Below are 121,896 nucleotides of genomic sequence, written 5' to 3' on the forward strand. Positions count from 1 at the left end.
ACTACAACGTAAACCACAATAGCGCAGGCATTCATGTACCAAAGATAAACACACAACCACACCCGACTAACTAACATAGAAAAACAGACACGTAAAATACAAATTCACAGTAGGGCACCGCTTTAGACTCACAAGCACAAAATCGCACCTCTATAAGCAGGAAAAACACTCGTGTACCGCTTTAGGATTCTGGCAGCCAAAATAAAGGGGAGCCACGAAAACTAACTCAAGGTAAATGGGGAGGGGGTGCAAAAAGGAGCGCAAATGCAAGGGGAAATGGCGGGAGCGGTAGGGAAGTTAGGAGGAGGAGAAAACCCTTACAACAACAAGACAACATACGCAACAGACAATATAAAACAGACAGAAAACCAGTTGAAAATAGGGGCACAGCCTTGGAACGGTCAGTAACCAATATAAAGGAAACTGGGGGTTTAAACGCGTTTAGGGCATGCCAACCTCGCACTAACCCTCTTTTCAACAAGTTAGATAACACAATGTAAATAAAATCCCCGCTGAGAAAGGCACTAACATTAGCGTAAAAATACCAGATTAATTACGTAAAACATAAAATTAAGGTAAGTCTAAGGTATAATTACACCATTGTACTCAACAACTTGTCTGAAGTCACAGCACCAAGAGCTTAACTTTTAAGGGCACGACTAAGAAAGCTGCAACACAAAATTCAACTTCCCATGTCCGTTTTATGTAGGATCTAGGAGAAAAGCATCATGGAGTCTTACACTTTATTAGTCATCGCACTATAAAATAGGAAAGCGTAGCGATTAACTGTAGATGGGTCAATCATTAAACATGCACTGTACTTCACGATTTTCGCATCGTATCCTCTTTTGATAAACTTTTAAACCCGTTTTACAAATATTTGATTAAAATAAGGACTATGTTTAATTTTCCGAATTTTATAAACTATATCTCCATAGTATTCCGGGTGTGTAAGTTCAAGTTTTAAAAGTGTTTTTAGGTTAGTATTGTACTTTTCTAACAATGCCGATGATCAGTAGTAGTTATTTATAGTTGTCAACCACCGCTGGCCAAAAGTTGTGTAAGCCCTACTTTTGATCATGTATCTATCTTTCCCTGAACAAAACTTCACAATACTTCTAATCATTCTGACAAAGAGTCAATTTCAATTTCAGTAGTTCAATAGAGTCTGAAATACGTTTCAATAATTCGTTGATATCATTATTTTTTCATTAAGTGGTACCTTTTTGCCTGCAAATATCTATAATATCAAACTATTTATTTTTACTGTATCTGCGTTAAAATTGTCAATAACATTTGTATAAAATTCAGTAAAATAATAGTGTTTGATGGTTGGAGGGAGGGACGGCTGATGACGAATATTTCGTTTAAATATCACAGATTAAAACAGCTCATATACATTGATTCTGCTCTTAGATTAATAATTGGCAGTTATTGAGCACTGTGTACTCCTTCGCACAACATTGAATAGAAGATCCCAATATGAAATGAAATCTGTCTTTTATCACTGTATGACATGAAATTTTATAAGTTGTTATAGTTATTAACGTACGAAAATGCTTGAGACATATCGATAAAACTTGCTGAACATGTTTAAGTTTGCAGATTATGTAATTCTGTATAAGCAGTCATAAAATGCAAGCGTCTATCTAATGTAATATTTATTCCGCAGCTTTTAAAATGAACTCTCTGCAGACCATGTTCACGTTCGATGCTTCCAGGTGGTCTTTGTTTTATTCAGTAGAAATATTATCCTAGCAGTGGCATTTATGATTTATGAAAATTGTACCGAATAACATATCGTTCGAAAGATTATTCTGCTACAATGCATCCGTTGGAACAGGTAACAAAGGTATAAACGTCACATGTACCAGATGACATGGTAACGTGTACCTAGATTTGCTCGAAGGCACAGCCTTGTCAATTTTAAACAGACGTTGATTTAAACATTCTAAAGTGTCGGAGATGAATAATGCTATTACATTTTCGATACGGGTATGAAATGTATGTATGCAGGAACCCCAACTGTTCACAGGAAACCTCGAACCGGTGTAGTAAGTAATGCCAAAGGCGTCGTTGTATTTCTCAAGGGTATTGTTGGCTCAATTATTCACCGAGTAGATGGAAATTATACGACAAACAATCATGCAAAGGTTGGTTAAAATACAGTCATAAGATTCCAAGTCAATTTTCCATCTGTATTTGGTAGAGTTATAAAAGCATTTATTTAAAAAAGATTATGACCCACTGTTTTGAGGCACATTGTATGTTTCATGTTCAACCCTTTAACAGTTGGACGCTACGCTTTGATTCTGTCTGACGAAATACTCAGGTGGAAAACTCTATGATAGGTAGTTCTTTAATCCAACCGGGACTTCGCTTCTGCCCTGTTTCGGCATGCCCATTAGGGTGTTTCTGTTGATGCTGTTTCTTCCGTAAAGACATTAAGTACATGCATTTTTAGTCTTGATGTTTGCTTTTTATATAGTTTTACCATTTTGCATGTCATACATTTTGTTGTCATTGCGTGTAATAGGGGTTCAATGCATGGCCTATACATTTTCGGAAACTGCTTTGAAAGGGCCAGATCTTGAACGTAAAATCATAATTGTGTAAGTTGTTTACTGGGCCAAATTAACTTTTTTTGTTAATAATATAAGGTCGCATCTGTTTCTCGGTAGGCTGATTGATAGGTTTTAGTAAATAAAGATATGTACTGAAGAAAAAGGTCGTATTACAACCTTTTAAGATTGCATATTACGTGACTCTTGATACATCTGTTATGTAATAAATAGGTCGTGAATAACAGATGAGACCTTTCATTATTGACGGCTGTAATCTTAAATAAGAGGGTTCTGCAAAAAGTTCTGTCACTAATGGGCTTCCGTAGTTTTATCCAAGGTAGTTTTTGAAACGCTTTATTGCACTTGAATGGTGTGTCCAATAGCTAACGAGATCCGTTTATTTTGTGCAAATGCTTTTCAAATGACCGAGGTATTTTAAGTTTAAATAAATGCAATCATATACACTGACTAATTTACTTGTCACATTGATACAGGCCATTATAAAAATTACCACATCGCACAACATCGTACTAACTGGCAATTTTACTGACACCAGAACAAAAGAAAATGCCTCTGTACATGTAATACCACCCCCTAGGTATTCTATAAGAACCATGGTCATGAACGGGAAAATATACTAACCCGTTTCAATCGTAAATTTCTCAACTAACGCGCAGTTAGGTGAATGGGTACCAAGTATATTGAACAAGCGATAATTTATCTTCCATAGTGCACCAGTCACATTGTCTCAATATTCCATATTGCTGAGATTATCAACATATGTCATGCTTTCGTCGACGTTTCAGAAAAAACTTACTTGACCTTCCCTAATGAACATCCGGTCTAGAGGTCACGGCAGTGTGCATATGTTTGGCGAAATGTAAACAAACAAAAACAGAATTTAAAAAAAAATCACATTTTTACAAGAAAACCCGAAATGATGAATATATTCATCTTGTATATGATCTTCAATTTGAAATCGTACATTGGTCTGCATCTGTTCTGTTTATTTTATTCATTTTGCACATTTATGCTGTATTTTCACATTTTAGCGAACACGTGTAGTAAAATGACGATTGACATACATTGTCACATTAGCCAATCAGAATGGTTTTGTAATCTAGAACGGAACTTCACCAGGGAAGTTCAAGCAAGTTTTTTTGTGTAACGTTGAAATAACTATAAACTACGCGTTGTTTTTCTAAGATAAGATGAACTGAAGAAATGTGACTTGCACACAATGGAAGATAAATTACCACTTGTTTGATATCCATAGTACACAATTACCGAACTGCATTTATTAGGTATGAAATGCACGATTGAAACGGGTTAGTATATTTTCCCCTTCATGTCCATGGTTCTTATGGCATACAGACACTAAATAGAAAAATGGCGCGAAAAAAATCGCATAATGGCGGATACAAATAGTCCTCAGTTTTTTTTTTGCTCTGTAGAGTTATTTTCCTTATTTTCTTTGCATTTTTTTTTGCTAAAATCACATGACAGATCTATGCTTGACATGTAGATAGCATTTTCATAATGAAATAACAACATTACAAAATTGTTCATGGAAACGTAGATCATATACCACCAGTATAATTTGGGGTCTCATTTTTTAGCTGATTTTGCAGTTTGTGTGTTTGACTGAAATTATTTTTCTTGCATCAAACATGACCCCCACTTTTCTTTTGATTTTTAGTTAGTACTGACAATATTCTTCAAGAAAATGTAGGTTGCAGAAATTTAAAATGGGTCCTGATGTGTGCTGCGGTCATTGGAATTAGGTCAATTTTATATAGAATAAAGAACAACAATTATTTAGTGTGTTATAGAATACCTAGGGGATGGTATTACATGTACAGAGGCATTTTCTTTCTGTTCTGGCGCCAGTGGGCAATTACAAGAGAAATATATTCGTAGTTTTGTAAATTGGAATTATGTCAAATACGAGGACTTGTATCCTACACTTCTCGTCTCTTGTTTTTGTAGTTAGGAGCATGGAATTAGAGAATACAATGTTACTGATTTACTCACGACATAGAGTGAGTAAAGCTCGTATCTTTACGTAAACTATTTTAGTGAAAGTGCATGTTGAACATCCTTCATCGGCTGAAAAAAAAAGCTTTACAGATTCGGCCTTATTTAATGAAAAAAATATTTATTTAACAGCAGAATTAAAGACAATGTAGTAAGTAGACTATGTTACAACATGTTTCTATATCCACTTCAGTTTGATGTAAAATAACCTTCGAACTAACACACGGAATACATTAAAATATTAACATTTGAATCTGGTACAAATTTTCATGTTTCACAAAAGCAAATTTGACAATTACTGAAAACGTTTAGCAGTGCCTATCATATATGCAGAAAGTTAAAAGGAGCTGTAAAAGAGAACTAAGTAATTTGTTAAAGACATCAATCAAAATAATATCGGTTTTCGATTTTCTTACATGTATATTCTGTCTTAAAATATGATTTTTCAATAGCTACTTAAGTGCATTTTTGTTTCGTCATAGTTTAATCATTATAAATGATTTAATTTTGATTACATTATGCGATCTTGTTCAGAAGTTTTGCAACATATTATGTATACAAATATTTGCTATTTGCAATTAAAACATTAATGATTAATTAATCCACAAGACAAGTAGTGTTCCATATAAGACAACATTTGAATGGCGTTTGAATTTGATCGTGACCTTAATTATTAAATTCAAATGTGAAATTCTTCACATGACGTAATTTTCACACCCGTGTTTCTCTTGTCTCAAAACTATGCCATTTTCTATTTCAGAAAAAATCCATTTATTAAATACCTACGAGTTGGGATAGGGGAAAATATTCAATTGAAAACGAAGTAATAATGGCATCTCGACGATCATGCGTCAAAACGTTCACCGTTTAAAATGATTTTTATGTCTTACTAGTATTTATTGAAAATACTGATAAAACACTAGACCAGAAATAGGCGTATGTATATAATAAAAGTACCTTGTTCTGCAATGATGCATTCGGCTCTTGCTTATTACGACAGGCAGATTCACACTCGGTGGCAGCGCCTCCTGGAAGGATCTACTAGAGGTGAACTGGTCAGGAACCCAGGCAATCCTTGCGTGTATCAGTGCTATACACTGAGCACGTTAAAGAACCAGGCTGTCTATTCGCAACGAGCTAGGCTAAGTTAGCCGGACAAGCCTGTATCTGATTTCTGATCTCTCTGTCATGGGGTCTTTGTCTCACTCTGTCCCTCTGGTCAGATCGCTCTGTGTCATAGTAGAGGATGAATTATGCGCCCTGTGTGGCTGCATTTGAACTATGTAAAGCGCCTTTGAACGTGAAATTGATCATGAAAAGGGCGCTATATAAATCTGGTATAATAATAATAATCTAGGACTGGTAAACTCTGCCGATTACAGCACTGCAGACCAAGATACTGTTATGATAACCCTAACATACACGCACTCGTCACTGTAACAATAACAGATACTAAATGGCCAGAATTACATGCAGATAAAGATCTAAATATAACAATTTCGTTAGCAAAATTAAGATTCTTATTCACTCAGTTTATGAAAACGAGCATACATAAATGAAAAAAATATTGTACAATGGAGAAGACATGCTAGTATTAAACTATTAAACTAAGGTCTGTCTAATACCAGAACGATAATAATATATAAATCTATTTTTGATGTAAACAACAATGAGCAATCCATCATATACAAAAAAAACACCAGATCAAAAGCCTTAATCGAAACGAATGCATTAAGACTAGTACGATGTGCAAATACCTTGGTGATATTATTATTATTGTTTATTTTGCTGATATATTATGAATTCAACTAGGTAACTGTTGAACTCAGGTAGAAATATTTTGCAGCCAGTTCATCAGAGTGCACACTACAAAAGCTTTAAAACTATACACCGTGGCCTCATCGCTCAAACAAAATGTTGTGAAGCCACGAAACATTTCTATTATTTGTAAGTCAGGAGAAAATGTACATAGTGATTGAAAGTATTATACATGCTTTTGGACAGTGTAACCCATAAATAGGATCTCTTTGCTTCATTTGAAAGACTAAACAACAAATTATGTTTACTCAAGTCATTCGTTACTTGCTTACACTTCGTGCAATGCGTTTCATATTTTCTAGAAAAACAATCGGCACATTAAAATGAATGTGGATGTGCACTCCGCCTGCTGATATCTATAACTACGGCTGAAATGCCACAGGTTACAGGGTTCAAAGACCGAATGTACCAGCATAAACTGATTCAGACTTCCATCACAAAGTATACGCTGTTGTTGTTTTTTTCAGTCAAATTCTATTTTTTATTGTTAATTTGACATTCCTTTTCCAGATACTTAGATTAGAAAATATCTCTGTGCGATAAAAGTTTAAAATGTAACTTGTTAGATTGTACTTTCCCAAAATCATGTAGATATCTGGTATAAAACTCTTTGATTTCCTCGGTGATAACATGAATGATGTTAATCGGTGTACGAAGACGTCTTTAATTCAGAATTTAGTATGCAGCTAGCAAAATTGACCAAATAACAATAATTTCATTTTGTCTATCAAGTTGGCAATTGAATTTATTCCAATATCTCACTTTTTTAAATTCAAACTTAAATTATTGTTCCACATTATTAGCCACATGGTATGACACATTGTGCATTACTTTTGCAGACATTTTGCATGAATAATGTCCCTTTTATACTTAACTGATGTTTTGATACACTTCTATCTCTGTTGTTACTAAATAATTTGGCACAGAAATTTTTTGAGCTATTGCCCATCGAAATATTCGAGCGCGCTTTCTCCTGTGACAGTTCTTGTTTTTATTCGTTATGTATTTTTATTATTTCCAGAAAGAGCGGTCGTGATGTAATAATTGTTGGAAAAACTGGAAACGGTAAAAGTCCGCTTGGAAATACACTTTCGGCAGAAAAGGTTTTGAGAGGTTTTGTGAGGTGACAGTTTCGATGCTGTAACAGTTAAATTTCAGATGGAAGAAAATATCGGTGGCTTGGCCGTTGTAGATACGCCTGGATTATTTGATACCAGAGATGATGCCAAAAAGCTAGTCAATGGTGCTTTATCAATAGTAAAGGCACTTCAACAACTTTGTAAAAACCCATATGCATTTGTGATAGTTTTTAACGGAGCATGTCGAATTACAGAGGAGGAATTGTCTGTCACTGATATTCGGAGATATTCTCCGATATTCGGAGATCGTTCGGAAAAAATTGGATCAGCCATGTCATTATAGTCATTACTCACATCGACAATGATGTAAAAGACTGCGACTGTGAAAACAAATGGAATAGGTGTGAGACACTGGGGAAATTAGTCGAAGAATGTATAAGGAGAGTAGCAAGCATTAATAACAAGAATCCAAGAGAAGAATGTGTAAAGAAAATATTACAGTATATAGAGCGTGTATCAATGAATGGAATCCGGTCATACCATAATTCATATCTTGATTGCCATAATTTTTTTCTTGCAAATCAGGATCAGCATGAAATTTGCAATGGTATGCCTACACATAAACTTGTTGAGTTGCCAGGAAGAATTGACGAGGAAGTTCCATTCGAAATGCAGAGGCGACAGAGCATTGCTAAAATAAGAACTTGTGACCAGCAGTTCTTTGGCAACAGGTGCAGGTGTAGGAATTGTAACAGTTGTAGCAGCTGCACCAGTAAAATCCACAGCAGCAGTAGCTTTTGCGGGGGTTGTTCTGGTGGGTTGTCATTTGTTTTAATGACTGGTGCATTGACTTAAGTGTTAAAACAATAATAACGTACTTTTGTCTGTTTTCGTCTTTAATTATGTTAAGTGAGAATGCAACCATGTAGTAAATGCGTTGAAGGGGTGCATTGGGGTCCCGTTTTGATAAAGAAAGTTTATCAATGATAAAAATGAAAAATTGGCTGTATTGAAAACATAAAATACTTCCGGGTTTGCAGAATGAAAATAAAATTAGATATAAGGACATTTTGATGATACAAAGGATAATAAAGTGGAATCATTCTACATGAGAAAGATGAAAATATGATGCCCCTCTCTCACTTTGATGATTTGAACAATTATTTTCCTTCAGATTATGAAACTACTTAAAAAAGTTATGTATATTTGTGCTATATATAATTGTAGAATATTTTCTATGCTATAACTAACGACAGGTCTGCGTCATTGTACAAATTTTCTCTTTTAAATTAAACTGTTACTTGCAGCTCCAAATTTAGTTAAGATACTTGAAATATCATGACGTTCCACGCGTAAATGTAAAATGCGAAATGGACTTATTCCACAAAAGGAAGTAGATAAATAGCCAAGTCTAGTGCTTTTCGAGAAGTTAATCAATTTCTATCGTTTTACTAATCGAAATAGTTAAAGATTCTTCTTTTTTTTTAAAAAAAAAACCAACAAACTTTGACTCATTCAAATTTACTCCTTTATGCTCGTTTTTCAATAAAGAAATTAGCATGAAAATGCAAAATACAAACTAAATAAACAGTTGCAACAATTTAGGAAATCTTTGTAAATTTGATACTCAAGTTGTCCGGAATCAAAAATATTTACTAAAGAATAACAAGATACTTACATCTACAATAACTACTACTGATATGTATTAAACAGGTACAAAAATACATGTAGGCATATAATAGACACTAAATAGGAAATTTGCGCGAAAAAATAATTGCGGATACAAATAATCCTCAGACATTTTGCTCTGTAGAGCTATTTTCCTTATTTTCTTTGCATTTGTTTTGCTGAAATCACATGACAGATCTATGCTTGACATGTAGGTAGCATTTTCATAATGCAGAAACTTAGGTCATACACCACCACTACAATTTGGGGTCATATTTTTAGCAGGTTTTGCAGTTTGTATGTTTGACTGAAAATATTTTTCTTGCATCAAACATGACCCCACCCACATACCCCCACACACACTTTTCTTTTGGTTTTTATTTCGCATTGACAATATTCTTCAAGAAAATATAAGTTACTTGGAAATGTGTCAATTTTATATAGAATGAAGAACAGCTATTAAGTGTATTGTAACCTGTAGGTACTATACCTTAAAATTTAACTTTAATGTTTATTTTTAGAACTATCTAAAAACTTTCTCTGTTTTTTTATGTAGCTTTAATATAATTATAATAGTCAAATGAGTTGTATTTTATATCCCAGACGAAGATCTTTCGAAGATCGAAACAGAGTTTAGTGTTAGTAACGTTTATATATGTGTCCACGATTACAATTTCCTCTTCTTAAAGGTTTCAACATACTTAACACTAAGAGCCTTTAAAAGCAAAGAATGCAACCACGCAAAATACATCACTTAGCTTAATTAAATCTGTTTATTAAAGCTTAAAAATTTCCTAACGTCATCAATAAATCTTCATCGTGATGAACTTGGTTTTACTAAAGTCATTCATGCAATGGTTTAAAGAAAAACAATTAAAGCTATTCATATATTTTTCCCTGATAATTGATACATCGCCTTGGTAGCTTAGTGGTAGAGCGTCCGCTTTTAGGATTCAATTCCCGGCCATGTCAGATCAAATACGTGAAAATTGGTACCAGTTGATATACGATATGTCCCATGGCCATGCTTAGTAACTGCCTTCTCTTCTCTTATACCCTCGTGGCAAGGATTCCATCAGGAATGTGTTGTCGGGAATGATTAATATAAGTTTTACAGTCAACCTAAAATGAATTAGTATAACCTCAACTTATTCATAGTTAAAGCTGATGTTTCAGACGCTTAACAATGACAATAATGTTTTACAAAATAGTCTATAAACAATCATCAGAGAGATTTTATGCTACTTCACGAATATGTGATCATGGTTTTTAGATCCTACTAAAATTCTCAAAAAGATGTTTGAAGACATAAAATTGATTAAACAACAGCAACCCTTTATAATAAAGCATTATTGTATTAATTTACTTCAACTTCAAATATATGTTGAATAGTGTAAACATATGCAAATAATCATCAAGATCGGGTGATGATTTTACTGAATATTTAGAGGTGTTACAATTTCAAGTTTTTATTAATAGTGCATCCATTGATAATTGAACACAGGCAAACTAAAATAACGATTTCAACCTATCTAGAATGGTTTCACACATCGTCGACATCGTCGTTCTACTACGTCCATACATGTGTTGGGATATAAACTGAACTTTTCAGAATTGACCAGTACCAAGCTTAGTTGCGTATAATGAACGGTTGTTTTCATTTAATAGTTGACCGCGTCATTGGCCTTCAAAAATGACATATATCACTATTTGTGCACTTTCGAAAATTCATTACATAATCTTCTTCTTCTTCTTGGCGTTCACCTAATCATATAAACACAAATGTGTAACCAATAAAATCTCTTTCAACTGAAATTCATTATGGGCCAGATTTGAACAGTCATGTCTTAAATGTTTCAAAAACGCCATATTTCATCTAGCTGTTTCTTGATTTCTAATAAATCTTTATCATATAAACACAGATTTTATCGTAGTATTTAGAGACCTACTTATTGACTGATCATGACCCATATGCGAAATTGACCTCTGCGTTTCAGTACTTGGAATGAGTTTCAAATTTAGCTGAGATATTATCAAGACCATTATTCTGAGAAATGTCTAATCAGGAATATGGGCTCTATATGAAATTTTCAAGTTAATTGATGAGGAAGGACTAAGATGTACAAAGAATGAAACACAAAAGACATCATTTTATCCCGCTTAGAAGCGTGAAACTGGCAGTTTAAAAGAAAAAAATCACAATGTGGCTATTTAGATTACCAATTGGTATAATTCAACTGAAATATAATGAGAATCATAATTATTTTTCCTCTAATCACAACACAAATATTCACTTACTATTTGACGGTTTCGACCGTCGAATGCCGAACTGCACGAGATCGTTCATGCTCGATGATTTTCGTCACTTTCCGTGACGAAAGCTGAATCGTAGACTCGTGAGAGTTGGTGTGCCCCCTCGTCCCTGTTCATGACCTCTCTATGGACTCGTATGTGTATCGCCTCTTTAATCACTCTGGTCTTGTAATCTGACTCCCGATCAATTATTGTCGCCCCCTCCCAGTCTATCTCATGGTTATTTTGATTAACATGGTCTGTAATTGCACTTTTGTTTAGTTCAGTTAAAGATTGCTTTCTTGTTGATCATGTGTAAGCCCCTTTTTTATTTTGTTCTACATCCTTTGCATGTTCTTTAATTCTCGTTCCAAATTTCCTTCCTGTTTCTCCAATGTATATTTTGTTGCAACTTTTACAAGGAATCTAGTACACTATTTCAGTTTTTTCTAATTTATCCTGCTTGTCCTTTGGATGTACCTAGATGTTACGTATTGTCTGCTTGGGTTTTACCTCAGTTGCTATATGATGTTTTCTTAGCACTCTAGTTACTCCCTCTGTTAAGCCTTTTACGTAAGGTAGGATGACTAAACCTTTCGAATTGTCCTTTTCTTTGTCTTTGGGTTTTCCTTTCTTCTTTGTGTCTTTCTTTCTTTCTATCTGCTTTTTCACTTTTTGAAATGACCACTTTGGATATCCACATTTTCCCAATGCCTCCACTATATGAGCTTCCTCTTTCTTTCTGTCATCTTCCTCCGTGACCATGTCGTTGCACCTGTCAAATAACGTTCTTATTACGCCAAGTTTATGTTGCAACGGATGGTGGGTGGAGAAGTAGAGATATTGGTCCGTGTGCGTTTTCTTTCTGTACACCAGTAATTTCACACTTCCGTCCGGTCTTCTGACAATCAGTGTGTCCAAAAACGGTATTGTTCCATTGTTCTCTTCCTCATGAATTTGATGCTGTATGTGGCATCGACAGTGTTGAGGTGGTCAGACAGGTTTTGAGTTTCTCCCTTATTTATCATCTCCAGGATATCGTCAACGTAACGTTTCCATAGATGTGGTTTACAATTGACTGGAGTTGTTGCTATTGCCTTCTTCTCAAGCCACTCCATATACAAATTAGCGACAATAGGAGACACGGGACTACCCATAGCTGTGCCAAACTTTTGCTGAAAAATGTTACCCCTAAATTGAAAATAGGTAGTCGTTAAAATGAATTCACACAGTTCCATGATGTCACTTGGGGTCAATTAAGTTCTTTTCTTCAGAGTGATGTGCGGAAAGTGACGAAAATCATCGAGCATGACCGATCTCGTGCAGTTCGGCATTCTGATGATGGCCTCAGCTGAGATCGAAACCGTCAAATAGTAAGTGAATATTTGTGTTGTGATTAGAGGAAAAATATGATTCTCAAATTGGATTATTACCAACACGATGTACAATTAAGGACGTTAATAACGACCTTGGGAAAATTAACAAAATTTCATGAAAATACTTAGAATACATGTCAGGATTTGCTATCTTATTTGTTTGTTTGCGAAAGTTAGTATTTCAGTTTTAAATGGTTAAACTATAAAGGCATTAGAAAGTTAATAAGTGTTTGTGAAATACATCTGGGATGACGATATTTAACTCTAAAAACAACTTTTAAAGAAATAGTATTTAAATTACCAAGGACGTTAAGTTTGCCCGATTTACCAATCGTTGCGCTAATCGCAGAGTTGTTATTTGCGATGAGCGATTTACAAAACGCGGTATATTGCGCAAAACTTTTGCGCAGCTACTGCCAATATTATTACGCAAACGGTAATTATTGCAACACACTGAACAAAATATTTGGATATGCTTACATTTGAAATAATATTGGTAAGCCATCAATTTTTGCTAAGCCTTGAGAAATGCATGTTTTAGTGTTTATGGAAAAAACACGCTCATCAATCCTATTTCTTTCTGGCGCATTCATCAAACTGAAAACGAAAGGAAGTTTCCACGTGATGTCCGACAAAAATTGCTTTCTTTTCTGACCTTTGATTTCTTTCTTGCTTCTTTTCTTCTAGTGAAACTTATTTTTCTAGTTTGTGTTTTTAAACCTGAAAACAATATTCTGGGCCTGGTTTGACATTTAAAATAAAAAAATGACACACAATATCTCGTGGTATTTGGACAATTACCGGTTCTAAATGTATCCCTGATGGCTTTGTACAAATGAATACAACGTCTTAGTTTCGGTCGAGTATGAGAAAAACAGCTTGGTTTAAGAGTTGGCAACTACGATATCTTGAGAATGCTCAGATGACTGTGATCTTGGTCAATGGCAGACTTGGCGTAAAGATGAGGTAAAGTTGATTGTTTTCTCTTGTCGGTTTAATAGCCGTGGACTTAAAAGAAAATGATAAGTCCAGAGAAGCATGCAGCACTTCTTTGCCCTGTGTGCCTTCATTCACAGACTTGCTCTTCCATGTGATATCTTACATGTATTATCTTTACAATAGACGTACTCAAGTGTGGCAAATATGTCTTATTTCCCTCCATTGAACATGGACATACATTCCGTTTTATCCGCTGCGGCAGGGCTGTCGTAAACCAGGAACAATACACCTCTGCCCAATGTGCACTGGTCATTTCTGTAGGCATAGTAGTTGTTAATGAAAACTTTCACGTAACTGCAGTACAACTGAATCAAATTGAACAGTTCTGGGCTTTCCCCGCCATAGACGCTTCCCTGGTTGATGTTCATGATTGATATATATTGATCCGTTAGTGGTCAGTTTGGGTTGATCTTCACGACTTTAGAAAAACAAGTATGCTCATGTAATGGTATATAGATCAAAATCCAATGAAACATTAACGTATGTGCCCGATGTCTTTGCAGAGGCAAGAAAACCAAACGAAACACCAATAAGGGCACGAAGAAGCAGGACAAGGGATAAATATTAAACTTGTCTGTCCCTAAAGGGAGATTTAAAAGATAGTTGCCATGGATTCCCCCAATTTCCCCGTCCTTCACTATCAAAGAGGAAAGCTTAGTGGCCAACTGCAAAAAAGTTGAATATTTAACATGCAGTGTTTGTCATAGCATCTTGCAATAAAGCGTTTGATAAGCTAAGTAACTAAAGGATGGAAATTACTATGTCGGAGTTTACAAAATTTGTAAATCACATCTCAATAAATAAAATTCTAGTTGTGAAATAACTTGTCGCAGAAAAGTCTTTAGATGACTTTTAATATCACACTAATTCCGAACTACGCTTACAAAATTTAGCTAACGATGTACGAAGTTTATGACAATGGCAGCCCTGCTGAAGAATATTGTAATATTATGCAGATTTAATCTTCTTACAGCTTTTATTCAACACGACTACTAAGCTGTGAATTAAAACTCCATACTGCGTTGTACAGATCACATCTCCACCCAGGTGAAGGGAGCTGACAATATCAAAATAACAAGTTTGTCTGGTCATAAATTTTGGTATGCATAATACCATTATCAGTGGGGAATGGAAGCAATGGTATCCTTATTGTTAGTCTTATTTAACTAGAGTTCTTTATATATATATATTCAAATACGGATTATCCATACTAGATACATCGCCCATGTTGCGTAAAAAGCTTTTAAAGGTCTTGATGACATCTGCTTGCGTATCTGTTGATAAGTTTAACACGAACAATATAAAAAACAAGTCTGCGGCAAGAAGCTCGCAGCTGGTTCCCATGGGAATACCAATAACCTGCTAGAAAAAGATTAACAATCCTGACAAAAACGTGTCTAATGAAAAGGAGATGGTCTTACAAACAACGTCAGAAGTCCACATAGTATATCGTTTAACAATAATATTAGTAACACATCTTCTATCATAATTACAAGTTAAATTAGCATGTCTTTCGAAAAAAAAAAAAATAATGTTTCTTTCCGACAAGGGCAATCGGCTGATTATGTGAATAGTTATCAGCAAAGTGGAAACATCATATGTGCTAATAGATGCAATTTGGCAGTAATTGATATGAATTTGTCTAAGAACGTGTCCGCTTAACAAACCAGAAAAATACCTATACTTTATTACAGCTCTAAAATCAGTGGGACGCGATGTTAAAAGTCTGTAAATATTAGTAAAGGTACATGAACTGGACTATACGATCAAGCTAGCCTGATAAGGCTGTTTATGTAATCCAGGAACTCATTACATAGTACATGTATGTCATTCATCCTACACTGGCCACGGCTCCAGAAGTGGAAACGAGATATAATATCAGGCTCACTGAATGTTTCAGAGTTTTGACCTGCCTCAGTTTAAGAGTTAATCTTGGGATTCTTTCTGCTGACTGCAATAAGAAGATTTAAGACAGCGTTCAATATACATGAGTCTACGGAAAAGTCAGGTAACACAGTGGGTGGAAGGCTTCTGATGTGCCGAGTTCAAGACTTCTTATAGCTGATACCGACACATAAATATAGTCACACATGTAACATAGCCTTTGTTCGTGTCACTAATGCGTGTATACCTCGTGATTAGCTGAACAATGTTCTATGCATGATCAGTGACGCAATTAAAGTGATTTATTAAACAGTGTTCTATACCTTATCACTGATGCAAAGTGTCCAACTCGGCTGGTGAATATGTTCTATGTGTGATAAGTGATGATTTCATAGGTAGGGAAGGCTATAGATTATTGAATTACTACAAGTTCTCTCTTTTTTCTGAAATAAACGCAGTTGATGAAATTCGAAATATGCACAATGGACTATGCATTTTGATGTAGTCAAGACTTTGCACTATTTAATTTGTACAATAACTTAATTTCTATTGAAGAAGAATGCAAATAAGTTTCGGTCCTCTTATCAAAGGCTCCTTTGGCAGAACTCTCCCATACATGGGTTCAGTGTGATAGAATTTCGCTTAAGAAGGCGATAGGGACGTGAGGGGTGTTGCATCATGAACAGACTCAGTCAGACCGAGTCTGCTCTTGTTTTGCTTGGTTGCATTCTATGTTTCCAAAAGATCTTGTAGATGTTATTATAGAACAAACCTGTTGCCTCTGCAAAATCTGGACTTTAAATTTCATTCCGGTTATTGTTTGAAAATCTGCAAGTTCGAAAGGTAACAATGCATATTTTTACTTCTTTCGTTTTTAATCCAACGCAGAATGAAATGCAAGTTTAAGTTAGAATGAATTTTACATTTAGTCATACTTCACATATATGTAATCAAAACATTTCATTCTAATTATAGTTCACATTTATGTAATCGAAAACAGCGACGTGTCTTATCTAACACCATCATTTATAAATGTAAATCAAAGAATATATACGCTCATAATACTCGTTACTTACGGTTATCTATCTAACACTGGCAAATATAGAACAGATTTAAATGGCAGATTAATACTGATGGGTCTATAATGCTGATGAAAACATTGAACGGAAAACAAAACATGTTGGAAATGACTATAAATCTGTCAATATACTACTATAAATATCTGTGATATACATATATTAACTAAAATCAAAGAATACTTCTCAAGGTCTTTTTATCACGGAAAATATTGTTAAAGAAATAAGTTATCCCAAAAATGACCTCACGTTGAATAGAATCGCTGTTTGGAATTCAGGAGCGAAGAAATTTTATCAAGAGAGCTCATTTCGAGAGATTTGGTAATATTCATCTGATTGACAAACAATTATTTATTTCAAGGGATTGTTTGAAATATGTATTTTCCATTCTAACAGGATATTTGGGATTACTATATACATCATTAATGACATGTCTATTGTTTGCCTGCTTTGTGTCGTAATCATTTTCAGCGTGCAGCTCTAACGTTTGACGTTACGACTGTGACACAATGACTTTACCGCCGTATAATGTCACATTTTAAGTCTTCATTGTTTATGTCCAAATTGGGTCTTGCTTGAGCGCCGATTCCCAAAGAGTTGCTTTCACTTCTTCAATCATTGAGAACACATTTTCTACGCTTTGAAGAAAAGATAAAAGCAAAACAACGACATGATTATTATTTCAGATGACGTCTGACAAATATTATTCCCGCCATTTTCACAATTATCTGGAATTCCCGGAAAAATCATGTGACTGTTACGAATCAAAAACATGGTCGTCTCCTCTGCACAGTGTGGTTTTATGTTATCGATTAAGCACTGCTTGATTAGTACGTGTACACTGAAACAAACAAAGGTTCATTAGAGCCCTTGAATTAAAAAAACAAACCAAAAACAAAAACAAACAAGGGTGCAGAATGTCACAATATACGCCCGTCACAGCAAATTTGTTTACACTAGCACCTGTATTTGCAAATCGAATTTTAATTTTCTAGTTGTTTACAATGTTGTTTTTTTTTTAGAAATTATTGTAATTCTTTTATTTTTCTAAGTCCACAAAAAAAATCCTTACCAGGTAGAGATACCTTAAAATACACCCAAAATTTGAAAGTTACATCAATGTTGTACCACAGAAAAGTGGTCTTGGTTTTTCCCTACGGTCAATTATAAAAAAGTTACAATGTAAGTTATTTTAGTAACAACTAAGGGAAGTTAATCTTTAAAGAGAAAAAAAAAAAAAAAAAAAAAATCGAAAAAAAAAAAATTACAAGTCCACACAAAAATCCTTACCAGGTAGAGATAGCTCAAAATACACCTCAGAATTGGATGTAACATGCATGTTGTACTACAGAAAAGTGGTCTCGATTTTTCCCTACGACTTGTAATGAAAAAGTTACAATATAAGCTATTTATAGTAACAGCAAAGGGAAGTAATTCAAAAGAAGGGACCAGTGCACGACACTCCGTCTCATGATGGTGTACAATTGTGCCAAGTTACATCAAAATCCCTCCATGCATGAAGAAGAAATGCTCCGGACAAAGTCATTCTTGTATCTGACCTTTGACCTTTAAGTGTGACCTTGACCTTAGACCGAGGGACCTGGTTCTTGCGCATGACACTCCGTCTCATGCTTGTGAACATTTGTGCCAAGTTGTATCAAAATTCCCTCAATGCTTGAAGAAGAATGCTCCGGACAAAGTTTTACATTCTTGTAACCTTGACCTCTAAGTGTGACCTTGACCTTACCCTAGGGACCTGGTATCTGCGCATGACACTAACGTCTCATGAGGTGAACAATTTTGCAAGCTACATCAAAGTCCTTTCAATGCATGAAGAGAATGCTCCGGAAAAGTTTTCATTCTTGTATCCTTGAACTCTAAGTGTGACCTTGACCTTAGATCTAGGAACTGTTCTTGCGCATGACACTCCCTTCATTATGGTAACAACTGTGCCAAGCTACATCAAAATCATTCCATGCAGAAGAAGATATGCTCCGACAAGTATTTTGAATTTTTCATTCTTGTATCCTTTGACCTCAAAGTGTGACCTTGACCTTAGACTAGGGACCTGGTTTTTGCGCATGATACTCCGTCTCATGATGATGAACAATTGTGCCAACTTTCATCAAATCCCTCTATACATGAAGAAGATATGCTCCGGACAAAGTCATTCTTGAATTTGACCTTTGACCTCTAAGTGTGACCTTGACCTTAGACCTAGGGACCTGGTTCTTGCGCATGACACTCCGTCTCATGATGGTGAACAACTGTGCCAAGTTTCATCAAAATCCCTCCATGCATGTAGAAGATATGCTCCGGACAAGGTCTGTGTACGCGCCCGCCCGCCCCGCCCAACCGCCCATCCGCCCGCCAGGGGCGTTCCCATAATACGTCCCGTTTTTCAAACGGGCGTATAAAAAAGCATGTACTTATAAAGCAACCTTGCATAACTAGAGTAGATTTGCATTGATATGACACTTCTTGCCTTTGAGATATGCACCTGGCAATATTTGTTCATACTTTCTACTTTCTTTTAGAGTAATACAGCTTGATTTGCACCAACATGTATGGCTGTGCAAGTACTGACTCGAATCTCTGTGCATCTCCCGAACCCTTAATTAATTAAACTGTGATCAGTACCAACCCATCTGTGCATGGTGCATGTTTCGTTCTTTCAAAACAAAATCTGCAGAGTTAGAGACAAACCAAACCTGGATAGTCTGAAACAGAACGACCAAATTTAGAACATAATATTAGAGCATAAATGCGGTTTAACAGAAATCTTAAACTTAAGATTTTATCTGTAGTTAATACAGTTATGATCAAAAGGGATATTGCCATTAATGAATTATACAACATTGTAGAAACAAGAAAGTTGAAACTTACTTGCAGCTGCGTTTCTGTGAATATTTCATAGCAATATCCTCATTACATGTCGTGAAGTTGTCTGACAAAAATATGCTCTTTGTACACATGTCCACAGCAAAATCTTAAAGAAACAATCTATCAGCATTAATTGCATTATCATCATCGTCATTACGAAGAACAACATCATGATATGAAATATACTAACAGACTTCAAAAAAGGAAAAAGTCGATAGCTTATTGTACAGCGTCCGCTTCGAGAGCGGGAAGTCGCGGGTTACGATCCCCTGCCGTTTCATACCAAAGACACGAAAAATAGTACCAGTAGCTCCCTTGCTTGGCGCTCAGCATTAAAAGGGTAACTGGCCCCTTCTCTCATACCCTAGTGGAGATGGATTCCATCAGGAATGAGGTGCCGAGAGTGATAAATACAAGTTGTAAAACTTGCTTCACAATCGACTTAAAATAAATTTGTATAAAATAAATGTCCAGCAACATATCTAGAGTTCATAGGGTAAATCCGAAACATCTGACAACGCGACATTCTGACACAGGAATATGACCCTGCTCCAGGATGTCAAGAATCGTCTTGTCTGGTGATTCCTGTTTATACTTCCGTCGATGCTCGCCGAAATTGCTTCTCCTCCATCAAACAGTGCCCAAAACTTTTTCCCCTCGGACACGATACACTCGAATCAATCACGACTTTGTTTCATTGGAAGACATTGCATTGCCCCTGCTATTCGATCCCTGGCGAGCAAGGACCGCTACACGCCTAGTTCTCTTGCAACTCAGACATTGCAGAAGTCATAGTCAGTGATAGAATCGACGGGATCAAGGGCCATTAATCGGCAGACGGCATGAGCCTCGGTCGGTTACGGACTGTCCCTGAACTTTTACAGCTTTGACTAGTTGTTCCTTCTCAAGGGAATGAACACTTATGGTGAACATGTCACACTTGACTGCGCATGTAATGGATACAAGGGTATCGTCACAGGAATCCGATTTCCCGTAGGGTGCCGCCATCTTGGACTCATGCATATTCATTACAAATAGCCTCTAGCCCAGTATGTGTTTACGCATAATCAATCTTTATTTCAGTCTTAAGTGCAATACAACTAACTAAAATAACAGAACATCAAGAAATAATAATAAAGTTTAAATCATGTAACTTCTCAATTGAATATCTCATAGTAAAGAATCGAGATTAATGAAATGAATACGCATCATCTAAAAATAGACACCCGCAACAGAAAATTTTACGTAATGAAATTGTCCCTGGTCACGTGATTTTTTTAGCTTCTTACGTTTCAGATTTGCAAGCGCTTTCTTTTGCGTATATTTTTACTCTTTCTGCTTTGTTTTTTCGACTCGTAAATGCATGTATGAAATTTCTTTGTGTTAAGTGCGCAGGTATTCGCTATTGTAATCGCGTGATGAAAAAATCCGGAACAGAAATACAAACTGCAAGACAGATGCTTCCAAATAGTATAATATGTACTGCACTTGCTTATATATAAAATCAAGAGCTGTCATTAATGGTGGCAAATGCCCGCGCAGCACCTTGACCTTTGACCTGGTGACCCCAAAGTCAGAAGGGGTGGTGTACTCAATAAGTACTATCAGCATGTGAAGTTTGAAGGTCCTGAATGAAGTGGTTTGCATGTAAAGTGCCTTCATGCAAAAAGTTAACGTTGGCCCCTGTGACCTTGACCTTTGACCTGGTGACCCCAAAGTCAGTAGGGTTGGTGTACACATAAAGTACTATCAGCATGTAAAGTTTGAAGGTCTTGGGTGAAGTGGTTCGCAAGAAAAGTGCATTCATGCAAAAAATTAACGTTGGCCTCTGTGACCTTGACCTTTGACCTGGTGATCCCAAAGTCAGTAGAAGCGGTATACTCGATAAGTACTATCAGCCTATAAAGTTTGAAGGTCCTGGGTGCAGTGGTTCGCGAGTAAAGTGCCTTCATGCAAAAAGTTAACATTGGCCCCTGTGACCTTGACCTTTGACCTGGTGACCCCAAAGTCAGTAGGGGTGGTGTACTCAATAAGTACTATCAGCATGTGAAGTTTAAAGGTCCTGGGTGCAGTAGTTCGCGAGTAAAGTGCCTTCATGCAAAAAGTTAACGTTGTGACTAACGAACGAACGAACGAACTAACGGGCGGACAGTTGAAAACTAATATGCCTGCCTTCGGGGGCATAAAAACAACTTTGGATTATGATAAAACTGTTAATACTTAGATTAGGTCTTAAACACAGGCACGCACGGGTCCAGTTTATATATATATATATATATATATATATATATATATCCTTTTTTCACACAATTAACCTTTTATATGTTAGTAAAATGAAAAAAAAATAGATGACAAAAAAATCCAGTCACAGTATCATATACATTGAAAAGGTGAACTACGCGAGCGTAGCGCTATGGGAAGCTACTCGGCAAACTTGTAGAACATTTCAAAATCTGAGTTTATACACTTGCAGTCGTTACCTGCATGATTGCACCTTCGAAATATTTAAAGCCTTCCATAAATACTAAACTGACCCCATAAATTGCTTTGGAAAACACAGTACAAGTCTTTACGAGCGAAATATTTCAGTTAACCCCGGTGATTTCATTCCAGATAGTGGACGTGTTCCTGGTTTTTATCGCTTCGTTTTGCAGCTGAAATCGCCGGGGATATTTGAAATATTTCGCTCCTAGGGACATGTACTCCGTATTTCAAAGCAATATTTTATATGTGCTAGAAGGAACCTCTTGGTAAGCTAAATCTTGTAAATTCTAAGGATTGTTGACCACTAGTTGGTAAGATAATCCAGTTTGTATTGGCAATAATGCTTGCCGTCGTAATCGTTACCACATAAGGCGATGAATGTACCCCCGCACTGAAGATGAATGTACCCCCGCACTGAAGAAGATGAGTGTACCCCCGTACACAATGACACAGTACATTGCAATTTGACGCACACAAGATTACATAATTATGTGGACTGTATGTATATAGTATAGTAACAAAAAACGAAGTCCCATAACTGTGCAATTTTTTTTTCTGAAAGAACATTAACATACACCATGCACAACTAGGATTACTACTGATCACTTGTGTACAGTTTCATTAAATTGTGTGCATGGGTTCAGATTAGGCGCGCACAAGATTGCATATGTGGACTCTATGTATATAGTATAGTAACAAAAAACAAAGTCCCGTAACTCTGCAATTTCTTTTCTGAAAGAATCTAATATGCACCATGCACAGCTACTGTCGTTACTGATCACTTGTGTGAAGTTTCATTAAATTGCGTCAAGGGGATGAGGAGAGTTGGTGCGCACAATATTGTGTCTACGGACAGACAGACGGACGTTCCTACATACGTATGGGTATTTATGTGGCTACTCTTTTGTTCTCTCTATTGTTCTTTTAGCCAGGCAAAAGAAAATAGCCACATAAAAGCTTTACTGAATGAATGACATCAAAAAAAAAGTACAGTTGCCGTCCCCATAGCTACCTAAGTATGCAAATGTGGGCTCGTACAGACAGATATACTGACAGACGGACAGACAGGTAACCTGAAGCCAATATACTAGTACACTCCTTACAACTTAGTTGTTCGGGGTGGGGGTGGGGGTACAATAAATGGAAATGCATTCAAATATATAAACAAGGAGCTGCGTTCAATCAACGCTTGATGCCCCCAGTGGCATCCTTGTCGATAGATTTTGCACCTAAGTCAAAACGAGGTCAAGGTCAAGGTCAAACTGAGGTCGGGTGATGTTTGAAGATGACGAATGGTCACGGGTTACATCTGTATTAGTATCAAGTCATTCTAGTTAGGGGTACTGATGCTAGACGAAACGGTCCAATTTGGTTAACCAAGAGATGACCCATATAAAGCAACCTAAGTCTAAAATGAGGTCAAGGTCAAGGTCAAACTGAGATCAGGTGATGTCTAAAGATGAGGAATGGTCACAGGTTACATCTGCATTAGTATCAAATCATTCTAGTAAAGGGTCTGACATCGATGCTAGACGAAACGGTCCCATTTGGTTAACCAAGAGATGGCCCATATAAAGCAACTTAAGTCCAAAATGAGGTCAAGGTCAAACTGAGATCAGGTGATGTCTGAAGATGAGGAATGGTCACAGGTTACATCTGCGTAAGTATCAAGTCATTCTGGTAAGGGGTATTGATGCTAGACGAAACGGTCCCATTTGGTTAACCTCGTACGGACGGACAAACGAACGAACGGACGGACGGACACGACAATAACTATATGCCTCCCGCATCAGTAGATGCTGGGGGCATAAAAAATAATAAGCATACTCGATATTGTACCAAATGAAATAAAATGGAATGAACGTTTAAAACGAATCACAATAAATACGTTGTTATATAACGGCTCTTGCGAGAAAACCGTGCATATGAAAAAAAAGTTTACCTGGCGCTGTTTTATCGCATTCGTTCAGTATAAAATGCTTCGCCTGATTGTATGATATTGCGTTGTATATATTAGCCATTCTTCTGTGCATCAAATTCTGAAACTTTCCTTCTATCTTCTCATCAAGGGATCTAGGACAACTTTCAGTAATATTTAACACACACATCAATCCATCCTTTATTTCTCTGTAAAACACAAATATTTCTTTCCGTTAACACAAGCAATTTATCAGATGGACACTCAACACTACTTTTGATGAATGGAAAGACTATAGATAAAAATGCTGTTTACTCGAAATGTAGAATAATCGTTCCTTTTATTCTACCAAGCAGGAATAACAAACTTGTCAACAACATCATTTCTGAAAAATATGTATGCAGAAGATTGTCGCCGCTGTTTTCACCATAACTCTGACTTCTTTCGACAAGAAAAATGTCTTTTTATGACCATTTACATTTCAACGAAACGAGAAGAAAAACATTGGGAATATAAATAATGTATTATGCTACGCATATAGCCCACTATGAGTTAAAATTAATTGTCTTTGCAATAGCCTTACAAAAATCATATTAGGATATATTGTTATTATCAAGTACTGAGAGGTCGCCACACGGCACTTTAAGACTGTTATTGTGATGTTTTTAGAATATAGACAAAAGATCCTTTGGAAGCATAGAACACTACCAAGCAACAAACAGTAATAATTAATTAATGACCATGACATTTTGCAGCAAACATGAAGTAATTGCGTAAAACTGTTCATCCGGATAGCCTTGACCCGGCATCAGATTTTCTGACATCGAGCGAATAACTTTCACTATTGCGTACCACTGATTCAAACATACAGAACTAAAGCTAAACGTAGGAAAAATAAAAACAAACAACTTTTACCCGCAGATCCGTTTCGTCTCGTTCTGAAACGCTAGAAAGTAGTTGTCTGGTTTTGGTGTATATCTCACATACTGTTCAAGACCGGTGAAACACTTTTTTACTTCACTGCATGTACCTTAAAATGCAATTTGTTAAATTCATTGAAACACAATTTTATGGTTAAATGATTATAATGGACGATTTTTGTCAATTTCCTTTTCGTTCCGCGCCCTCTTCACAACGACAGCACGAAAATTCACTATTTTGTCGTTATGTCGTCGCCCGTTCTTTCGGCTACGCCGCTATAAAATAATAATGTGTAACAGCTTTTCTCTCGTTCCGTCGCCTGAGAGTTTATAAAGATTTGTATCTAAAGAGAAAACCGTTTTGGACACAGTTTTGTCGTGAGTATAAATTGTAGAACTTTCGTTATGTCACGCTGCATCACCGTTCTGTCTTCCGGTAGTGCGACAAAACGATAGAAAAAATTAACAACAAAAACAGCAAAATATCGTTCTCGTAAGTTTCATCAATGTAAATGTTTGTTATGATCGTAATACAGAAAAAATACAGCACATTGCCATTCAGTTATTGAGTTAGAGCAGACTTTTATACAAAAGCCTATAAATCTAGGACGCAAAAACTACAAAAACCGTTTCTATTTAAGATTCTGTAGGAATAAAAATGAACAGATTGAGTGTCCTCTCTAACTTCAAACAACGTGCACAGTACATATCAAGAACTTAGTTCTCATATAATAAAATGCCACCCGTGAAAAAAACACATCTTGGGAACTCTGATTTACCAGTTATTATCAGAGTAACTGCTCGTGTATTTCTTTACGTACTTAAGCTAGGTTTTTTTATTTTAACTATACTTCTTTGTAGTAGGCCGTTTTAAGTATGTGATAATATAGTACTGAAATAAAAATATACTACCTGAATAAACATATCATAGTTCTTAAATAAACTTACAATAATACTGAAATGAACGAATCATATGACTAAAACAAACGTATCATAGTTCTAGAATAAACTTACGACAATACTAAAATAAACGAAATAAACGAACCATATTACTAGAACAAACGTATCATAGTACTGGAACAGACTTACCACAATACTGAAATAAACGAAATAAACGAACCATATTACTAGAACAAACGTACCATAGTACTGGAACAAACTTACCACAATACTGAAATAAACGAACCATATTACAAGAACAACCGTACCATAGTACTGGAACAAACTTACCACAATACTGAAATAAACGAACCATATTACTAGAACAAACGTACGATAGTACTGGAACAAACTTACCACAATACTGAAATAAATGAACCATATTACTAGACAACGTACCATAGTACTGGAACAAACTTACCACAATACTAAAATAAACGAAATAACAGAACCATATTACTAGAACAAACGTACCATAGTACTGGAACAAACTTACCACAATACTAAAATAAACGAATCATATTACTAAACCAAACGTACCATAGTACTGGAACAAACTTACCACAATACTGAAATAAACGAATGAACGAACCATATTACTAGTAGAACAAACGTACCATAGTACTGGAACAGACTTACCATAATACTAAAATAAACAAACTATATTACTAGAACAAACGTACCATAGTAGCGGAATAAACTTACCATAATACTGAAATAATCGAAAAAACGGACCATATTACTAGACAAGAGGACCATGATGGTCCTGAATCGCTCATCTGTCCCCACATGACCCAGTTTTGAACTGAGTATGACGTGTTTTTTTTCCTATTATTTGACATAGTGACCTAGTTTTTGAGCTCATGTGACCAAGTTTTGAACCTGACCTTGATATCATCAAGATGAACATTCAGACCAAGTTTCATACAGATCCCATGAAAAATATGGCCATTAGAGAGGTCACAAGGTGTTTTTATTATTTGACCTACTGACCTAGTTATTGATGGCACGTGACTCAGTTTCGAACTTGACCTAGATATCATCAAGGTGAACATTCTGATCAATTTTCATGAAGATCCATTCAAAAGTATGGCCTCTAGACAGGTAAGAAGCTTTTTCTATTTTTAGACCTACTGACCTAGTTTTTGACCGCAGTTGACCTAGTTTCGAACTTGACCTAGATATCATCAAGATGAACATTCAGGCCAACTTTCATATAGATCCCATGAAAAATATGGCCTCTAGAGAGGTCACAAGGTTTTTTATTATTTGACATACTGACCTAGTTTTAGACGGCACTTGACCCACTTCCGAACTTGACCTAGATATCATCAAGATGAATACTCTGACCAATTTTTATGAAGATCCATTCACAAGTATGGCCTCTAGACAGGTCAGAAGGTTTTTCTATTTTTAGACCTACTGACCTAGTTTTTGACCGCATGTAACCCAGTTTCGAATCTGACCTAGATATTATCAAGATAAACATTCAGACCAAATTTCATATAGATCCCATGAAAAATGTGGCCTCTAGAGAGGTCACAAGGTTTTTCTATTTTAAGACCTACTGACCTAGTTTTTAACCGCATGTGACCCAGTTTCAAAACTGACTTAGATATTATCAAGATGAACATTCAGACCAATGTTCATACAGATCCCGTGAAAAATATGGCCTCTAGAGAGGTCACAAGGTTTTTCTATTATTTGACCTACTGACCTAGTTTTTGTAGGCACGTGATCCAGTTTCAAACTTGACCTAGATATCATCAAGGTGAACATTCTGACTAATTTTCATGAAGATCTTGTGAAAAATATGGCCTCTAGAGAGGTCACAAAGTTTTTCTATTTTAAGACCTACTGACCTAGTTTTTGAGGCACGTGACCCAGTTTAAAATATGATCTAGATATCATCAAGGTGAACATTCTGACCAATTTTCATGAAGATCTTGTGAAAAATATGGCCTCTAGATTGGTCGAAAGGTTTTCTATTTTGAGATACTTACTATGGACCATCTGATTCAAAGCACTGACCCAGTTGAACTGTCTAGATTAAAATAAAACAAACCAAACTTTTATCAGATCCGAATGTCCTCTGAACGCTAGCAAAGGTTGTTTTATTGTGTATATCTCACATACTGTTTAAGCACGTGAAACACATTTCATTACTTCACTGCATAGTATCTAAATGCAACTTTTAACAACATTAACCAATTTTATGTTAAAGATATAATGGACGATCTTATTGTCAATTTCTTTTTTGACGCGCTCTCACACGACCACGTATTTTTGTAGGTCGTGACCCGTTTTCGCTCGACGCTATAAAATATCATAATGTGAACATTCTACTCGTTGTCGATGAAGTTGTAAAAATATGTATCTAAGAGAAACCGTTCACAGTTTTTCTGATTTTAAGAACTTTTTGAGCACGCTGACCCCAGTTCTGTTCGTATGGACAAGATAACAATCACAAGAAACATATCGCATTTCTGTAAGATTTCATCAATAAATATTGGTTAGAGTATACACAAAGATTCAGCCACTGCCTAGTTTTGATGGCACGACCTTTTCAAATAACCTAGATATCACCCAAAAAACTACAACATTTCTACTAAATTTAGTAAAAGAACCCAGAAGAGTGTCCTCTTAATTCAAACAACGTGCAACAGTTAAGCACAAGAACGTATCTAACAAAAGCCACGTGAAAAACCACGGACACGGACCAGTCGCGCCGGATCACAAAGAGGATTTTACACTCTTGATAGGCCTTTGAATACTGTGATAATAAAACGAAAAATATACTACTGAATAAACTAATAGTCTTAATAACTTACAAAATACGAAATAACAAACATATTACTAAAACAAACGTATCATAGTACTAGAATAAACTTACCCTAATACTGAAATGAACGAAATAAACTAACCATATTACTAGAACAAACGTACCATAGTACTGGAACAAACTTACCACAATACTGAAATAAACGAAATAAACGAACCATATTACTAGAACAAACGTACCATAGTACTGGAACAAACTTACCATAATACTGAAATAAACAAACCATATTACTAGAACAAACGTACCATAGTACTGGAATAAACTTACCATAATACTGAAATAAACGAACCATATTACTAGAACAAACGTACCATAGTACTGGAATAAACTTACCATAATACTGAAATAAACAAACCATATTACTAGAACAACGTACCATAGTACTGGAACAAACTTAACCCACAATACTGAAATAACGAAATAAGACACCATATTACAAAGAAAAACGTACCATAGTATGGAAAAACTTACCAAATACTGAAATAAACAAACCATATTACTAGGACAAACGTACCATAGTACTGGAATAAATTAACAAAATACTGAAATAAACGAAATAAATGAACCATATTACTAGAAACAAACGTATCATAGTTTTGAATACACTATACCCAGACAGTTCGTGAACTAAATCCGATAATCACGAACCATATAGATCCATGAAAAATACCATAGTACATGGATATTACATAACTTAACCACTTGACCACTTCGAAACTAACCAGAATAAAAGAAACCATTTTATAAACTTAAATATCTCAAACAGTACAAGTTTCTAATTAGACTTACACTAGTTTAGCTGAACCATCAACGATACCTAATATTATCAAGATAAAACATTCAACAATTCATAAGATCCCAAAAATTACCTATAGAGATCACAAAACATTAATACTAGACCATTTAACCACGTACCTGAAAAATGACTAATTATAAATAACTTAGAAACATTATACAGACGAAAATAGCCTTAGAATGTCAACAAGTCAATAACTACAAGTTTGTACACGTGACACAAACTTACCATAATACTCAGAAATTACAACAAAATCTTAATATGCACTAGAATCAAAGTTTCAAAATACTGACTATGACACTACCCATTTACGAAATAAAGAATATAATAACATCTGAACCAATTTACATGAAGACTTGAAAAATATGCCTTAAGAGTCATAAAGCTATTTTTACGCACTAATTCGATTTGACAATATCATCAGAGACCACAATTTCAAAGCCCATGAAAAATTGACTCGTAGATTGGAAAGCAAATTCAAGAATACGGGACAATGAAAACGAAAACCATATTACGCAAAAAACGTACCATAGTATGGAATAAACTTACCATAATACTGAGAAAAATAAACAAACCATATTACTAAAACAAACGTACATAGACTGAATAAACTTACCATAAATACGAAATAAACAACCATATTACTAAACAAACGTACCATAGTATTTGAGATAAACTTACCACAATACTGAAATAAACGAAATAACAGAACCATATAACTAGAACAAACATACAATAGTACTGGAACAAACTTACCATAATACTGAAATAAACAAACCATATCACTAGAACAAACGTACTAAAATACTGGAATAAACTTACCAAAATACTGAAATAAACAAACCATATTACTAGAACAAACGACCATAGTAGTGGTAAATAACTATACTAATAATACGAAAAAACAAACCATATTACTAGAACAAGCGTGTCATAGTACTTGAATAATCTTACCATAATACTGAAATAAACGACCCATATGACTAGAACAAACGTACCAAAGTAGTGGAATAAACTTACCATAATACTGAAATAAACAAACCATATTACTAGGACAAACGTACCATAGTACTGGAATAAATTAACAAAATACTGAAATAAACGAAATAAACAAACCATACAGTTAAGAACAAACGTATCATAGTACTGCGAAAAACTTACCAAATACTGAATAACAAAAACAAACCATATACTAGAACAACTACCATAGTACTGGAATAAACTAACCAAAATACGGAAATAAAAAACGACCATATTACTAAACAAAGGTTCATAGTCTTGAATAAACTTACCATTATCTGAAATAAACGAACCATATTACTAGAACAAACGTACCATAGTACGAATAACAACACCAAATACTGAAATAAATGAAATCATATTACTAGAAAAACGTCCCATAGTACTGAATAAACTTAATATAATACTGAAATAAACGAATTAACAGAACCATATTACTAAAACAAACGTACAATAGTACTGGAACAAACTTACCATAAAACTGAAATAAACAAACCATATCACTAGAACAAACGTAACAAAATACTGGAATAAACTTACCAAAATACTGAATAAACGAAAAAACAGAACCATATAACTAGAACAAACGTATCATAGTACTGTAATAAGCTTACAAAATACTGAAATAACGAACCATATTACCAGAACAAAATATCGAATATTGAATAACTTCCATAATACTGAAATAACGAACCATATTCCCAGAACAAAATGTACCAAAGACTGGAATAAATTTAAACCAAATACTGAAATAAACAAACGATCATATTACTAGAACAAACGTACCATAGCAGTGGAATAAACTTACCATAATACTGAAATAAACAAACCATATTACTAGAACAAATGTACCATAGTACTAATAAACTTACCATAAAATTGAAATAAACGAACCAATTACTAGAACAAACGTACAATACTGGATTAACTTACAAAATTGTAATCAATCATACTGAACTAAACAACATATACCATAACTAACAATACGAAATAAAGAAAGACTAACCATATTACCAGAACAAACGTGTCATAGTACTTGAATAAACTTACCATAATACTGAAATAAACGAAATAACCCATATTACTATAACAAACGTATCATAGTTTGGAATAAACTTCAATATACTGAAATAAACGAACCATATACTGAACAAACGTACTTTAATACTGGAATAACTTACCAAATACTGAAAAAACGAACCATATTACTAGAACAACGTACTTAGTACTGGAAAAACTTGCCATAATACTGAAATAAACGAAACATATTACATAACAAACGTATCATAATACTTTTAAATAAATAAACTAAATACTGTAATAAACGACCATATTACTAGAACAAACATTCATAGTACTTGAATAAACTTACCATAACTCTGAAATAAACGAACCATATTACTAGAACAAACGAACCATAGTACTGGAATAAGCTAACAAAATACTGAAATAAATGGGGGAAAACATATTACTAGAATAAACGTGTCATAGTACTTGAATAAACTTACCATAATACTGAAATAAACGAATCATATGACTAGAACAAACGTACCATAGTAGTGGAATAAATTTACCAAAATACTGAAATAAACGAACCATATTACTAGAACAAATGTACCATAGAACTGGAATAAACTTACCAAAATACTGAAATAAACGAAATAACAGGACCATATTACTAGAAGAAACGTATCATAGTACTGCAATAAACTTACCAAAATACTGAATAAACGAAAAAACATAACCATATTACTAGAACAAACGTATCATAGAACTTCAATATGCTTACCATAATACTGAAATAAGCGAACCATATTACTAGAAAAAATGTACCAAAGTACTGGAATAAACTAACAAAATACTGAAATAAACGAAATAAACGAATCATATTACTAGAACAAACGTATCCTAGTCCTTGAATAAACTTACCATAATATTGAAATGAAAGAACAATATTATTAGAACAAACGTACCATAGTACTTAAATAAACTTACCATAATATTGAAATAAACGAACCATATTACTAGAAAAATACGTACCGCATTACTTTAATGAACTTGTCATCATACTGAAATAAACTTACCATAATACTGAAATAAACGGACCATATTACCCAGAACAAAAATATCGAAGTATTGGAATAAACTTCCAATAATACTGAAATAAACTAACCATATTACTAGAACAAACTGGAATAAACTTCAAATTATACTGAAATAAACGAACTATAGTACTGGAACAAACGTATCATGTAGTACTGGAATACAATTCCCATAATACCGAAAAAAACTAACCATAGTACTAGAACAATGTACTGTAGTACTGGAATAAACTTCATATAATACTGAAATAAACGAAAAATATTAATATAACAAACGTATCATAATACTTTTAAAAATAAATAAACTTACTATAGTACTGTAATAAACGAACCATATTACTAGAACAAACATACCATAGTACTAGAATAAACTTACCATAATACTGAAATAAACGAACCATATTACTAGAACAAACGTGTCATAGTACTAGAAAACACTTACCATAATACTGAATTAAACGAATTATAATACTAGTACAAACTTGTCATAATTTTGAAATAAACCTTCTATAATACTGAAATAAATGAATCATGTTACCAGAACAAACGTATCATAGTAATTGAATAAAGTTCCAATAATACTGAAATAAACGAAACATATTACTAGAACAAACTTATCAAAGTACTGGAATAAAATTCCAGTAATATTGAAATAAACGAACCATAGTACTGGATCAAACGTATCATAGTACTGGAATAAAATTCCCAAAATACTGAAATAAACGAACCACACTACTAGAACAATGCACCATAATACTGGAATAAACTTCACATAATACTGAAATAAACGAAACATAGCACGTATAATAGTTCTGGAATAAATTTACCATGTTACTTAAATTAACGTATCGTATATCTACAACAAACGTACAGCAATTACTCTAATAAACTTACCAGTATTCATACCACAGATATTATCCATGCTATCCAAGTACAGAAACGAAGACACTTCAACGCCTGGTATTTTTATTTTCTCAAATGGGTTTCCTGCAGGACCGTCGGAATTCAAAAGTTCCGGACAATTAATGTAATAACGAAGCATACAATAAAATTCAGTTCTTCCTTCTGGACTGAAATAAACAACACTTTAAATTCACTTTTAAGTCGCTTAGTAGTCACTAAACTCTTTGTAATTTTATGTCTTCGCGGTTATATTTTACATGCTCTCTAGCTCGGTAGCCTAGTGGTAGAGCGTCCGCTTCGAGTGCGGGAGGTCGTGGGTTCGATCCCCGGCCGCATCATACCAAAGACGTAAAAATGGTACTAGCAGCTTCTTCGCTTGGCGCTCAGCATTAAGGGGATAGTGCTAGGACTGGTCAGCCCGGTGTCAGTATAATGTGACTGGGTGGGGTATCATGCCACGTGTCTATGGCGTGATATTTCAGTGAGGCAGCACTATAAAGTTGGGCATTGTGCTCACTGCTACAAGTAGACAGCGTCGTTTATATGACTGAAAAATTGTTGAAAAAGACGTTAAACCCGAACACACACACACACACACACACACACACACACACACACACACACACACACTCATTATAGAAAATAAAGACAAAACTGTCAATAATCAATTATTTTGCATCGAAGGAAACATTTCGCAGATCAACGGATTTCTCTTGTCAGATGGGATGTTTCTATTTGGACTTCAGTTTAAAAATACAAATGTAGATATATAAAAAGTTTAAGCGAGTCCGGTCTGAGAGCTTGAATTTGAAACGAGTAATCTCTTGAAAGTGATTGTCGTGACGTAAAACATGAAACTTGGTACGTTTTAACTGAGATTACACTGTATAAATGTTTAAGTTGTACCTGCACAACGTTTTAAACACAGCTTCTGCGTCATGTGTTCCATTTAAGGCTTCGTGTTTCTCAATGAAATCATGATACCTCTTTACACAAGCTTTGTATCCTTTGTCATTCACCATTTTCTCCTGACAAAAGGCAGAGACACCCTGTATCAAAGTAAGTGCTGAAAAATTAAGGTATTTTTATTGCTGTGGCTATATATACGAAAGAATTAAAGCAGCATGCCTCCAGATTTAGCTAGAAAATAATCTTTCTTTCAAATTGAAGCTTGGTCATATTATGAACATTAGAATTTTTGTTTCTAAAATATTTTAAAAGTTCCAAATCAAGAAAAAAAGATGACCGCGTCGGGAACTGAATCCCGGACCGCCGCGGCAATAAAGACGTAACCAATACCTCTATAGCTAAGTAGTGAATAATGACTTCAAAATATATAGTCGAGACAGTTACCGGGTGTAAAAGCGCGACAAACGCTTTTCGATTTTCATCGTAAAAAGTAGTAAAAACAGCAAATTCTCATGTGTTTCCGTAACATAAAGTTTTTAAAGCCTTCTTAAGAAATATAGCATTTATTTCAAGATATCTAATTTTTTTTTGTTATTGTCAAACGATCTGGAGGCATGCCGCTTTCATACTTGATATATGGAAAGTGTAATGTATGAATTAATTAGCAGTATTTCCAAATGATCAATACACTACATTTTTGCGTTTAGAAACAACCACTTGATTAAACAAATACATACGTAAACCTATACAATTATACATTAATTAGTATAGGAAATCGCTGTTGAATATTAATAAGAACAAACGTTCAAATCTAATGTGAGAATATGAAGATATTTTAGACGCGTTTACACAGGGCTGAGACGTATCAGCCTAATTATCATTGCAATGGATAGAGGTGGTATGAGGTGTAAAGACGGATGATAATAAACGATTGATGAATTGACAAAAATAAACCTCGAGCATATTTTTTCATGATTTACTGAAATCACACAAACACGCACACATACACGCACATACATCTGAAGGCATATGTCGGCAAACTTACATTATGAGTCATGAGCATGACTCATGCATGCAAGGCATTCTTTGTAGTAGTATGTTAACCAATTTTAACCGACAAAGTGACATATTAAGACAAAGAATCGTCTATTACATATTAGAAACGTTTCGACAAACTCGAAACATTCAAGATAAAACTTACCGATAATAACCAGAGTGACATGCTTCCGAAATGAGTCCATTATTATTGACTGATTCCTTGAAAACTGCATGTGCAATTCAAGAGAAAAGCATTTAACGACCTAATCCCTGCAGTATATACACAGCTGTAACTATTTTTATTTCAATTAATCTCAATTTTTTCCGAATAGTTTCCCTGGTTTCTCCAAGGTCTTATGTTAATCAGCATGTGTTTTCAGTTATGCCAAATCCAATTCCAGACAGTGATCAGCTATTCACAATAAAATATGCGCTGTAGCACGACGATACGAGCCGAAATTCAGCTACTCTAAAGTTGAAGTCAGGGCGGAATTCAATCTTATAATCCCATATCAACTCGATGAAGTTAAAACAGACGATCTGTTATTGTTCTGCTCTATTTTTCATCAGAATACAAAAACAAAAATATGATTTGTATTTTCAACAAGTATTGCCTTAATGAAGAAAAATGAGAATAGGTTCATACCATCAAATTTACACATTATTTTGATCTTACGTATTTTGAGAAAATTGTGTCTGGCTCATACAAAAAGTCCTAAAGTCATGTAATAAGAATGGGACGTGCAAAACACATAAATGACATACAATATAATAATTTTGCACATAGGCGATTTCGAGATACATGTTGATGTGTATGCAGCTATTTAAATCATGAGTAACTGACGTCCATGTGTGTTTTTACCACAATGATTAAAAGATTTAAATAACATTTATCCCCGTTAAAATTTTAGAGAATTTTTAATCATAAAATACATATAAAATCGAATTATCATCAACAAAAAATGACGAAAAATATAAAGTTACGTGTAACAAGATTTTAGTACGGCAGTCGGTTTTTTGATGATAAATCTGTCAATTTTAAAGATATCTGGACAAGAAGACCATGATGGCCCTAGATCGCTTACCTGAGATTAACAAATATTTTAGACTATGATTATTTAAACATTAACATGATTTAACTATTTCACTAGAAGATCACCCAAAGAGCGACTGTGTATGAAACAATATCAAACAAGATGATTTTCAAGGCGCATCTTCTATACAGGTTAAACTGGCTCCCGTCCCTATGTTTGTTCTGTCATATTCCAGCAGGATGTTTCTGTAGTGACATTATATTGCCCACGGCTCCGAACATAGCCATCAGATTAAAATGTGCTGTTTGAGAGGCTTAAAAGTTACTTTAAAATGTTTGCAGTATTTATAATGAAAATAACGATGCAGCCAGAGAGTCAGGCTATATACAGATATACGCCCACTACATTGCTGCCATTGTGTGTAGTAATCGGGAGGGCCGTTCACTCAGGGAACATGTTTGCAAATTAATAATATATATCTAATGGAAGAAGAACAGCAATTTCAAATAGGACATGCCGACATATAGAGGTGATCGTAAGTTCAGCAAAATGGAATCATTTAAATGCATTTGAGAAAGGCCCATCATGGAATGCTTCTGAGCATGTAACGGTTTTCCCTAAATTCATCTCTGAACTAACTATTTTGAACAATCTAATGAATTTCATTCTAGTATATGCCATGTTTTTAGTGTTTCATACATTTTATTTTAAAGACTTTGTTATAATTCAAACTAACAAGACTAATAACGGCTTGAGTTCTTGTCAGACTAATGGCGGTAGGTCAAACGTAACATAAATGTTATCCCCAACCAAAAATGATTTTCACAGACGCACTATACATAAATATTTTCTTACATGAAAAGGGGTCATGTTACTTGTTTTATGGTGATGTGGCTGCCTTACTCATTGGTTATAGACCAATCAAATTTCTATACAATACATGGTGAACATTGATATACAGTGTCATTAAATAAACAGCTGTAGAAAAGTTATCAAATTCAACGGATAGCACTTGTAATCTAAAAGATTACAGGAGCCGTGCCATGAGAAAACCAACACAATGGCTTTGCGACCAGCATGGATCCAGACCAGCCTGCGCATCCGCGCAGTCTGGTCAGGATCCATGCTGTTCGCTTTCAAAGCCTATTAGAATTAGAGAAACTATTAGCGAACAGTATGGATCCTGACCAGACTGCGCGGATGCGCAGGCTGGTCTGGATCCATGCTGGTCGCAAAGACACTATGTTGGTTTTCCCATGGCACGGCTCAGTGTCATTATGTTTATTGTTTTAAAAATGACGAAATGCACCGATCTTTTACCTGGACATGAAAATTAAGCAATAAATATGAATGATTTTGAAAAAAAAAGATTATCTTAAGCAGTATGTGTCCGAAAAGGGCCTGTCCGTCAGATTAGCAGGTCAGATATTCACATTAAACATTGATTAAATAACTACATGTATGTTTCAAATCTACCAACAATCTGATGTACAAGTGCTATTTTAGAGGCCTGTTTTTTAATATTTTCGGGCTCTTCTTACAGATTTTATTGATTGTCATAACAGCAGTTCTGAGGAACACGATTGTGGCGGCTATAAAATGTTCCCCTAAATTGCAATATTTACTGGCATTTTGGGATCATGGAGTTCATTCAATTTTGCTATAAGCCGGTGGTATTTGGCATCTTATTGCCTTTCATAAACAGACTCAATCAAACCGAGTCTTCTAAGGAAATCGGAAGGAAAATGTGTTAGTGATTTAGAAGATAACCGTCAGGTGGGAGCCTATTCAACAGTACTATATAGTCCTGGGGAAAATAGTATTTGTATCAGTCAGTTGTTGCAGATCGTCAGAAAATTCTGAATGCCGTTATGTTGTTACCGTGATGATACAAGTGCAAAACATTCAGTGACAGGAGTTTCTGTACTACTTGTCCAAAACTGTGGAATGAACTGCTGTTAGAACTACGCAAAAGTAAATCACTTGACACATTAAAAAATCTGTATTTCAGAGATTTCGTGGCATTGCTTTAATTTTTTTGATAACTGTTTATTATACGATAACAGCGGGTGATACATGTAGCTCTTAATTTTTTGTAAAAGGTTTTACATTTCAACATTTATATTTCCAAGGTTTGTTTAATTAAACGCACTTGTCGGTACAGGCTGTATGGGTAGGATACCGGTAGTGTGTAGTATTTCTTTTTTAAATAGTATATGATGGCACCATTAACCGGGGGTGGGGGGTTGAACCTCTATATCAGGTGTCAGTTCCTCAAGGCACTATGCTGGGACCTTTAATGTTCTTATGTCACAATAATAATACCAATAATAACAACCTTATTTTAACAAACAATCATGACCGCACTCCTCACCTGATAAGACATCTGCTTCTTTAGAATGTTTTCCTTCTACAAGTACCTTCATTTTTCTTTCCTTCAAGAATGATCCTAACCATTTACGTATGAATGTTTCCAGTGATTCCATATGATTCAATTTTGTGTAAAAGTTTGTTATGTGGGACTGTGTCGAACGCCTTTGAGAAGTCTAATATGACTATGTACATTTGTATGTTACGATCGAAACTTTTCATTAGGTCCTTTATGGTGACTAAAAGTTGTGTTTCTGTGGAATACCCAGAACGCAAGCCATGATTTAGATTTGTAAAGATGTCATTCCTTTCTAGATGACTCCGGATGAATTTACAAGGTATGTGCTGGAGTAATTTACACGACACTTACCGGGCGGTAGTTTTCTGTTTGATGACGGTCGCCTTTTTTGAAGTCTGTCGATATATTTGCATTTAATCAAACCCTGAGGTAATGTCCCAGTATCCGCTGATAATTGAAAACTTCCACAAAGAGCTGGTGCTAGTTCTTTTGCACAATTTTTAAGTACAATGTTTGTATACCATCTGGACCAATGGCTTTCTTTGGGTCAATTTTACTTAATAATTTTTGAACCCCTGTTTGTTCTATTTTCAACCGAGAGATGTCAGGGTAGATCTATTTAATATCTTTTCTTTGGGTGAGTGTATCCTTTTCTGATTCTACAGAGAAAACTGATTTGACTGATCTATCAATAACTGACAATATGTCTGCTTTTGATTTCGAGTCTGTAAATCAATTCCCTTGTCTTTTTAGTGGCGCTACTCCTACGATTGTCTTGTTTCTTCGACTTGATGTAAATCCAGAAATGTTTAGAGTTTGTTTTTTTTCAAACCCATCTTTAATAGCATTGTTTATATGGTTCCACTCTGCATGACGCATTTCTTTTTCAGGTGTTTTAAGAATTGTCTATATTTATCCCATTTGCCTGATATTTTTGGCTTTAGTATAAAGTCTACATTTCCTTTTAAGTTGTTTCTTAATGTTTCTATCTATCAATTCTTTTCCCTTATTTTCTAAACAGTAGAGTTGGCCCTTAACGCCGATGTCTAAGTAGTGGATGTTGTAGAGTACCTCCACTGAAATTGAAGTTTACAACACAGGCACGGGTCCAGTGTATATTTTTTTGTTTAATATAAAAAAAAATCCCTTCTTTTTTCACACAAATATACTTTTTTATATGTTAATCAAATAAAAAAAATCGATGATCAAAAATCCGGTCACAGTACTTAGCCTATCATATAACACGTTACATTCAATATATATGATACTGTGACCGGATTTTTTACTTAGTCATCGATTTTTTTCCATTTGATTTGAAAAAAGGGATTTTTTTTTATATTAAACAAAAAATATACACTGGACCCGCGCCTGTGGTTTACAACACCTCTAGAAGCGACATGATATCCTTCGTTATGACTGTGTCGTCTATCAGCTGAATCGTCAGCAGTTTAGAATGTGCCGACAAAACGAAAGTAGCATGTTCACGCCCTTTGGCGAAATTGAAATTGATCCTATCGCTGATTTTTATTCTTTTTATAAAACTACTTATGAATAGTTGAATTAGGTGTAACATTCAGGAACCAAAACTATTAAAGTGGTACAACAGTGACCACGTACAACATTATGGCAGACTGTGACATCACCAGCGTGTCAAAGTTGGACTGCAGTATTTGTTTGAGCAGATTCAAAGATCCCAAGTTGCTGACATGCTTTCATACATTCTGTTTGCAGTGTTTGGAGGAATATGTGATAAGAACTGGGGAAAATGGAAAGTTCGAATGCCCATTATGTCGCACAAGCATGGCAATACCAGTGGGTGGAGTAAGGACATTTCAATCAAATTTCTACATTGAAGTTGAGGGTTTATCTGAGACCAGTGTTGACTGTGATTTGTGTGGAAATGGACAGAAATCTAGTCACTATTGCATTGAATGTGAAGAGCATTTCTGTGAAAGATGCGCTGTTGCGCATTCTAAAATGAAAATAACACGAGATCATAAAATGGTTCAGTTGAATGACACTAATGGGTTGTCAGACTATTCCCCCCCAAGATGATTCCCCCTCAAGACAATTCCCCCCCAAGACAATTCACTCACGGACAATTCCCCCCACAATGTTATGTAAGGGTGACAGTTCCCCCTCTCCATATTATAATATGTTTAAAGGGTTGTAAAGTTTATTTAATATGGAAAAATTCTATACTCCAATACTGTATATTTAAAAGTAAATAGAAAAACTTATATTTGATGCATTAATTTGGTACCCAAAATAAGGAATTTTTTTATGTGAAGTAGTAGCATTTTGGATAAGTAGCCATGGCTGAGAACTTAATTATTTTTAAAGCAATTTATTTATTTGTTAACGGTATCTATAATGGAACCTCTATGCAAAGATGTATGTAAAAAAAAAAGAAAATATTTACATTTAATAAGGTAATCTGATCGTCAAAATAGCATATAGTTTCCCGATGTTGGACAATAAAACTATCTTAATCATATAAATTTTGGGAAAACTAAAAAGATTACAGTTATGTTAATAAAAGCCAATAATACCACTTTAAACATTAATATGAAAAACTTGATCAAAAACGAAGCTGCAAACATGAATTAAAAAAACGATGAAATATCAATACAATTTTACAAGTTGAAACGTCCTTGGAATTCATCATGAAATTTATTAAGGATGTTACATGTGTCGGTTTGCTTTCATTCCAGAAAGCATGGAGTAATAGTATTTTCTCTGGATAAAAAGTACTATATCCTTACAATACAGGTTTTGATAAATTTCTTACAAGAAGAAGTTGATTGGCATTATCTAATTTTGCTTTATCACAATTTCCTGATAATTGTCATTATACATGGACAAACTGTTATATTGTTTATAAATATCATAATCACAATTAAAATGTAACAACAACAGTATCATAATTGATTGATCAATGTCAGCTTTGATTACTGTTTTACAGCTGGTAATTCAATCAAGAGGTGTGAAAGATTGACTGGTTACCGTTTTGATTAAATTTGTTTATTGCAATAATGTCATTACGCGATTCTGGTAATCAGCACCTTTCAATCGAGTTGAGAAGTCAAAGGAACAATGATTTGTTTGTATGTATCCCTTAATTATTATACATTTTAATTTTTAGGGTTTTTTTCTGGAATAAAATATCCCAAAAAGGTTTGAGATTTATTTTATACAAGTACTATTTCCTGTTTCATGTGTAAATAATCCTTCTATAAGATGGAAGTATTTATCATATTCTACATATATATAAAATCAAATAAAGCAGATGCAGTTGTCCTGTGAGTTATAATTGTCCGTAAGTACTGACCTGACACTCATTAATCTTTGCCAATATTTTCTGGCGTTTTCATATTTTATGCGATACATTTTTGTGTATTTGTGTCCTGAAAATATCTACATTAGTTAAAATAATGGATACAGTTAACCAATGGCACAGTTAACATAATTATTTAAAAATCTCTTTTTGAGTCTTTTGGCTGAATTTTGTTCTTTAATAAGTGCATCAGTTATCGATATTATACTCTATGATTATAATTATTTTCAAGACACCTCTTTCCATTCACATTCATTAGATGTAGATAATTATAGATATTGAAAAATCCGCAGGGGATTTTGTCCTACACTCAATATACAGATATTAGAAAGAAGAACCTTGGTAATACACAATGGCCCACTATTCAGAAAAATAATAATAATTCAATGTCTTCGAAAAATGCTAAGCTGCTTCTTAAGATAGCTAGGTTTATTAAAGAAGCCACACAATATAGTCAATACACTTAAAAATGATACCACATTATATACCGTGCCGCTAAGATCTAAGGAATTAATGTAGAAAATTAAGAAAAATAATTGTCCTGTTTTTTTCATGGAAGAGGTAATTAAGTATTAAGATTTATCACACCGCTAATATGTAAGGAATTAATTGCATAAATTGTTTTTACTCAAAAATTGATATTTCAAACAAAATAAGAAGTGAAGTTTAACTTACATAAAATCTTTTATAATACTCATAATGGATACTCCTAACCAACCACTAAATTTCAAATTTCCAAAACGCACTTTTGGAATAAAAAATCCTGAACAGCGCTCATTCAGTGTTCAGTGCTTGGCTTCTCTATGATGAGGTACGTATTCTCTGATTTCACATGTTTTCATCATGAAAAACTTTTTAAATCATTTCTGAAATTTGTAACATTATGTAAATGGTAAGAAAATACTGGAGTCAATACCCCTAAAATGTACCAGAACAAAAATTTTCCGGGGAACCTCCCTATACCTCCATTATGGGAGGAGGTATCTCCCTCCAGTACCTACCCCACCTTTCGCGGCCCCAATATCAAACACCTTCCGACGCCCGTCCTAAGAATATTTTCACAATGTCTAACTAAAAAATATAGATAATAGAATAAAGGACATAAATATAATTATCCAATGAACTGTTAGTTACCAGGTCAAAGAATAATAATTTTTTCATGTAGAATAATAAAAAGCTCACCTTAGAACAAAATTAGTAAAAAAAAAGATATTTTTATATCAGTATAAAGAAAAAATAATATAAATAAAATAAGGTGACAATTCCCCCCCAGTTTGGGGGGGAATCGTCAGGGGGGGAATTGTCAGAGGGGGAATAGTCTTGGGGGGGAACTGTCTGGAATTCACACTAATGCAGCTGAAAATTTCTCAAGAAAAGTGCAAAAGAAGTCATACTGTCCACATCATAATGGTGAAGAAATAAAAATGACATGCAAGGATTGTAATGTTCTTTTGTGTGTTGTTTGCAAACTCACTGAACATGAAAACCATTGCACTGCTGGAATTGCCAAAGAGGCTTCAGAGAGGCGTACACTGCTATCGCAGAAACTTGCTGAAACACAAAGTACAATTAAAAGCCTGAAACTTACCATTGGTAAAGTAGAAAAGTGTGCAGATGGAATTCAGAAAAAACTTGAAAATGATGTTAAAGAAATAGACGAACGTGTTGAACAAATTGTGAAACAGATAAAAGATGATTCAGAGAAGATGAAACAGAATCTGCGCATAAGTTGTACAGAGGCATTAGTTTATTACGTACAGCAAAAGAAAATGTTACATGAGAAGGTCAATGAAGGAGATGCAGTTGTAACTCATGCACAAAATGTTATAGATGTAGGAGATGATATAAATGTTCTAGATACCTGTTTGCTGACTAAATTGAATTACATGAAAGCAACTGGAGAAAAGATTTCAGTGAAAAACATGACCTATTTAACATTTAAAGCAAGTAAATCTACAAATGCCCCATACCAGATTGGAAAGAATATCCAGACAAAAAATGGCTTAAGTGTTCACAAAGAGAGTACAATCTTAAACGAAGCCATAGGATTAGGAAACACAATTCAGAATAATGTGCTGGCAGTGTCAACTGAAAACATTTTTGGAGCCTTTCTTGACTTCTCAGAATTACTTCAACACAAGATAAGTAGTCAGGCTACTGAAACACAGCAACCTTTAATTGAAGGCATAGATAAAGGAACTGTCTCTGGTCTTACCCTGGTTGAACGTGACGTGTGCTATTTTTCACATTTAACTTCTAAGTCTGTGTATAAACTTGTTGGAAAGCAATATGGAAAGAAAGTCAGCAAGTTGATAAATTATCCTTTTGGACTAGCATATAGAGTGATGGACAGTATTAAACAACTCCTTGTCTGTGTTCAAGACACTTCAAAATATTGTAAGACATTTGAGTCTAGTTCTAGTTCTTCAGCAGGCTGTGTCATGGCAGTCCCTATTAACATAACAGGGGAGAACTATGTATGGCGGGACAGAGAAATTCCTGGTCCAACTTGTATCGCAGTCAGTGAGACAAATGGACTAATTTGCCTGGGTTACCCTACTTCTAGAAAAGTAACGCTTAATTCTCCAAACGGCAGTTTGCTATCAGAATTCACTGGTGATATGGATTTCGGAAGTCCAGAAAAATTTTGTCCAACCAGTGTTTGCTTTGATAAAGACATGGGAATTATTATTGCTGACTATGGAAATGACGCAGTGATAAGAACTGATGGCACTGGAATCTTTTTACAGTGCTTGATAAGGGGAAACAAACCTCTGAGTGTTGCTGTTGGGAAGAATGGTAGTTTGTATGTCGGGTTTATGCTGGAAGATATAACACAGTACCAGCTGAAAGCTCAAGATACTCTCTGAATTTCATATGACATGAAGAGTATATACACTGCTATACAGGAATATTTGTTATATGGAGTATGACATAGAAAAAAGATCCTGATGTCACTTTTAGGCGATGAATGACTTTTCTTAACAAAATTCATCACAATGTCATGTTTGAAACAGTGAAACAGCCATTACGTAATTCTAGAATAATTACAGCAGTGTAATAAAGCTTTGATGTTGACATTGTTTTAAGCTTTGAAACAACCCCTTGGGTGAATTATTTTTTTTTTTAGTTTATTTTTAGTCCTCATATACCTTGGTTTATCATAAAGAATATACCAAACTATTCATAGTAAGTAGAAGAAACTGTCATCAAGACAGATAATTCTTTATTGAACAGGACTTTTTGTCCTATGACTGTTCATGTTCTTTTTTGTAGAAGATATGAAGCTTCTTTTTCAAAAGTATTTTGTCATTACTTTTTCTTAAATATATGTTCAGGTACTCCGGGAGTTGAGAGTGTTACAAACAATATACATTTAAAAAAATGCAAAAGTTGCAAAATGAAAGTGAAAGTAGAGCTGTCAAAATGACAACGATGCTGCAATATTTCAAAAAAATATATAAGTTAACCTTTAGCCTGCTGGTGGCAAGTGATTCTGCCTTTGCGACCAGTGCAGATCATGATCAGCCTGCATATCCATGCAGGCTGATCATGATCTGCACTGTTTGCTATTCAGCTAGTAAATTTTCAGTGAATACCCCTTCAAATGATATATGGTATTTCCTGAATTGAATGATGGACCAATCCATTTTAGAAATTTAGCAGGTTAAAGGTTAATCAATTTATTTCCCAGAGTATTGTCAGTGAGTATTGACCTGGCACTCATGAATATTCCGTATGTTTCCGTAAATTAATTTCTGTTTCCGAACATAAATACCGATATACTGTCGCATGTGCAGGTAGCTGTGTGGACAAAGCGTTTACCTGCCAATATCAGAGTTGTGGGTTCGAGTCCTACGACTTACCATATCTTTTTTTCCCAAATTTTAGATGCAACCTTACCACTTATTTGATCAAACGTATCGTGATATGTATGGTTCATTTATTAAAAGTTATCAGATTTACCCGATGTAAAAAAGTGGAATAAAATTGTTTTAAAAGTATCTTAGATAATTACCTGTCACCAGCATTCCAGAAAATAAATACTTCAAGAGAAAACAATTAAAATTCATGAATTATGATACATGAAATAATGTAAAAATAAAACGGGTATCGATAACATTACAGTAAAAGAATGATCTGGGGTGGTTTTGAAGCCGTGGTAGCTTGAGTGGAAGTCAGACACCTTACCACTATGCCATCGTGTCATTGCTTAACTGTGAATGCTATTTTAGTAATATAGACTTTTTCAGGATACAAATATTGCGTAAATTAACGAAAACGGCCGAAAATATTGGCGAAGATTAATGAGTGCCAGGTCAATACTTATGGACAATACCTAGGTAAATATGTTAGATACACAACAAAAACAAATTTTGAGATAAAAAATATGTTTGAAAAAGAAGTTTGGTATTTTCTACAAAATAGAATGTGGACAGTCAAAGTACATGTGTTGTAATACAAAATACATGTTACCGGATAAAGTGCTCAGCAGAGCCTCGCATTTTATCATTTCATTCAACTTGTGTTAATAAATTCAGTATGAAAAGACACTAGTGTAATAACCTTTATATTATCATGATTATATTCAATAATTAATGGGTATGAAAGTTTTTATGTATATCTGTATGCATGGTCAACAGGAAAAAGAATCAAAGAAATGCTTCTTCTTTTTCTGAGATCAAGCTCTGTATATTCTGCGATAAAAAACGGTTGAAATGCGGACCTGTAAGAGAGCATTATGACGTCAATTATAACATCAAATTGCCGCATGACGTCCGATATATTACTACTCTGGTAAATGAAGTCCCGCATAATATTTATTAAAATTTGTCAATGAGCATGTCAGAATGAAAACAATCAAGGCCTTCTTGTGATTTATCATCTAATTTACCACAGTTCATCGTTCAGGTGCTTCAGTATTTAACCACTCGGGCTAACGCCCTCGTGGTTCAATTCCTACGCATCTGAACTCTGAGCCATGGTAAATTACATGATAAACCACTCGAAGGCCTTAATTATTTCTTAAATAAAGCAAGGGGTTTATGATCTATTATAAAATCTATTTTTAAAACTAAAATCGGTTATATATAAATTTTTGGCAGAAATTTGACACATTGGCGTTTAACATTGTCCAATTATAACAATAAAAGTTACTCTATCATTTGTGGCAGAAAATATATATAATATTCATATTTCATATTCATTTTTGGATTCTATCATTGCTGTCAGTTCAATGTCCTTTTTGCCAGAAATGTATCTGTAAGTAAGTAAGTAACGTCTCTATTTAACGAGGCTAACGCATTCGGTTTCCCGATCTTCCATGTGGGCCTCAACATATACACATTTACATATGTACAGTCAACATAATACACAATATATATATAGTGAAACAGTACGAAACATAATAATAACGAATAATATTCAGATGTTCATAAAATCAACATGAAAATACATTACTATGTAGAAAGACAAAAATTAAATATTTGAAGTAATGATTTTAATCAATTCATCACTAGCAGTTTTGATATTAAATTTTAAGATGATTATATAATGCAAAAATTTAGTTAGAGAATTGCCACTGGACATAAGATGTTTGAAATTTCCTAAGAGTGTCAGAATTTAGAATTTGTGTTGGAATGCCATTCCATATTTTTGGACCGGAGTAAGTAAATGACTTTCTAAACAATTCTATTTTTGGTTTTGGTATAATTAAGTTTGACCTTTGTACAGGTCTTACGTTTAAGTTGTGCCTGTGATTAACTGTTAGGAATTTATTTTTCATGTAAAGTGGAAATGATGGTTCGTTTATAGATTATACATGAGAATCGACTTTTGTACATAATTCTTTGGTCAAAGGACATCCAATTTAGTTCTTTAAATAATTCATTTAAAGAGGTATCGAAACTTTTGTCTAAGATTATTCTGGCAGCTCTCTTTTGAAATTTGATAATGTCTGAAAGTAATTCATTGCTGCAGTTTCCCCAAATAGTGCAGCAGTAGTCCAAGTGAGGCAGTATGTAAGCATTAAAAAATAGTTTTTTAGAAAGAAGATCAAGATATTGTTTAATTCTAAGAAGCAAGTAGAGCTGTGAATTACATTTTTATACGCCCGTTTGAAAAACGTTTTATGGGAACGCCCCTTGGCGGCGTCCACAGACTTTTTCCGGAGCATATTTTCTTCATGCATGGAGGGATTTTGATGTAACTTGGTGACACAATTGTTCACCATCATGAGACAGAGTGTCATGTGCAAGAACCAGGTCTAAGGTCAAGGTCACACTTAGAGGTCAAAGGATACAAGAAAGAAAACTTTGTCCGGAGCATATCTTCTTCATGCATGGAGGGATTTTGATATAACTTGGCACAAATGTTCACCACCACGAGGCGGAGTGTCATGCGCAAGAACCAGGTCCCTAGGTCTAAGGTCAAGGTCACACTTAGAGGTCAAAGGATACAAGAATGGAAACCTTGTCCGGAGCATTTCTTCTTCATGCATAGAGGGATTTTGATATAACTTTGCACAAATGTTCACCACCACGAGGCGGAGTGTCATGCGCAAGAACCAGGTCCCTAGGTCAAAGGTCAAGGTCACACTTAGAGGCCAAAGGTCAGATACAAGAATGACTTTGTCCGAAGCATTTCTTCTTCATGCATGGAGGGATTTTGATGTAACTTGGCACAATTATACACCATCATGAGAGAAAGTGTCATGCACAGTTCCTTTCTTTAGAATTACTTCCCTTTGTTGTTACTATAAATAGCTTATATTGTAACTTCTTCGTTACTAGTCGTAGGGAAAAATCGAGACCACTTTTCTGTAGTACAACATGCATGCTACATCCAATTTTGAGGTGTATTTTGACCAATCTCTACCTGGTGAAGACTTTTGTGTGGACTTATATTTTTTTTTTTTTTTTTTTTTTTTTTAAATTAACTTCCCTTAGTTTTACTATAAATAACTTATATTGTAACTTTTTTATAATAGACCATAGGGAAAAACCAAGACCACTTTTCTGTGGTACAACATAGATGTTACTTTCAAATTTTAGGTGTATTTTAAGGTCTCTCTACCTGGTAAGGAATTTTTTTTGTGGACTTAGGAAAACAAAAGACTTACAATAATTACTAAACAACCACAAAATTAAAATTCATTTGCAATACAGCAGCTAGAGTAAAGAAATTTGCTGTGAAGGGCGTATATTGTGACATTCTGGCACTCTTGTTTATAGATGGGTGTTACCTTTGATTGTTTTAGCTGTGTTGGAAATTTTCCGCTTTTGATACTTAAGTTTATTATGGTACATAGGGGTTTATATATAACATCTGAGGCAGTCTTTAGCACTAATGCCATCCAAACCAGTTGCTTTTGTGACATCAAGACTGTTAAGCATTTGTTTCACATAACTTAGCTCTACATAGGGTATTTCAAATTTGTTAAATTGAGTATCATTTTCAAAATGAAGAGATTCTTTTAACACAGTTTTCATTTTGTATGATAATTCAGTGATATTTTCAGCATTTTTAAATACATTTGCAAAAAAGGAATTAAATGTTTCTGCTGTTGTTTTTGGATCAATTATTGGTGTACCATTTTCATCATTTATGTAGTTTGTTTGGTGAATTGTGCTTTGCCTGATAGACTTTTCAAGTTTTTCCAAAACTTTTTGGGATTTTTCTGGTTTGAGTTTATTTCCTGATCATAAAAGTCTGTTTTTGCTTTATGAATGAGTACTTTTACTTGTGATTTCCAGTATTTAAAGTCATTGATATTATTTTTCTTTTTGGCAAAGTCCCTATTAGCTATATCCTCATTGAACCAATCAGCTTGGTTTTTATGTCTAACTCGTTTTTGTTTATGTGGGGCATGTACATCTAAAGTTTGTAAAAATAATTTGTTAAAAGTATCTAAAGCATCATCTGGATCACTGAACATGTCAATGAGAGACCATGGCTGGTTTGACAAATCATTTAAGAATTTATCTGCATTAAAGTTCTTTAAGTACCTGTAGTTTATTGTAGTGTGCATGGGACCTTTTTGTATATTTTTATTAGTCCTTCTTGTGAAAATTACCGGATAATGGTCACTAATAGACAGTATAGGAACTGCAGTGTATGATATACTATGTGGTTGGTTACTGTAGATATGGTCAATAATAGTTGATGATGGTGTAACTCTTGTAGGTTGTGTTATAAGTTGAGAAAGGTTCTGTCTATAATTTTAGGAAGGTTGTCCACTGTTTCAGGTCCATACTCATCTGTATTGTACAAAGTAAAACAAAAGGTACACAAACTACTAGAGTGATCAAAGTATACAATTTATACATGTATATTTAAGTTTATAGTTGATACCATAATTTGTTTTTGGTAACTAGAAAATTTAAAAATAATTTAAACATGTTGAAACTGTATTGAAGCTTGAGAATGGGAAGCAAGTTTCCTGTTTAGGAAGTAGGAAAAAGCCCATAAATTGTTTCCTGATTGGGAAATTTCCCCTGCTGGTGGTACTCTTGTACCTTGCCTTTACCAGTTTTTGACTGGAAGCCACTTTTAAGCCAGTTTGAAAGACAAATTCAGGGTTTCAGAAATCTGCAAATTTACTGGTAGCCCATGGGGCTACCAATATTTTTGTCTGGTAGCCCGAACATTTTAGTTTATTCGGCAATGACTGTTTCAGATTATTTGCTAAGTGCTTGTATACTACAATCTACAGTTGGGATAGAATGCTTAAATTAATGTAGGGTTTCTTAATTTCAGCCATACCCATACGGGGCACTCGTTTGGAAGATAAAACTATTAAAATTGGGAATTCTTCTCCCGCAAATTATTGTAATATGACAATCAAAAAAAGAAAGTCAGTCAGTTTTTATAAACTTGCAAATTCCTTATTATTTGCAATTTATCTTATAAAATAATTTAAGTTGACAAATAATTCTGTCTGATTCTTAACATCTTATAAAAAGCAGTTTAATAAAAGGACTAAAGCCGAGTAAATTACGTTTCTCTCTTTCTTGGCAATGTGTAATTACGTATCCAAACTTATGTTTGTCCGAAATCAGGTATAGTTCCTGACAAAAACGCGCCGATTTTTGCTAAATTATTGTCGATTTTTGCATTCTGTGCAAGTATTTAAATTAAAAAGCATAAAGTCTATGTAAGCACTTAACACCCTCATAGTCAAATATCCTCTCAAAACTCGATAAATATTGGGGTCAGCGAAAATGGAAGTACACTTTTATTTGGCAGTTGGCGATAGAATGACGTAATCTTAAGACTGGTTTGCATATTATTTTGAACACTACGGATCAGCAACTTGAGTGCTTTTAGATCAGTCTAAAAACTCGTGTGCACACATAAACATTTGCCTCCAGGTGCGATTAAAAACGGTTTATTGTTTGCCGACTGTAACAGTCGTAGGTCGTAAGATAATTAATGCCTCCGGCGTGTATTACCCGATAAACAAGGGGATTACATGAAACTGTCAAAGTTATGCATGAAGACTAGATTATTGATTTCCGGGCTACTCGATATAGGGTTTTAAGGTAGCCCGGCAGGCACGCTCTGAAAATATTTAGTAGCCCGACAGAATTTTCTGGTAGCCCCCAGGCTCCGGACATGGGATTTCTGAAACCCTGCAAATTGCATTCATTTTAATCTGGTGATTCAAAGAACATTCAAACTCATTTAATCCCCATAGGTGTAAGTCTAAGCATGTTCAAGTCATTGGCTGGAAACCATTTTCAAGATGTAGATTGCAGTTACTTATATTGTTTACCAATTCTGACCTCAAAATCTTAAGGCTAATTTTGTGGCCATATGTCTGGCCAGACCTGTCCAATCCCAGCCTTGTCAGAAATTGGGCACATTGGGGCAGGCAAGACCAGAAATAAGAATATGTCGAAATCAAATGAGGTCATCTACTAGCCACGAGCAGCTAGCGATATGTAAGGTACGATTCCAAATGACCAAATCTTGCTCGTATTATTATTCCTAAACAGTGTTTGATTTCTAGGTCAGTGTAACCAGACTTTTGACCTATTCAGATTATTACTTGTAAACTATCTTTCAGTTCAATGTTATTAGATCATGACGTCATCCAAAATAAAACAATATACTCTGTTTTAAGCTTGTTCATAGTTGCTACCAGTAACCCTTATGGGTGACTCCTTCAAAAGTCTGGGGAGGATAACGCAAGATACAGGAGACACTCCTATTCCAGAAGCTTCTCTGGTTCTTTAGCGTGCATGGAGTAAGGACTCGTCTCAATGTTATCATTTTAGCTCCTGCTTGGGGTGAGCTGTTGTGATCACTCACCCTCCGGTATCTGTCAGTCCACACTTTTCTTCAAACAACATCAATTCTGAAATAATTTCACACAAATGGTCCTTATGTAAGTAACCCTCTACCAGTTGTTCAAATTATTCTGTTTCATCAAAAAGTATGGCCACCAGGGGCGTGGTCACTTTTTATATGCCCGTCTGAAGAGCGGGGCGTATTATGTGAACACCCATGGCAGCGGGTGGCGGCCAAAGTATGTCTGCTGTCTAAGTGGAACAGTTTTTATCAGATCTTCACCAAACTCGCTGACAATGTTTGTGGGCATAATATTTCAGCCACGTTTGATAACCAGCCAAATCGTCCCAGGCAGTCTTGGATTGTGGCCCTTGAATTTCTGGAAAAACAGCAAATTTAGCCTTGTCCGCTCTCCAAGTCAAACAGTTTTCATCCGATCTTCACCAAACTTGCTGACAATGTTTGTTGTCATAATATCTCAGTCAAGTTTGATATTAAACCAGTCTAACAGTTTTTATTCGATTTTCAACAAACTTGCTATCAATGTTTGTGGGCGTAATATCTCAGCCAAGTTTGATAACCAGCCAAATCGCTCCAGGCACTCTTGGATTATGGCCCTTGAATTACTCGAAAAACTGCGAATTTAGCCTTGTCTGCTCTAAAGTCCAACAGTTTTCATCAGATCTTCACCAAACTTGCTGAAAATGTTTGTGGGCATAATATCTTGGCCAAGTTTGATAACCAGCCAAATTGCCTCTGGCATTCTTGGGGTATGGCCCTTGAATTACTCGAAAAAAACCCAGCAAATTTACCCTTGTCCGCTCTCAAAGTTGAACATTTTTCATCCGATCTCCACCAAGCTTGTATACAATGTTTGAAGGCATAATATTTCGGCCAAGTTCGATAATCAGCCAAATCGCCTCGGGCGCTCTTGGATTATGGCCCTTGAATTACTAAAAAAAACTGCGAATTTAGCCTTGTCCGCTATTTAAGTCGAACAGTTTCATCCAATCTTCACCAAACTGGGTGACAATGTTTGTTGGCATAATATTTTGGCCAAGATCGATAACCAGCCAAATTGTCCCAGGCACTCTTGGATTATGGCCCATGAATTTCTGGAAAAACAGCGAATTTAGCCTTGTCCACTCTCTAAGTCAAAAAGTTTTCATCCGATCTTCACCAAATTTGCTGACAATGTTTGTTGTCCAAATATCTCAGCCAAGTTTGATAACCAGCCAAATCGCTCCACATCGTCTTGGATTATTGCCCTTGAATTACTCGAAAAACTGCGAATTTAGCCTTGTCTGCTCTAAAGTCCAACAGTTTTCATCTGATCTTCACGAAACTTGCTGACAATGTTTGTGGGCATAATATCTCGACCAAGTTTGATAACCAGCCAAATTGCCCCTGGAATTTTTGGATTATGGCCCTTGGATTACTCAAAAAAACAACAGCGAATTTAGCCTTGTCCGCTCTCTTAGTTGGAACAGTTTTCATCCGATCTTCACCAAGCTTGCGTACAATGTTTGTGGGCATAATATTTCGGCCAAGTTCAATAACCAGCCAAATCGCCCCAGGAACTCTTGGATTATGGCCCTTGAATTAGGCCAATTTAGATGACAGGTGTATTTTGTGACAGTCTGGCACTCTTGTTTCCTATATGTATACAGTGGAAACTATAAATCCTCCTGTATGAAACTACTGGTCCAATTTTAACGTAATTTTACGCAAATGGTTCTTGTGTGACTATCAAGAATGTTCAAATTATTCCAATTTGTCAGAAAAGGTGGTTTTAGATGACCCTTTATAAAGATTGTACAAATTATTCTGTTTCGATAAAGAACATGGCTGCCACCGCCACTTCTTTTCTCAACGGTATCATCTCTTCTCTGTATCTGGTCATCATTCCCCCAATGTATTACTCCACCTGCCCCCACACCCCAAAAAAACACATGCAAACAAATTACCTCCCCATATTTATTTAGTACAGACTTTTTAAATATTCTGTTTGAACAACACTGGCACTACTTCAAAATAATTTCACTGACATTTTACTTACATAGCCATCTACCAAAACTGTTCAAGCAAGTTTAACTCAGGTGAGCGATCTAGGGCCATCATGACCCTTTTGTTTAGTTAAAGGATTGGGGACTGAGAGTCACGACCGCCGGTTTTGTGAGTCAGTGATGTTACTACTAGACCACTGCATCTGTTCTCCAAGATTTCTTTAATATTATACTTCCATCAGTTACAACTTATCAACAGCTATCAAGTGTTTATCTTAGTGAATTGATTTTTCTCCATGGGAAGGAGAACTATTTCAACCATACAATGGTACATTTATCATTTTACCTTCTGGTATGGTAATAGATTTGATTCCTTTTCTTTAATGAAGCTTTGTTAACAGTCGTGGAAACAATATTGAAGCAATCCTAGTCTGGCTGCAACTAAGGTATTATTTGATGTTCTTATAAATTATTCGACGCCGCCCTGAAGGCGGTGTCGAGTATATGGGATACACTTTTATTTCGGACCCTGTAAAGATGGTAATGAATAGTTTCGGAGTGTTAAACTGAACACAGTGAATAGTTTGTAAAAGGATCAAGGATATTGCACAATACATTTTAGTGAATAAACAAAAAAATGGCAAAAAGAAAACATAAAAAATGCATGTAAAGCAACTTATTATGTGATTTAAAACAATGCTATCTGTCTTTCCTCTCCTTATTTGTAGAGCAGAACATATTTTTTGTACCCCCCGACAACAAAGTTGTAAGGGGGGGTATACTGGTTTCAGGTTGTCTGTCTGTCTGTAGACGCAATCTTGTGCGCACCATCTCTCCTTATCCCCTTGACAGAATTTAATGAAACTTCACACAAGTGATCAGTACCAACAGTAGTTGTGCATGGGGCATGTTAGGTTCTTTTAGAAAAAAAATTTGCAGAGTTATGGGACTTTGTTTTTTTGTTACTATACTATATACATAGACAATCTTGTGCGCACCATCTCTCCTCATCCCCTTGACACAATTTAATGAAACTTCACACAAGTGATCAGTAACAACAGTAGTTGTGCATGGGGCATGTTAGGTTCTTTCAGAAAAAAAATTTGCAGAGTTATGGGACTTTGTTTTTTTGTTACTATACCATATACATAGACACAATCTTGTGCGCACCATCTCTCCTCATCCCCTTGACACAATTTAATGAAACTTCACACAAGTGATCAGTAACAACAGTAGTTGTGCATGGGGCATGTTAGGTTCTTTCAGCGATAAAATTTGCAGAGTTATGGGACTTTGTTTCTTGTTAACATACTATGTACATACAGTCTGCATATGCAATCTTGTGCGTGCCTAATCTACCAAACCCTTACACACAATTTAATGAAACTTCACACAAGTGATCAGTACCAACCCTAGTTGTGCATGGTGCATGTTACATTCTTTTAGATAAATATTCTGCATAGTTATGGGACTTTGTTTTTTGTTACTATACTGTATACATACAGTCTATATACATACAGTCCACATAATTATGCAATCTTGTGTGCATCAAATTGCAATGTACTGTGTCAGTGCATGCTGGGGGTACATTCATCACCTTTAGTGATAGCTCTAGTTTATTTACAATTTCGTCAAAAATGTTGATCCGATTTATTGATAAGGGAGGTTACTCTGTAAGTCAAGTTTTCTATTCTATTCTTAGCATGACCTACTTACCTGTCTCATTTTCTATAAATAGAACACACCACAGAGCTGATAAACCATATACTGCAACGCGTGAATCGCCTGGACAAGGGAGCGTTCGTGTATTTTACAATAATCTTGCAGTAAACTTCGAAGAGAATATTAAAAAAAAATTACAATTTGCCTGCATAAAAATTCCTTGGAAAAAACATATTTACAAAGTAAATACAGGAATCAATAAGCATAGATATGTTGAAATGAACGAAGGAAGTGCCGCTGTTAACTTATTTTTAACCTTTTGTCTTATTTTCTTTGTTGATAGATTTCAGAATGCGCACACTTTAGCAAATTCCTATTTGTTTTTTTTTGTTTTTTTGTTTTTTCTTTCTTTTTTTTTTTTGCTTATGTGTCATATAGACCTACTCATTGTTTACAGATATACACTGTCAACTAAGGTGTGCAATAGGCTAAAGAGCATTTGGCTGAATTTGTTAGTGACAAGCATCAGTGACTTTAAAATAGAATTCCTTGTTGAATTTATATGTTCATTGATCTTATATGACTAGTCAGTTGCTCTGGTTTTATTATATCTTGTTACTTGCTTCTTTTTTTCTTTTCTTTTTTAATTTAATAGATAGTTTTTGTATTTGTCCATCCCTGACAAAAAAAAAAAAAAAAAAAATTTTCATTGAAATATTTTCTACACTTTGGCAGCGGGTTATTATGCTTGCTAAATTTCTTGTAATATTAGATTTGAATCTAGTCACTGACATACTCCTAGTAACCTTACAGTTAAACGAGGACTTCAAGTTTATCGTTCGTCCAAAAAAAAAATGAATTCTATGATATTCAAAAGTATATAAGAAAGATTCATGCTTTGTGAATAGGGGCAATATAGAGATTATTTATATCATTCTTTTCTTGGACAAAATTTTTGGTTGTTTTTGGCAACGGAAACAGTAAATTGCTGTGTATAATCTGCTTTCTGAAATCTATAATGTAGGTGACTAAGGTCCATAAAACTTCATCAGTAAATAGAAAACACTCATTACATTACATGATAATAAAAATAATGGTTTTTGTGAACCACAACTTTGAAATAATTTCAACATTTCCTCATTTCCCAACAAACTGCATTTCTGTGAAACTTCATACACACGCTCCTGCATATAAGAACTTTTCACAGGAGGTGATCTTAGTTAGTGAAATAATTACTTTAATTTTGTATGTAAAGGGACCACCTACTCGCAATGTTAATGTCATTGCAGGTAGATGATTTGTATTGCATGGTAAAACTTTTCTATCATGTTTATTCTTCATGCTTTAAACAGTTTATAACATATATTGCTTTATATGCTAATGTTGATAACTTGTAGCCAGTCAGACTAATAAAGTAATGATTAGGTGATTTCTCATATTGCAAAAAAATGTACTTCAGACACAACACTTGGCGGCGTCTTTGATGCTTGCATCAATGAATTTCCTTGTAAGATATTTATAAGATACATGGATGAAAAGGTATACAGTGAACAATGGATTCGAGTGTGGGTCAGTTCTGCAAAGTTCTCACACTTTAGCAAATTCCTATTTGTTTTTTTTTTGTTTTTTTGTTTTTTCTTTCTTTTTTTTTTTTTGCTTATGTGTCATATAGACCTACTCATTGTATACAGCATATACCCCTGTCAATCTAAGGTGTGCAATAGTGCTAAAGAGCATTGCTGAATTTGTTAGTGACAAGCATCAGTGACTTTAAAATGAATTCCTTGTTGAATTATATGTTCATTGATTTATATGACTAGTCAGTTGCTTGTTTTATTATACTTGTTACTTGCTTCTTTTTTTCCTTTCTTTTTTAATTTAATAGATAGTTTTTGTATTTGTCCATCCTGACAAAAAAAAAAAAAAAAATTTTCATTGAAATATATTTTCTACACTTTGGCAGCGGTTATTATGCTTGCTAAATTTCTTGTAATATAGATTTGAATCTAGTCACTGAAATACTCCTTTTAACCTTACAGTTAAACAGGACTTCAAGTTTATCGTTCGTCCAAAAAAAAATGAATTCATGATATTCAAAAGTATATAAGAAGATTCATGCTTTGTGAATAGGGCAATATAGAGATATTTAATCATTCTTTTCTTGGACAAAATTTTTGGTTGTTTTTGGCAACGGAAACAGTAAATTGCTGTGTATAATCTGCTTTCTGAAATCTATAATGTAGGTGACTAAGGTCCATAAAACTTCATCAGTAAATAGAAAACACTCATTACATTACATGATAATAAAAATAATGGTTTTTGTGAACCACAACTTTGAAATAATTTCAACATTTCCTCATTTCCCAACAAACTGCATTTCTGTGAAACTTCATACACACGCTCCTGCATATAAGAACTTTTCACAGGAGGTGATCTTAGTTAGTGAAATAATTACTTTAATTTTGTATGTAAAGGGACCACCTACTCGCAATGTTAATGTCATTGCAGGTAGATGATTTGTATTGCATGGTAAAACTTTTCTATCATGTTTATTCTTCATGCTTTAAACAGTTTATAACATATATTGCTTTATATGCTAATGTTGATAACTTGTAGCCAGTCAGACTAATAAAGTAATGATTAGGTGATTTCTCATATTGCAAAAAAATGTACTTCAGACACAACACTTGGCGGCGTCTTTGATGCTTGCATCAATGAATTTCCTTGTAAGATATTTATAAGATACATGGATGAAAAGGTATACAGTGAACAATGGATTCGAGTGTGGGTCAGTTCTGGTCAGTTGCAAATTTGACACCAGTGTACCTTTAGGTCAAAACAACAGGTGTTGAGACCATTTGAAATCTAACTTGGGGGAGTAGATGACAACTTTAAATAAAAAAAGCAAATTAGCCACTGCAGTAATTTTCCAGAGTTACAGAGTAGTTGACATGAAGTATGATTAAGATTTATGAAGTACTAAGTTTTATAGTTTAAAAATATTTTATTTGGTTGAATATCACAAATATATAAATTCTACAATAGTACTACTAACTTGTAATATCAATGTTTCTTCATATAAACATTGTAAGTTACCTTCTAGTCCCACTCTTTCCCAATAGGCCTTATTTATACATTTCATTTAGGCGGCCAATTAATATTATTAACTCTATATTGCTTTGACAATACAGAATGTAAGTAAGCAGAAAATGACTGTGTAACACCAAAATATTCACTTTTAAAACTCTACAAATACAGCTTTGTTAAAACTTAATCTATAAATAAACTGTATGCAACTTAATAAAAGCCTTTTGGTCAATACAGAGTGGTGAACAAAGTTCATGAAGAAGAATTCCTGTATATATTATACATAATAATTTATTCAGTTTATGGCAGACATATGTGTGATTTATCATCCCTGTTACTTGTCTTCTCTGAAGTGGTGAAACTAAAACCTCTGTAAAATTGGACAGAACTCTAAATAAAATCATTAACATGCTTAAAATAAATCCCAGAACTGTTTTATGGCACAGCTTCTAGTTCACTCTGTATTACTCATTTAACAACAAAGTTAAAATCATCGAGGTATAAACCCAAAGTCTATAAAAACCGTAGGTCAAAAACTTCACTCCCTTATACAAATTTTGATAGTTGCTCCAACAGGTTTTTAAAAAAAAAGTGTTACTTCAATAGGTAAGATGTAAGTCTGAAACCCAAACTTTTCTCAAGATATGTTCAATTTAGTCTTTGGTTCAGATATTAAATGAATTATGTAATCTGTAATCATCCCACAGGGTCAATTTCAGTAATATCTCATTATTGTCTATTTTAGTAATTATTATTTTATTCTTGTCCTCAGTTTTGTTTCTCCATGAATCTATGTTAACCAAGCTAATCTTAAAATTTTCTGTTCACTCCATTAAATGACTCCTGCTATCAGTTCTCACATTGTTGTCGTTTAACTGCTACCTTCTGTCAATGCAGTTAACCAGTTTTTGCACAGAACTCAAAGTATATTCTATTTGAACTAATTCTTTGTTTGTTTGTTTTGGATTTACACCATTTTTCAACAGCATTGAAGATATGAAACCACAGGCAGTGTTCCTGGATTCTGTACCAGTCTAAACCTGTTCCCCATATTAAGTTACTGCCAACTTCCCCACATGAATTAGAGATGGAGGACGAATGATTTCAGACACAATATCTTTTATCAAATCTTCACGGAGAGCATACGCCTCGAACTTATGACCCTACAATTCGTAGATCTGCACTCTCCTTATTTAGCTACGTGGACTGGCCACTTGAACTTATTCTTTCTACATAATATCTACAATAATGATTTGGTAAAATGTAAGTTCTTATTTACATAATAAATGTAAAATAAATATAGACACAGAGCAAAAATAAAAGAAATAATAAAAACAACAAAAACTAAAATGAATAGCACATGCATACACCAATCACATAAAATAAATAGTAAAATTATTTACAAACAAAAGATATGTAACGACAAACATTCATTAACTACCAAATAAAGCTACACTTTAAAACAAAAATTAAATTAAATATTAATAAATGAACATAAAAGTCTTTGATTTTTTTTCTATTTTCTTTGACCACATTTAAGACCGCTTGAAAAGTAAAAATTGTGAGCTGCTGCAGTAAAAATGTTACCACAGTTACTGTAAGTTTTTAAAGCTGTTTGTTTGAAAAAATAAGATATGAATTCTTTTTCACATTTAAAAATCTAAAATAATTGAATTATGGCTGGTAGTACTATACAAGAACATATAGTGTCATAACCTATATTACACTTTACAAATAAAAGACTTTAAAAGGTCTGACAATTCATGAAATATCTCTGAAACCATAGAAATGTTATAAATATAATGAAACCTATGGCCGTTTCACACTTAAATATGCTTAATCAGCACTTAATTAACAACACAACAAAATATTGGTATGTCTTCATCAAAAACTATTACTGGACGGCATTTTATAATGCATAACAAAAGCAGTGATATGTAAGTCATAAAATGCAATATACCGGTAGTGACAGTCAACAAATTTTTCAAGACAACATAGAAGTTGAGATTTCAATAAACATGAATCAGCAAAAAACACTGGTAAAATATTTCACTAAATAATAAACAACTGATATAAATGACAGTATTATAATTTGGGACGGTTCCAGATATTTGAGATTTTCAGATTATGTAATTTAGATAAAATATGAGTATTAACAGAAATTTCAATCTTGATTCGCAATAAATTTTGACACCTTTTTAGTAACTGTATTTCAGTTAATTATTAAAATGAGCCACGCCATGTGAAAACCAACATAGTGGCTTTGCGACCAGCATGGATCCAGACCAGCCTGCACATCCATGCAGTCTAGTCAGGATCCATGCTGTTCGCTAACAGTTTCTCTAATTGCAATAGGCCTTGAAAGTGAACAGCATGGATCCTGACCAGACTGCGCAGATGCGAAGGCTGGTCTGGATCCATGCTGGTCGCAAACGCACTATGTTGGTTTTCTCATGGCGTGGCTCAAATATGGCAGATTGTGTGAAATTTATCTACTGATTTCTTGTCAGAAATATCAAATATATTTTTCATTGGTTTCGCACAAAAAATGAGTAAATTTGGTTAAAGCCATTAAAAGGACATGAAATACACAGAAATTTTAATTGTAATACACGTAAGGTCAAATATCTTTTACTTGTAAACTTCCATTCATGGCTTCACCACTTATGAAAATACTGTTTCTTGTATTCAGTCTGTGAGATTTCAACATGGTACTTAAACAAATAATATTCTCTATTATAAAGAAAAACAATAATTTTGCAAGTTTAATAGCAAGAGATGAACAAAATGCTAGAGTTGTCTAGGTTTCCCATCAAAACTTTACAGAAAACAGACAGGTCCACACAACATGCTCAAATAAGCCTGGATGCTCCAGCCATCAATGCTCTCCAACAAGGAGTGTTTCACTATAATGTTACAGATGTAACATAAACATGAAATTTTTTTGGAAATAATGGGCTCTGAAATGTTGATGTATCATTATTTTCAAAATAAGTTATAAATGCACTTGATTTTAGGTATCACAGTTATAAAAGCACACTCATTCTTCAACATAAAGATATGTTAAAACAGTATTACATCAATCAGAACATATATACTGTACTTCAAGTATAGGTTTATGTGTATACTGCTATATACTGAATATTCCTAGGCCTTATACATGAAACATTTCTTTAGGTATCACACTTTTTCGCTGATGTAAACTTTTTTTTAGTTTCCCATCTTATAAATGGGTAAATACAGTATGAAGATTTAAAGCCTCGAATGATCTCATTAAAAATAAAGCTTCATTGTAAACAAATAAACACCAATTATACAGCACACTATACATAACATCACAAGTCTTAAATCAACAATATCACTAACATTTACTTAACATATAAAAAATATAAAACTTCATACAGACACTAAATCCCTTAAAGTTCAATGTATTAGGCACATTACAAGTACTGTTTAATCATACAATACCTTGTAAGTTCATATGTATCTTCTAAAACAAGATCCAAACCAAAATGTGTAAACTTAATGCATATCTGAACCTACACGAAGTAAGCGTAATGACCAGACCTATATACAAAAATATTTGCATTAGTACCCTATCACTAAAAAACACATATTAAAACTGCAAAGCTGAAGACCTGTAGCATTGTAATCATGTTCATACAGAATCTATGTCACCCTCTTAAATTCAACTTCATTTAATTTAGCAGTTTCAGCCTGTTATCTACATTGCAGAAGCTTCACTTGGTTATCTTCTGCATCCACAAGACCTTCTGCATGAATTCCGGACCCCAAGCCTATAAAAACTTGAGCTTGTAAACCATCCTTTGAATGCATTCTCACCATTGGTCAAATTCCAATCTGATTTTAAATTCAACCAATCAGATCCCATAGTTTATAGACTGGTCTCCAAACATTTCATTTAGATATTTTCCAGATCAAGATCTTCATCATCACTAATGTCTGATATTGAAACAAAAGAGTTTCTGCTGTTAGACCTCTGAACAGCTTGACCTGTACCAGCTGGTCCTGAAAACAAACACAAAGTTAAATTTAAACATGTTTTTTTTACTCACAGAAAATCCGTGGTAATCAATCTTCAATTCTTTACAGAATGCTGACATAGTTTAACTATACAATACAGTATGCAGGTATAGGAATGCATACAGCTTTTTAACATGCAGAAATAGATGTAATTCAATATAACATGCTACAAATGCATTCTATGTAGGTTTAACCTTGCATTAATAAAACCTGTCATTTTGGCTAAAATTTAAAAAGTTCATGCAAATAGTGCAAGCAAAATGAAGAAAGTATTCAAATGCATAATAGCATGGTTATCTAATACAGCTTGTAAAGGGAAGCAAGCTCTAAGAGAGAAATGGTTACATACATTTGTATAATGAAAAACTACAAAGCTACACAGCTAACTAGCTACATACGGTGCATGCTACTTAATCTCTTATGATAGGATGAAGTATAAGACTAATAGAGTCAATGAGTAAGCTACACATGTATATTTTCATAACTGTTCAAGTCAATTAATGAGGTTTTCAGGATGTACAGATGAATTGAAAGACAGGCAGAAAAATCAGGCTAATCTATATCCCCCAGCACACACAGATTGCATTTCTGTTAAGAAAAAATGGGGTAAAGTCTTAAATTTGAATTACTCCACACCTTATATCAATATACCCCAATAAAGCACTGAAACTGTACTTGTGACTTTAGAAAGAATCTGTTAACAGTCTCAAGATAGGCCACTATACTAAGAGTCTTGGTTAGTTTTCTGATTTCTAGAGTCTAAACACCAAAGCTTGTTTCATACATCTTCCAAACTTAATAATAAATGGGCCGTGCCATGAGAAAACCAACATAGTACATTTGCAACAAGCATGGATCCAGACCAACCTGCGCATCCACGCTGTGTGGTCAGAATCCATGCTGTTCGCTAACAGTTTCTCTAACTACAATAGGCTTTGAAATCGAACAGCATGGATCCTGACCAGACTGCGCAGATGCGCAGGCTGGTCTGGATCCATGCTGGTCGCAAATGCACTATGTTGGTTTTCTCATGGCACGGCTCATATATAATGATAAAAATATATCAGTTTACTGCAATACTACTTGGCAAAGTAAAACTATACATGCTTAAACATACAGAAAATAATGCTCATCATTTCTACTGTACAGTATTTTGTAATCCTAAAAAAAACTAGAAAATGCTTTTGTAAAAAAGCGCATGTCTCCCCCAATGCAAAGTCCTATAGGCAAGAAGTCAATAGGGGTCAGGAGCGAAAAGTCAAAGAGACACTGATGGTTGGCTGCAATAGGGATCATCTACTTGGCATGTCCAGTCATTCCGCTAAATTTCAACACTCTTGGCCTAGTGGTTCTCAAGTTACTGACCGGAAATGGTTTTCAATGTTCAGGCCCTGTGACCTTGACCTTTGACGGAGTGACCCCAAAATCAATAGGGGTCATCTACTCTGCATGTTCAATCATCCTATGAAGTTTCAACATTCTGGGTCAAGTGGCTCTCAAGTTATTGATCGGAACTGGTTATCAATGTTCAGGCCTCTGTGACCTTGACCTTTAACGGAGTGACCCCAAAAACAATAGGGGTCATTTACTCTGCATGAACAATCATCCTATGAAGTTTCAACATTCTGGGTCGAGAGATTCTCAAGTTATTGATTGGAAATGGTTTTCCATGTTCAGGCCCCTGTGGCCTTGACCTTTAACAGAGTGACCCTAAAATCGTTAGGGGTCATCTACTCTGCATGACCAACCATCCTATGAAGTTTCATCATTCCGGGTCAAGTGGTTCTCAAGTTACTGACCGGAAATGGTTTTCAATGTTCAGGCCCCTGTGACCTTGACCTTTCACAGAGTGACCCAAAAATGGATAGGGGTCATCTACTCTGCATGTACAATCATCCTATGAAGTTTCAACATTCTGGGTCAAGTGGTTCTCTAGTTATTGATCGGAAATGGTTTTCCATGTTCAGGCCCCTGTGACCTTGACCTTTGATGGAGTGACCCCAAAGTCAATAGGGGTCATCTACTCTTCATGACCAATCATCCTACGAAGTTTCATCATCCTGTGTCAAGTGGTTCTCATGTTACTGACCGCAAATGGTTTTCAATGTTCGGGCCCCTGTGACCTTGACCTTTCAAGGAGTGACCCTAAAATCGTTAGGGGTCATCTACTCTGCATGACCAATCATCCTATTAAGTTTCAACATTCTGGGTCAAGTGGTTCTCAAGTTACTGACCGCAAATGGTTTTCAATGTTCAGGCCCTGTGACCTTGACCTTTGACGGAGTGACCCCAAAATCAATAAGAGTCATCTACTCTTCATGACCAATCATCATATGAAGTTTCAACATTCTGGGTCAAGTGGTTCTCTAGTTATTGATCGGAAATTGTTTTTAATGTTCAGGCCCCTGTGACCTTGACCTTTGACGGAGTGACCCCAAAAACAATAGGGGTCGTCTACTCCAGCAGCCCTACAACCCTATGAAGTTTGAAGGTTCTAGGTCAAATGGTTCTCCAGTTATTGCTCGGAAATGAAGTGTGACGTACGTACGGACGGACGGACAGGGCAAAAACAATATGTCTCCTGGAGACATAATAAAAACTTTTAAATGCCTTTTTAAATTGAATGATTAGCATAACAATAAACACTGGTTGAGAGTGTTATTATAAACAGATCTTTTGATTTTGATTTTGCATGGTTTAACACCACACAGGCACAGAATCATAGGTCATAGGGGGATTCTTCTTTGGTCCATTAAAAAAGCATGCTATTAATTCTAATTTCCAGATTTTAGCCTAAGTAGTTATTAGATAAGAAGATATTTTCCTAATGTAAATTCAGCCTAGTTAATCATATTAGCAATATTCTTGCATATTTGTAAAACCATGCCCAAAATAATCTTGTAAGAGAAATAAAATGTCATAATACTCACTGTTATAACTCAGATAAATTTGAATCTAAGAAAAGAATTGTATAATATTTAAGACACCTGAATCATTATAAATCTAAATATGTCGGCTTACAGTAGACATGCTGTACCAGTGCTAAACTAACACATCTTAAAGACATCTATCCAACATGCTTAATCATGCCTTTCCAGTATAAAATCATGGATGGAAGTTTACCTAATGTACTGCTAGTTTTCAACTGTAAATGATATCTATATATATAGGTGACATTAGTTTTTTGCAGTTTGTATAGAGATAAGTATGTGCGGCCATAAACAACTGTAAATAAGGAAATCTTATTTCACCATCAATCTGATATATAACTGAAACTCAATAACTCGAATTCGCTTATCTCAAATTCTGGCTATCTCGAGGATATTAACAAGTCCCATCCCAAAAACACATGCATAAAATATAATTCCAAGTCAAATTTCTGTTAACTCAAAGTACCAGTAAAATGTTTGATCCCTTTGAATTCAAGATATCAAGTTTCAACTGTAAATATTAATCTGAGATGATATGAGCCGCACCATGAGAAAACCAACATAGTGCATTTGTGACACCAGTATGAATCCAGACCAGCCAGCGCATCTGCACAGTCTGGTCAGGATCCATGCTGTTCGCTAACAGTTTCTCTAATTGCAATAGGCTTTGAAAGTGAACAGCATGGATCCTGACCAGACTGTGCGGATGCACTGGCTGGTCTGGATCCATGCTGGTCACAAACGCACTATGTTGGTTTTCTCATGGTGCGGCTCATATCATCTCGTATTAATATTTACAGTATATATATAGATATCATTTACAGTTGAAAACTAACAGTAAAACGCACTATGCTGGTCTTCTCATGGTGTGGCTCATAAATTATGTAGGTACTGTTTTATAAGGAATTTCATATCCAGTGCACTGTTTCAACCACAGCTATTTTTTGGCAAAAGAATGATGTAACATGAAATTATAACAAAAATACTTTGCATGTAAAAGCCATCATGCAAGGCCTCATAAATGTACACTGTATTCACCTAATGTCACCTGAATAGGTATACTTGGACTAGTATCATAAATTAAGCATTTATACTTTAAGATAGTAGTGGTATAATTTGAACAGGCTGGATAGGTATCTCAAAGATTAACATATGCCTTTAAGATTTATTGATTTATAAAAATCTTATAAAATAGGTCTTAAACAACATTAACATTTGATTAATATATGTTTGCCATGTTGTTCCCCACTTAAGAATTCAGGTATACACGTGCTTATTTATTCACCTATAATTTTTCATGAGGTATATTTTTGTAGGGTGCAAAAACATTTTCCTCTAACAATACATGTATTTCACTGACTACAGTAAATCTTCCTGGATTTCTGACCTTAGTTTAGTCTCAGTACAGCTTATAAAGGCCTCATCACATCCCACGCCCCCCCCCCCTCCCCCACCATGACACAGATGTGGAGGATGGAATATATCATGGAGAAGACTGAGATAAGAACTGACCAAAGAACAGTGTGAAATTTCTCCTGATTAAGCCTACCATGTACAACTAAATCCATGATGTAATGAAATAGTCAAGCTTTACTAAATTCTGGCGACTAGATAGCATAATAAAAGATACAATATAATAACTGTCACCTCAGCATAAACAGTCTATAACTTGATTGACATAGAGGCAGTTATCCATACTAGATTTGCAAAATGTCTAAGCTATCAGAATTTTAAGCAATTTATATGTAACAAGCTTTTTTTAAAATCTAGCTACTGTACAACACAACACAACAGATCTTTTTTTTCTATATTACACACTATACAAAGACTTGCATAAAAACCTAAATGTCTTAAAAGCAAGGGTCAGTTCTAAAAGCAAAAAAAAAAAGCCATTTCTATTGAAAAAGTGTGAATTTTCTAATGCTAATGTACTTACACTAACTTCACTGTGTATAGGACCCTGATTACAAGTAATCATATAGAATATGTGATTCTAGGGATAATAGATACAACAGATAGGAAAAAAGGCACTAAAGATGACTTTAAACTTTTTGTTTATGTTGATTTAACATTTCAGTTTTGTAACGACAGACTATTAAACTAAACAATGTTCCTGGGTTTTGAACAAAACTGATTATGATCACTATAAATAATTGACTTTTTCCCAATTAATTCAGAGACAGCAGTTGAATATTTTCAGACTCATGTCTTTTGTCAAATCATCATGTACCACAAAAAAATCAAGAACAGGACCCTATCTCTTTTATCTGTCATATTTTCTAAGTATATTTTAAGTTTTGAAAAATCAGGGATTCATGAAATTCTACTTTGTAGGAAATATTTTGATACAAACATGCATAACTACCTTAAGTATATTGAAGAATAGTTCCAGTTTCATACTGAAGAATTGGGCAAAAATCGATTCTATTATCTTTCCTTGTTTATTGAGATCAACGCTATACCTTGTTGTCTCCCTTCGACCGTCTAGCTAAATATCGATCACTATCGTATATTTTTTAGATCGTTATGGTTCGGCTATCTCCGCTTATCGTATAACGGGAGGTGCCGATCATAAAAAAACAAGGATTATAGATTAGAGATCTCCTGTAAAAAAAGTAGTGTGAAGGGTGATTTATTTTACACCAATTTTAAGTATCGGTAAAACAACAACAGCAAATATAGTCATCAACTTGGTTTAATTCTGTTTTTCAATAATGTAAAGTACGGAACGGAAAAAAGAAGACACTACGTTATTCATTCTTTTATTTTGCATAGTCAAAGCGCTATAAAAAAGTGTTTTATACTTCTTTGGCATAGTATATGAAAATACGATTAACACTATATTATCTTCTTTTAATTTTACATTAAAGAAACTGAGACATAAAAACAAATATAAATACACAAAATCATGTATATTAGGCGAGCATAACATACATGTACATGAAACTACTATTATCTTAAAAGATAGAAAGCAGGAAAAAAAAATGTTTTAAAAGTGCTTACAAACTTGACAATTTCATTTTCAGTTATTATAAATGGATGTGAAATGCGTTTTTTATTATTATTATTAATCACATTTAACTTGTTAAAATTAATTTTGCTATGTAATGAACATTTGAAAAACATATTGTCACACACTGATGAAAAATGAACAGAAAAACAAACTAGCAAACATACTTGACAATGTAAAAGGTATCTTTTTATGACACCAGAGCCTGTTAATTGGAAGTGTGACCTATTTGCCCCCGAGCCAGTCATTGTGTAATAAAGTATGTGCGAATTATGACTTCTCAAGGTTTCTCAAAAGGGACTGACTGACTGATTTAATAAATGTCAGATTTTTTAAATAAAAAGTGGAAAACCTAAGAATAAAACAAGCACACCATAGAAAAAAGTCTTTTAGAAAAGATTTAGGATAAAGTGACACTAATGTAGTGTAAAGGTTATTCATAATAACTATCACAAATAGTTTTACTATATGAACAGGAGATTACAGATTTTTCATATCTTTTAGCGCGTGCTATACCTTCTTGAGATTAGCTGTGCGTACATTCAGTTCAATTCAATTTCTATTTATTGCATAAATACAATGCCTACAGCAAGTGAAAGCATTATATAATATGGAGCAGAGAAAGTACATAATAATTTTCAGGAGAGACAATAAACCAAAGAGCTATAAAAAATTAAAAATGTATTTTATACTTCTTTGAATAAATTAATAAAAACGACAATTTTTCACAATGTTGTCACAAAACTTCTATACTATAATATTTTCACTCTTAGGCGAACTTTTAACACGTGTTCTATACTTTAATATCGAACAATTAACCTGTATTCAGGAAAAAATACTGTCAATCAAATACAAGTAAATACTCAATCACTGTCCCATTACCTTATGTATCTAACAACATTTGTACTTGAAAATGAAACAAAATATTTATTGTGTATTTAAGTCTCGTTCATTAAACATGTTACAATTTTCAAAATGCTCTTACGCAGTCACCGAGAAGATTATTATCTGTGTAATAAAAAGACCTGATCGTCCCCAATCCCCTAATTAAAAAAAAGGTGTTGATAAGCAATAAACTTGCAAAAAGCTGTTAATTGGTAATTAACAACTATCGAAAAGCGCTTTAAAATGGCTGTTTTAGAGGCTCCGAAAACAATTTACTCAAATGTTGCATTATAGAAATTCTTTATAACATATTTATGGTTAAAACTTAAACTAAGGGGTATAAGTATAATTAAACGAATCTTTAAAATACGAGACGGTGGTTTAGAAAGAAATATATATAGTTGCAACGTGCATCATGTCTTATATTTTATTTATCTATTAACATGATACGTCAGCATGTTTCCCTGTAACATTTCTTTTGCGGTAAGCTTGTAATTCCCAAAAACTATGGTTCGCCTTAATATAACTGAAATTATTCCCGCACTATTATTATCACTTAATGCTATGTTGTAACAATAATATTTTCTGTATCATCGGCAGCTAAACTTCGGGCGGGTTCGTGCGTTTCCGCACGCGTCCGGAAATACCACTGACACGGCAAATAAAGAAATAATACAAAAATCACCAACTTTTAAACGTCTAGGGAAGCAAGAAGACATTAAAATAATTTCAAAATAAAAACATATATAAAAAGTTTATTGTCTGTAGAATACTTCAATAGGATAATAAATATTCTCAATATATGAATAAAGTGGCTACAGGGAAAAGAATAGGATACGTATCACAGGTTTTTGCTTATTTTATTCAGTAACTATATGCCGTAAACAGAGACTGATAGTGATGTTTTTTAATCGCCAAGGGAAGCATTAATTCTTCATTTTAGATAAAAAATTTTTATATCTTTGTAAAGAGAAAAGAATGACAAACACTTCAATAGGATAATAAATATTGTGTGTCCATTCTAATTAAAACAATATTTGTTCAAACTTTTTTTCCTTCTTTGTTTCTATTGGAAAATATCAACCAGATAAAAATCGATATCGCACTGCCAGGTGATTTCAAGGGGGATAATTTTACCGATAAGACGACATATTTTACCTTATTGTTGATCATGTGTTAAGTCCTTATGAGGACAGGGAACCAATTGACAGATGACAAAAGAAGGAAGTTCTAGTTTTAACATATCATACCACAGACATCAATTTTATGACTGCATTTCAGAATTCAGAAGAGTCACCAAAGTGAAATTTTAAATCACAAACTGGAATACACACCTTTTGATGATGATCCCCATAGACTGGTACCATATGTATTGGAGGAAACTGAGGCATCTACATGACTGGTTCTAGCCTGTCCCTGAGGTCTGAAAATATAAATATAATATACATTGTAATTTAAACATACCAAATGGGCTAAAATTTGATATGTCATAAGGGCTGAATATGTGGTCCACAAAAACTGATAATGACTCTAAAATTAATATTGAGTGCCTGACTAATTTTAAAGTTTTATTATAAAAGCAAATCAAACCAAACAGTTGCTGCAAGCACATTATACATATGTCTGTGTATAAAAGTGACTGACAGGGCATGAGAAGTTGGTATAAAATTACCTTGCTTTACGTCTGGCAGGCTCATCATCCTCTACAGGGGAAACATCCCAGTCACTGTCTGAGTTAAACTCCTGAAACATATAATATAACATATTTAATACACGGGAAACATCCCAATCACCCTCCGAGTTAAACTCCTGAAACATATATAATAACAAATGTATTACAGTGGAAACATCCCAATCACTGTTCAAGTTAAACTCCTGAAACATATACATAACATATGTAATACAAGGCACTGTCTGACTTATAATAAACTCCTGTAGTACTATGAAATGAATAAATCTGAGATTGCCTCTTGCCGATGTGGATTCGAGCCTCATTCGGGGCGGTGAATTCTTCTTGTTAGCCAGCCATAGTTGGCTTACGGAAGGTCAGTGGTTCTAACCAGGTGCCCACCCATGACAAAATAATGCACGGAGGGGCACCTGGGGTATTCCTCCTCCACAATCAAAGCTGGAAAGTCCCCATATGACCTATAATTGTGTCAGTGCGACATTAAACCCAACAAAACAAAAAAAAATATCCTGAGATTTAAAGTTACGTCTACTTCCAAATAGAAATAGCAGAAACATGTTCTGGATTATTCATTTAAAGACATCAACAAAATTTACTCACCAGTATATCTTCTACAGTTTTCTTCTGGTTGCCCATAGTGTCTACACCACCTACTGGTTTAGCTCCTCCTTTTCTTCCCTGATTTATGTAAAATAATAATATACATTGTGTATATAAAAGAAATCTTGCTTAACAAGGTAAGGTAAAAATGCAGTTTGCATCTTAGTTGTGCCACTGACAATTACACATGGAACATCAAGTAGCACAATAAGTTTTACTTACTTTTTAATCACTATGCATTTTTCCATGGACATAACAATGCATTTTTTTCCATGGACGTCACAGTGTATGTTTTCCATGAACATCACAATGCAAGTTTTCCAAGGACACCACAATGCATTTTTTCCATAACAATGTTTGGTAAAAAGCAAGTCGCTTATATGACAAAATTTCAAAAACAAGTGGCCAATTAAGTACCCTAACCTATAAGGAATATTCCACAACTGGTGACAATTTATCATAAAAATTGTAATAGAATAACTATTATAGTTTCATCAAAGAAAACACATCTGGACTGTAAATATTTGGTCATCTTTAAAAAATTAATTGCCAAGATCACCACGCAGCAATTCCTACAATATATTGTAACATATGGAAAGTCTATAGGAATGAACTTGACCATGAATAAACCAATGAGGAGTACTTACAGCTAACTGCATCTCTATAGACCGGGATAGCTCGGCAACTTTCTGTCCCTTTGGCTGTGCGGGCTTAGATACCCCACCTGATGGTCTGCCAGGAGAAACATCCAAATCACTGAAAATGTTCAAATATTATATAAGTACAAATAATAGACTGGCCTTTTTAAACTATTTAATATCATAGACACATTTTTTCTTTCTTTTTCCATTTGGCTTTTTTCAGTTGAACGGAACATTTTCTTATATAGCAAATAGAAAGGAAATTCTGCTTTATATGCAAAAACTTTCAGATTTAAAATGACTGATAACTTTAAATTGGAAGCAGCATGTGGTTTGTAACAGGACAAGAAAAATCCCTTCTTGCTAAAAATTACTAAAAAGTATTTTTATTGGAAATTAAAGTCTCTGTCACTGTATAAAACTCATTCTGTGATATCATGCAGATAAAAAAAGATTATTCTGGACAGATATGACAAGGGCCATGGAATAATCCTGAAGTAATTTTGCATTTTACAATGCAGAGCATTAAAATTTTATCATATTACCTGTCAGAATCTAACCAATCATCATCATCATCCACATCATCTAGAGGCTTTGAGATGACTGTCTTCACTTGTTGTCTGGGTGCTGGAGATGGCTGCTGCTGCTGCGGCTGGCGGGACTGAGGAGTTGGGAAACCAGGTCTGGATGGAGATGGTGGTACTGCACCAGGTCGGGCCTGCATCACAGTGACTGGTCCCCTCGGGGCAAAAGCTGGTTCCTCATCTTCTGATTCAGTTTCTTCATCATCCGAGTCCCACTGGGTGCTTGTGTAGTCAACACTAGAACCAGTCTTGCGTAGTGGACTCTCTGGTCGTCTGGGGCTCACACCTCTTTGAGCAGGACTCTGTGAGCGAGGAGGTGCTCTTGGAGCTTGCTGGGTCCTAGCCGGGGGTTGCCTGGCTTGTGGACTGGGACCTCTGACAGGGGAACCACTACTGCCAAGCCCAGATGTAGGAATAGACTGTGAGCTACCGGGACCTCCAGTACTGACTGGTCTACGACCTGTTAAGTAACAAAAATAACCACAGATATTAGTAGTACAAGGATGAAAACTCTGGTCAAAAGATGGCCAAATGATAGCCCTATCCTACATCAAAAAAATATGACAATTAGAAATTTATTACTTTTATGAATGCTCTCAGAAAAGGTCAGCTCTAAGACACAAGATATAAAGTTTCAATACAAAACATGCATATCAATTTCACTTCAACCATGTTTTTAATTCTTATTTTCAGCAGAATCAAGAAATAAAAGCATTCTGACTCAAGATGACTGCACTAATATTATTCAAAGCATTCCGCTAGTGCAATATGTAACAATCCACAGGAATATGACAAAACTGGAATGTAAGTTACCTGGGGCAGGAGGGGGTGACCTCTTCAGTGCCTTTAACCTCTCTCTAGCTTGAGCAGAGGCAAAGTTATCAAACTGTGTTCTCAGGTCAGAAAATATAGCACCATGGTTCTTCTCCAGGGTCTGTCTCCTCGTCCTCAAGTGGGTCAGTTTACTCAACAATGTCTCATTGGAGATTCCTTTAGTGCCCTGTGTAAAACAAAATTATATTACCTCCTGTTTTAATATCTAATAAATCTAACACCAATTTCCAAACACTTATCTTAGTTATATCATAACTGGTGTTACTGGATTTCTCACACTTTTCTTATTTGTTCTTCACAATTAACTACCAGCTTCCCTACATAATAGCTGTTTCATAGCATTTTAAAAATCCCACAAATAAAGATTTTTAAAAATTCAAACTCCATAATATTTATTAAGCAAATTTCCTAAGACTAAATAATGCAATCAAATATATTCATTTCATTTTTGATATCAGCTTTTGTCTTGAATTTAGCTATATGCAAAATGATCAAGAAGAGTTTCAGGAATAGAGTTTTTAAATGCATTCCATGAAAACAGCAATGGTCTAAACCACACTGAAAAATTGTAAGTTTTATCAAAAGATTTATCAACATACTGGAGGTATTCCAATTTTCTCAAGCTGATCTTGCAGGACTGAGACTAGTTCATCTCTCATTATCTTGAGGGTCGGGTTCTTCCTTAACTGATCCAGGAACTGGGTCGTCCTTAATGTTACTTCTCCACTGTTCATAGTGCTTTTTGATAAATGAAATAGAAGATGATATAATTAATTGTCCTACTAGTACTAAAGCTGCTGGAAGTGTCACAGTTTTATAATACAGATTTATACATGACTGACAAGAGGAATTTTGAATGCTATTTTACTATATTATCATTCAAGCTTGATTGCAGCTATAGTAAAATGATGTACTGGGGCTGAGGTATTAATGCTGAGTTTTGACCCCAGTTTAAAAACTCTTACATGTAATTGATTGATTTTGAGTCCAATTCTAAAACAGACCAATGGCAAACTTGCATTTTATAACCTAAGCATCTGGAATCTAACATTGACATCCTATGGCTTGACAGGCAGACATCTTTTTGTTTACAACTGCTCCTTTATGGAACCACTACTGATGATTTTTGACAACATTAGCTTGGTTTTCTAGGCAAAAAAATAATCATCTGCCCTCTAATAAAACTGATTAAAAGACAATTCCCATACAAACATGGTCACATCAACTTTACTCACCCTATGGTAGCATTAGATCTGGCTGTTTCTCTGGCAGACCTCTGGAAGCTTGACTGTGTACCACTTCCTGTTCCAAATTCTGTTGTGTCGTCTTCATCATCACTTGGCTCCATACTCAGTATCTTTGTCTCCATCTGTCGTTGTTGTTGTTGGTCAGCCTGAAACATTGTTAAACATTTCTCTTTCATACAACTGAACTGACTGTTGCATTACTTGAAATATATCTGTATACAGAAATTTCTTGCAACAATTTCTTGCAACATCTGTCATAATGCTGAATAAACAATTCTAGATACCAGTAAGTTTCAAGACTGGTCTAAGAATCCAACATTGTTTTAAGAAGAATCTGAAAACATTATTTTATAGATTTTCATGCATTGCTTTAGGACACATACCTAGGAATTGTGTTTTGCAGAACTATATCAGTTATACTTTTATGCTTTCCTTTCAATGTTAACTGGATATATAAGGATATGGATGTATGCCTATTTTAGTGTATTTTGTTATTATTTGACACGTATCATAATGACTGTTTATATGCTGTTATAAATCTTAATGTACAATGCCAACGAATATATAGCACAAAAAGCTAAATCAAACACTGTCCATTGTCATTATTTTTGCTCATGTTCTATGCTTCAAAAAGGCCCTTTCATAGATTTTATTGTATATAAATGTTTAATCAAACTGAACAGTTTCAGTTTTAAAAGATGCAGTTACTTTGTCTGAAGATTTAAGACATGATTTTTTTCAGATTAAGCATGTTTGTATGTAAAATCAGACTTACAGATCTCTGCATTTCTTCCTGAATGATCTGTTCCTGTTCTCTGGTTTGCTGAAATATACAACACCAGTACATGAGTACACGAGCACTGAGGAATTAGATAATAATGTGTCTGAAAAATTCTGATGATCATGTACATTCATGATTGGACTAAATTCCAGGAGTCTCCCAAACATTTTTAATTATATAAATTCCCACAGTCATAAAATGTCTTGAGGAACTGCATGAATATTAATTTTTTTCATGCCAGATAGGATTTTTCCACTGTCTGGCTCTGGGGTAACTGTTTTGTGGTTCCTTCAAGCCTGATATTTCCATCCGCACCTTCAACCAGTGAAAGATTCTTATGATGTCAAAGCATAGCTTTTCTAATGTGGTATCGGTGCAACTAACAAGACAAACTGAAAATGTTGACAAAGCAAAGAAAACCAAAAAAATAAACATATTTAAAATCATCTTACTCTCCATTAAAATATATGTTGCCTTTTATCTATGAACCTATTTTTCTACGCATTACTATTTTGAGTAAAACTGTTTTGCATGCTAAAACTCTTCATTAGTGGATGCAATAAATGCTACCATTGTCACACCCTATACTACACAAAGTATACATGAGACATGTACCTATATCAAATTTGGAAGTTAATCTGGTATAGCTAGGTTATTTTTCTCAATGTTTATTACAGACAGAAACCTACATGAGGTAAACAGAAAGCAGGATAACATGGTAATGTAGTTAATTCAAATTCTTAAATGACATGTTAAATCTTTTAAGTAGATGTATATTCTCATAATGCATTTGTTTAGAAACGAGCAATACAACCAGACCAAGGTTATAGAACTTGTGTTTGAAAACCAGTCTCAAAACTTGATGCTCTCAATGTCTGTTTCCAAGCATAAACATAATGCTCTATTAGGTGATTTCAGGCTAAATTTCGAAATTGACCAATGACATGGCTCCATTCTTAAACTGGTCTCTTAAACTCAGTTCTATAAACTTGAAACCTGTCAAATTTATAAACGTAACTAACAGTCTGAAATTCAGACCAACCTGAAGAGTGGGCTGCTATAATCTAGCAGTTACCTATCTTTTTAGTTTTGAGCTATCAAAGTCTTATTCTCATTATCTGATAAATATACATTGTACTATAAAATGAGTTTTAAATAAGGTTGTATATACATCAGACATCTAGTTGATTTCTTTAAACAATGGTCCTTGTAAACATGACATTGCAAACAGCTCAACAGGTTTGCTGATTTTCAAAAATAAAAACATAAGCAGAAAAATAATCAGGGCTTTTTTCCAAATATGGGAAAGTTTTTTTTTGTAGAAAATGAGCAGGTTGCCTTTCTTGGCCACTTTCCCTTATGAGGAAGAAAGCTCCTGTCAGTACCTGATACCATGAAATAGCTAGGAATTTGGTTCAATCTGACTAAAGTACTCAATCTTCTTAAATGTAAGCTATGTGTAGAATTAATAGGAGATGATTTTAATCAGACTGACTTTGGTTTAAACTCCATTACAGCTTTTTAATATAACATACTTCTACAAAACACCAAGATCAAACACAAGGCAAAATGAAGTGTTAACATGAGGGAATGCAGTTAACTGAAATCAGAATGAATGTTAATGAAACTGCTTGGACTAACGGTGAACAAATACAGTGCAATACCTTGGGCCTTTTTAAAACACTTTTGGGTAAATGAATACCCTTTTGCTGTAATGAGAATGAGTTAGATAATGAAACGGATGAACTAATAAATGGAAAAGTGAAAAAGTGAAAAACAGCAAAACTGCAAAATAAAAGTGATACCATAACATTGATTTAGTGTGTGTGCATGTAATCTATAAACATTTCACAATAATATATACAATATCAAATGATAGTTAAGCTATTTCAAGACTCAAATCCTGGCATTGATATTTCCTAGTCTTGTTTGTGCTATTTTTATCAATTTCAAATGATCAACCACACTTGTGTGAATACACATGCTCCAATACCATGCTGTACATAATTTTACCTTCTGTTTCTTATCATCAATCCCTTCATCCTTGGATGATGATGAGTTTGATGATGAAGCTGATGATGAAGCTGATGGCACTTTCTATAGCACATATATTAATACGTAAATTAGTACTTGGAAATCCTTTCACAAGTTTTGGAAAAGTAATACATAAACTTTCTAGTTCTTAACTCTCTGATCTTTCTTATGGTACAAACTTGACCACATTATGCAGAAGTGCTTGGGGAAGTTAAGGTTTTATGGGCATTTTGCTGGAAAAGGCATATATAACATAGTTTAAATGTAAGATTATTTTCTGACAAAAAGGATCATGAATGGGTTTTAATGATAAGAATTAACTCAAATATGTGAATAAGCCCTGGAAATAACTGTCGAAAGCAATTCAAGTCAATGGTAATGGACTACAGACAAACGTCTGTTCACCCAATCATAAATTGTTAAAACAGCCCTCTTATATGCAGACATGCCTGCAAGTAATGAGTTACCTACCCTGATAAGCTCTTCAACTTCTTCTTGCTGCTGTTGTACCAAGGCAGAGTTCTCTCCCTTAGCCTTTCTTGCTGACAGCTCTCGGCTTGTTTTCTCCAATGCACTATTCAACTGTAAAATTGTAGGAAATAATTATTGATTTCAATCTTACATGGTAAAATGAATTATCTACAGTACAAGTAAAGGATAGGCAAACCAGAAACTTCTTCCTGGACATATTTATAGTAATAAAAAATTGTAATTGGACAAAAATATGTAATTTAAATTTCTGAGGTCAAGTTCTGTTTGCTTTAAATGCAAGTATGGCATTTAAATTAATTTGTTCTTATGTTTTATTGAGACAGTGGTGCATTGAGTATATGCTGTAACTGAATGAGGCTACAGCAAATAAACAATCATTTTTCCTGTTAAGTTTGATATTTTGTGAGGCTAAAAGTTCCCTTTTCATAAAATTATTGATTTGAAAAGTAGAATACTGTATAGCGGGTTAATTCTGCGGGTTTTTATTTCTGCTAAATCTGTGAGCCGAGGCTGTCACGCAGAAATAAATTCCGCACATTTAAACTATCAGCAGAATTTTTCGACGCAGAAATAAACTTGATATTTCGCTTAATATAAAACCCACGTTATCTTTATCTCACACGTTTTTCGTCTGCTGTCAAGTTATTCACACCGTATCATTTGTGGTTGATTGCTTTTGTTATTGTATCAATCTATTGTCCGCAAATGAATGGTTACCGTATCGGGCGTGTAATCTTTACAAGTGTATATCACAAAACACTCTAGGTTTATAAAAAGTTAAACAGACTAATTAATGTGTGTTGTAACTGAATGGACTGTGAAAAGACTATGTACTAGATTTTGCATTTGTATATATTTGTAAATAAATCGTAAATTTTTCTACCAGCAGCGTTACATTTCATGAAAATGTTTTTCAAAATGAATTACCTGTACTAGACCTACAGTATTTATTTTTAACTCTGATTTTTTATCATGCACGGTAATGAAAAGAAATCAGATTTAAACATAAATCAGTTGCTCCAACTTCAATGTCCTAGATTCCGACCTAGATAATGCCACCAAGACATAACTGACGAGAACGATATGCATTTGAGTCGTTAATTATGATGTAGTAAATGTGATAGCTATTTCCCATGCACAGAATTTACTTCCGGTTTATGCAAACCGCAAAAATTAATTCCTGCTTTTCTCTCGGTCGCAGAAATAAATCAAAGGCCTGAATGGCCTGAGTCGGCTAATGATTGATGTACTGACAGTATAGTCTACCAGTTTCAGTTTGTTTTTAGTTTTTTTCTTAAAATTTCATAACACAGCTCGATATTTACCCAAAATATTATATCCGGATACGATTACACTTTTCTCCAGTTTGAACAATATATTTTACAAATTGTGATGATACGAAGACATTTAGCAGCAATTGGCAGTATCTGACATTGAAGTTTACAGTTAAATTACCTCTTATTTAATTCTTTTCATAAAAAAGTTGTTTCGTTTCCTGAAAGCAGCCAAACATAGACGATCTACTTTCGATTTTAAAAACTACAAGAAAATACAATTTAATGTTTCGCCGATTTGTTTATTTCTCGAAAAATAAGAATTAAAATCATTTTTAATATCAGTAGTAACTAAACAAACCAGTAAGAGCTTCTTCTTCCGATAATTTATCCGTTTACTGACTGCAAAATTCAACCCACGCAAAGTTTATAGAAATCATACGATGCGTGTTTACGTTCAATGTGGGAGAATTAAGGCTGATCGGCTATGTTACCTAACGCATCCAGACGATTCAGATTTTGTTTTTAAAAAAGCATTGTGTGCGTTTCTGTAATTTTATATACGTTTTTATATGCTTAGAAATTATTAGACATGCGTATTTGCATTATTTCTATACGTAATTTACGCTAATACGCATCTTATCTGGAGCCCTGTGGAACTATTTTTTGTCTTTCGCTGGATGTTACCCAAGCTTTGTAAGCCTGCACAATTCTTAAAATGCACATTTATGCTTAATGAGTTACATTCGAGTATTGCACAATTACAAGTCATAAATATGACAGATTACATCGTATATTGGTCATAGCAAAGGGAATTGACACAACTTAACTTCATTCGTGCAGTGAACTGTTTGAAGTTTGAGAAATCTAATGGAACTACATCCCTTCACTGTGTTATTTGGTCCATTTAGAGAATCGTTGGATAGCAAGGACTCGTCAAAAGGCTTTCAGCCTTTAGCCGACTCAAAAACGCAGAAATAAACTAGGCCCATTTTAGGACAAAACAGCAGAACTTTTTGCCCGTAGAATTAACCCGCTATACAGTAATTGTGACATATGTCATCATACATGAATTTTTATTACAGTAACAGAACTTTTATGAGTATTATTTTCAAACATACATACAGTTGGTGGATAAATCGGAAACAAAACCCAATTGAAAATTTCTAATACCTTTCTCAGGTCATCAGCATGTTGCTTTTTCATCTCATTTACTTTCCTCTGCCATTGTTTATCTTGTCTATCTATCTTTGACTGGACTGAAGCCTCCACATTGTGCATCTACATAAACATTGTGACATAGGTACATTGTATTACAATGACTTTCAATGCAGTTTTTTATGATAAGTAGCATCATTATTTGAGGAACTATCGCTGATTTAGCTTAGTTTGCCAAATAGACTGAGCAAAAACTACTTTCCGATGACATTCTGAAAGTGTAACAGTATTCGGATAGTACATTTTGGATACATTTTTCTAGAGTGTTATAGGAGTGATCGTGTTTGTAAACAAATCCATTGTATTTTCTATTTTTAGAACTGATAAGACAAAGACCGGGTGGGCCGACGCCGAGCGTCCATGTTTTTTGTAAACAGTGATGTTTTTCTAGCGGCTTAAACTTTCTTAAAACACAAATAATATCAATAATTTTTTGATCAATGGAAAGTGTATAAAACAAGCAATTTATTGATTACTTTTGATTATAAATTCGAAATTAAATGGATTAATTATGAAGGCTTAACTTACAGTGTTTTTTCAAAATGTTTGGAGGATCGCTACGCCGCTATTAAAATCTTATGTCATTTAAAACGGATATTCATTTTAAAAAGATATTTAAATGGGAAAATATGAAAATCCTAAGCATTCCAAAACTTTTTTAATTTTTAAAATCCATAAATGAGCGAAAAAGTTATTAAAAATTAAAAATTCAGATCCCATACACAAACGGTGTAAAAACATTTGTTTTACCCACTACCAGATAAACAGGTATTTATGCGTGACGTAATGGCGATCTCTCCTATAGCACTGTTCTGTTATTAAAAATGAAATGAAATATTGAAGAAAAACCTAATTAAAATAACATGAATTTTGATAAATATTACTTTACAATATGAGACTATATGATCTGAGACTGACATTTTTATTATGCTGTAACATGATCTTGGGTTAATTGTTTTCTTAGGTAAAGATCTACGTATTACTGAATAAAAAAAATATAGTAAATTATATTGACGTGTTGGGACAGGACTCCTGTATTTTGGAAAAGGACCCTTCAAAATTTGGGCCCAAGGGTCCTGGGACTCTTGGGTTTTCGGGTCTAGTGGAACCCCTGCATTGTATTTAAGTATTGTATACAAATAATACAGCTGATTTGGGTTAAGGCACGGACACAGTGCAGGTATAATATTATGGCACCAAACAGGACTAAAAATTTTTGTTCAACATCTCATTTACATCAAAATAAAAATAGGAGGTATAGAATCAAAACTTTTATATGTGCAAGAATCAGAGATACAGAAAAAAACAATATCAGGCCCTATTAGTCTCCTCTTACAGTCATGCAAGGGTAAGACAAAGTCTTTGTATACACATGTTATCTCAGAACCTCATGGGACACACACAACAGAACTGAAAATCTTACAAAGATGAAAAAATCTATGTTTTTATTAATCGATTTAACACAGAAATGAACAAGAGCTGTCACTAATGGTGACAAATGCCCCCCGCAGCACCTTGACCTTTGACCTGGTGATCTTGACCTTTGACCTGGTGACCCCAAAGTCAGTACAGGTCGTGTACTCAATAAGTAAGTACTATCAGCTTGTGAAGTTTGAAGGTCCTGGGTGCAGTGATTTGCGAGTAAAGTGCCTTCATCAAAAAGTTAACGTTGTGACAAACGATAACATAAAATATTACGATTACAATAGGTCTGAAAAAATAAACAAATGGGGGGACATAATGAGTAGAAGAATTGCTTTACTAAGCAAGAGAATTCCAGTAAAGCAAGACAAGTAAGTTAACAGCAAATAAGCTTAACCATACATTTGTCAATAAATGCCTACAGAAATATGAAGAAATCTTTCTCTTTACTTCAAAACATATCTCTATGAAATCAGAAATAAAACTGAGGGATTATATTTTCTCAATTATTTCTTAATAGCTAGTCTTAAAAAACTCCAATTATATTACTTTTAATGGAAAAAGTTACAGTTTATGCCGAGATTAAACCTTATGTTATTTAAACTGTTCCTAAATTTCTTTAAATTTTGTTCGAGTGAAGATATTTGATACTAAAGTAAATGAAGTACCTGATCTTGTAACTGTTCTTTCAACATGGCGACCTCCTCTCTTTGTTGACGTAACAAGTTTTTATCCTCTTCGTCATCCTGAAGTTCACCAAGATTTGACCGTTTCTTCCCACCTCGCATCTCATTGAGAACCTGTTCTGATGCCTGGTATTTCTCATTCACATCATGTAACTCTTTCATAAACATTTCTTTCATCCTTTCCATCTCGTTCTGAATTAATGCAGAAATAATATACATGTTTACAGAATATCCCACATCACAAAACAACATATCAAATAAGATTTTTTTTACTGAGAAGGACAAGGCCTGTCTGAGAAAACTTATAATTGTTTAAGCTTTAATACAGTTTAATACGATTTTCTATGTGTTTTAACTTTTATGAATAGAACTAATGTAACTACCAAAATCAAGGATAAAAAATGGGACTCAGTATTATAAGTGATGCATCTTTTAGTGAAGTAATTACAATAATAATGCCTATTTATTCATCTTAAGGAGACATCAAGCTAGATATTGAAACGTATGAAGGTTGCACATAGGTCTTTCTACTGGAACTACTACTCTTTTACAAGTTAACAAGGTAGTATAAGATCATTTTCACATGAAGGGTTTGCTCCTATCAGAATTCAAACCAGCAACACTGAGAAGTGAATGAGTCCAGGTAGACACACACATTTAAGTAACTTAAATAATGCTTTACCAAACACAAATGCAAACTGAGCAGTGGTAAGAACCTACTTGTTGTTCTGGCGATAAGTCCTCATGACCATGTTCTTCAAATCGCTGTATATTCTACAATATAATGCATGCTGTTTATAAACTTTTCTGTTCACAGATTATGAAAAATACATATGAATGCCAGTGTTAAAGACACATACAGGTTCAGTGAAACAAGGGTAGAGTGCTAGACTCCTGATCCAAAGTCCATAGGTGAAAATCCCGGTGGGAGCTACTTAGCATGAACACTAGTCAGAAATCAACATCATTTAGCAGACTTAACAATAGTTTTCAATACTTTCTCTACAATTAATGTAAAATAAGTAGGTTCTAATCAAACTAATTTAAAAATTAGGAGGATTTCAAGAAAACTTAAAATATATTGCTATGGAAATAAAACAGGTTGTACTTTATAACAACATAAGAAGGGATTGAAATCTACCTTGTACAGTGATATGAGCCGTGCCATGGGAAAACCAACATAGTGGGTTTACGACCAGCATGGATCCAGACCAGCCTGCGCATCCGCGCAGTCTGGTCAGGATCCATGTTGTTCGCTAACGGTTTCTCTAATTACAATAGGCTTTGAAAGCGAACAGCATGGATCCTGACCAGACTGCGCGGATGCGCAGGCTGGTCTGGATCCATGCTGGTCGCAAACCCACTATGTTGGTTTTCCCATGGCACGGCTCATATAATGTTCTACTTACCTGTTTTTCAAGGTGTTTCCTCGCTTTTCTTTCGTGATGTAACTGAGCTTCTGTATTTTTTAATCTTTCTCGGATTTCCTGGAACTCTTGTTCCAACACTGTGTTCATCTTAACCTGACCCTGCTGTGGGGCCATACCCTGTTCCTGGCTTGGGGAATCCTTGCTTGGTTGTCCGTATTCCCCATGACGTCTCTGTATGTGAGACTGTAGGAAGGAGTTGTTCAAGAAAGCTTTTGAACAAAATGGACACTGAAAAAGTAAAAAACAATTATAAGATTAATAAATAATTCAGACATACAAGTATATCTCTCAATTATAAAAGTTTCATTTTCAGTAAAATGAATATTCATTCTACAATGTAGTTAGCATGACCTTAAAGCACTCCTCAGCATCATGTGAAATGTTTAAAAGAGTAAATTCTATGTGTATGCTGAATACTTTCTGTAACAATGTTTGAAAAGATACTTGCTTGCTCTCTAGAAAAGTTTATGCATGTCCTAAATAGCACAACCAAGAGGTTGCAATTTTATGCTTGTATAGATAGGTATGTATGTATTACTATGTAAGATTTTATGCTTGTGCATATATGTGTAAGATTTCATTCGAATTTCAGTAAAACCTGCGGGAAAAAAAGTTTTTCACACAATTTAGACTTACCAAAACCTGATGTTATAAATATAATTATGTAGTTTTACTTGCAGATGCTTACAATTATGTAAAGACATTTACTACAGCTACCCATATATGTACTTGAGACAATTTTATATTATAGTTTCGTCTTATACACCACTATCCACATTCAATTTTCAGTAAAGTTTCTAGAACAGAAATACCTTATTGTAGCTCCCTGACCCAGCATGTATAAGCTGTTGCTGGGCAACCAGCAACTTTTTGCGTTTATGACTTTCCTTCTTAACGGCTGTTAGTTCATCTTTCAGTTTGGCAAGAGTGGCTTTTGTTTCTTCATGCTCCTGAAAATTTAAATAAATAAATCATAAAACATAATGACTAATGAGTAATGTCATTCTTTTGGAAAGTATAAATCAAACTTGATCAAGATTTAAACTCATTAATTTTTTTCTACAGATACAGAGAAATCTGTTTACTGATTAATGTACAAGCAGTATAAAAGAAAGATCTTCAAAATACAAAAATGAAACTTGCTGCACTGGGTTAAACTGATTATAAGAGACTTTAAAGCAACTTATGAACATCTAAAATACTCAGTGAATAACAGTAACATTTTACATAAACCATTTAAAACTGTTAAGTATTTAACAGTTGAAGTCATATGGCTCAGAATATCTATTATTTTTAACTGAGTTCTAAAAAACATCATGAAAAATAAATAACTGGTAAATAAAAAGTGAAATCCTGTGTTTTGTCATTATTCTAATTTCAGGAGAATAAAGAACACTCATGGGATCTAACTTGCATGAATTTATGACTGTGCCAATCCATGAAACCAAATACCAACAAATGAAACTCAAATTTTACTTCCGTCTTCAGAATCTAAAAAAATCTATGAATACACATCCACACAAAATAGGCAATATCAAAGAAATTTTATGTCAACAAACTTAAATAATAATAATAAGCTAAAGCATACAAATTTGTTCTGATGCAACAGTCAGTATATTGTACAGGATAAACAGTTGTTTTCAATAAGAATACTTACTTCATTTGACTTTTTCAGACTCCCCTCCAGAGTAGTCAACTTGGCTGTCAGAAATTCTTGAGAATGCTGAAACAAACAAGTGCTCTCACTTATTTATCTATCAACAAGTATTTAATGAAGCAATTCTTTAACCAATTTCAATTTCATTATTTAGTTCTGAAAAAAAAAATCCCATAAACAAACACAGCAATAAATACAATTTTCACTTGTAACATGTGAAAAGCAGTTCTGGCAGGTGATATACATTTTTGCATACAGTGTTTCTCATCTCACATATCAAACCTTAAATTTGTAAACCAACAGTCCTGTAAGAACACACTGTCTCTCCCTCTAATTCTTAAATAGGATATTACCAGCGACTGCCTCTTTAAATTCTTACATGTATTTTCATATATCCTCAAATATTGTATTACCTTATATCCTTAATCATATTACCATATATCCTCATCAATATAAACATTCTGAGTGATACATTTTCCAAATGGATGTCATTTTAACAAGGCAAATTCAGTTTTATTTTTCTGTAAGTACTGAGGCTTAGTAACTAGACCAAAGGGGGGCACAGGGATTTCAGTACACTAATAATTTTGGTGGTTTACAGCTGCACGTTTTGCAAGAGGATTGTTCTGCAAATGTTATATCAGACAGAATTTCCTGCATGAACAGGAATATCAATAAAAAAAAAAACAACTATTACACAAAAGCAAATTTTCAATATCATAATCTGGAAGAACACTATTTTTATCATGTTTTAATACATACCAATAAATATTCTATCGATAACTGTGCTAGCTTGAAAATCTTTAGGAAGTTTGGATCTACCATTCGTACATCCTGCAATTTTAAAAAATGTCACATTCTACATTAATTATTATTAAAGCATGCATTATCTTCGACGTTTTCAAGAAATCATCTTTTTACTTAAATATCTATGCAAATGAAAGTATTGCAATGTTTAAAAATTGTACATTTTTCATTATTTTATAATAACAAAAAATTTATTAATTTTCTTTTTTTTTATATTTTCCTTTCAAATTTTTAGATGTTCACTTTTGCATTGATGTAAATGAAAAACAAAAAACAGGTTAAAACAGACTTTCAATATCCTTCACTGCATATAGATATTTGGGAAAAAATGGTCTAAAAGTAATACAAATTTAAGTAATATGAAATAATTCATTGTTAACTCTATGTATACATGTCACTTTTTAAAACAAAAAATAAACAGGATAAAACTGATATGAAAAAGAGTTGACTAAAGAACAGATAACATACCAGTTCAGCTTCAATGTTACAGAAGGTTATATTCATAATATTATCTTGAAGGGCATTGAAGTCAAGAGTCCGAGCTACTGCATCTATATCTACTGATGCAATCCTCCTCCAATCTAATTTTTCAAAACGCTTCCGAAATGCGAAACCCCGCCCATTTGTGTCCTGACTTTGTTGAAAGCTTGGGCCAGGGTACGCACTGTCATAAAACTGGCTACTCTGATAATGCATGGCGGAAGGAGGGGGCATGAACTTTGTCGCCATCTGCAACAAAATGAGACTTGCTTAAATTGCTTGAAACATTATTTTCTCCTGGATTTTAGATCATGGCAACTTTCCAATTTTTTTTAAAAGAGACATAAAACTTTTCTTGCCTTTCAGGCGATCATCTTATTCTAGGCACAACACCCAACCTGCTGTAATGATCTAATGTAGTCGTAATTTTTCAAAGTCAAAAAAGGGTCATTACTTCAGTAAAATACATGTAACTGGTCATGACAGTCCTGATAATATGTGAACGTTGATGACAGAAACTGCAGAAGAAGTTGAGTACACATGCACTGACACATGCAGATCATTTGAAGCAATCTTTAAAGTTCTGAAGCTGTTTTTGAATTAAATAACTGATTACATAAACAATCAATCAAGATATAAATTTGAAAGTTTTGCCTTTTTTTTTCCATAATTTAATAAAGGTGACACTGGCTAACACAAAATGAGAGAAGAAATGGGATCTGAATTTCTGCAGAAAGGCAGAGGCTAGGTAGCAGGTTCTGGCTACCTATACCATAGGTCTACATAGCTGGCTCTATATTTACATATCGTATATTATGTGCATGTAAGTCAAAGTAGCCGGCTTTAATAAACTGTATTATAAAGGATCATTATATTAATTAAATAAATTACATTTCTTGTGATTTATTATTTACTATTTGTGATTTACCTGTTTATTTCTCCATATTTATGCACTCATATAATATCATATCATTTCCGCACCTGTAACGTAATAAAACGTAATAGCATTACGGCCCGTTTGATAGCCTAATCACGTTTCCGTAGAATCAACAGTTATCACACAAAATTCATATTTTTTATTACAGAAAATAAAAATGATTGGCCACTGATAGGGGTAAATATGGTGGCCAGGAGGCAAAATTGTTGACCGCTGACCGCAGATGAGGGGTGACCGCTGAAGCGGGTAATAAAATAAGAGTAAAAATCAACGGGGGTGTCACAGACTAACCATTGGGAAGGGGTGACCATTAGGAGGGGTTAGAGTGTATGAGCTCTTTATTCTAAGGCAGCGTATACTAAATGTGAATGATTATTATGTATCAAAAGACCTAAATCTAAAGGATCGCTGACAATGACTTCATATAACAAAAATGTTTTATAATATTATAATAAACAACAAAAATTCATTAAAAACTTTATTTTAAGAATTTATAAACACGCCATTTAAATACGCCGATGACGATAACAACACTCTGATCATTTGTTGATAACATAATAAAATGTTGGCCGATATGATATGAGTGCATAAATAACGAAATAAACAGGTAAATCACAAGATAGGTAATTTATTTAACTAATATAATGATCCTTTATAATACAGTTTATTAAAGAACCGGCTACCTTGACTTACATGTTTATATACGATATGTATATATAGAGCCGGCTACGTAGACCTTTAGTCTAGGTAGCCGGAACCAGCTACTCAGACCTTTAGTCTAAGTAGCCGGAACTGGCTACCTACCCACTGCCCTGCAGAAAAGCTGTATCATATTTTCCAATTAAAAAAACAGAGTCTTATGTCAAATCAATTGCAAAGTAACTGAATATCTTCCTCAAAAATGCCCTGCAAAGAAACATTTAATTAGGTGTTGGCTGCAGTCAGTGGCAGTCAACAATTAAACCTGTTTACAAGTAACTAAACAGGTCTCAGAAAAGTCACAAATTAGCTATATTGCTAAATAGAGCTATAAAACCAATAATTGTTCAAAGTATGTGAATAGTGAATATCAAATATAAAATACAAAATGTAGTTACTATCCAATTCAAATGGTTTATGAGACAATTTTAAGACAAACACAAAGAATGGAGAGCTATACAGTTTCAGTTTCAATACATGTTGCGAATTTCTGCGATTAGTCATATAAATTTGTCTTATACTACGATGATTATCATAAGCGAAAAATTCAGTGATGATTTATCGCAAAATACTGCCGCAGTTAATGACAATGTGAATACAAAGATCTTTGTTTTGTGTTATTTTCTTTCATCTTTGAACCTTTTGGATGTGATTATAACCATTTTGCATCTTATTTTGACATATTTTGCATTATTGGTATTGGTTTTATAGATACTTCTAGCTATATCATAGCTAGATTTAGCTACATATAATTTGTGCCATTTCTGGGACCTGCTAGAGTTATAACTCAAAGCAAAATAATAAACATAAAAAACTTACCTTTATCTACTCCAATGATTACTAAAAAAAACTATAATACAGTCAAATCTACTCCTTAAATTACATCTCAAAACTAATTTTCTAGTGTGAAAAACATGTTTGGGCATGTTTCTCACTGTAATAGGAAAACATAAACAATCAAAATTGCGGACAAAATTGTTTGTGAACAAACTTAGTTACCATGTGTGCAAAACAAAAAGTTATGGAAATACACTAATACTGATTTAAGCGCCGATGAGTATTTCACACCTGTTGATGATACCTGCAACTTGAGCGACCTTGGTAACATGTATAAACGGCTGCCTGCTCGATAAAATGCGGAGATAAAAGTGTAGAAATTATAACGAATGAAAGATTAGTTGCAAGCGCTATAAAAAATACCATGTACCTTTCACATATTCCCTTCAGCAGGGCTAAAAACACTGAAAATAAAAAAAATAATCCCCTTGTTTCAACTTGTGGCTTCCATATTGGAATTCGATAGACTGGCTCAGTTTTTATAGATACTATTATCCGTACTACATACTCCCGTGCCGTACCTACAAGATACAAGATACAAGAATCTTTATTTTGAGTAGGATGTTTTAACAATATAACATTAGCATTAGTAATAAGCCATTTGCCGACTATTAAACAAAGACATAAGAAGCATTTAAAATAACAAAAGCCTGTAACTAAAAGATTAAGTTATGATTATAAAATACATATGGTTTAAAGAAACATGACAAACAAAGTAATTAAGGGTCCATAAGTAAGATAATAAATTATTAAAATTAACCATATTAGACACTATTTTCATATACATATTTAAACGTACACCCATACACATACATATGCATACACATATACATATACATAACATACATATACATATTTACGTACATACATACATGTATGCACTTACCTACACATATACACACATATAAAATACATACACATATAATCTAAAAGCACATGAAATATAGTACATTTAAGCACATTTAAAATTTAAAATCTGTGGGAAAGCTGCTGATCCTGACCAATGGCCTAAAAACTGCTATAAAACTACATGTAAATAAGAAACTGAATTTGCAAAACCAGCACAAAAGTGCGACAGGAAAGAAAAATAGTTTTAAGAAATCAAATATCACCTCAAATTAGATTTGTGAAGAACTGATCAGCAACTATCTCACAGAGAGTCAAAATACAGTATAGTCTAGCGGCATGCTAACTAGCTGACAAAAGCTGGAGCTAAAGACTGAGTCATTATAAGACAAGGTTAAAAATACATAGTCTGTTGGCATGCTACACCTCATCTACATCTGTATGTGATACTGTCAAACTTGACCATTATATCACGGTGCGCAAGAATAAAAGATAAAAGAGAAATGGAAAGTAAAGTATGAAAATGCTCGGACAAGTGCAATATAGTAAAAGTAAGAAATAAAAGTAAAAGATTGCCCAGTTGTGACATTCCTCAAAAGACTATACGTGCTGACCTCTCCGGCTTGCGTAGTGCTACCAGGGAAGTGGCCCCGCCAGCACAGCTCAGGAGTCTTATCATTGAAAATGCCACAACTGGAGGAAAGTCCCCATTTAGAAGGGTTGGATAGATAGCTCCCTCTTGAAATGTGCCAAGGAGGGAGCCTCAGCAACTGAGGCTGGTAGTGCGTTCCACTGTTGGATAGTTCTCGGGAAGAAGCTGTATTTAAAATGATTGCTAGATGGTTGGTAAAGTTGGAGTGTTCTCGAGATAAATGTATTACCTACAGCAAGTTAAAACATTTCTTTCGTTTCTTATTCTCTGGAGCGTACAATTGATGTTCGGATGCGAATCACTAACATGATTACGCCTGTTTTCAGATATGAGCGAGTTGGACATGATGACAAAATATATACTGCAAACCTGTAAAAGCCATAAAAATATATGTTTTCTTATAAGCTTATTTGTATACTCTGGGCGATCAAACACTTGTGCCCGTTGTGCTTTTTTCTATTTTCCATAGAGAAGCCTATCTGTTGTCAACTGGACAAGTAGATTGGTTGGGCAGATAAGACATTCAAACGTTAGTAAGAGCCAGAAGTTCTGATCACCTTGGAGTATGTCTTCACTGTGTTTGTTTGTGTTCTATGTTGTTTGCTTCTCTTTACCATAGGTTATTTTCTTAGCATGTAACTGTAAGTATGCATGTTTTTGCTATAAGTTAGTCAATGTTTCTATGTGCTATTTATTTAGTTTTATTAGTTACTATTTTTATGTTTTAAAAATTTGTTTTATTTGTTTATTTAATATATCTTATAGTAGCTATATTAATAATTATTATTATTTTTATGTTTTCATGAATTTTCTTTATTGCTATTATTAATTGTCTTATGTATACTTTAAACCTATCATTGATACTAGTTGTTTTAATGTAAATCTCTTCATATCTTACTCAACATAAATATGTTTCAACATGCTTAAAGCACATTATTATGTATTCCTTTTAGCTGCTTTGTCATTGTTAATCTCTGTTTTATATAGGTGTGTCGGAAAATAGCTCATGAGCCAATGTTAACTTGTTATATTGTATCCGATGTAAAATAAAGCTTCTTGTATCGTGTATCCTGGACGTAGGCCTAAATATCAGTCTGAAGTGAAAGGGTTAATAACGTCACGTAGATGAAGTCACGAATTTGACTATAATTGACTCTGTTGCGATGGTATACATACATGTATGCATTTTAGGTCTGTTTATAGTGTAAACCGATTAGATAATTAGTTTATACTTGTTTGTTTTATTTTTATTTTGAAGAAACTTCAAGCTTATTTAAACCACTCTCGAGTCCGCTTATTTGAAAGCCAGTTCTGGCATCACATGCGAGTGTGCGGTCGTGCTCCCAGTGGGACTAGAAACCACGACCCACATGTTGAGTGGGCAACACCTTAATTACTAACTGCTCCTTAATTATATAATTGTAAGATAAAGTTTTATAATTTATTATATAAGTGTAAAAGTAAACTGCTTTACAGAATGAAAAGGGTGTGATACAGACAGAAAATTAAGTCATAGTACTTCCTTCCGCACAATTTCGAACTGGCATGCAATTTTCGTACAGTGCAAAGTAGCTTTCAGCAAAGCCGATTGGATCATTCCAGACTCCAGTAATGCATGGACTATATCCAGGATACACTTAAAAACTAGCCACTAACTAAGAAATTTAACTTTAGAAAAAGATTTCAGAACATTATAACATTTGCAAAGACAACAAATATAAAGAGCAGACATATGCATAAAGCTAGCTTTATAATTTATTAGAAATGTATTCCTGTGCTACGATAGTTAAAATGTACATTGAAAAATTACGTAATTATATACTGTATAAGAATTTTTAATCTTTAGGCTAATTATTAACTTTTATACACTAAGCATGTGAACAGTCCTGACTATTCCACTAGGATATCAGAGTTTAGACTTGGTTGAAACTGGAGCATTTTCTAATTTTTTGACAATGAATTTCACAGCATAGGAACAGCATATCTTCATACCAAATTTGATAGGTTTATTTGTGGTATTTGTGGTATCTACAAATATTTGATTATCTAAACTTACATTAGGAATATATTTTTGCTTTTTACTTTCAGAACAAAAATGCCAGGACATTGGACAAAAAACAAAATTTGAGAGTATAAAAGTATAAAAATGGATAGTCTATTCAGTTTACTCAGATTTCTTCAAATTTTCTTGTAAGGATATTTAATTTCCTAGCTGTTCTTTTGACAGTTGTTACCTTTGTGAAAATCAAAGTTTTATAAAAATAGACAACAGACATATATGTAAATATAAGCATTTGAAAGCTGTTTTTGGTAACTGGGTCATTCTGTTTTTTAGGAACTCCTGTCCCCAAACTTTTGAATTTTTTTTTTTTTTTTTTTTTTTTGTAAATTTTGATGACACATATGAATATAAAGCATGTACGTTATCTTTAGTAATACATATGTGGCAAATACCAGTTGTTTATTTATAATTTTTTTTATTATATTTCTAATAAAAATTTTCTTTTATCATGACCAGGGATAAGGAAAACTACGTGTCCATATAACTGGGTGTGACTTCAACAAATCGATTTAATGCATACAGGCAACAGTTATCAGCTACTTTCAGTGGACTTGTTTGCTTGAAATAAATGTATGAGCTACTTAGAAATAACTGGCATAAAAATTACAAAACAAAAATGTTTACTTTCATCTGCCCCTAAATTTTATATCATTTCCGTAACCCATGTGGAATCCCTGTGATATCTGAACAGATTTTAGTATTTATTATCATTCAACATAGAAGAATGTTGTGATGTTTTCATTTAAAGAACTATGTCTTTAACAAATTATAATGAAAAATGTATATTCTGATGGTAAACATGTTTTATTTTTTGTGATTATACTTTTTGTTTGTCATTACCGTAACACTTAATAGCATAACACCCACTTGTAGATTTTGCGTGCACGGTTCCGCACCTTGAATTTAAAATACGTATTTTTCTATTGTAAATAGTTTCAATCAGTTATAATTATAGAATGTCCGCAAAATAGTTCTAAACATAGGCTGCGGTTGTTGTGCAAAACCGACTGTTGCCGAATTTACGTACGACTACGGACGGTACGGGGATTAGGAAATGGCAATTAGGAAATACCGTGTACCAGTCTATGATACATAACCCGGAAGTAAACATATTAGCCAATCGAGTAACCCCACGAGTAAATACACGAAAGTCCTGTAAAAGTTAGGAAACATTTCAGATGATGCTGATAATTGATTGTTAGCAGAAATGGTGTCTAAAGATATTTTACAAGTGATTAAATCACTTGCTGTCATTACTTTATCTCTGGATTTCTTTTTTGATGGTAAGTAAACCGTGTGGACTCGGACACTTCACCTGGAGGCTGGATATTTGAGACATTCTCTTCAGACTCTTGATTTTAACATTGTCTCTCAATCGGAAGACTCAAATTAGCTTAAGCAATGAAAATCAAAACCCTCATTTTAAAATTCCCAAATTTATTTTAAAGATACAAAATTATCTTCCTCTTAATCGAATTTTCAAAATCCAAATCATTTAGGAATTTTGTTTAGGCAGTGGCTAGAGAACCGGAATCGGTTCCCTAGACAGCGAACTTATTCGTCCGGAACTGGTTCTCTAACCAAAATACCATGCATAGGCTAGGGAACAGGAATTTTTTAATACTGCCGAAATCCACTCTGTTTCTGTTTATTAAGTAGCGTGCATATCATTATCTAAATTAATTTTTCCATTCCCTTTCATTTATGGCAGTGGCTACGATTACGGTACCGTAATCCTAGCCTCTGTTTCTAGGATTACGGAAGTTCCGTATTCCTAGACAACCCTACGAGGATAGGCTAGGATTACGGAAGTATTTAAGAGGCATCAAATATATGTTAGGACATGCATAAATGACGTTGTAAAATTACTTATTTCACTATTATTTCGTGCTATCGATCCGCTGTTTTGGGTTAGTATAATCTTAATGGTGGCACGCGGAAATATTATAGAATTATCTATGTTTCATATATACCTGCAATTTTTGTCATCAAATCAACACAAATGGTCTTTAATAACATACAATATGGTTATAAATAAAAAAAATCAAAGTATAGAATATTTTTTTAAACCTTACTTTTACCCTCATATTTCTATAATATTTCCGCGGGCCGCCATTAATATAGCGTTTAAGATTATACTAACCCAAAATGGCGGATAGATAACACAGAATAATAAGGCAGGCATCAAAAATCGCTATTTTAATAAAGTGAAATAAGAAATTTACAACATCATTTATGCATGTCCTAACATATTTTTGATGTCTCTTAAATACTTCCGTAATCCTAGCCTATCCTCATAGGGTTGTCTAGGAATACAGAACTTCCGTAATCCTAGAACCGGAGGCTAGGATTACGGTACCGTAATCGTAGCCACTGCCTTCATTTATCTGCCATTACTGTCTCCAAAAGTGTACGTACTTGCAGCATACCGAGTCCATCATTTTGGAATGATATAAACTAGTACGAAATGAAATGAAAACTACTTTGTCGTCTTTAAATATTATTTGTTTTAAACATGTACAAGGTTTGAATTATTTAAAAAAAAAAAATAATATGAAAAAGGCAAAGCCTCTGAGCGAGCGTAGCTTAAACGGCAAAGAAACTATTCACTGCTTAAAACAATTCCGAGAACCTATTCACTTGAAAAGAAACAAAAATTTAGTGTCATTATACCTGTAACAGCGAATATCATATGTTGCAAAATTTATGGAAAGCCGGTGTCACGGTGACTCATTACCTGTTTGTGGCGTTCTTAGGGCTTTATGCTTATTTATGATATTTTATCCCATTTTCTGGCCAATGCTTGATCTTTTAAAAGAAAATCATATTTTTTTCTACCAACTGGAAATCTTTCTTGCATTATTTTTGAGTGATGGATAATATTCAGCAATCAAATGAAGTTCTGTATTCACTGCCAACAAAGCATTTCCTGTGAGCACCTGTCCGCTGGGGACACGCACTTTGTAAAATAAAAGCAAAATTGAAATTATTTCCATAACATAACTTTTTTAAAAATAAAGACACCTAATGAACATAGAGATTTTAACTCAAATATAAAATAAAAAAAAAAACAATTTTCCCGACTTTGACGGAAGGAAAACAAAATGGCGGCACCCAAAATGGCGGCGCCCAGACGAGAGGAAAATTTTTCAGCTACATCACTTTGCCCCATTCGGCACACCTTTGTTATATTCGCCTACACATTGCCGTAAGGCGAGCTACGCGCTCGCTATTAATTTGTTTTTGCGTCATTACATGTTCATAAATGTACAAACTAATTTAATTGCCATTAAAACTTCATGTAGATTATCTGATCACTTTATTGCTGGTTTGTAACACCTCAGCATTACACGTTCAAAGATATGTGATAAATACTTTAAATTAACAGAAATTACTTAGTTTGTTTTAATTGTTTCTTTTATTATATTGTACCTTTTCAAGTTTAAATTTCAGGTTTATTTTGGCTTCCTCCAATGCCGATGATTTCCGCATTCATTCGTACAAGTTTATTTTATCATTCCAATACGGCGAGTACACTAAGTCTTTTGGAGACAAATAAACACAGATAAATGAAAGGGCATAGCTAGCTTGCTGAAATGGTGAAAATAATTTAGACAACAACATGCATGACACTTTCCAAACGAAACAAAGTGAATTTCGACACTTTATGCATAGAAATAAAATTCCAGTTCCCTAGCCTATGCATGGTAATTTGGCTAGAGAACCAGTTCCGGACGAATAAGTTTGCTGTCTAGGGAACCGATTCCGGTTCTCTAGCCACTGCCTTTTGTTTAGGAAGTGTTTAGCTGTCCGGTAATCAGAAGCCTAGCCTGCGTTTCTAGCTGTCCGGTTACCAGACGGCTAGAAAATTCTTGGGATTTTCAAGACTTCTGATAAAAGATTTCCTAATGAGTAATGAATAAACTTACTGATACGGTCATACCTGTTATTTACTAAAGGTATCAATATTTATCTGCAGGAAGTGTCTAGTCGTCTGGTAAACGGACACTTAGCCTGCTTTTCTCGGGATTTTATAGACGTTCGGTTAAAGATGTAAATTGTAATGATACATATTATTTACTAAAGATATTAATACCTATCTGCTGACAAAATTTTGTGTGAATAAATAAAGATTTACTTTTAATTGTCACTAATAAATCACTACATTATTCAGCTGATAAAACAAAAGTTGGCCAAAATCAAAAATGGCGAGATCACCATGATGTCGCTCATTAAAATCTGTTCATCTATTTTTATAGGATCAGATTTTTTAATTTTAACAATTTTCTCACTGGATTTTCAAAACTAAAACAGTTTTGAAATACCGCAGATACCCATGTATAATGCCAGTTTTTTTTACCCCCGGGACCACCCCCGAATCATGGGTATTATACACAGGTATAGACGATTTTCCAACTTCAAAACAAGTTTTGTTTCCGATTTTCGCCATTTTGGTAAAGGGTAACTACTCTCCATGCTGTCACCGCTAAAATCTAAGGTTGCCTTTACATTTCGTAAAAGATCGAGTGGTTTATTTTTCTTGATTTCATATAAATTTAATATTTTGATGAAAGAAATATTGTGAGGAAGCCATCCAGCTGGCTTACGGAAGGTCGGTGGTTCTACCCAGGTGCCCGCTCGTGATGAAATAATGCACGGAAGGGCACCTGGGGTCTTCCTCCACCATTAAAAGCTGAAAAGTCGCCATAAAATTATGACCTATCATGTGTCGGTGCGACGTTAAATCCAAAAAAAAAAAAAAAAAAAAAGAAAGATATTTTTAATCACAAAAATTATGATGCTAATTAAAGATCGAGTATTATCTTTAACCGAGATCAAACTTTGAACAACACAAATTGACACAAAGTGACACGCTAATTGCCGGTAATTACTGGCCATTTGATCATAACAAAAGGACTATCACAGCTTTTGTTACCGGTTTGAATTGAGAAGCTCATGTCATTTTGAAATATACCATTCCGAAATATTGAAACAGTTGCTTTCTATTTATTCAAAATATTTAATTAAAAAAGAAAAAACAACAAATATAACAATATTTTACTGGTTTTATTTTTTGAGAAAACAAAAATCGATAGTACCACGAGACCGATGCTGCTCTTTGCCACGGAGGTAAAATTTATTACCGGTGTCGGTGTAAACTCTACTTTCGTTTTCCATCCACCAAAAAATTGACCAAAAATGTTTTTTCCCAGGATTTTGGGCTAAAATTGGGGGTGCGCATTATACTTGGGTGCACACTATACATGGGAATCTACGGTACTTAAAATTTTCGTATTTTAATATTCAAATTTTTAAAAAAAATTCACTGAAAAACTGTTTTAAATGATATTTAATTTCAATAGCGGCAGTGTGATGTTCTAGAAAAATAGTAGTTAAGCAATAAGCATTTATAATTAATACATTTTATTTCGAAATAATAGTCAAATTAATCAATAAATTGCTTGTTTTATAAGCTTTCCATTCATCAAATTTTTTTTTTTTATAAATTTGTGTTTTAAGAATTAAAGTTTACTGGTTTGCGACCCAGAATTTCGGACGACCCAGAAACATGGACAGTCCCGTAAATGCTTATTTCTGCATTCTTTTTTATCATTTGTTGACAAGTATAAACAGACGCTTGCTTTATGTGCAACAACCACTGCAACAATTGTAAATTGATAAGTAAAACTTACAAAATTGGAATATTTACATTTGTTCATGAAATGTTGCGACAGTTCTTGCTGCGGGAAGTGGCATGTGCTTTCAGTGCGCATGCGCATACTTGTTTTGAGGCCCCAACAATATTGAAAGAGTACTCGTCTACAATCTGCTAAATGCAGACAAGAAAATTCCGTGTTTTAAAATGATCAAAATGGGTACATAGTGCCAAGCTTTAGGATGTACGAGCGTTTTTTTTTCAGGATATCCGCCATTTTGAAAAATGTTTCTTCGAAAATTGCTTTCTTACAAAAGTTTTGCCAAAAATTGTTGCTTAATAATTAAAATATGGCTAACCAAATAGATTCTACTTTTTGCAAAAAAAAAAAAAATTTCACCCTTATTTTTGGGTAGCATTTACCTAAAATTGACGTACGATGTACAATGGGGTAGGGGTAGGTAATTTCAAATATCTATTAAAGTAGATCAGGTTTGGTTTTGATATTTTCCTCACTGATATATATCATGATAAGCTATAATTGAAATAAAAGTTTTCAAGATACAGTGAAACACCGCTCGCTCGAGCATCGATGACTCGAGTACCCAGGCTCGCTCAAGCAATTCATGTGGTCCCGGCCGATTTCCTTCTATTTTCTGTGTGAAATTACCATGGCTGGGTCGAGCATCAATAACTCGATCGCTCGAGCATGACATCTGGTCCCTGTGTATTAATTTTCTATTTGCTTCTTCTGGCAAACTCGAGCAGAGGTGTCAAAATTTTTCACACCTTCGTTGGTCAGAATGTATCGGTTAATTAAAAATTTTCAAACGCCGTGAGAATTGTTTGGTCTATTCTATGACTATCCAAAATGTTTGTTTGTCGGTATATTTGATCTGATTAATGAGATTAATTATTGATAAACGGTTAAAGAAAAGTTCTATTGATCAAATATCGATCAATTATTGATTACTTAAAACTTCTTTTCTGCGGGATCTTCTCGCAGAAAAGAAGTTTTAAGTAATCAATAATTGATCGTTATGAAATCTTAGTATTTTAATCAGCAGTTGTTTGCATGCAAATAAAGGAAATGATATAGACTTTTCATAAAATTGAGACGATAATTTTGATATGCACTTGTTGATAAATGAAAATTAAAAGTCCTAGTTGCTTCTTAATATGTGCCATTTACAAATTACATATTGAAACGTCTATCATAGATAACGTTTTTAATACGTTTTTTCTAAATGTCACAAGTATGTTATTATTACGCATCACCATTTACTCTGCAAATGATCCCGATGACAACTGGTAAAACAAAATTCTATTTTCTACTTATGTTGGTCAATGTTCGGGTCGCTCGAAACCATGGATAACTCGAGCATTTTGCTCATCCCCTTGCGACCTCGAGCGAGCAGTGTTTCACTGTAGCTCTTTATTTTATCTAGAAAATATAAATTAAAACAAAAAGAACAAAAAATATCAAAATTCACCAGTTTTTAACAGTTTTTGTCGAGCCCGCTTGCGGAAGCGAAGACATAGTTGTCCAAATGGCTGTTTGGTGTATGTGCGTGTGTGTGTGCGTCCGTGCATCCGTCCGGATTTGTTTGTCCTGACCATAACTTTGACATGCATGGAGCAATCTTGTGTATATTTGGCATGAATGTAAACCTCAGTGAGACGGAGTGTCATGCGCAAACCCGAGGTTCCTATCTCAAAGGTCAAGGTCACACTTACAGGTCAAAGGTCAAATTCAAGAATGACTTTGTCCGGAGCATTTCTTCTTCCTGCATGGAGGGATTTTGATGTAACTTGGCACAATTGTTCACCATCATGAGATGGAGTGTCTTGCGCAAGAACCAGGTCCCTAGGTCTAAGGTCAAGGTCACACTTAGAGGTCAAAGGATACAAGAATGACAACTTTGTCCGGAGCATTTCTTCTTCGTGCATGGAGGCCTCAGGGATTTTGATTTAACCAGGTTTAAATGTCGATTAATTATTGTCACAAATTGGCCATAAATTCAAAACTAACATGTATCGAAAGAGGATTCAATTCCTCATTGATTTAATATGTAAAAAATATCAAATAATATCCAAAATTACGAATGTTCTAGTGATTTAAACCTATGTATGTACTGTACACGATTAATGTTTACCGTCTACATGCCAATATGCGCAAGCAATAAAACTAATAACTTTACATGACTGTGTACATGTACTTTGATTTATCCTCCATTATTTTGGTCCTACAAAGTTTTGACGTTAGATTGCCCCGTCACAAATATAAAACAATCTGAACGTCAAACTATCTTGACTAAGAGAAAATAATAATTACAGTGTGAAAAATCAATGCTCCATATCGGACACATGGCAGATTGGTTTATCGATCAATAGCGATGACACGGGCAGTCGATTAACGAGGTAATTAACACGTTTTTATTGCGTAATGTCAGTAATCACCTAGAGGCATGTGCTTCCTGTGTTGGATCTCGAACGTCTTTGTCGATAAACAAACACATGTTTTACGCTATGTAAAACAAATTTTTGATTTCTTAATTAATCCGCAATACCTCAAAAGGAGGTCATTGTGCTACTCTGGACATTGGCACTCTGAACTGTCTTGTCTGATGGTATGGATCCAAACACTGGATTCAGAGTTTACGCTTAAAAACAATTATTTAATCCGCAATACTCAAAAGGGAGGTTCATTGGTGTACTCTGGACAGGCCCTTACTGCTTGTCTAGTGTATGATCCATACATCTGGATTCAGAGTTACCTAAAATACTTTTATAATGGAAGTGGCTAGGGGTCAGGTAAAAATTGAAACAGACCAAGAATTTATGAGCACAATACAAGTGCAAATTAAAAATAAGAGATCTGAGCTTAGCACGATGGATACTAGATGCAATATCATGTTTTTTTAGGATTGATGAATTATATTTACTTCCATTTCTAATCGCCTGCAATGTGTTCATGAAATGAATGGGAAACGTTTTTTTTAGTAAAAAGGTTATAATGTTTTTTTCTTATATTTCTTACTGCTGGGAAATAGTACCATTAATTTAAGCTAACAGTATCCTCTCTGCAAATACCAGTATACAGGTTGTCATAGGTCATCAGCATTATCAAAGGACCAATGCCATTCCCTGTTTAAATTTTGCAAAACCTTTTGTATGTTACCAGTAGTTAATATTAGGTGGAAGGGCTTCAAATAGTCAAGAGTACTGTTAGAAGCTGTTGTTTGAAGTCTATAAAGATCAAGGAGAATTACTTCTTTTTAATCTTGGAGCAGTCAATATTATTGAATTTCATTTATATTTGTCATTCTTATGGCCCTTGCACTTTAACAGTATGGTTATTTCTTTTCTTTCTGCATTTGTTTGGCAGTTTTACAGCCCTACATGAAGCAATGTTGATAGCATTTTCAATTTAAGAATGGCATATTATGCTAGGTGGCCCTTCTGCTAAATTAAACAAATTTAAAATGGCTTGCATTTTATCACCCACCTGTATATTGTATGACTGGTTTATATTTGTTCTATTGCAGTTGTTATAGCTACCTCAGAAGATGCTAGCAAGCATCTGGAGATGGGGAAGCAGTTGTTGGCTGCAGGGAACATGGTGGAAGCTCTCTCACATTTTGACATTGCTGTTGGTAAGTTTATACTCAAAAGTTTGTCTTGGTTTAGAGTTGCATCAACACAATGTAGATCATTTGGTGACTTCAGCTTGGAGTAAGACCCAGGTACTTTCAGGTACAGGTGGGCTCCTTGATAGGATCTCCAACCGTTTGTTTACCAGCTGGTGAAGAATTAAAGATTAAAGTAAGATGTTGAACCCATTTTGGTGAGATGCGAGACATCCAAAGTCATCTACTTTAACCACTTGCCTTGTAGGCCCCTCGTACTAGAAAATTAATAATTATAAAGTTACAGTATTCTTTTTGCTTACTGGAATGGCTTATTTTATTATTCAAGGGTTTTTTCTTGTACAGCAGCGGCTGTTACAGGTGTCTTACTTGCAGAAATTTTCTTTTAAATTTGCAGTTTCCCTGAAACCAACTTTGGTAACATAACTTATATACTTGTAAAAAATGCCTTTCAGTAGAGTCGTGGACCTAGGGATAAGGGATCGCACCATTATGCACATTGTCAAACTGTTTTCACTTGGCTGTTAAAATAATACCTTTTCTTATGTCGATTTCTAATAATTCTACATTTGCACTGTTTTACACAGAAAATGGCTTGAAACAGTTTTGAACAAGTGTGACCCCTTGGCCCCGTACTGACAATCGGCAATTTATTACCTTGCATTTATATTTACACACCAGCATTCCTTGTCTGTAAATCTGTCTCATACAAGCACATACATGTCAGTAACAGAGACAAATGCCAAAATCTCGTACCACAGACATGTGTATTATCAAATAACACGGGTCCACTACCTTAACTACAATGGAAACTAATTTTCAGAATGACTTATAAAGTAGATTGAATAACTAAGTTCCCTTCTGTTTCAGAGAAGGACCCCAGCAACTATTTATTGTATTTTAGACGGGCAACAGTATATTTAGCACTGGGAAAATCCAAGTCAGCTTTGCCTGACCTAGATAAAAGCATCCAGCTCAGACCTGGTTTTGTTGCTGTAAGTACCAAGGATTTTGTGAGTTTTTTTACTGTAATTTGGATATTTTGTTAAAGTCTATAGTATGCAAAATTAAGAAATACAAAATATTTATGAAATTCCTCACAGAAACTTTTTAGAGTTTCGCCACCATTCATTTAAAGCATAAAATTAAATCAAATATATATAGTCTGCAAAAAATTAGTCAGTTTAAAGCCGCAGTGTGCAGCAGTTTTTCCCTGTTGAAATTAATTGTTTTACAGTACTTGAATTTCTATCAATATTTCAACATTTCAATATTCGATTAAATCTCATGCAATATCGACGTTCACTGCTGATACAGAAAGCTACACTAACAGCCACCGTATGCCGAAATATCATACAAGAGTACAAAAATGAAGTGTTACAATTATAGGTACACTACTCTTGGTGATGAAATAAGTGGCTGGGAATGTTCAAGATAAACTAGTGGTGTAGTCATTATGTGTTAGGTCAATTACCTTAATTCTACTATTGTTCAATTTGTTGCTGTTTTGAGGCTTTACAGTGTTAAATATTATCATACTTATTAAATAAGTTACTCCATGTTTCATGTGTTCATATTTTGTGGTAACATTTTCATCCCTTCAGCCTGAAAGTTCATAATACATTTAATGCTAGTGTTCCTTTAAGGTATATATGTATCATAATCTTGCAAACAATTTTCAGCCATTAACACAGAGGGGAAAAGTATACCTTTAAAGTGTTACTTATTGTAATTTTCAGGCGCTGACCCAGAGGGGAAACGTCTACCTTAAACAGGGTAACTTGGAAGCTGCAGCAAGAGATTTTGAAGAAATTGTAAGTGTACCTTTTATCTTGAATGAATTAGGAAATATCCATTATGGCATTTTAGCAGTATTTTGCCCTTTTTTCAACTTAAAATATTTTGCTAAAGCTTTAGTATGTAAGCTAGTATTAGATGGAATGGCTTCAAATAGTGGAGAGCACTATCTTGTTCCAATCGTTGTGTTTTGTGTATATTTCAGCATCAGAGGGATCCATCAAACCAGGAGGCAATGAATTATTTGCATCAAATAGAACCATTAGCAGACGAAATTGAGCATGCAAAAATGATGTTTCACAATAGGGATTACCAAGGAGCTATTATATTGTTATCTAAAGCAATTGATGTAAGTTCAGTATATCTTATTATGTTTCTGTTTGCATGATATTTGTTTGCATAGACATAGAAAAGTCATTGAACTTTCCCAAGGACCATAAAACATGTAAGACTTGTATCATGATGATAGCTTGTTATATTTTTAGAGTCTAATGAAGTCAGTTTTTATCTCTTCTTTTTGAAGAAGAAGGAAGGCTATTGGCAAGTGTTTAATTGTCATATGTCTTCATATGTCTTCTTAACTACTGGCGCTTTTATCATCAAATTTCACATGAGGGTTCTCTGTGAGGTACAGAAGTCATATAGTTCAGGATCAGGCATCTAAAAGATCAAGGTCACTTGGGGTTAAATATTTTGTAATAATGCTGATTAAGGTTTTATGGCAATCTTCCTGATTTCACTATATGTTCATAATTACTGCCCCTGTTGTCATCAGCTTCACAGAAGTGTTGGTCTTGGAAAGGGGTAGACATCTGGTAGTTTAGGATCTGGTAAGTTTTATGGCATTCCTACATCTTCTCACTGCTGCAGTAATTATCAATCTCACATAAGACTTGATCTTAGAAAGAGACAGACATATTTAGGTATAGGGTCGGAAAGCTCAAAGGTCAAGGTCACTGGGGTCAGATTATAGCACACTACTCAAAATTTCCCCCCGCTCAATTCCAAGAAAGAGAAATATTCTTTATACATCTCTTACATCACTTTGTCTAATATGGATTGTTAGTACCCTCAACCCCACCCCCCTCACATTTCTGCCTCCACCCCAACCCTAACCCTTCCAAATGTTATTTTACATCTCTTTTTACTGTCTTATATGTCATGTGGATTCATAGTAACCCATATTCCTCATTCTCTTCCACTTGCCTGGTTTGTAACTTGTGTGACTATGGACTTAATTGATCTGCTAAACTCTGGTATTATTACATGGTATTTTTTCCAGTTGTGTCCATGGGATCCAGACTTACGAGAGATCAGAGCAGAGTGTTACATTGCTCAGGGAGATCTTGGTAAAGCTGTTAGTGATATACGTCCTACAACAAAATTAAGAAATGACAATACAAAAGGATTCTTGAAGTTGTCCCATTTGTTATATGATATGGGTGATGCAGATGAATCCCTCTCGTAAGTACTGTACATGATTTATATTTTGCAAACCTGGGTTTGAAAGTATAGGCATGGACTATCAAGAGTTGTAATTATATGACTTTTGAGATATTAAACTAAGTTACTATTGAAGGTCTGTGGTTCTACCCAAATGCCTGACCATAGTGAAATTGTGCCTGGATGGGCACCTGGAGTCTTCCTCCACCACCAAAAGCTGGAAAGTTGCCATTATGACCTATAATTGTGTTGATGTGACATTAAACTAAAAAGAAATTAAACTTAGTTAAGAAAGCAGTCTTAAATTACTTAAAAGTTAAATAACTACCTTCCATTAAGCAGTTTTGAGATTGTGCAATGAAGTAACCAGTCAGATGCTGCAATTATAGACTGGTCTCCAGTATCATCTTCATATCCTAATACCCAGATCTTTGAGTTTCTAAATGGTGCAGGCCTGTAAGGGTCCATTTTGGTAAGTATCTGACATTAGTTTGTCCCTCAAAGAGGGGACGCTATTTATTGCCAAGGTCCAATTCCGTCACAGAAAGAGAAGATGGTTCTACCGAGGGGCCTATTAATGCCTTAAACTGTTTGACTTACACTACCAGTAATACCTGAAAGTAAGTTTATGCTGAATACAGGCAGGCGTACCCACCTGAAAAGATGACTCCTTGTATATTAGGTTGTACTCCACTATAGATCTGAAGAAGTTGTATTCAAACTTTTAAGTCTCGTATTTTAATATTCAGGAAGCAGTCATGAAGAATAGTAAATTTAAGTTGTAAGAACTTTTTCTTCAAACATTGTGAATTGACTGGTGTAAAATTGGGTCAAAAGTTGTAAATATTGTGCGATATTTCTGCTTTATTGTTGTACGAAATATATAATCATTATATGACTTCTTCTTTCAGTCAAGTAAAAGAGTGTTTAAAGCTGGATCCAGATCATAAAGAGTGTTTTCCATTTTATAAAAAAGTGAAAAAACTTGCTAAACAGTTAAAGGAAGCACAAGAACTATCTAATGGTGAACATTACGATGATTGTGTAAAAAAAGCTAAGAAAATTATGGAGACTGAACCCAAAGCATTCCATTTTGTTCATACAGCAAAATCACATATATGCCACTGCTTAGCTAAGGTAAGTTTATTTGGTGTCATTTATCTTTTAGAAGGGTACAGACTCCATCTTCCATTACTTTAAGAAAAAATATTTGACGGCAGTGGACCTGTAATAAAATTCCGTAAAGTTAGTCTGTATGTGATTTTGGAATTCTACGGTTGTTACAGAAATCATTTTTAGCTCGACTATTCGAAGAATAGTCTAACTATTCTACTCACCCTGGCGCCGGCGTCGGCGTCACACCTTGGTTAAGTTTTTGCATGCAAGTACATACAGCCATCAATTAAAGGGATTATAGCTTTGATAATTATTTTTTCTTTTCTAGGTCAATTACCAACCTCTCTGGGTCAATCCATAACCTGTCATGCATTTTGGGCAAATTAGCCCCCTTTTGGACTTAGAAAATTCTGTTAAAGTTTTGCGTGCAAGTACACAGCTATTTCTAAAAGTGGCATATAGTATTGAAACTTATTTTTTCTTTTTCTAGAATCAATACCAACTCACTGGGTCAAGTCCCATAATCTCTGAATTTATTTTGAGCAAATTATGCCCCTTTTAGACTTAGAAAATTTTGGTAAAAGTTTTACATGCCAGTTACTATCTCAAAACTAATGCAGATATTGATTTGGAACTTACATGTGTCTTTGGGGTTAAAAAACTAGTTGTTGCAGCAAGTCCCATAACTCTGACCTTCATTTTGGCAAAATATGCCCCCTTTTGGACTTAGATAATTCTGGTTTAAGTTTGCGTGCAAGTACATACAGCATTTCTAAAAGGCAATAGAATTTGAAACTTATTTTTCTTTTTCTAGATCAATTACCAACCTCACTGGGTCAAGTCCATACTCTGACATGTATTTTGAGCAAATTATGCCCCCTTTTAGGACTTAGAAAATTTGGTTGAAGTTTTACATGCAGTTCTACTCCAAAAACACATGCAGATATGATTTGAAACTTCACATGTGTCTTGTGGTTATACAAACTAGTTGATTGCACAAGTCCCTAACTCTGACCTTCATTTTGGCCAAATTTACCCCCTTTTGGATTAGCAATTTCTGGTTAAAGTTTTGCATGCAAGTAATACATTATTACTAAATGGCATATAGATTTGAAACTTATTTTCTTTTTCAGATCAATTAATAACCTCACTGGATCAAGTCCCATAACTCCTCTGTATTTAGAAATTTATTCCCCTTTGGACTTAGAAATCCTGGTTAAGTTTTGCGTGCAAGTACATACAGTCAATTACTAAAAGGCATATTATTGAAACTTTTTTTTCATTTTCTAGATCATTACAACCTCACCTGTCAAAGTCCATAACTCTGGCATGTATTTTGGGCAAATTATGCCCCTTTTTGACTTTGAAATTCTGGTTAAAGTTTTCATGCATGTTTCCATCTCCAAAACTAATGCAGATATTGAATTGAAACTTCAAATGTGCTTTCGGGGCTATAAAACTAGTTGATAGCAGCAAGTCCATAACTGATATGCATTTTGGTCAAATTATGCCCTCTTTTGAACTTAAAACTCTTTGATATTTAACTTTTGGGGTAATATTTTCCTGCTTCTGGGACAATATTTCGAATAGTCGAGCTTGGCTGTCTTACGGACAGCTCTTGTTCATATGCGCTTCATTTATAGCAGAAGAATGCCAAAATAACCTGCATGTAAGTTACTGATTGCCATTATGGGTCCACTACCCAAAACAAAAGGCTACATGTATTTTTTATTGCATATGAAATGAATTAGTTTGAAAGGTAGAATATTCGTAATGTTCGGCAAACTTATGGCCTATACTATATATAGGACTGTTTATAGCATTAACAATTTATTCATGAGTATTTATTTTTGCGAATACAGACAGGAAATATATATCAAACATGTGTGAAAAAATATTATTTTAGAGTAACTTAGTAAGGGGGCAGATAACTTATGTAGATATTAAATTATAGGGTGGTCATGGAAATGATGCATTGAAAGCATGTAATGAAGTGTTAGACATGGATCCAGAGAATGTGAATGCAATGTGTGATAAAGCAGAGGCCCATATAGCTAACGAAGATTACGAAGCTGGTAAGTGATCTTAAAACAATGCCTGGGACTGCTGGGGCCAAATGGTAAGGTCGCTGGCTTTGAATCACTTACCCTCACTAGTGTGGATTCCAAAACCTTGCTTAGGGTGAGGAAGCCATTCAGCTGGCTTACAGACCGTCACTGGTTCTACCCAGGTACCCAACAGCCCGTGCCTGAACCTTGCTTAGGGTGAGGAAGCCATTCAACTGGCTTACAGACCGTCACTGGTTCTACCCAGGTACCCGACAGACCATGCCTGAAACAATACCCAAAGAGTCATTATCCGCCATCAGAAGCTGGAAAAACAGTCATATGACTTAAAATGTGTCAGCATGTATTTAAACCCAACAAAACTGGAAATGATATAGACATCAGCTGACTTGTGTATGGTTAATATTTCTGTCTTGATGTCTTAAAATCCTGAAAGGATCACTGGAATCTTCCACTAGTAATAAGAGAAAAGTTACTGAAGAACTGAATTGACAGTGCTTGTAAACTGCACAAGAATTTGATAGAATTAATTTTGAATAAGTCAATACTATATGAAAGAATGCTAGATTCTATATAAATGTTAATTTCAGCTGTGAAAGAGTATCAACAGGCCATGAATATAGACCAAGAGAGTCGTAGAGCCAAGGAAGGAATTGAACGTGCTCAAAAATTGCTCAAAAACTCACAGAAAAGAGACTATTATAAAATATTAGGGGTTAAAAGGTAACTTATCTTGTGCAGTATTATATTTGAATATTTGTATGTAATTAAAATAAAAGGTATTAATTATTTCATACTTGTACATGTATGCTTATATTTAGGATTATGATGAATAGTAAGAAAGTTGTACTGAACAAAGACTTGGTACTGAAGCCAGTAACCGGAAGGTCATAATAATTGGTGAGGCATTGAAACATCGCATACCATGCCAATAACTGGAAGTAACGTTTATGTACTAGTATATAATAACCTTTTAAATGACAGTAACTGTTGCAAGCTTGAAGTGTTTTTTGGGACCTGTGCCAGTATAGATTTTGTCAGTAACATGCCAGTAACCACTAAAGTCACACCACTGCTGTTTAATTATGTCTGCCACACCACTGTGGTGGGAGACATATTGATTTACTTCTGTCTGTGTGTGTGTCCGTCAGTCTGTCACAAATCTTGTCTGCGCTCCAAGGCGAACATTTTTCATCCGATCTTCACCAAATTTGAACAAAATGTGTTTGCCAAATCGGCCCAGGCACTTCAGAAATATGACCCTTGAATTACCGAAAATACTGATGCCAGTGATACAGGTCTTGATGCATGGTTGACTCAGATATGTAATGGAGGAGAAATGCCAATCTAGATGATTAGGCAGTTGTGGGAGACATGCGCTTTTCTCAAAAGCAGCTCTAGTTCTTGTAATAGTTGTATAGTGTAACATGGCAGCATTCTCAATATTTGAACATAAATATTCATAAAGCACTTGTAATACCTTATTTGTTTTGTGGATTTAAATAAAAAGAATAGTTTGCTAATGTTACATTAATGAATAAAATATGTTGAAAAATTGTGTTAAGTCAGGTGATGCTTAAAGGATCAACTTCAGTATGATCCAACAATTATTTTACAGTTTTGATTTTTGCTCTTCTGATTTTTTTAAAAATCTACGAGGTATTGTCTTTACTTGATCGTCGGCGTTGGCATTGGTTAAAATTTTTGTTTAGGTCCACCTTTTCTCAAAAACTATAAGAGCTACAGCTTTGAAACTTTGCACACTTGTTTATTATCATTAGGGGACTATGTAGACCAAAGACCATACCTCTAACCTGCATTTTGTTAGAATTATGGCCCTTTTTAGCTCATCTGATTTTTTGAAAAAAAATGATGAGTTATTGTCATCACTTGAGCGGTTGTCGGCGTCGGCGTCGGCGTCGGCGTTGCCTGGTTAAGTTTTATGTTTAGGTCAGCTTTTCTCCTAAACTATCAAAGCTATTGCTTTGAAACTTGGAATACGTGTTCACCATCATAAGCTGACCCTGTATAGCAAGAAACATAACTCCATCTTGCTTTTTGCAAGATTTATGGCCCCTTTTGTACTTAGAAAATATCAGATTTCTTGGTTAAGTTTTATGTTTAGGTCAACTTTTCTCCTAAACTATCAAAGCTATTGCTTTGAAACTTGGAATACTTGTTCACCATCATAAGCAGACCCTGTACATCAAGAATCATAACTCCATCTTGCTTTTTGCAAGATTTATTTCCCCTTTTGGACTTAGAAAATCAGTTTTCTTGGTTAAGTTTTATGTTTAGGTCAGCTTTTATCCTAAACTATCAAAGCTATTGCTTTAAAACTTGCAACACTTGTTTACCATCATAAGTTGACCCTGTATAGCAAGAAACATAACTCCGTCCTGCTTTTTGCAAGATTTATGGCCCCTTTTTGACTTAGAAAATATCAGATTTCTTGGTTAAGTTTTATGTTTAGGTCAACTTTTTCTCTTAAACTATCAAAGCTATTGCTTTGAAACTTGCAACACTTGTTCACCATCATAAGCTGACCCTGTACAGCAAGCAACATAACTCCATCCTGCTTTTTGCAATAATTATTGCCCGTTTTGGACTTAGAAAATCATTTTCTTGGTTGAGTATTATGTTTAAGTCAACTTTTCTCATAAACTATTAAAGCTATTGCTTTAAAACTTGCAACAGTTTTTCATCATCATAAGTGGACACTGTACATCAAGAAACATAACTCTATCCTGCTTTTTGCAAGAATGATGGCCCTTTTTAGACTTAGAAAATCATGGGTAGGACAATATTTCTATTACACAAAAAAAATCAGATGAGCGTCAGCACCCGCAAGGCGGTGCTCTTGTTGTACATTTAAATTTGAGTTGTTTGGTTAAAGAAAATTTAAGTTGTTTGGTTAAAAAGGTCCATCTTTTCTTAAAAACTGTAAGAGTCCTTTTTTGTACTTGGAAAATCTGAGCTATAACTATTTTCTTAGGTTTTATCCAGCACTTGCAGACGAGTGAGGGCATCGGCAGGCGGTGCTCTTGTTTCTCTTTTTATCATTTTTCATCATCTACAGTGAATGTTAGAGATCCTCAGCGCCCCTATTTTTTGGCTCAACATAGGTTATCTGAAAGAAAGAATATAATAAAATTTAGAAGTAAATATCATTTGTTACCTTGTTGTTTTTTTTGCTTGAAAATATCCAGATTTATATGAATGTATGTTTATAATATTATCATCTTTTAGAAATGCAAAGAAGAAGACGATAATGAAAGCTTATAGAAAGTTGGCAGCTAAATGGCATCCTGACAAACATCAGGGAGATGATAAAGAACATGCAGAGAGAATGTTCAGAGACATTGCAGCTGCTAAAGAAGTACTTACAGATCCAGGTAACGTTTTTTTTTTCTGTCTTGTTTTTTTTACACAATCACTCTAGAACTTAGCAGAATGGCAATAGTTTGTCTCATGTACCTGTATAATGCCTAAAAGGGATATCCCGTTTCATAAAAGTTAGATCCATGATTATTTATAGTTTTATTCAGTCAGACAGAAAGAAATTGGATTATTACAGCTTGCCATTATCATTCTGTATGTGAAAGTGCAAAAAAAAAAATGTGTTAAGAATCTAACAGTCAAACTCTAAGTGGTCTAGTGTGGTAAAAGTAAGTATTTGTTATGGTATTTTATAGCAATTTAAAGTATTAACCTAACCTGTTATATGAAGGTCACATTAACAGAAGTGCACACACAAAATGTCAAAGTAAGAAATAATCTTACCATGTCAATAAAAGATGCTGTATCATAATTAGTTAAAGGACTTTGCCTTTTTGGCCATTACAACCAGTTTATCCCTGTAAATAAAGACATGACACAGTTTGCCTTAAATGTAAAATTCAAAATGAACAGTTATATACATATTAGCTTGGCCTATATTTTATCAGCAAAGCCTGGCAACAGCTATATTTAGGTAGGAAAAGACAATCTAAAGGATCTAAGTGTGATTTTCCATGAATTTTTTGACAGAAGACAGTTTTCCATGAATTTTTTTACAGAAGACAGAAGAAATTTTATCTCTGAGGTCATTCGTACTCTGCCTGTGATTAATGTTGTGAAACCAGTGACCCCCATTATATAACTGAAAATAGAACTACTGTTGCAATTGGCATGATATGAGCCGTGCCTTGAGAAAACCAACATAGTGGGTGTGCGACCAGCATGGATCCAGACCAGCCTGCGCATCCGCGCAGTCTGGTCAGGCTCCATGCTGTTCGCTTTTAAAGCCTATTGGAATTGGAGAAACTGTTAGCGAACAGCATGGATCCTGACCAGACTGCGCGGATGCGCAGGCTGGTCTGGATCCATGCTGGTCGCAAAGCCACTATGTTGGTTTTCCCGTGGCATGGCTCATATCTATAAAAAAAAAAAGCAGTGATCCTCCTGCCATTTAAACCTCATTCATTTGCTGTAATCTCATGAAGGTGGCTCAAACTTTCTTCATATGTCTCTTGAAATTATGCTAATTTCTTACCATGTTACTCTTGCTCTGAAAATGGCTCAAAATAAAACATTTTGGCCATTGTGACCCCCAGCAAACAATTTATCAGAGATTGTATTTTTTTCCTTACAGAAATGAGAGAAAAGTATGATCACGGTGAGGACCCACTGGACCCTGAACAGCAACAGGGAGGACACGCCCATCCATTCTTTCATGGCTTTAATCCATTTGGACATGGTGGTGGCAATCAGGGATTTAACTTTAAGTTTCATTTCAACTGAGATGGAAGGCAGCATTTACTGTGATATTACTGTATTTGTTCATAAGTGTTCCAGTCATTATATTCACTGTATGTGATGTTAATATGTTTTGAATAACGTTCCAGTTGTTACTGACAGTCTGTCACTGTGATGTTACCTGTTCTAAATAGAGCATGCAATTGATTCAGTGACATGCAACTTCAAAAGTATGGAATACATTTTATATAGAGCGTATTTATCTAAGATAATTAAAACTGTAATAATTTAGATGCATACTTCTAGATCTATGTCATTTTTTCCAGGTTTTATAGTATTTTCATTTATACATAGTATAAAATAAATTGATTCATGGAGATCTAGGTGGGATTAATTTATATAAGTACAGTAAAACCTGTCTTAAACAGCCAGCCAAGGCAGTGAGAAAAAGTGGCTGCTTAATGCAGTAAATTTATAGAACAAATGACCATTTGGGAAATGAGACACCGGCTGCTTAAGACAGGTTGGCTGTTTGACTGCTAAAGCAGGTTTTACTTTAATCTGTGTTCTCTATGCTGGCAGGTGTTTATGTATAGGTACCCTCTTTAGAAAGGCTTTGATGTATACACATACTGTAATATATTTGTGTTCAAAATAATTAAGATATAAGTCACTAGATAATCAAATATATACAAAATTTTAAACCTGTGAGCCCCTCGCAGGAAATACGTGACATAGCAGAAATGGAAGATTTTCCTCTACTTAGATTGGCTAGTCGCAATATCAAGGCGCTGTTTTTTCTGCATTGATTTAATTTTTATATGGAAGTTCATCTGAATATTGCTAACTGCAGTTGATGTGTCTAATAGGCATTAAGTTTGCCAGCTGAAACAGAGATGTTAATTATTTTAAATTATTTCAAATGTTTTGCTTCAAACTAGCAAACTTCACAGCTGGAAAAGAATTTTTTGCTTGTCTACAAAACAGTTTTGTATTTAAGTCCCAGACTGAAATATATACACCCTATTGGGATATTATGATAATGTTGTGTTTTCCATACAAGTTCATTAATTTTGTTGTGAAGATAGCAAGTGATTAAATCACAGAGAATAAGAAATATATAATATACAATGATGAAAACTGAAATTATACATTTAGTCACTTAATAGGATAATTTATCTTGCGTATTATAACAATGAATTCCATTTATACATGTTGTGCTATATTTGAACTTATTTTGTATTGTTTTTAAGCTCAACCAGATCTGAACCAAGGATTCCTGGGGAGCTGTAGGTATATGTGGATGGCCAGGTGTCCCGTCAAATCAGCTTCTTCTCATGACCCATTAGATCAATCCTGACCAAACTTTGTTAAAGGCATCATTATATGGACCACCTCTCCCAAAGTTTGATCAAATGGTTACTGTAGAATCATTAGTATTCATGGGAGACTATTTTCTATTGACTACAAGGTTTAGACAGTCCACAAAATTAAGTTCTAACAAACAAATAAAATTCCCTTTCTTTCTATATTCAAAAGTTGAAAGCCATGAATTCATATCCCAATGACACCCATTTTTAAGGTGATAATTTCAAGGTAAAAATGTAGGGTTTTTTTAATACTGGGTCATATCTATTGTTTTTCAGAAGGAATATTTTTCATACTAAAACATAGTTGTTTCCTTTCATTGTGTCATGATGTATTCAAGAGTTGAAGGTCAATGTCAGGTGAATGTCTGCATGATGTATTCAAGGGTTGAAGGTCAATGTCAGGTAAATATCCGAGGGTCATGAAGACTATCTTATTTAAAGGCACTGATCTCCAGATTGTATGACCAAAAAAAGAGAAAACTTTCAGATGTTGGTAAATTATTTTTTGCTATATTTCTAAAGAAGGATTTGAAACTTAGTCACTGACAGATTATATTTGTTTTGAAACACATGAGAATAAGATGTTTTTTTACTAATTTTTCCATTCAAAAGCGAAAAGCATTTATAATGGGATACAGGAGAAAACTTCCTTTTGTAATTGGATACCGGAGGTAAACTGCCGTAATTATAAAGCTTCATATTTAACATTTTGTTAAGTATGAATTCCTCCATGGTGTATTGGTCAATAAAGTTGGAATCTTTTTTTTTGCTTGGGCAGTCTGGATTCGATTTCTGGCTCGGGCATGTTTTATTTCTTGATTTTACATTTTTGAAGATAGTTTAGAAACATGAACTCAAGTTCTTGACCACCAACTTCAGTTTTAAAGAAAGGCCATTTTGAGCCGAAATCTGGAGTTTAGTCCCTTTAATGGCTAACTACTGCTGCACTTTATTTCTGTTTTTAATGTTACTTACTTTTAGTACTTAATCATGAAAAAATAATTTGAATAAATGTGTTTAAAGGTTAATTGTAAACATGTTCAGGCACTTGATCACGAAGAAATGTAACCCTGTTACACATTCATATTGTATACATTCTGACAAACTAGTCTGTCTTGTGTGTTTAAAGATGTCTCTCGGAGCAATACATGCCCTTACAGAGGCAAGAATACTCCTCAACAGAATGATTTATGATAACACTGACATTGACATATTCAAAGATTTATATAGTATATAATTGATGGACACCTCCAAAAGTTAAAGCAGTTACAAAATGCTGTATGAAACTACTCTAATACAAATTTGCAGAATATCATATGAGCCGTGCCATGAGAAAACCAACATAGTGGGTTTGCGACCAGCAAGGATCCAGACCAGCCTGCGCATCCGCGCAGTCTGGTCAGGATCCATGCTGTTTGCTATTAGTTTCTCCAATTCCATTAGGCTTTGAAAGCGAACAGCATGGATCCTGACCAGACTGCGCGGATGCGCAGGCTGGTCTGGATCCATGCTGGTCGCAAACCCACTATGTTGGTTTTCTCATGGCACGGCTCATATATAGTATGAGCTTTGTTTTAATGTCAGTTTTCTGAACCTGGCATGTAAATTGTTTTGACAAGTATATCTTTTCCTTGTTTTCACTTAAAGGTCTGGTGTCAGTTTGATTTTTTTTATTTATATACATTTACATACTGAAGTTTTAACTGATGGCAGTTTTATAGAAATATGATACAATATTCCACATACTGTGTTAATAGGCACGAGGTTCCTTTGAAATTAAGGAGGAAAGTAATTGTCTATTGTATTTGTTGTTAAAAAATCATAAATAACAGTTTAAATGAGAACATATGTAGGTGTATTCTACTCCATTCAGAATTATAGGGGATCTGCAGATGATATCAGTTTCTGAAAAAAAGACTTAATGCATCTCATATCAGCTTAGTGTGGTTAAAAAAGTGCGATTGTGTTTTTGAGGACTGAAAAATTGTTTTAAAAAGTTTGTTACGAGTTCCTAGTGAACATGATGCATGTTAAAGTTTATGTTTATATTATAAAGTGTACATGGGAATTTTGTTTGATGCATAAGGTGAATATGCAGTACAGTGTAATTTATTATCATGTTACTTGAAGTGCTGACATTTTACTGTGAATTTTCCGTTCAAAGGAGGTTCATTTTAACTACAAAATCCTCTTCCATTTTCCAGCAAGATACACCGATTATAATCAGAGTCTTGGGAAATGATTTTTAAAAAAAAAAACAAATTGAAGTCTTAGCATTTCAGACATATATTGTGTTTGATACAGACATGGAATTGTTTATTCAGAAAGCTCAACATAATTTAGCTGTCCATATGTGTAACTGTATTAGATTCATTTGTGTCTAGTTGTTGTTGTTGTTGTTTTTTGTTGAGGGGGCTGGGTCAGAAACAAAAATAATTGGGTGTATTTTCTTTATGTTCCTTAGTTTATACAGCATGCTGCTGTTAATTAACTTTCAGGAATTTGTGTGAAATATTCATGTTTATCATCACATATTGTTCATCAAAAGTTTCGTAAACTCCACATCAAAATTTATTTGAAAAAGAAAACCTTAATCCAAGGGTCAAAGGTTATGAAACGAAGTTTAGAGACCAGTTTCAAAACTCGGGCATCTGATTGGTTGTTTCTAATCTCAAGTTTTGAACTGACCAATGGAATGACTTCATTCGGAGATAGGTCTAGAGGCACAGTTTTATAACCTTGTATCCAAGTTGACAAAAACGTAAGTTGTTTTTGTATTCAGTGTTGTCCTATGATCTTGTTATATGTGTGTAAAAGAGAATATTGGATTTGTACGAGTTTGAAGTTCAAAATGAATATTCCATTATGCTGATCATTGTGAAGTTTGACTTTGTGCAATTTAATTGTATAATGTTTGTTATATGCCTTGAATTGGAATAAAGGTTTATATTGAAATAAAGATCTAAAACCCGTCACTGGATTTTTTTTTTAATTTTTAAAAAACTGTAAACAGAGGACTTGCCTACAACAAGATGATTTGTTTCATATTATATTTGAGTTTAAAACCATTTTAATAGTAGTATTTCAATCATCGCTAGAGATCATCTTTGACAAAGTAATTTACAACTTTCTCATATGGAGTGGAGCTGGAGGATAAATTGTTTGAGGTGCATTGCAGAGTCTTTTCAGAGGATCAAACTTGCTATCTCTTAATTTAGAGCAATTTTATTTGTGTAGATCTACATAGTACCAAACTGGAAAAATCTGCTGTAACACACTTTAGTTGGAAATGATGATTCTTCTGCAGCCTGTTACTTACTGGTAGGCTGGCACATAGCAAGGCTTGAATACCAGGTTGTTATTGTATACTTGGCACCACTCTGTAAAAAATACCAAATATATCAATGCTTTTAGATAAGGTGGGGGTCTTTCTGGCCAAGTGGTCAGCGCTTATTAGTCCCCTACTGGTTGAAAACCAGTTTCGGGGACTATAGGAATGCACTTTTCCGTCATTCCGTCTGTCCGTCCGTCTGTCCGTCCGTCCGTCCGCAATTTCGTGTCCGGTCCATAACTCTGTCATCCATAAAGGGATTTTAATATTACTTGGTACAAATGTTCCCCATGATGAGACGACGTGTCATGCGCAAAACCCGGACCCCTAGCTCAAAGGTCAAGGTCACAATTGGAGGTCAAAGGTCAACAGGGCTTTTTTCCTGTCCGGTCCACAACTCTCCCATCCTTGAAGGGATTTTAGTATTACTTGGCACAAATGTTCCCCATGATGAGATGATGTGTCATGCGCAAATCCCGGACCCCTAGCTCAAAGGTCAAGGTCACAATTGGAGGTCAAAGGTCAACAGGGCTTTTTTCCTGTCCGGTCCATAACTCTCCCATCCATGAAGAGATTTTAATATTACTTGGCACAAATGTTCCCCATGAGGAGACGACGTGTCATGCGCAAAACCTGGACCCCTAGCTTAAAGGTCAAGGTCACAATTGGAGGTCAAAGGTCAACAAGGCTTTTTTCCTGTCCGGTCCATAACTCTCCCATCTATGAAGGGATTTTAATATTACTTGGCACAAATGTACCTCATAATAAGACGATGTGTCTTGCACAACTTTCAAACCCCTAGCTCAAAGGTCAAGGTCACACTTAGCAGTCAAATGTTAACATAGCATGAACAGGGTCTGTTTCGTGTCCGGTCCATAACTCTGACATTCATTAAGGAATTTTAATATCACTTAGCACAAGTGTTCCCCATGATGAGACGACGTGTCATGCACAAATCCCAGACCCCTAGCTCAAAGGTCAAGGTCACAATTGGGGGTCAAAGGTCAACTGAGTTTTTTTCCTGTCCCAGCCATAACTCTGCCATCCATGAAGGGATTTTAATATTACTTGGCACAAATGTTCCCCATGATGAGACAACATGTCATGCGCAAAGCCCAGACCCTTGGCTCAAAGGTCAAGGTCACAATTGGAGGTCAAAGGTCAATAAGGTTTTTTCCCTGTCCGATCCAGTACTCTGTCATCCATCAAGGGATTACAATATTACTTGGCATAAATGATTCCCATGATGAGACGACGTGTCATGCGCAACACCCAGTACCCTAGCTTAAAGGTCAAGGTCACACTTTGAGATCAAAGGTCAAGAGGATTTTTTTCCTGTCCGGTCTATAACTTTGTCATGCAAAGCAGGATTTAGATATCAGTTGGCACAAATATTCCCCTGGATGAGACAACATGTCATGCGCAAGAACCAGGTCCCTAGGTCTAAGGTCAAGGTCATATTTAGAGGTCAAAGGTCAAATTCAAGAATTACTTTGTACGGAACATTTCTTCTTCATGCATGGAGGGATTTTGATGTAACTTGGATCAAATGTTCACCACCATGAGGCACCCTTGTTTTTAGAATTACGTCCCTTTGTTGTTACTATAAATAGATTTTATTGTAACTTTTTTATTACTGGCGGTAGAGAAAAATCGAGACCACTTTTCTGTGGTACAGCATGCATGTTACATCCAATTTTTAGGTGTATTTTGACCTATCTCTACCTGGTAAAGAGTTTCTTGTGGACTTATATTATATAGATTTTTTTTTTTTTTTTTTTTTTTTTTTAAAGATTAATTTCCCTTTGTTGTTACTATAAATAACTTACATGATAACATTTTTATAATCAGCCAAAAAAATTCAATATGAAAACAACTGTAGGTTTTTATATATATAAATTTTAATCCAAGTGTTTTGTTATAACATATTGTATATATAGTACAATATTGTTTATACATCATTGACAGATATCAGTTCATTATGTTATACTGCAGTAGAGAAAATTAGGTGCCTTCCAGTAGGGGACTTTGTATTGCATGGCAATACTTCATTCACTTGTTACTTTCACCTCTTTGCTGAAAATCCCACTCATGTAGAATTCATTTATGTGAAGAAAGTACTCTAATGGCATGTACAAACGCCATGATTACCATGGTGATGGCAGGTGCTTTGAAATAAATTATGTTGAGAGAGTTCTTGGGATCTTCCTTCACCTTTAAAGCCGTAAGGTTACCATGTCAGGTAATTCATGTTGGTGTGCATTATACACAAGACATATTAAAAGATGCACACCTAGTAGATTGATTTCACATCAGTTGCTTCCATTGTCCAAAGGTATACAAAGTTATTTAACATTGTCCTGTTCAATACTGCAATTTATTCTGTACCTATCATTATACCCCCACCAAACATGTTTGAGGGGGGTATATAGGAGTCAGTTTTGTCGCGTTTGTCGCGTCCCGTCCCGTCCCGTCGCGTCCCGAAATCTATTATCTCAGTTATTACCAAATGGATTTGATTCAAACTTAAAATACATGTTCCATTTTATCACCCACATCATGTGACACAAGGTGCATAACTCTTGACACCAAGTTT

General features: G+C 34.4%; 4 protein-coding genes across 9 annotated transcripts; 2 read left to right on the forward strand and 2 right to left on the reverse strand.

Annotated features, from left to right (window-relative positions):
* Window positions 1–16,895: 16,895 nt before the first annotated feature.
* Window positions 16,896–36,084, reverse strand: LOC123555329 (uncharacterized). The gene is made up of 7 exons (XM_045345983.2): window positions 35,711–36,084; window positions 34,507–34,666; window positions 33,592–33,767; window positions 24,994–25,108; window positions 24,103–24,287; window positions 19,680–19,782; window positions 16,896–17,634 (listed from the first exon to the last, which is right to left on the reverse strand). The coding sequence occupies exons 1-7, from the start codon at window positions 35,778–35,780 to the stop codon at window positions 17,427–17,429; spliced, it is 1,017 nt and encodes a 338-aa protein (XP_045201918.2). The 5' UTR covers window positions 35,781–36,084; the 3' UTR covers window positions 16,896–17,426.
* Window positions 36,085–40,436: 4,352 nt separating this feature from the next.
* On the forward strand, window positions 40,437–46,910 carry LOC123555328 (uncharacterized). Its single transcript, XM_053547261.1, has 2 exons — window positions 40,437–41,000; window positions 43,581–46,910. Exons 1-2 carry the CDS (start codon window positions 40,594–40,596, stop codon window positions 45,175–45,177), a joined length of 2,004 nt encoding a protein of 667 aa, XP_053403236.1. The 5' UTR covers window positions 40,437–40,593; the 3' UTR covers window positions 45,178–46,910.
* A 12,342-nt stretch (window positions 46,911–59,252) lies between these two features.
* LOC123555744 (cilium assembly protein DZIP1L-like) lies at window positions 59,253–91,061 on the reverse strand. 6 transcript variants are annotated; one of them, XM_053548606.1, is made up of 23 exons: window positions 90,945–91,061; window positions 88,090–88,350; window positions 87,577–87,648; window positions 86,815–86,880; window positions 85,970–86,107; window positions 85,137–85,385; window positions 84,448–84,501; window positions 83,710–83,919; window positions 81,575–81,682; window positions 79,107–79,217; window positions 78,615–78,698; window positions 76,596–76,643; window positions 75,809–75,966; window positions 75,173–75,311; window positions 74,553–74,739; window positions 73,701–74,199; window positions 73,162–73,270; window positions 72,515–72,592; window positions 71,897–71,967; window positions 71,559–71,647; window positions 68,266–68,289; window positions 66,330–66,354; window positions 63,292–63,384 (listed from the first exon to the last, which is right to left on the reverse strand). In XM_053548606.1, exons 2-21 carry the CDS (start codon window positions 88,348–88,350, stop codon window positions 68,273–68,275), a joined length of 2,748 nt encoding a protein of 915 aa, XP_053404581.1. In that variant the 5' UTR covers window positions 90,945–91,061; the 3' UTR covers window positions 63,292–63,384; window positions 66,330–66,354; window positions 68,266–68,272. The 6 variants fall into 6 exon arrangements, with proteins under 6 accessions (XP_053404579.1, XP_053404580.1, XP_053404577.1 ...); XM_053548604.1 differs by lacking the exon at window positions 68,266–68,289 and having other exon boundaries at window positions 59,253–63,384; XM_053548605.1 differs by lacking the exon at window positions 66,330–66,354 and having other exon boundaries at window positions 59,253–63,384.
* Window positions 91,062–95,245: 4,184 nt separating this feature from the next.
* LOC123553978 (dnaJ homolog subfamily C member 3-like) lies at window positions 95,246–118,944 on the forward strand. The gene is made up of 11 exons (XM_045343782.2): window positions 95,246–95,417; window positions 103,339–103,446; window positions 104,311–104,435; window positions 105,180–105,254; window positions 105,443–105,586; window positions 106,520–106,701; window positions 107,592–107,817; window positions 109,751–109,871; window positions 110,453–110,585; window positions 113,112–113,257; window positions 114,496–118,944. The coding sequence occupies exons 1-11, from the start codon at window positions 95,342–95,344 to the stop codon at window positions 114,642–114,644; spliced, it is 1,485 nt and encodes a 494-aa protein (XP_045199717.2). The 5' UTR covers window positions 95,246–95,341; the 3' UTR covers window positions 114,645–118,944.
* The last annotated feature ends 2,952 nt before the right edge of the window (window positions 118,945–121,896 follow it).

Source organism: Mercenaria mercenaria, chromosome 7 (genome assembly GCF_021730395.1).
Source record: "Mercenaria mercenaria strain notata chromosome 7, MADL_Memer_1, whole genome shotgun sequence".
Classification (NCBI taxonomy): Eukaryota; Metazoa; Mollusca; class Bivalvia; order Venerida; family Veneridae; genus Mercenaria; species Mercenaria mercenaria.

Coding starts and splice junctions, on each gene's coding strand:
- LOC123555744 (XM_053548601.1), bottom strand. CDS start 88,350: ATGGCGACAAAGTTCATGCCCCCTCCTTCCGCCATGCATTATCAGAGT. Junction 83,920..84,447: donor ACTTATCGCCAGAACAACAA/GTAGGTTCTTAC, acceptor GCATTAATTCAG/AACGAGATGGAAAGGATGAA. Junction 75,967..76,595: donor AGGAAGAAATGCAGAGATCT/GTAAGTCTGATT, acceptor ACAATGTTTCAG/GCTGACCAACAACAACAACG.
- LOC123555329 (XM_045345983.2), bottom strand. CDS start 35,780: ATGCAGTTTTCAAGGAATCAGTCAATAATAATGGACTCATTTCGGAAG. Junction 33,768..34,506: donor GTGTTTAAAACGTTGTGCAG/GTACAACTTAAA, acceptor TGTTTATTTCAG/TCCAGAAGGAAGAACTGAAT. Junction 25,109..33,591: donor TATCTGTGGTATGAATACTG/GTAAGTTTATTA, acceptor TTGCATTTTAAG/GTACATGCAGTGAAGTAAAA.
- LOC123553978 (XM_045343782.2), top strand. CDS start 95,342: ATGGTGTCTAAAGATATTTTACAAGTGATTAAATCACTTGCTGTCATT. Junction 105,587..106,519: donor TGTTATCTAAAGCAATTGAT/GTAAGTTCAGTA, acceptor TATTTTTTCCAG/TTGTGTCCATGGGATCCAGA. Junction 107,818..109,750: donor TATGCCACTGCTTAGCTAAG/GTAAGTTTATTT, acceptor ATTAAATTATAG/GGTGGTCATGGAAATGATGC.
- LOC123555328 (XM_053547261.1), top strand. CDS start 40,594: ATGGCAGACTGTGACATCACCAGCGTGTCAAAGTTGGACTGCAGTATT. Junction 41,001..43,580: donor TTGAATGACACTAATGGGTT/GTCAGACTATTC, acceptor ATTCCCCCCCAG/TTTGGGGGGGAATCGTCAGG.